Here is a 144,179-nt window from a genome sequence, read left to right as displayed (position 1 = left end):
GTCACAAATCCACTTCATATGAAGAGCTCCAAGAATTTGAATGAATTTAAATTTGCACTAGATAATCATTTTGTGGAAAGAGTCTTTTCATAGTTCATAGTTTTGACTCAAAAAGTGAATTTGGCTGTAAATGATCCTTACTGAGTCCCAAGACCTAGACACACTGAAACACTGATAATTAGCCATGGATAGCTCGTATTATTGAAGTTCAGCTGGTTAGACAGCTTTTCCCCTCTACAGCACTGCGCTTTGGGGCAGAACCTGTGCTGCCATGTAAGTTACTGACATGGATAACAGAAAACCCTAGGTTGGGAAAAATGTAGGAGACACCAAATGGTGGGAAACCTACTAGCTGAAGTTATCTGACAGCCACTGTTGATCACTCAGAAGGCAGCATATTGTTGTGGGATTATAGGCAGGGACTCTAGAGCAGAAAGAGATGAGCTGTATTGAAGCCTTCATACAGGGCTATGCTGTACTGACTTCAGTGAACATTTCTGAGGCTTTATATAGATGTAAACAAACAAACAAACAGCCGGGGTCTGTAAATTCTATGATCAGACTAGTCTAAGCAGAAAGTAAGGCAAAAGTAACTCAGCAAAAGCAAGCAGTACGAACAGCTCCTCTTAGACTCTGCATTGACTAAGAAAGCCTCATCATGGGCGCCCTTATGATAATCTGGAAAATTAACCCTATTAGGAAAAGGATATAAAGTGGAAAAGTATTGAAAAAGGCAATCCCCCCCCCCCCAATAGACAGACAACATGCTGCAGTTAGGCCTTATTTAGGTATACTATTCAAATATATAATTCCCCAGGCATCCTGATAGTCCAGAACAGTTATAACTTTTAAGTGAGATATTCTGGTGTCAACATTCTGAAGTTGAATAGTTTTACTTCATTGTACTGACAGGAACTCCATACATGTAAATTTACTTACTAATGACCAAACTACAGAAAACCCACTTGTTGAAACCTATGCATTAAAAAGCCCCACGCATCAAAACTTCTAATGACTGACTGGGCTAAAAAAATAATACTAATGAAAAGAATTAATTTTATTTGTTTATTTAATATTTAATATCCATATTTAATATCTATATTTAGTTATAATTTCTTTATAAAATCATTAAAATGCTGCTTTAGTTATATATTCTTAAGATTTATGAATTTACAAACAAGGTTTTAAATTATTGCATTTAATGTTTATTATAACTAAGGTTTTTAAAAAAGTTTATTATATTTACTGCTATATTTATACTACTACAAAAGGTAGAATTTGATTTTAGACATTTATTGTATTTATTTTAAAATTGCATAAATAATTTTATTAATTTATTCGTGATATATATTGTTACAGTCATATATTTATATATTGTATTATTACTATCATTTATAACAACAAGTCATATAGTAATCACATTTCAAGTATATTAGATAAATACATTGCTTTATACTTTACTTGATAGATTTTAAATAGAATTTGGTCATCTTTAGAATGCTGCATATACTTTTTAGTATATTAAGTATTTATTTTGAAAGTTTGTTTTTCATATTTATGTAAAATGTGTTCATTTTTTAAACTTATAAGTGTATACGAACATTGCATGGTTTGTCAGTTTAGCATATTTTAAAGCTAGCTTTACATAGTGTCAATGGTAAACTAAAATGCATTTTTCACAATTTTTTACATTGCGTCTTAGTATTGCTTTAAATTTTAATGAATTTAGATACATAATTGTATAATTGATTCATTGCTTTATTGATTGAATGATGAATTATTTTTGCTATATAAACTCTAACTTTATTAAGCTGTACATTGTCTGAAGAAGCGTATCTGGAGATACGCGAAAGCGCTCACCTTTTCTTCTAATAAATCGTTCTAATTTTATTTAAAAACGTGGAGAGTCTGAAGTTTATGTTCTACACTAATGAAAAGAATAAATAGAAAACTTAAAACATCTTGGGATTTCAGTTTTGTAGAAAATAGTTCCATCAATTTGTGCACACTTTTTTCTATAGCTAGGAGTAGGAGGGAGATGTGTTGAAGGAATAACTGAAAAAAATGTTAGGTACCATGACTGCTACCCCCCCCCCCCAATTTATCCAGCCCCTTCCCATCTTTTATCCCCCTCTTCATTTTAAGAAAATCACTCTCAAAGGCATTGAGTCCCTACTACAAAACATAACCCCAAATTCAACCCTGGTGCAGACAACCTGATGCCCTTGGTTCATCTCACTGTGGAAATACTTCCTTACGACACCACTTCTCTGTATTGAGTAATTTAAAACACAGTGCCAGACATATAGAAAACTGTTCTTGTAAGACCCCTTCCCAAACAGCCTCAGCCAATGAATACCTTCCACTTCTGCCCTATCTTCATCCTCCCTACACTTGGGAAAATACTTGAAAAGCTAATATACAACCAACTGTCCACTTTCATCCAACACTGCTACCTCCTCATACTTAAACAACGTATACTTGGATTGGTCAGAGCACAATGGAACACTATGGTCCCTTACAGATGAGATTCTTCTCAATGTGGATAAAGGAAACCGTTCAGGAGTACTCTTGACTAACCTTACCAAACCTTTTGATCTTATTGACCACAACTCCTGTTCCTTCACTCCATCCAAAACATCAGGGTTAGTTCCAATATATATTACTAAATAGGCATTTAAGAGTCAAAATAAGTTCATTGCTATCACTTTCAGCACCTCTCCAGCAAAGGAATGCCCCATGGCTCCATACTCGCCTCACTGTTGTTTTCAGTCTTTATTAACACACTGTCCTCTGATCTCCCTAACTTTCTTATCACTCTTCATGTTAACGACATGGTTATCCTTTGATCTAGTTCCTTGCATTTAACTAGTCAAATCCAGTTTTAGTCTGACCACTACACCCTTAATTCTTTGCTACACAGCCATAAGCTAGTCATAAATCCCTCCAAAACACAAATGGTATGATATCTGGAACCTCACAAAAGCTGAAAAGATCCTAAAAATCTTTACCTATGAAGATTGCAGATCTTAGTGGTACCCCAATAGAAACAACTGTGTCCTTTCAATACTTAAGTTTATGGATAACACAGTCATTTATCTCCAATAACATCCTGAAAAAGATCAACTCTGTTTTATTCTTGTCCTGGAAAATATCTCCCTTTCTCACCAGACCAGCTAGAGCTATAAGAGTACTCTCTGCTAATCTTGAACACAGACTTTCCATTATAGACACAGCCTCACAAGAACAAAAAAAAATCATCCACTCTACAGTCGACTGAAAACAAAATCAATAAATCCATTTCCAGCTCCATCTCTAGTCCACCACCCTCTCTGAAGTTAGAGAGCTTTTAGTCATCTACAGTGTTGAGCAACTCCTAGGGTCTCTTCTTTTCAAACTGCTTCAGCAAAGTGCCTTGCTGCCTCTTGGTGCCAAACTCCATAATAAAACTACCTCCTACAATCTACGCAAGCTCTTCCAATTAACTCCCTCCCGCCAGACACCCCAAACCAAAGTGTACTGTCCCCACTATTCCTTATCCATTCTTGCATCCAAACTCTGCCAATCCCTCCCCTTCATCTAAAAGAGATCCCTTATTTCCCTAATTTCAAGACACAGTCCAAAAAACACTTCAAGCAAAAATCTGACTGCATGTGCTTTTCCACTGGACACATCATCCTACTTCTGCATTACCAACGTCCCTTATATTTCCAGCCTCTGCTCTCACCTGCTGCTTAACCTCCCAGAGTGACTACTAAAATAAATCCCAAGTTCTTTTCTCCTCTTTCTATTATTTCAATTGTTTCTGTTGTCTTCTGGACTCTCTACCTTCTGTGATTACTCAGTGTATGTGAATTAGTTCTGTTTTATTTTTATTTATTTATTTTTTTGAATTTATTCAACAGGACTGCACCTGCAAATGGTCTGTTATGATTAATGTACTACCATTTTAAACAAACCTAATAAATAAATAAAAAGTCAGTGTATTAATATGTTTTATATAAATATTATTTAATAATTTAAAAGTTAACATTTTTGTATATTAACCAATTTCTAACTTCATCATCTGCTCATATTGTGCATAAAGAGCGTTTTGTGAATCAGATATATGAGCTAGTACAAGTACACTAAAAAGGACTAAAAATTTACAAATTTAGTAATGATCTTTCCAAAGAATTCAACATAGATGGCCAACATTGTCTCAGTAGCTATTTATTTTAGAACATATATATTGTTTCAATTCTGCTTTACTATTTATTCCATGTATTCTGACAATTTACATCTAAATGTATAAATACTTTTGATACCCAATGTGGAGAGAACAAATTTAAACCTGTGCAGTAATTTCTAAGCAAACATTTTCCAGAAATAAGATACAGTTAATTTTTTTCCATATCTGTGGGACACAGCTATAGGATGTTTCACTTCTGACAGGGAGCCATTTTGAAAATTACTGAGCTGAGGAGTTAGAAGACAATGTAAGGTCTTGGCCTGTAGGTGTATAAAATACTATGAAATAGAAACCTCCACTGCACTTATCCATACTGTTCATATTTTCTTTGTACAAAAAGAAAAATATAATATCAGCATCTTTAACGTGGACAGACAGGAGTGGGATGGTCAGGTTAAGAAAGTACTTTGATATTATCATGGAAGAACGGACAATGACTGGTGTAGATAAACTGTTTCATATGAAGGTGGAAGTTATGTACTAGTCCATTGTGGCAAAAACACAGGTGCTGAAGCGAAACAAGGCTGCAACTCAGGAAATCCAGGGGAGAGGGGAGGACCAGGTCCATGAGCAGAGGCAGGCAGAAAAGGAAATTATCTGCCGAATCCCAAATGAATCACAATTTAAAGAGAACATGGGAAAGAACGATAACAACATTTTAGTATTTATCTTCCCGTGTTTTAATGCCAGATGAGGTAGGTGTCCTCTCCAAAGGACTAACCTTTGTACCTACTAGTTCAAGTATGTTGACTGAAACTATGGCTGATTTTAAGTTGTTTGTGAGGAACCCATGTCTTAAATTGGAGTTTAATGACAAGACTTTTACCTCTGACAACAAGAGGTTTAAGAAGCCTAGTCTATATGTCCCAGGGATGCCGCCCTTAGTGGCAGCCTTTAGTAAATTGGTTGAGAATGATCTCTATAATAGGAATCTGGGGAGGAGACAACATAGAACTAAGGATAATTTCACCTTTAGACAGAGGAAAGCTTTGGGAGAGCTTAGGAATGACTCTTCCATAGCTATCAGGCCCGCCGATAAAGGACGGAGCTTGGTGGTTATGGATTTTGAGTTTTACAATCAGGCGATGAAACGGATGTTGGCTGACAAAAAATTCTATGAAGTAATAAAGAATGACACTGTACGGGTACATACACACAGGATTTGTGAGATGTTGAAGGATCTCTACAAAAATCATATTATCACTGAAGAACTCTATGAATATTCGTTAGTTACTGACCCCCTCATACCAGTGATTCACGGCCTACCCAAAATACATAAGGATGGTAGACTTCCTCCTATGAGACCCATAGCTGCAGGGAGAGGGTGGTCCACCGAACCATTCTCCATTTATGTGGAGAGGTTTTTGCGTCCAGTCATGGATGCCAATACTTATGTTTTAAGGGACACCAAGCAATTTTTTTGTTGGATCTATATAGCTGTATGAAGGCTGTACCCCTTGATTCCCAGTTTTTAATGGTCACCATGGACGTCCACTCACTGTTTACAGTGATCCCTAATGATGAAGGGGTACAGAGGGTGTATGACTACTTGAAGTATCACACTGAGCTTAGTGATTCAGTCAGAGATTTATTAGCCTTGTTTTTAGAAGTGGTACTGGAAAATAATATTTTCTCCTTTGACTCACAGTGTTATTTACAGAAGGATGCCGTGGCTATGGGCACCTCATGTTCCAATAGCTACGCCAACCTCTTTATGGCTGCATGGGAGATGGAATTTTTGTTTAAATTAGAACAGTTTCCACTCAAAGTCCTCTTCTACAGACATTTTGTGGATGATATGTTTTTCATCTGGAAAGGGGGATTAGATGAACTTCTGTGGTTCATCAATAAAATTAATGGATTGTCATCATTTCTGAAGTTTAGTCATGACTTTTCAGATACGTGGATCCCCTTCTTTGATGTATACATTGAGAGGTTAGGTAATGGCATGCTGAATATGAGGGTATATAGGAAATCTTGTCATCGGAATGCCCTCCTACATAGACACAGTATGCACCCGGGTTTTATTTTTGGGAATATTGTGAGAGGTTAGGTCATGAGGATATCCCATTTTACGCCCTCACCGAAAGGTTTGGAAAAAGAATGAAGTGATCTGTGTAGTAGGTTTGAGGCTAGAGCTTATAGAAGAGCCGGCATAGAGAAAAGTCTGAATGACCTCTCTGATTTGAGGACTGGCAGAGCAACTCCATATTTCTCGGATCCTACAAACGTTGTGAGTTATGAGGGTAAGCAGGATCATAAGGATAGTTCCAGTAGAACTGGTGGGATTAGAGCACCACTTTTTTATACACAGGATGTGGGAAATATCAAACATATAATCAGAGCACATTGGGAAGTATTGTTGGTGGATCCTAACATTAAAGACATCATACGAGACACCCCCCAATTTGTCTACAAGAATAAGCCTAATCTGAAGAAGTTATTATGTCATCCTGGATGTAGGCATAGTTGTCAGGGAATGTTTGGAACCTTCCCATGCAATCAGTGCAATTTCTGTGGTAGCATTGATCCCAACACCTCTTTTATACATCCACAGAGTGGTATGAGGTATTACTTTAAGGTCCGTGCCAACTGCATGTCTGAACATGTAGTCTGCCTTGCTACCTGTGTTGTATGCAAGGCATTCTACGTTGGTAAGATGGAAAGGAAGCCTAGGCACAGGATTAGGGAACATCTTTACCAGATTAGGATAGGTTCTGTGGTCAATGCCCTCTCCAAACATGTCATAGGTACAGACGAGACCCATATCTTTTTATTTAGAGTTATAGAGACTAAATCAATTAACCCCAGAGATGGAGACATCAGAAATTGGACTGAGACACAGGAAGCCAAATGGATTTTCAGGTTGAGGGCTGATTTATTCCCAGGACTTAATAAGATATCACTGAAGCCCTTCCTGAAGTCTAGAGGGCTTAGATAATCATTCCAATTGGTCTCTGGGCAACAGTGGTAGTAATGTATGTTTGTTATATTAAGAGATGAGTATTTTTAAATAATGTATACAGGTTCTATCAGATGGGATTTTTTAACTTATGTATTAGATAAATAGATATACTCTGGTATATATTTTAATATCTATTAATGTATTGTTATTTTATATTATTGTTAGGTATATGAATTTACATTATTGCTAGGTATATGAATATATCTGATATCTGTGTATACACATGGTTGGCTTTATACTAGACGATAATGCATCTAATTAAGTGTAAATTGTTTTTAACAAGTGTTACTTGATTTTGTATGTCTAGATGGGCTGGGTTTGGCCCCTTTTTTCTCTTTATAAAGTGAAAGGATGATATTATTTTCATATGGTCTGAGGAAGCCATTTTGGGGTGAAAGCGCTTACCAATGTTCTGTCCGTGTTGTGAATAAAAGATCTTTTTGCTGTGGATTTGGATGCTTCATTTTGTGGAATATTGAATGACTTTCCTGAGTTGCAGCCTTGTTTCACTCCAGCACCTGTGTTTTTGCTACGTATACCTTATTGGCTTGTGTGTGGTGCACGGAGCGTTTACTCCCTGGGTGACTATTTCATTGTGTCTAAATCCTAATTTAGTTTGGATGTATAGACGGTTAGAAGGAATCAGTTAATTCTATAGGCCGACTGCTATACAAAAACAGTTTGTGGCTATGATAGAGGTTGTCCAATTCATTGAGGTAGAAAAGAGAGTCACACGGAGTATGCAGGATATGAATGAATATTGGGTGAGAATGACACAAAGTGAACGGAGAGGAAGATGGAAATTGGTAAACATTAACAAAAATGAAGGAAGCTATCACAGGGATTTGAAAATGTAGATAAAACAAAGGAGGGCAGAAACAGTGGTGGAGGAATTTCAGATGAGTCAGAGAAAAGGCATAGAGCACTGAGACACAAAGTTAGAAGATTTTGGGAGATGATGGTAAAGAAAGAGAGGATAGTGAGGGAGTTAGGTAATCAAGTTTGATTAGAACTGTCAGCTTACACAGAAAGGTGAGTGGATGAACCCATTTTAAGATTACAGGTGATGAAATGATAATGAAAACTGGAATATACTTCTAGCTTTCAGACTAATGAAGGATATAGCTATGGAAAGGATTGTGATTTTGACATCTGGGAAAAGAAGGGTGGCAAACACCAAGTTGGATATAAATGCTGTAGTGAAAGAGTTCTTGGGTGTTCTCTGTGCCCTGTGCTGAGCTGTTGAAGACCAGAGGTTCTCTGAGTGGGACGGAAGGGAAGATAAGCTGCAGGAGTTTTGGATGGTGCTGCTGGTGGTGTCTGATATTGTTGAGGTTTCAGTTGTATCTGATATAAAGGAGGGGCCTGTGATAATGTAAGGGAAGAACAGATGACAGTAGCTATAGTAAGTTGCGTATCTATAAAAGCTTGTAGTCTAGTCTGATCCCCAAGGAGATTTACAAGTTGATGAGGGAAGTTGTTTAGAACTGTTTTAACAGGTGATGCAGCCTGAGAAACAGTAAAAAGTTCAAGAAGAGGCCCTAGCAGTATCAGTTCTCAAAATAAAGGGTGGGGCATGTAGGTGTGGAAGTTATAGGATTACAACTATTCTTTTTGATTTTTGCTCCATTTTTCTGACCTCCAGTCCTGGCATCCATTAAGCCACTGCCATGGACACCGTCACCCATTCATTCCTTTTTCCTGGGTGAGATCATGGCCACAGGATGGTCATCAACCAGACAAAGATCAGAGGGTTTTTTATATATCTTATTTTTTGCAGAGCACAAACCTATTGATGTATAATGGAGGCAATTAACTGATTGCTATGAGGGGGTTTAACTGCTTCCAAAAGAGAGGTAACCCTCAGAGGCTTCACCTCCCTTGCAACAAGCTCCTCTGTGTGATCTCTGGTCTCAGTGAGGATTTTAGCATGGAACATATACCCCAGGAACAGGTGCCCACATTTGCCTTCCCTGAGAGATGTGAGCAGAAGGTGAATCATCCTCCCTTTCTCCCCACTAGCTGGGTCACTAATAACCAGGACAGCTGTGACATAGTTAGGGATTTATTCTATTATGTCAAGTAGCTGGCTATAGGCTAACATTAATGCAGCATGATCTAAATAGGTTAGTAACGGTTTTATTCAACCAGCTAGACCCAGTGAGAAAATTACTTCATTACTCTCAAGTGAGGTTTAGACAATCGTGGTGGCGCAGTGGTAGCGTTGTTGCCTCACATCAAGAGGTTTTCCCATTCGATTCTTGGCTGGAGTGCAGGGACCACCTTCTGTGTGGAGTCTGCATGTCCTCCCTGCGGTTTGGTGGCATTCGAAAGACATGCGTAAATGGGCGTGCCTTCGTTGAAGGTTGAACATCGAGCTGGCACCTCAGTGTTCATGAAAATCTACTGCCAATCATTAGCGGACCAGAGTTGCGCTGTGGCAACCCCCAACTGGGAAAAGCCGAAAGACAAACAACTCTCAAGTGAGGTTTAGGAGAGGTGTGGTGTTTGAAGCTAATAAAGAGAATAAACAAAATTGTCTATTGTCTGCCTAAATATTACAACTAGTACCCATTATCTGCCCCTTCCCTCCTTCCTGCTACTCCCCCCCATTTCTTCAGACACCTTATGCCTTTGGAATGTCTTTAGTTGTCCTCTATATTACCCAGTTTAGGAACAGATTCCATTTATTCACCACTCTCTCAAAGAAACAGTACTTTCTAATTTCCAAGTTGAAACAGTTTGGAAGTCATGACCTCTTTTACAGTTCATCTTCTTTGTAATTATTAAAAGCATTGTACTGACTACTCAGCGTCAGCTCTTTCAGTAATAACCTGAAGACTGAGTAGGATGAGATTACAGACAATAAAAATGTTCAAACTGATGTGATGTACGACATAACTGAGCAAATTATAAAACTGTATATAACAAGATTCCATACATCAGGAAGAAAAGTTGTTGGATAATATAAATATTAGTGGTTTATACTTTTACAATTTTGTGAGAAGGACATTGGAAAACCTATTAGGTACTATTGTAAAAAACTGTTCACTATTGCAAAGAACTGTTCTGCCATTACATTTTGCCTTTATCTCCGGATCACCAACAACACTGAGGATATTTACAAGGCATGAGGCTGGATTCAGAAAGAACCCAACCTTCAGCAGTAAGTACATGGCAAAACAGATGTTTTAGCTCAACAGAGATTTGGAGACACAACAAGCTTCCCATTCATAACAAACAGAGTTCCTCCCTAGCTCTATTTAAGCACAACTTGGACTAATGGATGGGTAATTGGGAATTCACTCCTGGTCTGCTTCCTATATCTCTCATGGACATAGGCAGTCAGTAAATCACTTCCTATATAAATCAAGTTTGTGGCTCACATTTGGTTTGCATGGCTAGTATTATAAGGGCCCTAGTGGTCATTAGGCTAGTATGCACCTATGAACCTATAAACTGTAAAGAAGATAGATTTCATTTTGGCTAATTTACATGTCTCTGAATCACTCAGAGGTTACCACAAGCACTAAGAAGTACTTTGCTGGAGTCATCACTGTTAGTGGCCCACGCATCCTGTTGGCACAGACTCAAATATACACGTACACACCCACATAAACAAGGGCATATCCTCTTACCTCTAAACTGCCCATGAAGTTACAGAACCTCTATGGTTTTGCCTGTTGTGACTGTCCTGTCCCTCCTCATGCACCCTTACAATCAGTCAGTAATGCCAGACATTAAAGTTCAGTAGTTCTTATTCTTTGTAATATGCATTGTGATGGGAAACTTGTTCTTCTCTTAACTTTTTGTGTACCTTAGAGTTATATGTAAAGTACCATGGTATCTACTGTTCTGCCCAGTCCCAGTATTGCTTGTTAGAACAGGGCAGGGTGGAGTTATGATAACCCTGCCACACACAGGCATACTACATGCACACATATGTATGGGAGGCTGGCATAATGATTAAGGTATTTACCTTACAGACTCAAGGTGCAGAGTTTGATTCTCACATGGGTGGAGTACTCGGCTTAAAATGGCCACCAAGGGCAGTTAGCCTAGTACTAATCTATGAACTTATGAAACACACACACACACACACACACACACACACACACACACACACACACACACACACACACACACACACACACACACACACAGTCACCTGAGGTCACTCATAACTCTGTTACATGTATACATGCACTCACACCCCTCCACTAGTGCATCTCCACTAAACACAACTTATGCAGCTAAGTGGTTCAGTGAATTGGTTGGCTATGTATGTCTCTTACCACAGGCATTTCAGGGTGAGAACATATGACTCATTATCATGTGCACTTCCCCAGAATGCTTCTCTAATATTACAGTAAGCTATGGGGATAGCCCACCAAGGAAATTCTATGGACCAAGCTGATTTACTGCTGTAGGATTGTCTATGCACTGAAAAAGGCTACCATCAGTGGAAAACTAAACATCTTAGGGATTACTGCTGGAGACAGCCCTTTCTAAATGCTACAGTTGATGTTCTCTCCCATAAAAAGATGTCTCCCAGAGGGAGTCAAGTGCAGACTGCACAGAGATGGCCTCCCAACTTCATCTCTGTTCAAAAGGCAAAAGTTGGCAAACTGTATGATGGCACAACATTCCAGGAGAAAGCTAGGCAACAGGAATATAACAGCAACTGCATGAAATTACGCCACAAGTAAAACAAACAACTAAACAAACAAAAAAAAGCTGACAGTGTAAAATAAAAAGATTTGGGATTATCTTCTCTCTGCTTTGAAAAACCCATTGGGAAATGTTAAGTTTGTTCTATTTTTTGAAACTTGCACATTATGTACTGAACAGAATAAATGTTTTATTGTATACTCTGTTTACAACAAAATACACTGCTGGAAAAATGAAAAGTATTGATAACTGCACAAATATTTTCTTTTAGCACTCAAATCTGTTTCGTTGAGCTCAGCACTTGTTCAGAACTCATTGTAAGCACTAAAGCTACAAATTACTACAGCACCCAACTTTCCTCGCTTATCTAAAGGAAGACAATTTTTAGTACTTAATAAATAAGTACCTATCCAGGCATGTCTATGGGTCAGATCCTGGTGTTTTCCCTGTCTAACTGATGAATCTGGGCATCTTGGGGCAATGCAGCAATTGCCTCATGTACACAGACAACCTTCTCCTCCTACCACCCAATACTACAACCTTTGAGAGATGCACTTATATAGCCAAGCTAGAAGGAAAGCTCTCTTCTCCCAAGACTGGACTAGACAGTCAAGAGGAGAGGGTAAACACTTGCACCACACCCCTCACATCACATAGTCCCTCAAAACCTACACCACCAAACACACACACATAGAAATACAAAGTACACACCTACATTCACGGAGGCTCTCAATAAAAATCTGCCCAAGCAACAGAGACCTCCAAAGCAGAAACATAAGCAACCGCCACCCCCATCACAACCCAAATTACACATATTCCACAAACTCAGTGTGCCACCCAACCACAGCCCATAAGGCATAGCAACGTACCCAACACTCTAGTCATAGGTGAGTCTATAGTCAGGCACACTAATGTTCCACTCACCAGGCTAAACAAGGAGAAAGTTACTGTCAGCTGTCTGCTGGGTGCCAGGATGCACCACATAATGCACGCACTCAGGTCACTCCACAACAAGTACGAATATGACTCTGTTATTGTCCATGTTGGTGTGAATGACCTGAGATGAACCTCCCTGAACTACATGAAAAGAGACATGGAGGAGTTCTCTGATCTTGTAGCCCAGGCAGGTATGACCCTAGCCCTGAGTAGCATCCTGCTATCATCCAGAATTATACCACAGTACAAGGACAAAATGATTGACTTCAACAATTGGCTAAGCTTCTGGTGTCATTCTAAGGGGATCCAGTATCTGTCTGCCTGGGATGACATGATCAACAGACCACGATGCTTTGCCAAAGATGGCCTGCACCCGTCACCCTTGGGATTCTGGATACTGGCTAAGGCTCTTGCCACCCCTATAGTGCCTTTTTTAGGCAAGGTTTAAATGACAAATTCACCACCGCAAAAGGTATAAGTAAGCAAAATCTGAGGGTAATGCTACTCAATGCTATAAGTCTAAACCTCAAAATGCACTCACTCGAGGCACTCCTTAAAAATGGAGAACATCGACATCTGTGCAGTGACAGAGACCTGGCTCAAGGCTCCAGAGACCACCCCTGCATTACCAGGCTATAATTCATACCACACCTTTCGGCCACCTAACCTGGACCAAAACACTAAAGGCAGAGGCATGTCCATATTCATCAAGGATATCCACACCTCCAGGTTAATTGCTCAGCATAATGCATCCAAGATTATCCAAGTGCAACTAACTCTGGGCAAAACCGCAATCCAAATTGTAGCTTGCTACAGATCCTCCACCATGCCCCAGGATTCCCACTCCTCATTTCTTGGTACACTGGAAAATATTAGGGTACAACCCTAACACCCTAATAATGGGTGATTTCAACTACCCCACCATTAACTGGGAAAACTACTCGTGTACCAACTTTTTCCTCAATGTTTTCTGGAATTCATAAATTCCAACACCTTGGATCAACTTATCCACTCCCCCACCAGGGGCAGCAATATCCTAGACCTGGTCATTACCAACATGGGCAATCGGTGTTCCACACCAGAGGTCAATTCCTCATTGGTCAGATCCGACCACAAGCTAATCACCCTAGACATCCACATCCCTCCCCCACCCACCATTAGGGAAACCACTGTAAAAATTTCTCCAAAGCCAACTTCACGCTTCTTAAGACAGAAGTGGCAAACTTCACAACACCCATGCAGACGGACAATAGAGATATGACTACTGATTCCTACACAAATGCACTTTATAAGCACTTACATGAGTGCATGGATCATGCTATCCCTAACAGAACCAAGATGCTATCCTCCAAAAAAAAGAAGCCAATCTGGTGGTCCTCTGCCATAAACAAACTCTACAACAGAAGAAAGAGACTGCTGCAAAAAAGAGTAAAATCCCACGATTGGAGGAACTCCGTGGTCAGCCTCAGTAAGAAGCTGAGATCCCTCATAAAATCCTCCAAAGCTAGTTACGAAAACAAAAATCACCACCATTTCTAAAGACAACCACAAAGCATAGCTATGTCAAGAATCTCAATGGCAACACTCAGATCTGCTCTGAGTTACAGCACAATGGCACTAAATATACAGAACCAACTGATATTGCCAACATCCTGGCAGATAGGTTCAGTGCTATCTTTACCCCCCTCACCTCCTAACCCCTCACCTCCTAAAGGGCCCATCTCTATACCGGAAGAATGCAAAGTTCCTGTAATCATGACTGCACAGGTAAAAACCACACTCTCCAAAGCCAAGAACACAGCATCCATGGGACCTGACAACATCCCAGGCTGCATTCTACACAAACTACAGAACAAACTGGCACCCCACCTAAGTACCATGTTCAGTCATAGCCTCACCTCAGGCTTTGTGCCCACTGAATGGTGCACAGTGACGGTTTTCCCACTCCACAAAGGGGGATCCACCGTGGACCCCGGGAACTACCTATTAGCCTGATGAGCCTGGTCTGCAAGGCCATGGAACATATCATCATGGAACTTATAAACAAAGACATTGGTAATCTCCAAACTCTGGACTCCACCCAGTTCGGGTATTTAAAAGGCAGATCATGTCTCCTAAACCTGATAGACTTCTTTGAAGCAGTCACCAAAGCTGTAGATGAGGGTAAGGTGGTTCACACAGCCTATCTAGATCTCGCCAAGGCTTTCAATACCATCCCCCACTCTGGAATTATAGATAAACTCACTAAACTAGGTAGAAATCTCTATGTCATAAGATGGGTTGCCAACTGGCTCACTGACAGAACCCACACTATGAAAGTAGCAGACTCCAAATCTGACTTCAGACCAGTGCCAAGTGGAGTATCACAGGCTTCAGTCCTGGGTCCTCTCCTGTTTGGTATCTACTTCGCTGAAGTACAGGCTAACACAGAAGGTCTTTGGCTAATGATGTTTGCAGATGACTGCAAACTAGGAGCCATAATTCAAATTCCTAACGATGGGGACATCCTACAAAAGGGCCTCACTGAGACAGATCCCTGGTGTCAAAGCCATGGCCTGAAGCTCAATGCCAAAAAGTGCATTGCCATCCCTTTTGGTAAAAACTCTGTACCTATGAACTACTACATAGGCGGTAGTCTACTTAACACTGAAAGTGTGATAAGAGACCTTGGGACACAGGTAGACAGTAGTCTCTCCTTTGATAATCACATTGCCACAGTAGTCAGGAAATCCTTCTACATGGCACACCTCATCACAAAAGGCTTCTCATCCAGGAAAAAAAGAGGTAATTGTTCCCCTGTACTCACTCATTAGACCCATTATAGACTACAATGCCCCTTTTGGTATGTACCTCACAAGACATCTACAACAACTGGAAAGGCCACAGAAATACCTCACAAAGAGGATTAGTAGCCTCAAACAGATGCCCTAAAAAGACAGTCTCAAAAAACTCCAGCTTTACTCTGTTACATATCGCCTACTCAGAGGCAATCTCTGCCTAACATACAAAGCTATGTCAAACCCAGAGCTGTTGGACATGCTGCACTTAAAGAAATCCCAATCCCTCTGAGCTACACACTCTAGGGACCTAAACCTTGTCACCACAATAAACAGAACATGCCGGAGGGATAGATTCCTGTTCCAGAGACTTCCCATACTCTGGAACAAACTACCTATCTATATCAAACAAAGCTCTTCATTAACACTCCAAGAAAAATCTTGATGATTGGATGGGAAATAGGAAATTCACCCTGGGGATCACTGCTGTGGCTCTGCTCAACGGGGGCACAGGAAAATAATTTTCTTGGGTGGCGAAAGCCAGGGTACCTTTTTGGCTAGGCTTATATAGGCCCTAGGGCCAGTAGCTTAGTACCTACCTACCTACAAGGTAAATTCTGAACAAGAAATTCCAGAAAGTAAAGGAGATCCAAACTTTTTGCAATATTGTAAGGGTAATGATGATTGATGAATAATCATTGTTTTACTCCCAGTAAATTGCCCTTATGATATATGATGTTAAGTAGCACTCAGTGCATTTTTTTTCCCCAAGCTCAGTGCTGTTTAACAGCCTTAAAGAAGATAAAATAAAAAGTGCAACAAACAGACCCTATGACACAGATGATAAAAGGTTTTTGCCAAAGATACTGCTAAGTAGAAGAAACAATTGACTTTAAGACTGTAGAAATGTAGCACTAGGCAGAGAACCTACCCTTCTATAGGTATACTGATATTACTTAGGTTAGCTATGTGTATTGTATACAGTAGAATAAAAAAGTATATCAAGAGTAGGTAAACTGGATCACAAAGCAATGAACCATCTCATATCAAAGGATACATTTTGGAGGTATGATTTTTTTGTAGAGGTACAAGATGGCCGAATGAGCCCTAACTGAGGTTAAAAAAGTTGTAGGTGATGGTCCAGTTTTTATTAATAAAAGGGGAAGAAATGTAAAAGATATTTTTCAATCCAAGTTAAGTTTTAATGATAAACAGCATAAAATCAACAAGCATGGGATATTTAATAGCTTCAGTTGTAATTCTGGTCAGTTTCTTAAGACAGATACAACTGATATTGCTATTAAAAGGTAAGAAAATCAATACTGCAGGTTATTTTACCTGTAGGTTTAAGTTTGTACTATATCTGGCTGTTTGCTTTTCCTGTCCTGTCTATTATATGGGTAGGACTGCGAGACAGTTGTATTATAGGATGTATGAACATATTCATGCTATTTCTTTAGGTGATATGAAGAATCTGCTTAGTAAACATTAATATTTATTTATTTATTTATTGGTATTTGTTTACTGGGATAGTCCACTGGGCCATTAAGAGCTTCTTTTCAGTGGAGACCCGTGGAGAAATGCTTCAAAAAAACACAGAACATTTAACAGAATTAGCAATGTGAAAATTTACAAGAAAATATAAGATTATACAGAAATTTAACTATATAAGATTTACATGTAAAAATAAATACAAAGGTAAAGAATAACAAGTAGTTAAAATAGTGAGTAAACTTAAATGCATTCTTAAGATTACAAAAAAGTTAAATAAAAGTGAAATGGGTACATTATGCAAGAGACTACATTATCAGTGTAGTTAAGTAATCTCTGGAAACTTAACTGGGAGAGAAATTTGAAATATGAGTATATACAAGAAGAAGATGTTAGTCAGGTTATGAAGGGAGGAGCTTTAGTACAAGCACAGATCCAGTTAGCAGAGAGGTGTTCACGCAAAGAAGTTTTGAAAGAAGCATGGATCTGAGTGGTTCGAATTGTTAATGGTTATTTAACCAGTGAATGTAAGGTTTCCTAGAAATTTGTTGTTTTAGAGCAGGTTAATATTTTTTTTTTTGGATAGGTTTAATGCAGAGGATAAACTGGACTGATGCAGATGATAAACTGGACTGGTGGGAATATTGCTGGTAGGTGAAGTTGGATGCCTGCAACCCTCCAAGTCTCAATGGAAAGGAAAATTTTAAAGTGTGTCTAAAAAGGAAGAAAATTAGGCACTAATTATCTAATTAATGTCATGTAATTTGGAGTTATATAAATGTTGAATTAATTTTATTCACTCAGTCTGAAGAAGTCTCACAAGAGATGACATCACTTACTGGATGTGTTGATAATACATTTTTATTTAAGTTTTGGCATTTTTTGATTGTTATTTTTGTTTTTTTATGGCTTCATATTTCCATTGGTTAATTTTAATAAGTACATTCAGTTATTTCTACTTACATGTAAATACGGTTCTAATTCTCTATGTTTAATACCTAATAAAGTTTGGTCTGAGTGGCTTCTACGGCAGAGCAATTTTTTTTGATACCTTGAAAAGCATTTTTATTTTGTAATTATAATGCACGCCTAACCTTTGAAGTAGGTGTTAAGTGATTTCTGCTATGTGAATAATGCTGTATATTTTAATTCATCTAAAAAAGGTGAGTAATATTTTTGTCACCATAAACTACAACAATATTTGCTGCAGAAATAAAGTTAACATTTCTGCAGGGATATAGAATAGAGGATGAAGAATTCCAAAGGATTTTGTGTATGAAAATATAACGCATGTATGTACTTCATGTGATACCGTATACTAGGGAGATTAATGAAAATAACTGAGATTGAAAAGTAACTGAAAGGTACCCTGCTATTAGAGTTTCTTGACATTGTTAAAGTATGATCATTATTTTACCAGGTAAGCCCATTGGACAAAAGTACCTCTTTTTAGGGGCTACCTAGGAGCAGTGTCTGGTTAAGTAACTTGTTCTTAGTCCTACAGTCTGCAAGTGGAAAGTGACAGTCTCAAACCTAAGATTACAGGATGAAACATGTTAGCACCTCACAGACTTAATCGTCTGAGTTAAGCGGACAGAAATTGCTTTATGTTGGATAACTGCAGAATGTGTATAACTAATGCTGTTATCTTACTTTAATGAAAAAAAAAGACATCTGAGCACTTGCTAAATAAAGCTGCTCGTTTTACTGAAGCACTAATTACAGCTCCGTGCATTAGTGAGGATGTGCAACTTTAGATGTGCCATAGCTTGCCATGATTAAACAAGGCTTTGTGTTGCTAGTAACCTTCAGAGCAGTTTCTCTTCTGAATGGGTTGTGTGTCAAATGCATAGTGTAATGTAAACCATGCATGCGTGATTAATCAGGGTCATGCTAAGCAGTGAATTTGTTACTAGGGAATGATTGTTCTGAACTGAGACTTGAGCTTAAATGTGGATCACTTCCATTATTTTTCAGGCAAACGTTTTGCCTCAGTTGTAATGTATCTGGTTAAGGCTGAGCCATTTGTTCACTGCTATATGCAAAGTTAGCTAGGAATATGATTTCTATATTTAGCCTATTTGTAAACCATTTTCTTCTTATTTTGGAATTTTATATTGTTTTTTTTTTTCCACATGCACACATTTTCATATCTAACATTTTCTTTCCAACAAATTCATACAATTCCTTTCCTAGCCAGAGTTTAAAGGAACTTTTTTCTTTATGTAGTCAGTGTGAAACAGGTATTGCTTATAAGAAAGCATAACACACAGAATAAGTCAAACAAAACAATTAAAAAATAATAAGAAATTGACAAGAGTTGGTTGAGAACAGCAAAACCTCCTTTACAATTACAACATAAGTTGTCAGTTTGTTATATGGGTCACATCCCTACATACATGCAGCTTTTGAAATAAATCATCTTCATTATGTTTTTTTTTTCATTCTCTGAACAACAGGAGTCAAATGAATCAGTACATTATAATTAAAATATATCGCATGTCTCTAAAATCTGTTAAGCCTCCCATTTTAATTACATTCATGAAATGTAATTCTATCATGCGTAAGTACCACTTGTTGTCACATTTGAGAGGCCAAAACAAGTTTTGCTGGCACTCTAATTCTATGGTTTGTTTGAGTACTACATTCTATGCCATATGCAGGCAGGGGACGGCTTCAGAAACGTTTATTTTACGTTGTTGCCTGATGACCTTTAAAGATCGGATCATGAATTCAATACTTCTTTAAGCACTTACTGGGTATCTCTGTCCTTGCTAAGTATCACATAGTTTTTACACAGATCACTAAATATGCATCTTATGAGTGTACGATATTCGGAAATACCCGTGGGCTACCATATATACAGTCTCGTAATGCTAACATTTTAAACTGGATTCCTGGTATGTGAACTGATGTTAAAACAATCTCAAATAAAAAAAAATACTATGGCAATAGGAAAAAAAATTGCAACATCAAGACACTGAGCGACACAAGAAACACACACACAGATATGTATGCAAACATACACACACACACACACACACACACACACACGCACACACACGCACACACACGCACACACAAATATATGTGTGTGTGTGTGTGTGTGTGTGTGTGTGTGTGTGTGTGTCTAAAAGGACCACAAGAACAGAAAATGTGTGAATTCACTTGCCCAAAAGTAAGCCACTTAAAGGAAACTATGGCTCAGTTTGGTTGATAATCACTGCTGTAATCACAGATCGAATGCAGGAAATCAAAATAGGTGAAGTTACCTCGACAATGAGTCACCTTTCAAATCCCCCAGGGTTCTGTGCTGGGTCCTCTCTTGTTTGGCATCTACTTTTCAATGCTAAAGGGCTCTGGCTGATTAAGTTTGCAGATGGCTGCAAGCTAGGAGCAGCCACTGAATCCCCAAATTACTTTGCCATCCTGCAGGAAGGTTTGTCCCAAATAAATAACTGGTGCCAAAATCATGGACTGAAACTAAATGGCAAAAAAATGCATTACTGTATCCTTTGGAAAGTCATATACCACAGGGAACTACCACACTGACAATATGCACCTGAGAGCTGGCCCATTAGTTTGGGATTTAGGAACTTATGAGGACAGTGACCTGACTTTTGACCATGTGTCCTCTTCTGTTGTAAGAAAATTCTTCTACATTGCACAGCTTATAAACAAACAGATTGTGTCTAGATCTAGAGTTGTGATTGTCCCTCTTTACTCAGCCCTCACTAGGCCAGTCACTGAGTATAATGCCCCCTTTGGCATGTATCTGTTCAGACACATGCAACGTCTGGAATGCCCATAGAGGTACCTTACTAAAAGGATGCAAGGCCAAAACAACATGTTCTACATAAACTGACTCAAAGCTCTGTCACTATTCTCAGTATCCTGCAGACTGTTAGGTGACCTGTGTTTAGCATACAAGGCATCTTCCAACCAAATACTGATGAATTTACTGCACATCAGCAAATCAAATGGCATCAGAAATACTCAGTCTAGGGATCTAAACCTCTTCTGCAACATCAACAGAATGGTTTGGAGGGACAGGTATATCTCACAGAGAATACTGGTGCTGTGGAACATATCCCCATCCACATAAAGCAAAGTGGATGGGAAACAGAAAATGTACCCCAGGACTGCCCCCCCATACTTCTAATGGACAGAGACAGCTCTTAAATACTTTATTCCATGCATGAGTCCCCTCAAATTATCTATGGTCTAACCCCAGTTATTTTCAATAGTGATAATGTATAATTATCAACCATGGGGTTGGCAAGGCCAGTCTCTAACCAAATGGAACAAGTTAATTTGATTACAAAAAGGGAAACTGGTTAGGCTTAAAATGGCCACTAAAAGGGTAGCTCATCTAGTACTTACCTATGAAAAAAACATTTTCCAGACATGAACTTTGAAACCCTAATGACTAGCACTGACTTCCTGTAAAATCCAGTGAATTATCAGAAACGAAGACAACAAGGTTTTGTCAGTTAGTGCAGTGAATTAAGGCTCCAAGCTCTTAATGAGCAACTCCCTGGTGTCAGAGATACAACTTTTGAGTCTTTCCACCCACGTTATCTATTGTGTGACTCGGCAAATCACTTGACCAGATCCTGCACCTACATTGTCCCTAAAAAAGTTTTTAACTACAAAAGGGAAGAACATAAATATGAGGCAAAATATAATAATACATTTTCTGAATAATAACTATGAAACTCCAGTGGCATTGCTGGCTGATTTCAAATTTGTTGCAGTGCATGGGTGCAGGGAGGTGGATTCACACACACACACACACACACACACACACACACACACACACACACACACACACACACACACACACACACACACTTAGAACTTACCACTAGTACCTCTAATTTATGATTACTGCATACTGCTACTAGATATACAGTAAACTGCTATTTGATCCAATACAAACATCATCAGTACTGCTTTCCCATGCAACTGTTTCACACAAGCTCACTGGAGTTCGACCTCTCACTCCACTGACATGGTTCAATTGCAGGTCATAGGTCAAAGAGTGAAGTACCAGACTCACAATTAGGGACAGTTTATTTCTTTTATTGTTAATGTTTATTGAACTCCCCAGCCAGCACTGTGCCCTAGGCAGCTACCAGGGTCACCTTGTGCTGGATTTGGCCATGTGTGTGTGTGTGTGTGTGTGTGTGAATGCACATGTGCATGTGTATGGGGTGAGTCTTTGTTACTACAATGCATGGACTGCTAGGGAAAACACTATAACAGATAGGACTGACAAAGCAGTGTTCAGTTCAGAGACAATGTAATGACAGCTCCTGAGTTTTTTTTTGAGTAGTTTATCATATCTCCGAGTTAGAGATTCTCTCTGTCTTGCTGAACCAACAACCTATGTCAGTCAATTAGCTTGTGCAGGGAGAATCTCTCTGAATCACAACTATTGTTTTGCAAAGACCAGACTGCTTGTGAGAAATAAACAGCAGCACAAAAATAGTGCTCTATACAGCCCTGAATCATGTCATGTGACTTATATTTAAAAGAGCAATGGTTGCAGTGACTAATGGGAAATGTTGCCTGACAAGAAGTTGCCCAGTTTTAAAACCTTCTTCTAAACACGTCGGTACTGGGCATGACTAGGACACTCATAACATACAGGACAATTTACATGTGCATGGTAACATTAATGGAAATGAGCTGTTGGACATATGACAAAAATAAAGATATGTCAGAGTGTGATCGGTTAGCCTCACTGTGCAATTGTGCTTTCTTTCTAGTAAAATAAAAAAAAGTGTATATCACTAAAAAAATGTTGGTTATCTTCTTTAAAGGTCAAACATTGTTACAGACATTAATTATGAGGCAAAACAAATATGTTGGAGTTTAATTTTATTTAGAGCTAAAGAAATTATTGGACAATATACAAAACACATTACTATCATTCTCTTTCTCCTGTAAAGTGCTCAAAATATGAATTGTAATTTAGGTTTTACTACTGCTAACAAAAATGCTGTTGTTGAGTGTTGAACCTAATGCTTTTGGGGGTAAAAAAGATGATAATATGTTAAAAAAGAGTGGTTCAAGGGGTTGACTTCTTATAGATTCATAGGTTTTTACTAGACTAATGACCACAAGGGCCTTTATAAGCCTAGCCATGCATCCCAAATCTCTGGCAAGTTCTGATACCCTTGGTAAGTGTAAGCATGGGCCTGGGAGATGAACCATTTAAAGGTTGCCTGTGTCCATTAGAGACATAGGTGCCAAACTAGGGATGAATTTCCTGTTTCCCATCCAGTTGTCCAAGTTGCACTTGTATTGGGTTAGGGAGGAACTCTACTTCATATGGATGGGTGAGCCTGTTCCATAGAAGGGATAGTTTGTGGGATACATACCCATCTCTCCAGCAGGTCCTATTTATATCACAGGCAAGGTTTAAATCTTTAGAACGGGTAATTCTGGTATTGTTTGTTTTGTGGATATGCAGGGGGTCCATCAGAGTGGGGTCTGACAATGCTCTGTATGCCAGGCATTGATTTCCCCTCAAAACCCTATAGGAGGCAGAATACAGGGATAGGGCCTTGAGGCAGTCTGCATAGGACATTTTACTTATGCCCTGTATTCTTTTAGTGAGGAACCTCTGTGGACATTCCAGTTGTTGGATATGCCTGGTTAGGTACATACCAAAGTGGCATTGTACTCAATGATAGGTCTGATGAATGCCAAATACAATGGAACAATGACTTTCTTCCACTTAGATGCCATACCTATGTTTATAAGTTGCACAACATAGTATGATTTCCTCACCAAATGTCTGACAAGAGGTTGCTAACCTCATTTAAATTCCTGAAATAGATGTGACCACATTTAGAAAAAAAAATCATTTTAAATTACATGCAAGTAATATGATGGTCTGTTCCTGAATGTGATTTTGACAACCAAGCACATCTTGTTAGATGTTTGGAAGAGGGAGTCTTGATTGTCACTGGAAGTGCTTTCTCCTATTGAATAACTCTGAAATGCCTGAATTAGTGGAAGGCACTGTCTGAAGAAGTTCTTTGTACTGATAAACTAGGAAGCAAGACTAGTAAATAAGTACTGTTTCATTCATTGACCCAGACAGAAGTTCATTTATTTTGCGCTAGAATTCTGAGGAATTTTTGTGAACACTCATTTTCTTTTACTCAGCATGCAATCAATCCGTTGCCTCCCTCTCCCCTGGAGCATGAGCTACCCACAAGTTCCTTAGCCAGGGTTAGAGCCATATGGTCCATTCATTCTCTGGCTGAGGCAAGAATCCTATAAATCCTTTCTTGCCTAACTCAATTTTTGCTGTGGCTAGTGGTTTGGATAGAAGCTGCTGTTCTATAGAGCTTCATATGTGTGCCTATATAAGGTGTGGGGCCAGCCCCCTGGTTAATGTACCATGTGACCAACCTGATCCAACAGCTGCACCAGCAGTACCTCAATATTCCTCTAGGGGGCAGTAGTGCAGCAGTACACATCACCTCCCGCTCTTCTTCCTTCCCAAGGATGGGTGAGTAACATACATGGCAGGAGCTTAATTTAGTAAAAAATAGCAAAATAGCACTGCACCAAAAGCAATTCCACACACACAGTGAATGACACATAACTATTTTAAATAAGTTTTAAATGTGCATTGGAAAGTTAGAAATCATTCACACCTTCTTACGTAAGATAAAACTTGGCAAAGAAGAAAACTGTGGGTGCAGTCAGTTTGCAGAGGTGCTCAGTACCATACTGTAGCACCATATACTGCTATTTCTGTTTTGGGCAAAGGACCTGATGAGCTACATGCTGCAGTACCCAGGGTAGTGCTCAAGTTGATAAAGGGACTCTTGGACTGACAACTAGCGATCATTAGAGTGTGGTCTCTCCGATCCAAGGACTCCTACCAGGAATCAGTAACAGAGCTTACAGCTGCCCAGCTAATGACTACTATCACTTACTGTGAGAACCCTCTTCACTAGCTGTCTGTCTCAGAGACATCTGATGGTAAATCGTTGTCAACTGCTGTAGCTGTATGTTTGAGAACTGCTGTAGGCATATGCCAGATGTGATCTGGGGTGAAAACGTGGAGAAGTCCAGGTAGCGGAGTTCTAATAAGTGAATAGGCATCCAACATATTTATTTACATATTTTAGTTTGTTTACTGGGGTAGTACACTGATCTCAAAGGGCCAGGTTCAGCCTAGATACAAAAATATAGAAGCAATATAATAAGATAACAATGTAACAAAAATTAAAATTATATATTAAAATACAAAAACATATATGCAGAGGATATCATAATTAAATTCATCAGTACGGAATGTGTTAGAGAACGAATAATAGAATTTAAATGCTCTCTACATTCTCCACAAAGAAATTTTTTTTTGAACGGTAGGGAGCTGTGTGAATTAATTAAGTAACAGTGGTAAATATGAGTTTTGGGAGAGGTATACAGACTTTTTCCATATGTTGCAATGGTAAACCAGCCAAATACGTTTTTTCTTTACCTTCTTTGTTCATATGTTTTTGCAGATTAATTCAGAAATATGTTCCAAGTTATCTGCATGGTATTACCATCACCTATGTTGGGATAATGGTCAAAGTGTTTACCTTACAGACACAAGGTACAGGGTTTGATTCTCATCTTTGGAAGGGGAACTGGCTAGTTTTAAAATGGTCTATAATGAGTGTTAGCCTACTACATGCCTACGAATCATGTTGTATGGATAGGACAGTAATTTTCCTCATAAATCCTTTACAGAGGGCGACGTTTTATTTTCATTCAGGATTCCAGATGTACCTTGAGAGAACATAGCAACTAACATGAAATGAAGCTAAAAGCATTAATTGAAATTACAATATAAAATGTTTCTAGAGTGAGACACAAAATATGACAATATCGAAGAAAACAGGCACCAAGGTAAAGATAAGGGTTTATGAGAGAAAGCTGCAAAAGGGTCTATAATTGAGCTACAGAGAATGGAAAATACTGAAATTTGTCTATAGAATTGATTACAGATATTTGTGTTTTTTATAATAATTCTCCTAACTCTCTTACAGAGTGTGCCATATAGGAGTTTGGTATAGGATCACATATACGTGCAAAAAAACATGCAATCTAAAAGTAAATGTGGTGCTAAAGGCATTAGCAGAAATGAAGATGTAATACTTTGCTACAGTGATCTTTAAATATGGCCTATTTTTGAGAATTATGTTAATAATTCACTAGCAAAAAGAAACAGAAAGTAATGTGGCAGGCACCCCATGTACATTTGAAGATGTATAAAAAAGAGTGATGCACATGGGCAACAGGGAACGAGAAATATTCACATTTTCTTTTAGTAATGGTTGTGGAGTTCTGTGTAATTTTAAACATTTTGGGGCTTAACTCATAGGTTCATAGGTTCATACTAGGCTATCTGCCCAAGGGCATTTACAAGCCTAACCCATAGTTATGTGGCTTTCGCCACCCCTTTAGTTTGAATAAAAACTATGCCTATCATTTTTCTGTGCCTCTGTCAAGCAGTGACACTGAAGTAATCCCTGGGGTATATCTGCGATCTCCCATCCATTGGTCAAGATTCCTCTTGAACAAGGCCAGCGAGGTGCTCTGCCTCACATGTACCGGGATTTTGTTCCACAGCATAGGGAGTCTCTGGGTGATGAATCTGTCCCTCCAGCATGTTCTATTTATAACCGTGTCAAGGTTTAAGTCTCCCGCCCTTGTGGTTCTGAGGGATCTAGATTTTTTGAGGTGAAGCATATTCATCAAATCTGGGTTTGACATTGCCTTGTATGTCAGGCACAGGTCACCTCTGAGCAAGCGGTATGAGACTGAATAGAGCTGGAGTTCTTTCAGTCGGGCAGCATAAGACATATTTTTGAGACCCTTTATCCTTTTGGTGAGGAACTTTTGGGGCCTTTCAAGCTGCATCAGGTGTCTGGTCAGATACATTCCGAATGGGGCATTGTACTCAATCATAGGTCTAATGAGTGATGAGTACAGGGGGACGATGACCTCCCTTGATCTAGATGTGAATCCCTTCATGATCAGGTGGGCGATATAGAAGGTTTTCCTAACTACTTTAGCAACATGAGTGTCAAAGCGAAGGCTACTGTCAACTTGGGTCCCCAGATCCCTGATGACTTTTCTGTGCTCAGTGGATTGCCACCTATATGGTAGCTAGGGGTAACCTTGTTTTTCCCGAAGGGTATGACTATGCATTTTTGGCGTTTAACTTCAGGCCATGGCTCTGGCACCAGTTATCCATTTCTGTGAGGCCCTTCTGGAGGATATCTGTGTCAGATGTGTTTTCGACTATGGCCCAGTTTGCAGTCATCTGCAAACTTTGTCAGCCATAACCCTCCTGTGTTTGCTTGTACTTCAGAAAAGTAGATGCCGAACAAGAGTGGACCCAGGACTGAGCCCTGTGGGACACCACTTGTGACAGGCTTTGAGTCTGACATGGCTCCAGCAACTCTGACCCTGTGGGTTCTGTCACTTAGCCAGTTTGCAACCCATCTTGTGATGTATGGGTTTACATTCAAGCTGATGAGTTTTTCGATGATACCTGAGTGGGGTATTGTGTCAAGGCCTTTGCCAGGTCGAGGTAGGCTGTATGGACTGCCTTTCCTCATCAATGGCCTTGGTGACTGTCTCGAAAAAGTCAACCAAGTTTAAGAGGCAGGATCTGCCTTTGACAAAGCCAAACTGGGTTGGATCCAAAGTCTGCAAGTTCCCTATGTCTTTATTTATGAGTTCCATTATGATCCTCTCCATGGCTTTGCAGATAAGGCTTGTCAAGCTAATGGGGCGGTAATTTCCAGGGTCTGTGGAGGCACCGCCCATATGAAGTGGGACCACAGTCGCCATGCGCCACTCCTTGGGTACGTATCCTGAGGTGAGGCTAAGATTAAACAGCTGTCCTAACTGTGGGTTTAATTCCTCGTTGAGTTCATGAAGCACACAGCCGGGGACACCATCTGGTCTCATGGATGCTGTGTTTTTTGCCTTAGTGAGGGCAGTTCTCACTTGGGCGTTGGAGATGTTTGGGGGGCTACAATCCTCTGGAATAGATATCTCTCCTTTTGGGGGGGAGGGGAGAAGTTTGCACTGAACCTGTCAGCCAGTATGTTAGCAATGTGTGTAGGTTCAGTAATTTTCACATCATTTTGAACTAATTCTGAGCATATCTGGGAGTTTCCTCCTAGGTTTCTAACATAGCTAAAGAAGGCCTTATGATTGTCTTTAGAGTCCTTGGCGATTTTTCTCTCAAAATTTGCCTTGGATGATTTTATGAGAGCTCTTAGTTTTTACTTATAATGATCAAAGGTGTCTTACCTTTCAAGGATTTTGCTCTATCTTGTAGTAGCTTCCTCCTTTGTTGTAGAGCTTGTTTATGGCTGGGGTCCACCAGACTGGACGCTTGCCTTTGGTACAGAGAGTCTTAGTTTTGTTTGGGATTGCCTGATCCATGCAGTCCTGTAGGTGCTGGTAGAAGGCATTTGTAAGTGATTCAGCGGTTTGAGTAATGTTTACCACTGGCTCAGGGGCCTTAAAGGAGACCACACTAGTTTTTAGAAGTGTGAAATCGGCTTTTGAGAAGTTTTTCACTGTGGTCTTTTTGTTTCAGGTGGGGATGAGGACCTCCAGCGAGATTAGTTTATGATCTGATCTCACCAGTGAGGGGTATACTTCAGGTGTTGAACATTTTGATCCCATGTTCGTGATGATGAGATCAAGTATGTTTTCTCCTCTTGTGGGGATGGTGACTAGTTGTTCCATGGCATTTGAGTTTATGAACTCCAGGAATCTTTGGGTTAGAGTGTTCGGGCTTGAGTAGTGTTCCCAGTCTATATTAGGGTAGTTGAAGTCACCTAGTATGATGGTGTTTGGAGATACAATTATCCCCTCCAATGTTTTCAGGAAGGCCATGTGAGGTTCCTGAGTTTGAGAGGGTGGCCTGTAACATGCTACAAATTGCAGAGCAGTCTTGCCTATGGTTAATTGCACCTGGATGGTCTCCGATGCATCGTGCGTTGCCACCAACCTTGAGGTGTGGGTGTCCTTTATGAATATGGACACCCTCCTTTCTTGGTGTTGTCCGGATTTTGGGGCCGGAACGCATGATATGAGGTGAAACCTGTTAGTGCTGGGGTGCTCTCAGGAGCCTTGAACCAGGTTTCTGTCACAGCACAGACATCGATGTTCTCCATATTGAGAAGGGCCTCGAGTGCGTGCATCTTGAGATTGAGACTTCTGGCATTGAGCAGCATTACCCTTAGTTTTTTCCTTTTGGTGTTCTAGGGTGGTAGGTTTAGAATTTGAGCCTTGCCTAAAAAGGCACTATGGGGGTGGCAAGAGCCTTTGCCAATATCCGGAAGCCCAGGGGTGACAGGTGCAAGCCGTCCCTTGCGAAGCAGCGTGGCTTGTCCAGCATGTCATCCCAGGCAGACAGACATTGGATCCCCTTTGAATGACACCAGAATTTAAGCCAATTATTAAAGCTGATCATCTTATCACTGTATTGTGGCATCATTCTAGGTGAATACAATACATACAATACATTTGCTGTAAATGATTCGCTGTTACATCAAACTTGAATCAACTTGCAGTCTTTTAGATGAAGACAACTTTGGGGATAATTACTCATTCTTACACTGTATGAAACATGTTATATTATCATAGTCCCATGATAACTAAGCATTACATAGTACTTGGCCAGTATTGTAACATATCAAGAAAATGGTGGCATCATCATGGACAAAATTGCTGTTGTCATAAGGTCACTATTTAGTACAGCTACAGAGATATAATATTCTGTATGTCAGATTATGAGAGAGAAATATTTTGATATTTATGTCAATATCTCAGTAAATAAACATGGCAAAAAGGGGAACCAATGTTTCATTTTTTGAAGCTGAAACCAAGATGAGTAAATTGTATTTAGCTGGTATTGTTTACTGTTACTGTCACATTTTCAAAAATATATAAAAAAATGCATATAAATGTGCAGTAATTGCTAGTTATAAAAATCAGACTTAATACTAGTGTCATTGTGAAGACCTGTGTGTGCTGAATTTTTTTTTGCATAATTGTTTTGGTTTAAAAGAAATGAATGTTTCCTTTAAGCATAGCTTTAGAAGAGGACTTTCTGGAAAACAGCCAAGCATGCTATTGTTCCAACTAAGAAAGTTAATGACCAGCATTCCTGAGCTCCTGTGGAGTGACAGAATAAAACAAGCTGTTATAGGGAGTGAAGCTCCCTGTACGTTGTTAACCCCACATCATTCAAGGTCACTGATTTTGTCTCCAGAGTTTGATTCAGTTAATGATACTACAACCATAATAAGTATTTATTTATTTATTCATTCACTTTGCTAATCGGAGGAAAGCACTGATCCAAATGGACCAATTTCAGTCTCAATCCGGACAAATATAAATAACAGTAGGCACGAATGTTAACAAGAAGTACAAATACAAACAAAATGCTGTGTGAAGATAGCCGGACAAATATAAATAACAGTAGGCACGAATGTTAACAAGAAGTACAAATACAAACAAAATGTTGTGTGAAGATAGCCGGACAAATATAAATAACAGTAGGCACGAATGTTAACAAGCAGTACAAATACAAACAAAATTCTGTGTGAAGATAGCCGGACAAATATAAATAACAGTAGGCACGAATGTTAACAAGAAGTACAAATACAAACAAAATGCTGTGTGAAGATAGCCGGACAAATATAAATAACAGTAGGCACGAATGTTAACAAGCAGTACAAATACAAACAAAATGCTGTGTGAAGATAGCCGGACAAATATAAATAACAGTAGGCACGAATGTTAACAAGAAGTACAAATACAAACAAAATGCTGTGTGAAGATAGCCGGACAAATATAAATAACAGTAGGCACGAATGTTAACAAGAAGTACAAATACAAACAAAATGCTGTGTGAAGATAGCCGGACAAATATAAATAACAGTAGGCACGAATGTTAACAAGCAGTACAAATACAAACAAAATGCTGTGTGAAGATAGCCGGACAAATATAAATAACAGTAGGCACGAATGTTAACAAGAAGTACAAATACAAACAAAATGCTGTGTGAAGATAGCCGGACAAATATAAATAACAGTAGGCACGAATGTTAACAAGAAGTACAAATACAAACAAAATGCTGTGTGAAGACAGTCGGATAAATATAAATAACAGTAGGCACGAATGTTAACAAGAAGTACAAATACAAACAAAATGCTGTGTGAAGATAGCCGGACAAATATAAATAACAGTAGGCACGAATGTTAACAAGAAGTACAAATACAAACAAAATGCTGTGTGAAGATAGCCGGACAAATATAAATAACAGTAGGCACGAATGTTAACAAGAAGTACAAATACAAACAAAATGCTGTGTGAAGACAGTAATGAATCAACAGTAAAAATAACAGAGTACACAGTGTATAAGGGACAACAGAAATGGATGATTAAAGTAAGGAGGGAAGGGGAACAGAGTAAAACTGAAGTGATAGAGCACAAAGTGGAAAAGATAGCAAGAGTAGGTAGGGACATATAGAAATTAACTATATATGTAAGGACACATAAAAACTAACTATATACAATATATGTAAGGACACATAAAAATTAACTATATACAATATATGTAAGGACACATAAAAACTAACTATATACAATATATGTAAGGACACATAAAAACTAACTATACATAATATATGTAAGGGCACATAAAATTAACTATACATAATATATGTAAGGGCACATAAAATTAACTACATACAATATATGTAAGGACATATAAAAACCAACTATATACAATATATGTAAGGACACATAAAAACTAACTATATACAATATATGTAAGGACACATAAAAACTAACTATATACAATATATGTAAGGACACATAAAAACTAACTATATATAATATATGTAAGGACACAAAAACTAACTATATACAATATATGGAAGGACATATAAAATTAACTATATACAATATATGTAAGGACACATAAAAACTAACTATATACAATATATGTAAGGGCACATAAAAACTAACTATATACAATATATGTAAGGGCACATAAAAACTAACATATACAATATATGGAAGGACACACAAAAACTAACTATATACAATATATGTAAATGTATAAAAGATATCACATATTAGTGTAGGAAAATAATGAGAGAAGGCCAAATGTGCCTGAAGGGGAAGGGGAAAGTCTGGCTTTAGGTGATGTGTCCAGAGAGAGTAACAGCGTGAAGTGAGCTCAAGAAGGGGGTAGGGTATAAAACTATTAAGTTGCATGGTGTAACTGGGGCTTATAACTGAGAATTTACATAATAGTTGCCATCACTTTGCAGGATGTGGTATATTTGTGTATTCTGTTTTACTTTCTTAAGTTCTTTAGAAATCTTTAGCATAATAAAGTGCTAATTGCCTATAAATAAAGTTCAGCATTTCTATCCAGCTCTCTATAAAGTCTTATTTCAGATGATAGAGAGGGAACTGTTTCCTCAGATGAAAACACAACAGACATCTTTTCTAACAGAACTGTTACCAGATGTATGTAACTAGCAACTCAGTTAAAAGTGGCTACACAAAGCTGCCCACCAGCATTCAAACACACAGCACTACTAATAGGTTCATAGGTAGGTACTAGGCTATCTGCCTGAGGGCATTTATAAGCCTAGCCAGAGTGTGTCGGCTTTCACCACCCCATTGATTAATTAACTGATCCTCTGTCAAGCAGAGCCAATGAAGTGATCCCAGGGGTGTATTTTCTGTTACCCATCCACTCGCCAAGGTTTCTCTTGAAGAGTGTTAGTGAGGGGCTCTGCCTGATGTAATTTGGAATTTTGTTCCAAAGCATGGGGAGTCTCTGTGACAGGAATCTACCCCTCCAGCATGTTCTATTTATTGTTGTGGCGAGGTTTAGCTCACTAGAGCGTGTGGATCGCAGTGACTTGGATTTCTTTAGGTGGAGCATGTCCATCAATTCTGACTAGGACATGGCTTTGTAAGTCAGGTAGAGATCACCTCTGAGTAAGAGATATGCCAGTGAGTACAGCCGGAGTTTTTTCAATCTAATGTACTACTAATACATCTGAAAGTAGCAGCATTTATTAAAAGTTGTAAATAGATGCAACTAAGATGTTTATAGTTCTAGTAGTTCCAATTAAAACATGCTAAAGACAGCGATCAAATAGCACACTTAACAGCAAGAATGCCACAAGGAAAATTACTCACAGACCTCTGCTGTAAAAACACTAAATGTCCCACTTATATCATCTTCATACGGGGATCAGGATATTTTTTATATACACTAAGGTTCAAGAAGTTAAGTATATAATGCTATGTCAATGTTTTAATTAAAAATTTTTTGGTAATATTATTATTTACGCTGAAAAAGTTAGAATATATTATAAATTTATATTAAATTGTTATTTAGAATATCATTGATCATGATTTAATGTAGGGGTTATAGTTTTTATTTTGACTACGTATTTGACTACGTTTTTTAATATATTTTTAGTTTTTAATGCTGTTAAAAATGTTTAATAGTGCGTTTGCAGGAAGTGGCTTCCTTTTAAGGAATGCAGCTTAAATGACACTGAGTGATTAATTAATGTGTAATTATTTAACCGCCAAAAAATGATAATTGGTTAAGGAGTATGCCTAGCCCTATAAAATGTAGTCATTTTTATTGTGAATTTGTAACCTGATGAAGCGGGCTTGTTGAGTCCGTGAAAGCGCTTGTTTCGTTGAATAAATATATTTGTCTTATTTCGTGGAAGCTTCAGTGATTTGTGTATATACGGGATCAGGATATGTATTTACATGCTGCTTGGCTGGCAATTAGACTGTTCTTTTCATCGAATATAATTCATATAAATTTACATTTGCATGAAATGCCTTTAGTTGAATGTTCCTTTTCTGACAAATGTGCTTGCCGTAGCACATTACATTACATTTGCTTGAAGGCAGGAGACTACAGAGTCTGCCTTACCTGCATTCATCTTTCTCCCATCTTCCTTTTTTATCTTTCTCTTCAGGTCTTTCCTATATATCTCTCAAATGTCCTTGATTTTGGCACAAAATTTCGCTCTGTCCCTCTTAATACCCCTTAAAACTGGAAATTTGGGGAAAAAAGATTACATTTAATATAACGACAGTAATTAGGGTTGTATACTTCTGTTACATCAGAAAATGCATGTTAATTTGCATTCTCTTATTCTGTCAAGTTTTTAACTTAACATAGTAATATTTAAAAAAAAGTACTCCTGATTGCTCCTGATAATTTCTGGATTTGTCCCTGATTTTGGAGAGAATTCAGAGCTATACTTCTCTATTTGTTCTGTTTTTTTTTCTTAACACATCTCTGAATGTCCTTTCTATTTCCCATTCTGGAAGTCCATTCCATGGGACCACAATTCCCATGGAATGGACTTCCAGAATGGGTAATAGAAAGGACATTTCTTTGGATAGGGCCAAAGAGTAGTTGGCCCTATAATCTGCTGACTTTGTCCTTCTACCCATTCTATCCTACCTGTTCAAGACAGCTCCTTCACATCACCTCGACAATTAATTATTTATTTATTGCTTTTAAATAACTGAGTGGGTGGGCTAGTCTATTGACCCTTTTCAGCCACGACTCGGGCACCAATGAATAAGAATATAACAGAGTCACATATATAAGCAGCAGTATTAACATTTTTGTGTGTCTTAGTAGAATATAAATCCCATACATAGTTACACAAAAGCATTTACAATTACAGTGGTATAACCGAGTCACCTTCTGTACAATCACATAGTTAGAGAAGGTATATAAAATTTCAGTTGGTTTATATGCAAACAGAAAAGTACAAAATTATTAATTATCTCAGACCTGGTATAATACAGTATGACTGGTATGCACCAACTCAATTATAAGAGAAAAAACACATCTGGATATTGTTTATATAACATCCTTCAACCATGCAGAAGGGAAATGTGTTGCAAGGTGTTATTTCAGAACCGCCCACACCAATCAATGTCTAATGCTTCCTTATTTTGGGGGGGTATGAATTCTGGTAAAGGGGCCAAGTCTAGTAAAATCCTTTTTCCTGTATGGCTGAATTGAATCTGAATCTGACCAGGTTTAGGCTGTCCTGAAATGGCAGGAGGAAATTGCCATAGCAGAAGTATCTAGAATAAGATTGAACTCAGTAGTAAGGTGGCTTTACTTTGCACTTGCAGCCAGGGGTGTGTCTTTCAAAGTGATGTATCTGGTCACGTGCTAACAGAGCAAATGTAAATATTTTGTTCTCTGCCTCCTGAATCATGTGTGAATTTGATCCAGACAGACGGGTGGGTAAATGAACCATAGTCTAGTTTAGGAGTAAGAACATTTCTGGCTATTGCTTTTCTAGCAGTGGGGGAATAGAATGGTGAGATATTGTGTAGCATAGATTCTCTTGAGAAAGTGTTTTATTGACACATTTTTCGGCATATTTAGTGAAGGCCAAGAAAGGATCTAAAATCTTCCCCAGATACTTCTTGAGCAATTTCATCTTACTAACTGTTTGGTATTAGAGTATATAATTCATGTTTGCATTTACTATTGAAGTGTGAAATCATTTCAGTTTTGGTAGGGCAACAAATACCATCATACTTGATTTATCTGAGTTTATTAGTAGACTTTTTATAGGGACCAGTCGCAGTTCTTGGGAAATCTTGTTTGAAATTTCTCCTGAAGGGCAATTGGATAATTGCTAGATTCAGTTTGCAAGAGATCTTCAGCAGCATCAGTTATAGTAGAGAGGGGTTGTCACATCCTAAGCCATTAATAAATAGGGAAAGGAAAAGACCAACAACAATCCCCTGGGGAACACACATTGAGTGTTTGTAGAGTAGAGATATTTGAAAGGTTCGACCTTTAAGGAATTATTGAACCAGGTTAATGTTTTATCAGTGAAATTAAATTTGTGGAGTTTGCTCAATAGATGTGTGCATAGCCGGCATTAGGCATAGGAAAACTAGGTGGCCACCTAGGGCGCCACTCTAGTAGGGGCACTTTTCCAGTAATTATTTGGTGTAGGTAGACCAGGATGGGGGGCACCGGGTAGTGTGGTTGGGGGCACCATGGAGCCCTTTTGCCTAAGGCACCAGTTGACCTAAGGCTGCTCCTGGATGTGTGTGACTGACTATTTCAAATGCCCTTGTCATGTTGATAAACATTCCATCTCTAATAAGACTGGCATTCATATTGCAATATATAGTACCAGATGCAGTATATGTGTTCATTGCACTAGATGCTTTTCTAAAGCCATGCAGGAGGTCACATAGTAGGTCATAGGTGTTAATATGCTGAAAGATTTGCTTCTGTAGGATCTTTTCAAATATTTTTCAAGACATGGATCTGAGATGAACCTAAAGTCTTTTGGAGAGGTTTTCTTTGGAAAGGGAAATATGGTAGAGTGTTTGGGGGTTTTAGGGATTGTTTTGGATGTTAATGAGAGATTGTGCACCCATATCATACCCCTAGGGTGCAGTTTGGTGTTTTTCTGTTTGAATTGTAGTTTTTTTAAGTGTTTGGATTCACACAAACTGGCATTACTCTTCTGATAGGAAATTTCCCTACTTTTCAACTCGCTTGGTCAGCCATCCTAAATCCTCATGTCTCAGGTGAGAAAAGCATTAGCTATCCTAGTTTTTCTGTTTAGAATTGTGTCTTATTTTTGAAGTGCCAGGATTCACACTAATGAGTCTTACATGGCTAACATAGATCTCTACCTTTAAGCTCACTCAGTCAGCCTTCCCAAATCTTTCATTGGACTCTTCTCACCATCCTTCACTGCTAAACTTAACTTTGTGTCATTAGCAAAGAGGCTGGTCCTGTAGCCCCTTCTTTAAGACATGTCTATAGGAAACACATTGAAAAATATTGGAGTTATGAGTGAGGCCTGCAGTATCACACTATTTACCTTTATAATTCTTGACATTGCCCATCACACCACATCCTTCTGTGTCCTACTATTTAACATAAAGCCATTCAGTTCCTCAGTCTTGATCTTACCCCTTTCCCAGTTTTCCTAACAGGCTTCTGTGGAGGACTAAATCCAAATATATGGTGCAGTGTGAATAACAGAAGACCAGGAACCAAATGGAAAACGTACCAAAAAAGCCTGTATATGAGCTCCGTTTATTGCAGTAAAAACACACCAAGATTAAGCGCTTTCATCTTTCACATAGAAGACTTCATCAGAATAAAGCACACTGATTCAAGAACCATTTTTATACCAGTACATGTTACATAATAGATAAAATTGAGCCAATGGCATTGTCAAAAAAGTCACATGTAAAATGGTCACATGAGCAATATTAAATAAACAGGATGTTAATATTCAAGCCAACTTAACTTTTTACAAATAAAACACATATATTAAATACCTTCAGCATATATTTAAAAATGCAGGCACAGTAATGCATGTAAAAATGTTAAAATACTTAAAGTTTCATAGATTTTTCTTTCAGGGCTGAAAGTATTGTCAAGGAATCATTTATACCTGGTGAAAAATTAGCTGCTAGTCTGAGTAGCCAAACCAGCTCTTTTTTACTTAAATTCTTCCAGTCACCCCCCCCCCCTCAAATCTATGTCCACAGTATCCAAAATACCAAATTTAAAACCTTTAAAATTAGAACAAGTGAGGGAATGCCTATATAATGCACTTGTATCCTTCTTGTTTTTAACATTATATAAGTGCTCATAGATTCTGCTTTTCAGTGCCCTCTCCATTCATAGGTTTGTACTAGGCTATCAGCCCTAGGGCCTATACAAGCCTAGCTATAACAATTCCCTGGCTATTTCTTCCTACAGTATTTACTTCCCTGGACCCCTGTCTAGCAGGGCCACTGACATGATCCCCGGGGTGAATTTCCTATCTCCCATCCAATCATCAAGGTTCCTTTTGAAGATGCCCAAAGAGGTGCTCTGCTTGACATGTGTGGGCAGTCTATTCCAGAGTCTGGGGAGTCTCTGGGTCAGGAACCTATCCCTCCAGCACATTTTGTTCATTGTGATGACAAGGTTTAGATGCCTGGAGTGTGTGTCTCTGAGGGATTGGGATTTCTTTAAGTGTAGCATGTCCAACAGCTCTGGGTTTGACATGGCTTTGTATGTTAAGCAGAGATCACCTCCGAGTAGACAATATGCAACAGAGTATAGGTGGAGTTTTTTTTTAGACGGACAGCATAGGGCATCTGCTTTAGGCCTGTGATTCATTTAGTGAGGTATTTTTGCTTCCTTTCCAGGTTCCCAGGAAAACCTCCAGGTTTTCCCAACATAGAATCCATTGCAAGTATCACATAGAGCAAGGTACACCACTCTGGTGGTAAAACAATTTCCTTTCTTGAATATAACCTTAGATGCTATCTTATTAGCTAGGTGAGTTTGAGGTGCTTTGATTAGTACATTGGGAGCACCTCTGACAAGATGTTGTACAACAACCACCTTCTATCGGTAAATTCAACTTGTTTTCCATAAGATGTTTAATATTCATGCCCACCTTGCTGATAAAAAACAGGTTTATCACCCACTGCAGTTAACACATTATTATTTACCCTAAATATACTCCAGTCGTTTTTTAATATGTTTTTCACTTCATATGATACAGGACTGTATTGCATTATACATGCATGCTCATAAATCTTCGTTTCACCAGGATCTGTGGGGACTATATTAGTTAATGGGTGGTTTCCTTACAGGGGCTTATATTTTTTCCCCATCCTGTGTAAACCTCCTCAATAATATGTTCCACCATCTGTTTGAGGTATCTCCTTTCTAAAAACAGATCTCTTAATGTGAAAAATACCTGCCTCACGTTACTCAATTCTGAAGTCATGCATGCAATTCTTATAGCCTGTCCTTTGACTAAGCTCTTTTTCTGTGAAAGTGGACGGTTGCTTGTATAATGAAGGTAAGAATTACAAAAAGTACTCTTACGAAATATGTTAGATTTGAAACTTGTAGGTGTATGGGAAATTGCCGTGTCCAAGTAATGTATACCTCTAGTGTTGTAATTATAAGTAAATTCCAAAAATTAGGTAGTGTTCTCCAGGTGGTTAATAAAGCCAGGGATATCGTCCACTTTTCCCTTCCACAAAATAAAGATGTCATCCAAAAACCTGTAATATAACTGTATGTTTTTCCAGAATTCTTTGTGGAATACATATCTTAATTCCCAGCCTGATATACTATATTTGCATATGTAGGGGTGCAGGCAGCCCCCATGACAACTCCTCTTGTTTGTTGGAAATATTGGCCCTCAAAGAATAAAAAATTCTCTAAGATAAGTGCCATCATTTCACACACCAGGTTTACTTTATTATGATTCAAGGTGGAACATGTAAAAAGTGTCTCTTCAAATAATTCTAGTCCTTCTTGCTTAGGAATACAGGAAAAAAGGTCTTTCACATCAATGGTTAAAAATACCAAATCAGCTGCCCATAGATTTTGTTTAAACTGTCCTAGAAAATCCCAGGAATCCTTAACTAGATGTATTGCTCTCTCCACTATATGCTTAGTCATTTTATCTACAAACAGTGCAAGATTATGTGTTTTGGAGCCACTGGCAGCAACAATGGGTCTAAAAGGTGGTTCATTTATGCTTTTGTGTATTTTTGGGATGCCGAATATAACCGGCACATTAGGATAGGAATTAGTAAGAAAATTAAGGAGGTCATTAGTAATATGTTTGTCCAGGACATATTCTTCTAAATAACTATTACTACATTGATATGCAATATTTATTTGGTTCTTAGAAACCCGTGCATAATTCTCTTCATTAAATAAAATATTCTACATAATGTTGGAATAATCCTCTGAAATGAATATTACTATACCACCTCCCTTGTCAGGGGTCATGATACTCAGTCCCTTGTCCTCCCTCAGTTGATTCAAGAGAACTCTTTCATCAGAATTTAAGTTGGCATAAAACTTCCTATTCTGAGCCCATAATTCATACATGTCTTATTTCACTGCCTTCTCAAAAACATTAATGAGGGGATGGAGTGGTGGATTGAACACTACTTTTCTTCAGAATATTTTTGTGTGCACTTGCCTCATTTGTAGGCCCCACTTGATTTTGGGAGAAAAGGAGATGGAACTTGAACTTCCTAGTGTACATCTGAACATCTAACAAAACAGTCAGCAACATCCGGTATTTTGGAGGGAACAAATTTAAAACCTTTAGAAAAATGAAAAAAAAAAAATCTTTAGTGATAGTCCTGTCTGTGTAATTATAAATCGTAAAGCCTTGAAAAATATACACAATACATACAGTTACAACAGTTATCTGTTCCTCCCCCTCCCCCGGTTTGGATGTCCCTTTTGAATTTGCACTGAATGACTATGTGTATTTACTCTCCTGGCTTCTGTTTGCTATCCTTTCTGAGTGTCTTAGTTGCTGAAAATCCTGTGAACCACCTTCATCCATTTCATTATACACTGCAGCATAAACATTATACATATCATTAGCCATTCCCTGTCATTACCAGCAGAATTACTTTGCACATCAGAGCCATGAACAAATTTCTCCACAGTTAACCTACTAGTAGGGTAAGCAGATTTAGCTTGATAATGTTTAACATCCCTCTCTAACTTTCTTTTTTTCTTTAAAAACAATGCATTGCATTTCCTTTCTACCCTGTTAATAATTTTTTCATAATAATCTAGATACTGTGAAAACAGCAAGTCATTTACAATATTAGTGTTTAAATCTTCTAAGTCTTTACCCATCTTTGCATTGTAAAATAATGCTTTTTCTAGAACTTGCATCCCCCATTTATCAAATAAACACACAAAGTCTTCAATCATATTGGCATCATACATTAAGCCAAAGGGAAATTTAAAAACTCTCAAGCCTTGTGGTATAATTTTTACATTGATACATTGTTTCAAATACACAATTTTCATTTGCAAACTTTTGTATTTAAAATGTCTCTTTTCAAAGAAAAAAATCCATGTCCTTGAGTGAACCAAAGTCTTGAACATTTCCTGCTACATAATTTGTGTGACCAGAAGCAGCCATATTTTGAAAGTCAAATACTTTAAAAGCACCAAATTTATCACGAACATCATGCTGAACACTTGTAAGACTAGAAGCCATATTACAGCCATCAGCCCTTTGCGTGGATGAAAAATTATTAAACCTCATTTCTGAGGAAAAAAGTGTATCAGTACTTTTAGCTGCCTTCAGAGACCTTACATTAACACCAGAAAGATCCTCACTGATAGAATTCAGATCTGACCCATGGTAAACTGCTCCATTGTTGCCTCTAAGTCAGAAATCCACCATGATGAATGTCAGCTTCCACAATGATATCACAGCGCCCTCTATAGTCGCCAGCAGGCTGCACACCCTGCCTAAAAAGATTTTAAAGGTTTTAAATTTGGTATTTTGGGTACTGTGGCCATAGATTTGAGGGGGGGGGGGGGGGTGACTGGAAGAATTTATTAAGTAAAAAAGAGTTGGTTTGGCAACTCAGACTAGCAGCTAATTTTGCACCAGGTATAAATGATTCCTTGACAATACTTCCAGCCCTGAAAGAAAAATATGAAACTAAGTATTTTAACATTTTTAAATGCATTACTGTGCCTGTATTTTTAAATATATTCTGAAGGTATTTAATATAAAACAGTGTTTTATTTGTAAAAAGTTAAGTTGGCTTGAATATTAACATCCTGTGCATTTAATATTGCTCATGTGACCATTTTACATGTGACTTTTTTGACAATACCATTGGCTCAATTTTATCTACTATCTAACATGTATTGGTATAAAAATGTTTTTTGAATCAGTGTGCTTTATTCTGATGAAGTCTTCTATGTGAAAGACGAAAGCGTTTAATCTTGGTGTGTTTTTACTACAATAAATGGAGTTTGTATACAGGCTTGTTTGGTGTGTTTTCCATTTGGTTCCTGGTCTTCTGTGGAGGACTAAGTTAAAGGTCTTGCTGATGTCAAGGTACACCAGATCTACTGGCATTTCTCATCCAATTCTACTGTAACGCAGTCAAAAAACTAGATCATGTTTGTCTGACAATTCCTTCTCTTCACAAAGCGCAGCACTGTTGACCTGGAGAATGTCATCCTCTTAGAGAACAACCAGCTTTCTCCCTTCTGATTCCTTTAATAACTTTCACTGCTGTTGTTGCTATATTAAAAGGTCTACAGCTCCTGGAGCTTTTCCTAACCCCCCCCCCCCGTTGTACAAAATATCACAGTTGCTGTCTTCATTCTTTAAATATTTCCACATTGACCAATGATCTTTTGAAAAATGCAGTGAGGTAATCTGCTAAAATATTGGCCAGATTGTTAGGGACCCTTGCGACAACCAGTCTGGTCCCTGTACTTTATTTTCCTGTACTGTAGCCAGTTCACTCTCAATGTCCTGCCTTTATATCTTGGTGTTTGTGAATGACTCTGCCCACTGTTTCATGCTTCCTTTCCAAAACAGCACCATCTCCTTGGTTTCCTTTGTAAAGACTAAAGTGAAGTGCACTGTACTATTTTCAAGCTCTTATAGTTCCTCTATACTACTACTATGTCTACTTTAGGTTCATAGGTTCATAGGTTGGTACTAAGCTATCGGGCCTATACAAGTCTAGCCATAACAATTTCCTGGCTATTTCTTCCCACACTATTTACTTCCCTGGACCCCTGTCTAGCAGGGGGACTGACGTGATCCCAGGGGTGAATTTCCTTTCTCCCATCCAATCATCAAGGTTCCTTTTGAAGAGGGCCAAAGAGGCACTCTGCTTGACATGTATGGGCAGTCTATTCCAGAGTCAGTGAGTCTCTGGGTCAGGAATCTATCCCTTCAGCATGTTTTGTTTATTGTGATGACAAGATTGAGATCCCTGGAGCATGTGGCTCTGAAGGATTGGGATTTATTTAAGTGTAGCATGTCCAACAGCTTTGGGTTTGACATGGCCTTGTACGTTAAGCAGAAATCGCCTTGGAGTAGACGATATGCGACAGAGTATAGGTGGAGTTTTTTAAGGCGGTCAGCATAGGGCATCTGCTTTAGGCCTGTGATTCTTTTAGTGAGGTATTTCTGTGGCCTTTCCAGTTGTTGCAGATGTCTTGAGAGGTACATACCAAATGGGGCATTGTATTCTATAATGGGTCTAATGAGGGATGAGTACAGTGGGACAATGACCTCCTTTTTTCTGGATGAAAAGCCCTTAGTGATGAGGTGTGCTACATAGAAGGATTTCCTGACTGTTGTGGTGATGTGGTTATTTAAGGTGAGACCACTGTCCACCTGTGTCCCTAAGTCTGTTATTACACTTTCGGTGTTTAGTGTACTGCTACCTATGTGATAATTCATGTGTACATGTTTTTTCCCAAAGGGGATAACTATACATTTCTTGGCATTGAACTTGAGCCCATGGCTCTGGCACCAAACATCTGTTCTGTAAGGCCCTTTTGTAGAGTATCTACATCATTTGGGGATTCAATAATGGCTCCCAGTTTGCAGTCATCTGTGAACTTTGTTAGCCAGAGTCCCTTAGTGTTGGCGTTCAGAGAAGTAGATGCCAAACAAGAGAGGTCCCAGGACTGAACCCTGAGGTACTCCACTTGTCACTTGTCTGGAGCTGGAATTGAAGTCAGCTACTCTTACAGTGTGGGTTCTGTCAGGAAGCCAGTTGGCAACCCATCAAGTGACGTAGGGATTAATGCCCAGCTTAGCAAGTTTGTCTATCATTCCAGAGTGGGGGATGGTGCCAAAGGCCTTGGCAAGGTCCAGATAGGCTGTGTGGACTGCCTTACCCTCGTCCACAGCTCTGGAGACTGATTCAAAGAAGTTAATAAGGTTCAGTAGACAAGATCGGCCCTTCACGAACCCAAACTGGGTGGGGTCCAGTGTTTTATGGTTGCCAATGTCTTTGTTTAAAAGTTCCATGATAACACGTTCCATGGCCTTGCAGATCAGGCTCGTCAGACTGATGGGGTGGTAGTTCCCAGGATCCAAGGTGGATACCCCCTTGTGGAGTGGGATAACTGTAGCTGTGCACCACTCAGTGGGCATAAAGCCTGAGGTGAGGGTATGATTAAACATGACACTTAGGTGAGGTGCCAGTTCATTTTGTAGTTCATGTAGTATACAGCCCGGGATGTCATCTGGTCCTATGGATGCTGTATTCTTAGCTTTGGAGAGTGCATTTTTTACCTGTGTGGCCGTTATTACCAGAATTTGGCAATCTTCCAGTATCAAGATGGGCCATTTAGGGGGTGAGAGGGGGGGTGAAGCTGGCACTGAATCGATCTGCCAGGATATTGGCAATATCCTTGGGATCAGTATATTTAATGCCATTCTGTTGCAGCTCAGAGCAGATCTGAGCATTGCCATTTAGATTCTTGACATAACTATAGAATGCCTTGTGGTTGTCTTTTGAATCTTTAGCAATGTTATTTTCGTAAGGATTTTATGAGGGATCTCAGCTTCTTACTGAGGCTGGTAAGGGAGTTTTTTTGCATCATGGGATTTTCCTCTTTTCTGCAACAGTTTTTTCCTTTTGTTGTAAAGTTTGTTTATGGCAGGGGACCACCAGATTGGCTTCCTTTGTTTGGAGGAGAGCATCTTGGTTCTATTTGGGATGGCACAATTCATGCATGAGTGGATGTGATCATACAGTACCTTAGTGTAGGACTCAGCAGTCGAACTTTCAGTTCCCATCTGCATGGGTGTCATGAAGTATGTAACTTCTGACTTGAGTAACATGAAGTTGGCCTTGGAGAAGTTTTTTATGGAGGTTTCCTTACTGGGCGGTGGGGGTGCGATGTGGATGTTAAGGGTGATTAGCTTATGGTCTGACCTGACAAATGAGGGGGTGACCATAGGTGTGGAGCATGGATTTCCCATGTTAGTAATGACCGGGTCTAGGATAATGGAGACCCTGATAGGACTATGGATTAGTTGATCTAGGGCATTGGAATTTATAAATTCCAAGAACCGTTGGGCAAAGGTTTGGGTGCATGAGTAGTTTTCCCAGTTAATGGCAGGGTAGTTGAAATCACCCAGTATTAGGGTGTTTGGTTGTATATTAATATTTTCCAGTATGTTTAGAAAGGTGTATTGAGAATCTTGCGGCATGGTGGGGGATCTGTAGCAAGCTGCAATTTGGATTGCAGTCTTACCTAGTGTTAGTTGCACCTGGAGAATTTCAGACGCATTGTGTTGGGCAACTAACCTGGTGGTGTAAATATCCTTGGTGAATATGGACACTCCTCCACCTTTAGTGTTTCGATCCTGGTTTGGTAGGCAAAACGTGTGGTAAGAGTTGTAGCCTGCTATTGCAGGGGTGCTCTCTGGAGCCTTGAACCAGATCTCAGTTACTGCACAGATATCGTTGTTCTCCATTTTTAGGAGGGCCTCGAGAGAGTGCATTTTGAGGTTTAGACTTCTAGCATTGAGTAGCATTACCTTCAGATTTTGCATGCTTGTACCTGTTACACTGATGGTATTGTCCTTTGAACTTTGCCTATAAAAGGCACTATAGTGGTGGCAAGAGCCTTAGCCAGTAACCTGAATCCCAGGGGCGACAGGTGCAGACCATCTCTGGCAAAGCATCGTGGTCTGTCGATCATGTCATCCCAGGCAGACAGATACTGGATCCCCTTTGAATGACACCAGAAGCTTAGCCAATTGTTGAAGTCAATCATTTTGTCCTTATATTGTGGTATCATTCTGGGTGAAGGCAGGATGCTACTCAGGGCTAGGGTCATACCTGCCTGGGCCACATGATCCGAGAGCTCTTCCATGTCTCTTTTCATGTAGTCTAGGGAGGTACGTCTCAAGTCATTCACTCCAACATGGACAATGACAGAGTCATATTTGTACTTGTTGTGGAGTGACGTGAGTGCATGAGTTATGTGGCGGATCCTGGCACCCGACAGGCAGCTCACTGTAATTTTCTCCTTGTTCAGCCTGGTGAGTGGGATATCAGTTTGCCTGACTATAGAGTCACCTATGTCTAAAGTGTTAGGTATGTTGTCTTGCCTTAGGGGCTGTTGCTGGGTGGCACACTGGTGTTGTGAGCTATGTGACACTTTGGTTGTGATTGGTGTTTGTTTGCGATTTAGCTTCGGAGGTCCTTATTGCTTGGCCAGGTTACAGTTAAGGGCCTCTGCATATGTGAATTTAGTGTTGTTATGTGTGGGTGTTGGTGGTGTGAGTTTAGAAGGGCTATGTATTGCTTGAGGTGTAGTGCAGGTGTTAACCTTCTCCTCTTGACTGTCTAGCACAATTTTGGGTGGAGAGAGCATTGCTTCCAGTTTGGCTATGTAAGTGCATCTCTCACAGGTTGTAGTGTTGGGTGGTAGGAGGAGAGGGTTGTCTGTGTACATGAGGTAATTGCTGCATTGCCCCATTATGCCCAAATTCACCAGGTGGACAGAAGAAATCAATGGAAGCCGACCCTTGGACATGCCTGGTTTGGTGCATTTTTTTTTTTTAAAGTACAGGAGCTGTTTTCCCTTACCTTAGTAAGGTACTTTGCAATTATAGACTGTTTAGTGCCTATGATTAATTTCTCCTTATTAATAAGGAGAGTTGAGTGCTTGTATCAGTTTAAGGCTTTCTAGTGCTTTCCAGCAGGTATCAGAGCAAGTGCTAGTCACAGGGATGCTTAAAGGTAAGATGAAAAAATGGTTTATCCTAAACACTGCAGTGTGCACTAGAAAAGTTAGATGTGACAGTAGGTAACTTAAGTTTTACCTGTCTAATAAGTTAAGTTTTAGTGGAGAGTCACTATGTTTAAAACAGCAAGATAGATTGAAAGGGGGTAATCACTTTTGTATTCCAGTATGATGGAATACAGTAGAATGGCCAATAAATTTAAATAGTTGAAGGGGAGTGATTTCACAAAATGATACCAATACATGTTTTCTGTTTATACATTGTTTTATTCAGTTATATTTCATTTTAACAATTTTGTAAACTTTTGTAATTTCATGTATTATTTTGTAAACTTTTTGTAATTTCATGTATTTTTCTTATATTGGAGCTTTTCTCCCCAGGCCTCCACTGAAAATGGACTACCTTGTCAATAAATAAATAAATAAATAAATAAGTCAAGTATTCATTCAATATCTCTGTTTTTGCCATGCCTTCTATGATTTCCCTCCCATCTTTGCTCAGCCTGGCCAAGTCTGTTCCTCCCTTTCTTCTTTATGCTGTATACATAAAAAAGCCTTATTCCTCCCATGATCTCTTCTGCCAGTTCCCTTTTAGCTTGTGCCTGCACTGCCCTCAACTCTTTTATTATCCTTCTCCCCATCTGTTGTATGCCGTTATCCTTTACTCTAATTGCTGGCCACAATGGTCTTTGCAACCACACTGGCCTTCCTCTCTTTTTGTCTATTCTGCAAACCAATGTCCACAACCCTGTGTACTACATCACTGACTAATTCCCATAGTTTTTCTCACTCATTTTGTTCCAAGACTACTAACTCATCTTTCTCCCTTCCCCAAGTTTATCATAACTCACTCTACGCAATCTCATACCACTATCTTTCTATTTGCATTCTTACCAGTGGCAGATTAAGTGTATCTTGGGTCCCAGGCTGTTTTCAATTCATGCCCCCTCCCCAGCAAACATGTACGAACCATGTTTTGGATGCATCCTCCTGATTGTTTTTTTCTAGCAAGCAGTGAAACAAAATGTAATAACTAATAATGATAAAAGTAGTAATTTCAGAGGGTTTCAACCATAAAAGGCCACTCAAACCTCTGTCATTATAATCCACCAATATCTGTAGTCATCAGTTACAGCAACTTTATTGACTGTGTGCATATGACATATCTAATTGTGATAAAAATGGTCACAGTAAAGTATTCCAATCTGCTTTACATAAATGCACACTAATCCTGCAGAGAAAGACTGTTTAATTTTATCGGTTCAGCAGGGTTAGTATTTTTATCCAGATCCCCAAAACCCAGCGATTATAGCTACATTGCTGACTGCATCCTTCTCAGAGGTATGTGCTAAAAATTAATAACAATAATAATGACCAAACTAACATATTTCAATTTTGTTATGAAGAAATAAATTACATGTACTTTAGTGGTAGCTTTGGATGAACTACATGAACCTGTATAAAGACCACTAGCATCCCACCATGAGACCATAACGTGTAGCACAGTTTAAATAGAAAATGTATTTATGATGATAGTATAAGAAATATTAACCACCTGATAAAATATTCTAAGTCAATATGCATGGTCTCTGCAGAGGTAAATGTTATCTGAATAATTCCACACTAATGCAGATGTTGTTAAAAACGGTGTGGTATTAATATTACAATAAAATTTCCTGAACTAGATCAGCTATGTAATAGGGAATGATTGACAAAAAAACAACTACAGGTTCATAGTTATTTACCAGGCATGCAGTCCAGGAGATTATTAAGAAGCCTAGCCCAAATTCTTATTTGCCCCAAACCCCTATCTGGTTAAGTGAGTTATTCAAGGTTATACACAGTAGGCAAATGAAAGTGGAAAGATGCAAACTTTGCACTCTTGGCATAGAAAGCAGATCATTAACAAGTTAATCTTTAGTCCTCTGTGCTAAATGCCAGGCAGAGTAACAGTTTTTAACTAAATTCAGAAATTGTTTAAAATCCGATCTTGTAGAGAAGACCATACTAATATAATATGCAACAATGATTGCCTAATGGATAGCGAAAGTCACATGGTTCTAATCAACAGCCCAATTAATGCATACTATGGTCACCTGACAAATGTCAACATCTTGCTAGCTGCCAGAGGCTATAAAGAAGATACTACAAAAATGTATTAGTAATATGTGACGTGTTTAGATTATGTTACACAATCCATGCCTATAAAAATGTATTAGTAATATGTGACGTGTTTAGATTATGTTACACAATCCATGCCTATAAAAATGTATTACTAATATGTGACGTGTTTAGATTATGTTACACAATCCATGCCTATAAAAATGTATTACTAATATGCGACGTGTTTAGATTATGTTACACAATCCATGCCTATAAAAATGTATTACTAATATGTGACACGTTTAGATTATGTTACACAATCCATGCCTATAAAAATGTATTACTAATATGTGACGTGTTTAGATTATGTTACACAATCCATGCCTATAAAAATGTATTACTAATATGTGACGTGTTTAGATTATGTTACACAATCCATGCCTATAAAAATGTATTACTAATATGTGACGTGTTTAGATTGTTACACAATCCATGCCTATAAAAATGTATTACTAATATGTGACGTGTTTAGATTATGTTACACAATCCATGCCTATAAAAATGTATTACTAATATGTGACGTGTTTAGATTATGTTACACAATCCATGCCTATAAAAATGTATTAGTAATATGTGACGTGTTTAGATTATGTTACACAATCCATGCCTATAAAAATGTATTACTAATATGTGATGTGTTTAGATTATGTTACACAATCCATGCCTATAAAAATGTATTACTAATATGTGACGTGTTTAGATTATGTTACACAATCCATGCCTATAAAAATGTATTAGTAATATGTGACGTGTTTAGATTATGTTACACAATCCATGCCTATAAAAATGTATTACTAATATGTGACGTGTTTAGATTATGTTACACAATCCATGCCTATAAAAATGTATTAGTAGTATGTGACGTGTTTAGATTATGTTACACAATCCATGCCTATAAAAATGTATTACTAATATGTGACGTGTTTAGATTATGTTACACAATCCATGCCTATAAAAATGTATTACTAATATGTGACGTGTTTAGATTATGTTACACAATCCATGCCTATAAAATGTATTACTAATATGTGACGTGTTTAGATTATGTTACACAATCCATGCCTATAAAAATGTATTACTAATATGTGACGTGTTTAGATTATGTTACACAATCCATGCCTGTTAATGGATGACTTCATTTTTAGTGCAATGAACAAAGCAAAACAATTAAGACAATACAGATGTCGCAGCAGAAGTGAAACAAAAATCAGAAATATTACATCATAGAACAAATTGTTTTTTGAGGGGTGTTACATGCTTGCAAGACACCAGCATCTCATTGTTTGATCTCCCTATGACTTCCCTGTCATCAAGAATAGCTATCTCCTCTGATATCACTCAGTACAGCTCTGACCTACCTGAATGGTTGATAATGCAGTATTGCCAGCCAGATTATGGTCAAATAGGGCTCTATGTAGGGTAATAAATCAGGCCCCTGTAGCCATACAATATCCCATTACTTGGCTGTTTCTCCCCAATTATCATAAAACAGTGTTTAAACTTGTCAGTGTGCATACTAATGTCTTTTTTACTTTTATAATTATACAGAGATTTTGGTTTAATTTAAAACATTTATTTCATATTTTACAGCAAAAACACCGTCAGTCATTTACTAACCAAAACAAACCACTCTCACATCAAAAACAGACAACATACGAAACAGTAAACTTCTTCTCCTTTGGAACTTACGTTCAGTGAAAATGCATCTGGTAACCCATTAAACTGCAAAAAATGTGCTGGGATTCATAATCAAATAGCATATAGTTAAGCACTAATTAGCAGCTATGTGAAAGGTGCAGGAATTTAAAAGACAAATGTGCAATGCATTTGCCTAACTGCCTGGGGCAGTGCACTGGACCAAAGCTTTCCTTAGCAGGGACAGCCCAGAAGCACTGGGTGGTGAAGTGACATGGTCAGAAACACATAGATAAGACAAATTAATGATGATGGAATCAAACCCTGTATTAGAGGACATGACATATTCACAACTCATAGCCTTACTCGTTTGCACTAAGTAACAGACAAACTGTTGTAGCCAAGCACAGTGCGTTTCTCAACATGCCTGCCAAAAAACAAGATAAATTAAAAATGCATTCATAGTTAAAATATTAACATTAAAATGATAGATTTTCACACTTATTTATTCACAGTGAAATAATAAAGACACTCTACACAGTCAACAAAACAAAGAAACTAAGGATCGTACGCAAATAACAGGGTTCATATGATGATGCTCCTGTTTATTACAATCAATTCCTTTCTGCGTTCCATATCTACTATGGGATGCAGGAACCAAGTAGCTTTATGTGCCCACGCACACACACACACACACACACACACACACACACACACACACACACACACACACACACACACACACACACACACACACACACACACACACACACACACACACACACCCATGCACACACGCACACATACATTGATAGGTACATAGGTAGGTACTAGGCTATCGGCCCAAGGGCCTATGTAAGCCTAGCCAGCAAGGTACCATAGCTTATGCCACCCAAGAAAGTGTGACCATCAATTACAGTCCCTCATTTCACTGTGTATACCTTAAAACTTTGCTTGCAATTAAATGAATGACATATACATAAATAATGTCCTAGAAGTGATTTTTTTCAGTTCAATGTTGTGAGAACCATATAATGCAAACTGTTTAAACTGATGGTCTTCCAACCTCTTAGTTCAAGTATCAGGAACAACCCCCCCCCTAGAATCAAGAACAGATATTAAATATTACTAGAATAATAGTTTTACATTAAAAAATAATTTTCTGAAGTGTATGCAGTCTAAAACTCACATTTGCCATTATTTAGTGACTGAAGTCAACAACATTTTACAAGAAAGCCAAACATTTTATGAGAAACAGACCAAAAATATGAGGAAAAAAATTAAGGTCAGTTCAAAACGATGTCCCCTGCACACAAGCATGATCATATACACACACAAGACAAACACACACACACACACACACACACACACACACACACACACACACACACACACACACACCATCAGATATAGCAATTTGTATGACTGTACACCTCAGGTATCTGCTTGAGATCAACTAAATTAATAAATTCATAAAGAAGAGCTGAGAAATGTATCTCAGTTCATTATTGTCAGAACATCTTCCCTCTCAAGTTCTTAGCTGAAGAATGAGACAAAGACCCAAAAATCAGGAACAGATTTTAAATGTTTCTCTTATACACTTAGAAAAATGAACATCAAGCTTTGCATTAGAAAACATTTTCTGAAGGATACTAAGTCTGAAAATCACATGCCTGTTATTATTTAGTGAATGCAACCCACAACAATTTACCAGCAAGCCACATATTTTTAAAAGGAACAGACCAAAATACTGCTCAATTTCTTTGTTCAAGAATTCAGGAAAAAGGCCCAAAAGGGACAATTTTAAGTATTTATTTATTTTATTTATTTATTTTATTTATTTTACATTTGTTGACCGGGCTAATCTAGCTGGATACATGTCGATGTTCAGTAGAGGCCCGGGGAGAAAAGCTCCAAGAAAAACATGCAAAATTAATATAGAAGTTATGACAGATATTATAAAAACAGCAATAGTTACATAAAAACATTAGTGTGTATTTTTTTTTTAAGAAGTACAAATTATAATACTCATAGTGATTACGTGACAAGGTACAATATACATATATACATAAATTTTATATGCAATAATATAGTCTATTGAAACTTTAAAGGGAAGATTATAAAGGATGTAGGTTGAAAATTAGTGTAAAGGAAAAAAGTTATTCAGGGTTACTACAGGAGCATAGCCAGTGTTTATTGAGAAATAGTTTTCGATTCTTTTTAAAAAGTGAGAGAGAAGGCTGAGATGTGATTTCAGAGGGTAGTTTATTCCATAATTTCCCAACAGAGTTAGAGAACAAGAAGTCACCTGCTAAGTTGTTGGATTTGGTAGTATTGATCAGAAGTTTGTTTGAGGAGCGTAGATTCCTGAGATTATTATAAGGTGTAATGAGGCTAGAGAGTATTGGAGTGCTGCTGGGTTGATACAGGGTCTTGTGGGCTATTGTAAGCTGGTGAAATTGCAGCTGGTTAAGAAATTCTAGCCAGTCTAGTTGTTTTAGATTCAAACAGTGATGGGTTCTGAAAGGAGAGCCTGTAGCAAATCTAGCAATATTGTTATAGGGTGTTACTAGTTTGTTGAGGTTGTTTTTAGAGAGACTGGTGTATATAGTAGATGCATAGAGTAGAGTGGAGATTAAGTGGGTTCTGGCTATCGCGGTCCTAGCTACTGGTGTAAGAAAGGGTTTGATTCTGTAAAGGGATCCTAGTTTTTTGTTAACTATTTTTATTGTGGTGTTTATGTGAGTATCAGAGGTAAGGTTGTTGTCAATTGTTATTCCTAAGAGTTTAATGGTTGGGTCAGGAGAAATAAGAGTACTGTTGTTGGATGTGAAAGTGAAATGTAAAGGGGTGGACTTTCGGGTTGGTGTGAAGAGTAACAGTTTAGTTTTTTTGGGGTTTAGGAGGAGGCAGCGGTGTGAGAACCATTGTTATACAGTATTGAAAGCTTTTTGGGTAAGAGACTGAAGTTCAGTTTCAGAAGTGGCTGAACAGATTATAGTAGAGTCATCTGCATATTGAATACAGGTAGTGTGTGGAATAGCTGATTGCAGGTCATTAATAAAATGTATAAAAAGTATTATTTTGATTTACCTATTTGTTAATCAAATAAACCAAGTGGAAAAAAAAAGCTTTTCAAGGGTGACCTGTGAGCACTATCGGGTTAAATGATTTGCTCAAACTCACTTAGTAGAAAAATGGAGGTTTTTAATAACACAAAGTCTGAAACTCTAATTCAATAACAAGATGTCTGAAACTCTAATGACTGGTATTATTGATTGACTATAATCCTCTGTGATTCACCAGAAAATTAAGAAGGTAACAGAAGTCTGGCAATTAGTGCAGAAGACTAAGGCACTAAACTCTTAATGAGTATGAAACTTTCCACCTCCATTTGCTTACTATGTGAATGAGCAAGTCACTTAACCAGATAGTGTTCCTAGGTTACCCTAAAATAAATATTTATTTACCAGAAAATTATGAGTCCTGCAATGCAATTCAGCTTAAGTTCTGCAGAGCTCTGGCTTCCAGGAGGTAACTGTAAGAACTCCTATGTGATGATCTTTTTGCAAGTGTCCTGTTTGCTGGTTGGGCTTTGAAGCAATGTGGAAACAAGTGCTTAAGAAAAATAAAAGTGCTTTAACTTTATCTGACTTTTCTGCATGTAAGCGGTTAGAGTTTAACATACGAGTATGACCTAAAGTGCATGCAAGTATAAGCTCAGGACTTACGGAGCGAAAAAGAAAAGCGCTTAAAGAAAAAATGTTTTAAAGAAACAAAAGCTTCAACTTGTGGCAGTATAGTAGGTAGCCAGCCATGGGCCCCCTGGAATTGAGGGCCCTAAACAGACACCCAAATTGCCCCTGTTAATCAACCACTGATTCTTACCCTTCCCCCTTGAAATCAACCAGTCATGTTTACCTGTAATTTTTTGTCATTCTCTTCACTGGGTAGGGATCACATTGAGAATTCTGTTGTCTGTGCTACTGCCCTGCATCAGATGGCCAAACCCTCTTGGCTCAAGGCTTTGAACAACTCCTGTTCCCGTCTCTGTTGTGGAGGATGGAATTTTTGGTCTGCTCCTGGAAGAGTCGGGGCTCCCGTAATTGTAACACTCTTCTTCTTACCCCACTTCTTCATTGTGTCCTAAAGTCCCTCATCTACTTCCTTTGCTGTGTCTGGGAGTGATACATGATCATTTCATTAGCCTTCCTGTGCGTACTATACCTTAACTGCCAGGGCTTCTATCTGGGAGTGATACACGATCATTCCATTAGCCTTCCTGTGCTTACTATACCTTAACTGCCAGGGCTTCTATCTGGGAGTGATACACGATCATTCCATTAGCCTTCCTGTGCTTACTATACCTTAACTGCCAGGGCTTCTATCTGGGAGTGATACACGATCATTCCATTAGCCTTCCTGTGCGTACTATACCTTAACTGCCAGGGCTTCTATCTGGGAGTGATACACAATCATTCCATTAGCCTTCCTGTGCTTACTATACCTTAACTGCCAGGGCTTCTATCTGGGAGTGATACACGATCATTCCATTAGCCTTCATGTGCTTACTATACCTTAACTGCCAGGGCTTCTATGTGGGAGTGATACACTTAATCATTCCATTAGCCTTCCTGTGCATACTATACCTTAACTGCCAGGGCTTCTATCTGGGAGTGATACACGATCATTCCATTAGCCTTCCTGTGCTTACTATACCTTAACTGCCAGGGCTTCTATCTGGGAGTGATACACGATCATTCCATTAGCCTTCCTGTCCTTACTATACCTTAACTGCCAGGGCTTCTATTTGGGAGTGATACACGATCATTCCATTAGCCTTCCTGTGCTTACTATACCTTAACTGCCAGGGCTTCTATCTGGGAGTGATACACAATCATTCCATTAGCCTTCCTGTGCTCACTATACCTTAACTGCCAGGGCTTCTGTCTGGGAGTGATACACTTAATCATTCCATTAGCCTTCCTGTGCTTACTATACCTTAACTGCCAGGGCTTCTATCTGGGAGTGATACACGATCATTCCATTAGCCTTCCTGTGCTTACTATACCTTAACTGCCAGGGCTTCTATCTGGGAGTGATACACGATCATTCCATTAGCCTTCCTGTGCTTACTATACCTTAGCTGCCAGGGCTTCTATCTGGGAGTGATACACGATCATTCCATTAGCCTTCCTGTGCTTACTATACCTTAACTGCCAGGGCTTCTATCTGGGAGTGATACACGATCATTCCATTAGCCTTCCTGTGCTTACTATACCTTAACTGCCAGGGCTTCTACTATAGTTTTGGTTCTACTCCCTTAATTGCTCCCTTCATAGGCTGATGCTTCTCATCATCTCCCTCTTTCTCCTCCCTCATTTGATGTGCTGTTTAATGTACATTTTTACTCTACCTCCATCCCTCCCTTTTCTATTATTTTTGATCAGACCAGACCCAGGGACCTCCATGTCCCACTCTGGTAGTGGATGGCCCATGTTTCTGAGATAAAAATGTCCATCCCCTACTCCTGAATTGTTGTCTGCAGCTCTTTCATCTTCCTACCTGGACTCTGCACCAAATCACTCCAGTCTGTTCCTCTCTGATGCACTGTGCCCTGTTTTCCTTCTCACTTCTGCCTGAGTATCTTCCCATTCTTCTGCATCTGTGACATGTCCTTCCTCTTCTATTTTAGTTCAAAGATTTATTCATTGAGTCAAACTTTACTATTGTGATATGAGTCCCTCTGTCCTTTCTGAACTAAGAGACAGCATGCATTGGCCAGGGAGCTATTCTGTCTGTCAGGGCTCCACCAATTCTCCTAACATTAATAAGCCCTTCTCCCTTGGTCACTTTGGTAGCCAGTTATTATACCCCTTAATTTTGTCCATTTCTCAGTGTGCTACCTGATGGCATAGGTAACACTTTTGAGTTCTGAGTATGTTACTTCCAACCATCAATCTTGGCTTCTCTCTGCCACCTCCTTGTCCTGGATTGTGTGTATCTCTACTGTCTCATCTGATGGGTCATTCATATCAGCATGTACCATGACATGCATTCACCCCTACTGTCTCATCTGATGGGTCATTCATATAAACATGTACCATGACATGCATCCACCCCTACTGTCTCATCTGATGGGTCATTCATATAAACATGTACCATGACATACATCCACCCCTACTGTCTCATCTGATGGGTCATTCATATCAACATGTACCATGACATACATCCACCCCTACTGTCTCATCTGACGGGTCATTCATATCAACATGTACCATGACATGCATTCACCCCTACTGTCTCATCTGATGGGTCATTCATATAAACATGTACCATGACATACATCCACCCCTACTGTCTCATCTGATGGGTCATTCATATAAACATGTACCATGACATGCATCCACCCCTACTGTCTCATCTGACGGGTCATTCATATCAACATGTACCATGACATGCATCCACCCCTTCCTCTTGGTGACCGAGTGTTTTTTCCTTCCATGGCTTACTAAGTATTAGTCCCAAATATTGGTTTCACTAAAATCTGTTTTCACCTGGCTTCCCACCAAAACTCTTAATCCCTTTGGTGACTACACCTCCAATAATGACCCCCCCCCACACACAGTGGCTATTGTCTCAAGTATCTCTCTCTCTCGCTCCTCACACTGGCTATCATCTCTTTCACTTCTTATCCCTTGCCCTTACTCCGCCTATATACAAGCTTCCCCCCTTCTGTTCCACTACCCCTCAGCCTCCCTCACTGTTTGAGCTGATTATCTCTCTTCCTGTGAAGGCTCTGATCTCTAGCCTCTCTGTCCTATACTCTTCCTTCAAGCACCTTCCACTGATGTGTTCCTTTCACCATTGCCTATTTCATCTGACTGAGTTCCTCTTTGTCCACTTCCTTCCTGGTCTCATTGCTGTGTCGGCACCTGTTTGACTTGCCCTACCCTCTGCTTTCCCTTCATCACTTCTTGTTTCTATTTGAACCTGTCACTCCGACATGGATTTCTACTCCTTTTCTTGTCTTTTATTGTTGCAACTCCCACTTATTCATTTCCCTTACTCTCTGCCATGCCACATATATGTAGACCTCTGACTCTCTGCCATGCCATATACATATAGACCTCTGACTCTCTGCCATGCCACATACATGTAGACCTCTGACTCTCTGCCATGCCACATACCTGTAGACTTCTGACTCTCTGCCATGCCACATACATGTAGACCTCTGACTCTCTGCCATGCCACATACATGTAGACCTCTGACTCTCTGCCATGCCACATACATGTAGACCTCTGACTCTCTGCCATGCCACATACATGTAGACCTTTGGCAATATTATCTTTCCTCTCCTTTTCTCTAATTACATCTTCCAACAGTATCTTATCTGCTGGACTCCTGTTGCCTTTTCTGCAGTTCTGGACTACTCTTTCTCTCACTGTCCAATTCATTACCATTACTAGCTTCCAAATATTTTCACCCAAAATTCTCAAAGTTCCACTATTGTCCTGCAGATTCCACATCCTCTGCCATTTCAAAGGTCTTTAAGCAAAACTGCTGCTCCCACACCCCCTGCACTCCAAAAGCTCCTTGAGCCACACTGTTGTTCCCACATTCCATGCACCCCAAAGTTCCCAGAGCCATGCTGTTATACCCACATCCTCTGCACATCAAAAGCTCCTTGAGCCACACTGTTGTTCCTACATCCTCTGCACCCCAAAGCTCCTTGAGCCATGCTGTTGTTTGCTCATTCAGTGCCACCCCAAAGCTCCTTGAGCCACACCGCTGCCCCACATACTGAGCTCATTACCATCACCTCTCCTATTCTTTTTGCCCAGCTTGCCCTGTTCCATTCATGCTGTCCCATTCACGGATCCCTCATTTCTCCCTTTTTAAATTATTTTGATTTGCATAGTTATTATTTTAGTACCTGACTAAGGGGTCTTTCTTTCTTTATGTTTCCCAGTGTAACCTGCCATGAAACTTCTAGTCAAGTAGTAGGTTAACTGCAAATTAAGAGTAACAGACAAACAGTCAGCACTTTCTTTATAGCTTAAGTACAGTCATAAAATAAGTTACCACTTAATTTACCTTACCTAGGAACAATGAGAAGCAAATCTGAGGTGAATTAAGAAGTATTTTAGAAACAAATCAGTTCATATCTAATATATATATATATATATATATATATATATTAGACTTCTGTTTGGATGCCATACAGATTCAACATTTTTCCTTAAGCCTCTCACCAGAAGTTTAGAAATGAAAAAAAAATGACACTGCTTTTAATAAATGTAAAAGACAAGGCCAAATATTCTAAAGCAGCAAAAAAGTTACGTCTTATATAAACTGTCACTTCAAGAGTCAGAAAGTAAGCTATAGAAAGTACTAGACCTAGTTCATTTAAAAATATAGATAATACATTACTATGCATTATGTTTCCAAATGTACATTGACAATAGATCATAAATAGGTATAAAAAATGTAACTCTAAATCAGTGTAAAATGAACTATTCAGCTGTACTCTAGGATGTGAAATGAAAGCCAACAGTTGACACCAGCAGTAAGTCAACAAACTGAACATAAAGCTCTTAATACCGTTGTGAACAACTGTAAATCAAACTAACACGTCATTGTGTAGTGAATAACCCATAAATCACAAGCAAATCATATCTGAAGATTAGCAAAGGGGGATTAAAGCTCTGAATTGCTATTGAGCTGTTTTCTGAGTCAGGGGTGTCAGGTTTGAGTCCTTCCACCTCCATTTGCCTACTGTGTGATTCTGAGAAAGCCAGTTGACTAGACAGTGCTTCAGGGTAGCCCCTGAAAATTGGCACTTGTGTCCGGTGGGCTTACCCGGTTAACAAATATATAAAATAAAACAAAATGTAAACCATTAATCTTAGGGCATTTTCAAACCACTAAGATTACTTCTGGATGTCAGCATTGCTAAAAAAGTTTAAAATTTTCCACCTCATCTAATCGAGGCATTGACAGCAAAGGCTGGGGTAGCAGAATTCACAAAAACCTTCTGCTAAACTTCTTCTATCAGTTTCATTACAACTGCAGCTGAACAAGGCCATAACCACTGAGACAGGTGCCTAAACTAAAGTGGGTTAAACTGGAGTTAGTCTGCAGGCGTGTTCCACTTTTACCTTTTATCAGTATTAGTCATGTGTCAAAGAAGCTTTCAAGAGGAAACAATTACTTCTTCAGGTTATGTTAGCTTTTAACAAAACACTGCAGTAATAGGTAAGCCAATACCTTTGTAGTGAACTAGAGTTTTAGAAACAAACTCCACACAACCAAGGCAAAGCATTTATTATATTATCCAATAAATAAGATGAAATGTAGGGCTCTAGTTCAGCTGTCAGAAGCTGCAATGACTGAAACACAACTTACTGTGAACACAAATAAATGAAACTCATAACATGGAAATACATCAGAAAAAGTAAAATACACTGAAAATAGTTTGTTATGCAGAACACAAGAACCTTAGACCCCCCCCCTTCCAACACTTAGTGGTAGCTTTGTGCTAACAAATTACTGCTCTTATTTCAAAGTTTTAAAAAGAGCTAGCTTATTTATGTGTGAATAAATCATTTCCTTACTTCAAATATGGCATTGTAGCACAGCAACACACAGAAGATAGTGTAGTTGCTTTATTGCATTGAGTTCTCTAGTTTGTTTTTTGTCTGGGGTCCCTTCTATGTGGAATATGCAGTCGTTTTATATATGAGTGAATTTTCAATGGGTGCTGAAGTTTCCTTCTATATTCCAAAGATGCAATAGGTGAATTGACAATTGCATCCAACATATTTTCTTATAAGCTAAAAGTGGTACACACCTGATGATTAATTCTAGTTTAACCTGCTTCAGTTGTGTTTTTCATGCTTGAGTGAGTGAGCATGTGTGTCCTGTAACAGGCTGGAAACCCATTTGGGATCAGTTTCTTATACCCACTGAAGGCTGGTATAAGCACTAACTCACTCACAACTCTGAAATGGATTAAGGCAGTAATCAGAGAATTAATTAAATATTATACCACATTCCACTTGCTTGACATCAGAGAAGACAATAAGTCTACCTAGTTTGCTCTTTAAGTGCTGCTTTAATATTCTTTCTTATCTCTTCCTCAGCTGTTCCATTTCCTTTTGAATGCCTTTGTCCATTTCCTGTTCAACATTCATTCAGGTAATCTATTCCATGGTACCTTAACCTCAACTTGAAATACTTTTGCAGAAAAGAAATAGTTAACCCTTATAATCTAGCTGCTGCCAGCTTGTCTCTACCACAATCCTTCCTGTTCACAGTAACATCTTTGCGTCTCCCTGACTTGATCTTGTCCACCCCTGTTGTGTCCATCATCACTTCTGGTACCCACTGACGAAAGCTCTAACTGCAATAGTCTCTGCTCATACCATTTCTGCTCCATCCCATGCACTCTTCTAGTTGCTTTCTGCTAGACTCTTTCCAACAGCTTGGTATTCTTCTCCTGTAAAGCCTCCAGAACTGCAGACAGTACTCAGGGATGGCCTAACCAGAGCACAGTATAGAAGAATTGTTACCCGTTTGCTGCTGGTATATATCATACTGAAGACACACCTCAGCATTTTATCCGTTGTTACCATTGCCTTTCACTATACTATATCTGGTCCAGTCCAGATGTATGCAACATTCCCAGATCCTTTTACTACTCTGCTGATAAATGTTCTACTCCTCACAGCTGATACGTCTTACCAGGTTTGCATAGGTCCAGGTACAGAGCTTTACATCTTTCACATCTTGGTCAGTCTTTCCAAATCCTTCTTTTGACTCTTTCCCCATTAATCACTGCTTCCCCTATGTGTCATTGCAAAGAGGTTATTCCTAGTCTGTATTAGGTTCATAGGTTCATAGGTTTATACTAGGCTATCTGCCCTAAGGCATTTATAAGCCTAGCCCAAATTATTGTGGCTTACGCCACCCCTTATATGAAAAAATACTGTGCCCATTAGTTTGTTGTGCCTCTGTCCAGCAGTGACCCAGAGATGATTCCCGGGGTAAACCTACGATCTCCCATCCACAGGTCTAGATTTCTCTTGAACAGAGTCAGTGAGGTGCTCTGCCTCACATGGACCGGGATTTTATTCCACAGCATAGGGAGTCTCTGAGTGATAAATCTATCCCTCCAGCACGTCCTATTTATATCCGTGCTAAGGTTTAAGTCGCTTGCTCTAGTGGTTTTGTTGGATTTGGATTTTTGAGGTGGAGCATGTCCATTAATTCCGGGTTGGACATGGCCTAGTATGTCAGGCAGATGTCACCTCTGAGCAGACGGTATGCGACTGAATAGAGCTGGAGATTCTACAATCTGGCAGCATATGACAGATTTTGGAGTCCCTTTATCCTTTTGGTGAGGAACTTTTGGGGTCTCTCCAATTGCTGCAGATGTCGGGTGAGATACATCCCGAATGGGGCATTGTACTCGATCATTGGTCTGATAAGTGAAGAGTACAGGGAACAATGACCTCACTAGATCTGGATGTGAATCCCTTCATGATCAGGTGGGCAATGTAGAAGGTCTTTCTAACCACTTTAGCAATGTGAGTGTCAAAAGAAAGGCCACTGTCAACCTGGGTCCCCAGGTCCCTGATAACCTCTTCTGTGCTTAGTGGATTGCCACCTATATGGTAGCTTGGGGTTACCTTGTTTTTCCCGAAGGGTATGACTATACATTTTTGGTGTTTAACTTCAGGCCATGGCTCTGGCACCAGCTATCTGTTTCCGTGAGTCCCTTCTGAAGGATATCAGTGTCCGATGCACTTTCCACTATGGCGCCCAGTTTGCAGTCATCTGCAAACTTTGTCAGCCAAAGTCCTCCCATGTTGGCCTGTACTTCTGAGAAGTAGATGCCAAACAATAGGGGCCAAGGACCGAGCCCTGTGGGACACCACTTGTGACCGGCTTGGAGTCTGACACAGCGCCAGCAACTCTAACCCTGTGGGTTCTGTCCTTAAGCCAGTTTGCAACCCATCTTGTGACATATGGGTTTACATTTAAGCTGGTAAGTTTTTCTACAATACCGAGTGGGGTATTGTGTCGAAGCCTTTGCAAGGTCAAGGTAGGCTGTATGGACTGCCTTTCCCTCATCAATGGCCTTGGTGACTATTTCAAGAAGTCGACCAAGTTCAAAAGGCATGATCTTCCCTTGACAAAGCCAAACTGGGTCGGGTCCAATGTCTGCAAGTCCCTATATCTTTGTTTATGAGCTCCATTATGATCCTCTCCATAGCTTTGCAGACTAGACTTGTTAAGCTTATGGGGCGGTAATTACCAGGGTCCGTGAGGCGCCACCTTTGTGGAGTGGGACCACAGTTGCCGTCACGCCACTCCTTGGGCACGTATCCTGTGGTAAGGCTGAGATTAAACAGCTGCCTTATGTGCGGGTTTAATTCCTCATTTAGCTCGTGTAGCACACAGCCGGGGACACCATCCGGTCCCATTGATGCTGTGTTTTTAGCTTTAGAGAGCAGCTTTCACCTGCGCATTTGAGATGTCCGGGAGGCTACACTCGGCTGGGATAGTTATCTCTCCTTTAGGGGAGAGGGGTGAAGTTTGCACTGAACCTGTCTGCCAGTATGTTGGCAATGTCTGTGGGTTCAGTGATTTTTGTATCATTTTGGACTAATTCTGAGCATATCTGTGAGTTTCCACCCAGGTTCCTAACATAGCTGAAAAAGGCCTTATGATTGTCCTTTGAATCCATGGCAATTTTTCTCTCAAAATTGGCCTTAGTTGATTTTATGAGTGCTCGTATTTTTTACTAATAATGATCAGGGGTGACTTCCCTTTTATGGATTTTGTTCTATCATGTAATAGCTTTCTCCTCTTATTGTAAAGTTTGTTAATGGCTGGGGTCCACCAGACTGGACGTTTGCCCTTTGTGGAAAGAGTCTTGGTTTTATTTGGGATTGCCTGATCCATGCAGTCCTGGAGGTGTTCATAGAAGGCATTTGTAAGGGCTTCCGCAGCTTGGGTTGTGGTTTCCTCTGACTCAGGGGCCTTGAAGGATACCACACCAGTCTTGAGTAGTGTGAAGTTTGCTTTAGAGAAGTTCTTCACTATGGTCTTTTTGTTTGGGGTGGGGCGGGATGTGGATTTCCAGTGAGATTAGTTTATGATCAGATCTCACCAATGAGGGATATACTTCGGTGTGGAGCATTTTGTCCCCATGTTTGTGACAATGAGATCTAGTATATTTTCTCCTCTCGTGGGAACAGTGACTAGCTGTTCCATGGCATTTGAATTTATGAACTCCAGGAACCGTTGGGCTAGAAAGTTAGGGCTTGAGTAATGTTCCCAGTCTATATTCGGTAGTTGAAGTCACCCAATATGATGGTGTTTGGAGATACATTTATACCCTCCAGTGTCTTCAGGAAGGCTGTGTGGGGTTCCTGAGTTTGAGAGGGTGGCCTGTAGCATGCTACAATTTGTAGAGCAGTTTTGCCTATTGTTAGTTGCACCTGGATGGTTTCCGAGCTTCATGCGTTGCCACCAACCTGGAGGTGTGAGTATCCTTTATGAATATGGATACACCCCTCCTTTTGTGGAGTGGTCCGGGTTTTGGGGCCGAACGCATGATATGAGGTAAAACCTAATAGTGCCGGGTGCTCTCAGGAGCCTTGAACCAGGTTTCAGTTACAGCACAGACATAGATGTTCTCCATACTGAGAAGGGCCTCGAGTGCGTGCATTTTGAGATTTAGACTTCTGGCATTGAGCAGCATTACCCTCAATTTCTTCCCATTTTTGTTTTCTAGGGTGGTAGGTTTAGAATTTGAGCCTTGCCTAAAAAGGCACTATGGGGTGGCAAGAGCCTTAGCCAATATCCGGAATCCCAGGGGTGACAGGTGCAAGCCGTCCCTTGAAGCAGCGTGGCTTGTCAAGCATGTCATCCCAGGCAGACAGACACTGGATCCCCTTTGAATGACACCAGACATTAAGCCAATTGTTAAAGCTGATCATCTTGTCTCTATATTGTGGCATCATTCTTGGTGAAGGAAGGATACTGCTCAGGGTTAGGGTCATACCTGCCTGGGCTACATAATCAGAGAGCTCCTCTATGTCTCTTTTCATGCAGTCCAGGGAGGTACGTCTCAGGTCGTTCACACCAGCATGGACAATGACTGTGTCATATTTGTACTTGCTGTGGAGTGACCCGAAGTGCTTGTGTTATGTGGCGGATTCTAGCGCCCGATAGGCAGCTTACTGTGACCCTCTCCTTGTTCAGCCTGGTGAGTGGGACGTCAGTGTGTCTGACTATGGAGTCACCTATGACAAGTATGTTTGGTGTTGTATTTGGCCTTAAGGGCTGTGACTGCTTTGCACACTGCTTTTGTGGTTTATGTGTTGCTTGTGGGGTGTCTTGAGGTAGCAGTTGTTTGGGTGTCTGCTTTGGAGGCCTCTGCTGTTTAGGTAAATTTTACTCAGAGCCTCCGAGTATGTCTTTGTGTGTTTATGTGTTTGATTCAGTGGAGTGGTAGCATTATGTGAGGCTGGTTTTGTGGTGTGTGTAGTTGCCTTCTCCTCCTGTCTGGTCTTGCCAGTCCTGAGTTGAGAGAGCTCAGCCTCCAGTTTGGCTAAATAGCTGCATCTCTACAAGTATTAGTGTTATGTGGGAGGAGGAGAGGGTTGTCTGTGTACATGAGGCAGTTATAACATTGCCTCAAGATTCCCAGATTCACCAGCTGGACCGGAGAGGAGATTGACAACTGACCTTTGGACATGCTAGAATAATATTGGGAAATCCTTAATTGAAAACAAGGGCCAGTGGGGAGTGAGGGTGTAGTGCTTTTAATTTTTAGTGCTGACTTATATAATTGCTTTAGTGAGCAAGTGCCAGGTAACTTGAGTGCAATGTGATACAAGTAACTAAATGCAAATACGACAAACAGTAACTTTCTTTCAAGTGAAACAAGGAAATAAGTACAGTAAGCAATGCAGATATCACTAGTGATCCACAGAAGCTGAGAAGTTGCGTATTAGGTGAATTAGCTTCCAGGGAAATAACAAGCAAACAAACAACAAGTATATAAACAAAGCTAGATTCAGTAGGCCTGGATCTAGTCTATGCTAGAGCAAACAAGGTGAACCAATTACAGTAAGATACAGTTCAAATATTCAGGCACTATAAACCTTTAACCAGAAAATTCCCAGCTCAGAAGGGCAGAGTCCAGTCTCTTCTCCCACAAGAGTGCAGTCCACGAACCTTCTTAATGTAAAATAACTGGCCTGAAGCCCAAGTGCCTAAACCAGAACTAATACACTTGGACACTGGGCTCTCAATCAGCAGTTCCCAACTTAGAAGGATGAAAGCTACCTGTCCTGCCACCACAGTGCTTGCCACAAACCTTCCTAATGTAAAACAACTGGTCTGAAGCCCAAGTGCTTAATCCAAAAGACTTGAATGATAGCTACACTTTAATCAAGTTACAACCAAGCAGTAATAAATACCATTGAATACTTTAGAGAATGTCTGGATTAGTGCTCAAGTTACACAAACAAAGCTAGATCCAGCAGGCCCGAATCCAGTCTATGCCACAGCAAACAAGGCGCACCAACTTCAGTAAGAAACAGTTCAGATATGCATGCACTATAAGCCTTTAACCAGAAATTCCCAGCTCAGAAGGGCAGAGTCCAGCCTCTCCTCCCACAAGAGTGCAGACCACGAACCCTCTTAATGTAAAATAACTGGCTTGAAAGCCCAAGTGCTTAAACCAGAATTAATACACTTTTAGAATAACAGACACTGAGCCCTCAATCAGCAGTTCTCAACCTAGAAGGATGTAAGCTACCTGTTCTGCCACAACAGTGCAAACCACAAACCTCTCAGTGCAAAACAACTAACTGGTCCGAAGCCCAAGTGTTTAAACCAAAAGGCTTAGAATGAGTTACACCAAGCAGTAATAAATACAATTGAGTATTTTAAGATGATGCAAAAGTAAAAGAAGTAGGTAAAACACAAGTACAGTAAAAGCAGATGAAATTTTTTTTTTTTTTTTTTTTTTTCTGAACAAGTGCTGAGATCAAAGAAACAGATTTGAGTGCTGAAACTAGAAAACTGGCTAGTTACAAGAAAAAAAAAACAAGCTAGAAGGCTTCCCTCAAACACAGAAGGGCTTGGGGCACAGAAGCCTACAAATAGTCTGTACCACTTAACAAGAAAGGCAGGAAATAAGCTTAATTTTTTTTTTTTCTATTTCCCAGATGCTCTCTTTGTACACAGTAGGAGTGCCTGAAATCAGAATATGATCTCACTGCACTCAGTTGAGTGAGCAAATGAGATGGGCCCAGAGGCAGGCTGAGGGCGGCAGTTTCAATGCCACTAAGATTAACACCAAAACAAAACAGGGCAGGTGGGTGGGAATAACTGAAGAGCAGAATAACCAGTTAAAAATTCCTTCAACACTCCTTCATACACAGTTTAAATCAATTTAAATACTGTATTTTTAAAAGAAAAAGTGCATAAAAGGTACTTAAATTCTCTTATACGTCCAGTTGAATATAACCAAGTTCTTAGCTTGCCAAGCTGAAGTTTTAAAGCAGGAATTATTTCACATGCACCAGTTTAAATATGCAAGGACAGGAAATCACTGAATGTGGCTACCCCCACACCTGTAATTACTAGCAAATAACAAAATTCAGCCAACACTAGCTTTTAGTTCAAGTTACTGAAGAGCAGAATAACCAGTTAAAAATTCCTTCAACACTCCTTCATACACAGTTTAAATCAATTTAAATACTGTATTTTTTAAAAAGAAAAGTGCATAAAAAGGTACTTAAATTCTCTTATATCCAGTTGAATATAACCAAGTTCTTAGCTTGCCAAGCTGAAGTTTTAAAGCAGGAATTATTTCACATGCACCAGTTTAAATATGCAAGGACAGGAAATCACTGAATGTGGCTACCCCCACACCTGTAATTACTAGGAAATAACAAAATTCAGCCAACACTAGCTTTTAGTTCAAGTTACTGAAGAGCAGAATAACCAGTTAAAAATTCCTTCAACACTCCTTCATACACAGTTTAAATCAATTTAAATACTGTATTTTTTAAAAAGAAAAGTGCATAAAAAGGTACTTAAATTCTCTTATACGTCCAGTTGAATATAACCAAGTTCTTAGCTTGCCAAGCTGAAGTTTTAAAGCAGGAATTATTTCACATGCACCAGTTTAAATATGCAAGGACAGGAAATCACTGAATGTGGCTACGCCCACACCTGTAATTACTAGCAAATAACAAAATTCAGCCAACACTAGCTTTTAGTTCAAGTTACTGAAGAGCAGAATAACCAGTTAAATTCCTTCAACACTCCTTCATACACAGTTTAAATCAATTTAAATACTGTATTTTTAAAAGAAAAAGTGCATAAAAGGTACTTAAATTCTCTTATACGTCCAGTTGAATATAACCAAGTTCTTAGCTTGCCAAGCTGAAGTTTTAAAGCAGGAATTATTTCACATGCACCAGTTTAAATATGCAAGGACAGGAAATCACTGAATGTGGCTACCCCACACCTGTAATTACTAGCAAATAACAAAATTCAGCCAACACTAGCTTTTAGTTCAAGTTACTGAAGAGCAGAATAACCAGTTAAAAATTCCTTCAACACTCCTTCATACACAGTTTAAATCAATTTAAATACTGTATTTTTTAAAAGAAAAAGTGCATAAAAAGGTACTTAAATTCTCTTATACGTCCAGTTGAATATAACCAAGTTCTTAGCTTGCCAAGCTGAAGTTTTAAAGCAGGAATTATTTCACATGCACCAGTTTAAATATGCAAGGACAGGAAATCACTGAATGTGGCTACCCCCACACCTGTAATTACTAGCAAATAACAAAATTCAGCCAACACTAGCTTTTAGTTCAAGTTACTGAAGAGCAGAATAACCAGTTAAAAATTCCTTCAACACTCCTTCATACACAGTTTAAATCAATTTAAATACTGTATTTTTTAAAAGAAAAAGTGCATAAAAAGGTACTTAAATTCTCTTATACGTCCAGTTGAATATAACCAAGTTCTTAGCTTGCCAAGCTGAAGTTTTAAAGCAGGAATTATTTCACATGCACCAGTTTAAATATGCAAGGACAGGAAATCACTGAATGTGGCTACCCCACACCTGTAATTACTAGCAAATAACAAAATTCAGCCAACACTAGCTTTTAGTTCAAGTTACTGAAGAGCAGAATAACCAGTTAAAAATTCCTTCAACACTCCTTCATACACAGTTTAAATCAATTTAAATACTGTATTTTTTAAAAGAAAAAGTGCATAAAAAGGTACTTAAATTCTCTTATACGTCCAGTTGAATATAACCAAGTTCTTAGCTTGCCAAGCTGAAGTTTTAAAGCAGGAATTATTTCACATGCACCAGTTTAAATATACATATGTCAAAAACAAGCAGACTGAAGTGAAGTAGGACTTCAGGACTAACCTTTGCAGTACTCCGCTGCTCAATTTCTTTTTTTCTTTCTGTCACTTTCCCTCTTAGCACAGCTCTCTCCATCAGTACTGTAACTAGAGTGACATGAAACTGGTGACGTCCTTGGGGACAAGCTATCAAGGGGCATGACTGGTGATTGGGTGTGTCCACTGCTAAGATTCTTTTAAGCAGCCATCTCTGATATTGCAGATGCTTAAATGAATGTGCTTAATGGCTTAATGTGTAGGAAGGAGTCTGTATTAGCTGCATGCTACAGTTTAGAAGATTTTTTTTTTTTCTTTTCAGCTTCAGGGGGGTGGGGACTGTCAGACTGCCCAGGATGCGAATTGACCTAGCCATGGCTCTGCTCTGTGTTCTACCAATTTAGAATCATAGGAAGCTGAAGGCTACAGAGTTTTGCAATCAATTTTGCAATCAATACACCTTGCCAGTTCTCACCTAGAATGGACTTCCCCTCATCAGGAGGGCGAGGCCAGGCCAGCTCTGTTTGAAATTATGAATACCCATCTGATTATCCAGACCCCATTTGAGGGAAGACAGTGTATCACAGTGCTTTATCTGCAGGAAGAGTCCATTCCAAATGTGAGGGAGGTGCTGAGCAATGACTCTGTCTCTCCACTGTGTTTTACTGATCTGCTGAAATAAGTTCACAAAGTACATACATACAAATATTTCAAACACAGGCATTAATGCCCTTCTAGCCTGCCAATACACCAAAACAGTTGTTCCCATAATAAGTGTCCAGGCTGTTCTACAAATATCTAAACTAGTGCTTGCTTTAATGTAATTTGGTAGTCTATTCCATGCATCAGCTGCTCTCTCACAGAACCAATTAGTACACTTCTCATTCCTATAGAATCTTCTACATAGGTTGTCTGATGATTCTGTAGTACTTTTTGATAACCCTAAACATTCTCAGAGGTAGTTATTTCCACATCCCCTATATACCTGAATAAGGTCTCTTAAATATCACTATGAGACACTATACAAATTCAGTAAAGTAAAATCCACTGCTCAGCAAGCAAACGCTGTAGTTCCGTGAGGTAGATATAATGTAAGTCACAAAGGAAGCGGAGTACAGCAGAAGTAAGAACAAAACTCCAAATTTAATTCCAAGAATGAGCACTTATAACATACGGATGAGCACTTTCACCATTACAGCTTCTTCAGATCCTTGTATAAAAGTCACAGTAGACCTCCCCTTATATAAGCAGCTCAATTAATCAATTAAAACAATTTAAACAATTAAAAGCAATGCTGGAGAATTTAAAGAACTCTCCCATATATAAACATGTTAATGTAAAGTAAGACAAAAATATATAACACTTGCATAGTGACCTAAAAACATGTAAATAAACATTCTGATAAGTTAATATTGATAAAATACATAATCAAGAACATATACAAATAAATGATAATTCATTTTATGTGCCTGCATTGTCTCAGCTTAGGTTTTATAGAAGCTCTATCATTTAACCCATGCCCCCTATCAGCTTTCAAACGAATGATCCAGTCAGTTTCCTTAGATTCAGTAAGATTCATAGTATTACCACCCCTCTTATTCACAACAATTATCTCTAGGACCCAGAACAAGAAAGTATGATCATTGTCATTGGTGGCTATATGTTTTGCTAAGGCATTGTGTAAAGTGCCCTTTCTCGTGTGGTAAATATGCTCTCTCATTCTATCCCTTAACGGCCGGTTAGTTTTACCAACATGAAACTCGGGCATGCCTGACAAGTAGCTAAGTACACCACATTAGGTGTCATACAATCTGCATCTGCCTTGATGGAGAAAAATGGTGTGTAAATCCGGGTGTATAAACACCTCACTGCTATCAATAAATGAACAGAAGTTGCAGTGACCACAGGGTTTAGTGTGACCAGTGTTCTTCATAATCCTATCATGTCTGGGGTGACAAAGCAATCGCTTTAGGTTGCTCTTATTCTGAAATAGGAAACTTGGTGTCTCCCCCACAATGCGTTTCAAGTCATCATCAACCAGGAGAATATCCCAGTGTTTGCTAATAATTTCCTTTAACTGATATTGATCAGAAGTATACAGAGTAGAAAATTTAATAGATCTATTTAACATATGATCTCCAACGGTTTGATCTTGGACCCTGGGTCCAAAGTATGGTGCACCTGAAGTGCTGCGTGACATGTATGCTTCCTCCATGTATGGTATAATCTCATTATCCTTGTATCCCCGGGTCAGTAATCTATTTCTCAGATTGTCTAATTCTGAGATAAATCCCTGTTCAGTGGGGTTCAATCTCGAGGCTCTAATGGCCTGTCCTTTCATTATATTCTTAAAAACAAATTGTGGGTGCATACTAGACCTTAATGACAAGGAATTGCAATAACATGCCTTGCGATAGACCCCCGTATTTATCATATCATCTGTTAATCTCTCAATATATAGGTCTAAAAAATCAATTCTATGTGTGGAATAGTTCATGGTAAAAGTAAGGAATGTAGTTAAATTATTCATAATGGGTAGCATTGATTCCAGCTGTTCTGATGTTCCATTCCAAAGAACAAAAAGGTCATCAACAAACCTTCTGTAGAACACCACATGTTCACAGAAAAGTGCATTCTTAAATAAAACATGTTCCTCCCAATATGCAAGGAACATGTTGGCGTAGCTATTTGCACATGGAGTGCCCATAGCTATGCCATCACGCTGTTTATAGCTCTGGTCTTGGAACATGAATAAGTTGTTCTCCAAGACCAGTTCTAAAAAATGAACTATGAGGTCTATCAATACTGCAGTGTAAGTACTGTGTGCTTTCAGATAATTTAACACATAATCAAGTCCTATATCATTAGGTATTACAGTAAATAGGGATTGAATGTCAAAAGTCACAAAAGTACAACTAGAGATTCTATCATGGTGTCCAGTACATTCATACAGATCAATCAAAAATTGCTTGGAATCCTTCAAGACTGTAACATTGTCATTCAATACACATCTCAGATGTTTCTCCACAAACTGAAAGGTGTTCAGTTACCCAACCACGCCAGAAACTATGGGTCTCATGGGTGGGTTCTTCATATTTTGTGTACCTTGGGAGACCTTGTATAATCGGTATAGTGGGTGTATAAATCATAAGGTATCCCTATAGCTCCTTATTTATTAAATTACTTCTAAGAATATCATAAAGCATGTCATGAATATATCTGACAACAGAGTGAACCTGTTCCATGGAAGTAGGTTCATAGAACCTGTCCTGTAACATGGAGGACATAGCCTCCGTATAAAATGACATATCCAATACTACAACTTTCCCACCTTTATCAGCTGGTCTAATTATAATGGTAGGATCATTCTGCAATTTCCTCAGACACTGACGTTCCCAAAGCTCAAGTTATCCGCCTCTTCTGTTTTTGGGGTCCCAGTTGAGTATTATAGTAACTATACAATTCCTCCTCTATTAACTTAAGGAATGCTTCAACTAATGGGTGGTGAGTTGGTACAAAATCACTTAAATTCTTAAAAGCAAACTTCCTGCTCTGTGCTGATTCTTTCTCAGAATCATTATAAATGAATCTAAGCATTACATTCCTACAAAAAAGTTTTAAGTCCACCATTGTATCAGTCAATTTGCTCTGGTTTTTAGGAATAAAATTCAAACCTTTGTTTAATAAACTGGTATCATCATCTGTTAGAGTAATGTGGGACAAATTATAAATTAACGCTTGTTGTTCCACATTCTCTTTAAAGTCTGATGGGGCATAAAATCCCTGATAATTTCCTCTGTCTGCCCCTGCTCATGGAGTGAGGTCTGCGAGGACCTTTCTCCATGCGCACTGGCAGAGGAAAAGTCAAATCCAAACTTGACAGCTTGCTGGAATCAGTCAAAGTAGTAGTTTTCTTAGGTTTAACAACAGGCTCTGATCCTTCTTTTGTAGAAACAGGTCTATTCTTAACCACATGTACTTCAGGATATAAGTTGTTTCTAGTACATGTACTGGGATGTACAATATGAATAACATCCACAGAGTCCTTGCAATTGTCTGTGGTAGTCCCAGCGACAGGTGGTATTTCTTCTAAAATATATGCATCATTACTGATGGTGACTGCCCCCCAGTACAAACTTGGGCAGAGTCCATCTCCACGGGAGTAATGCTGTTATGTCCATTCAATTCAACACCCACATTCATGTCGTTTGTTACACTATTACTTGTAACATCGTTGATAAAATTAAAGTGAATCTACCCATATACCCAGGTCCTTAAATGAGCCTACAGTTTCAATCACTGTCTGGTGTATTAAATATCCACCTTTCAATTTATGTGTCCCAAATCTCACAGGCTAAATTTGTGATGTATTTATCAATATATTATTATCCTGTGTCCAAATGGTCAATTTAGTCATGTTCTTTTGTTGGCATGCCCTATCTGCAACACATGTAATTACTTTACCATTTTCAAGTCATCTGCATATAGACTGCAGAACACCACAATCTAAAGTAAGGGCCTAGGTTAGAGCCCTGTGGGACACCCTGACTGTAAACTTGAATTTCATCTGGATACTTGCTGTGTCTTATTTGTAAGCCATGCAGCTATCCATCTTATCAAGAGTACATCAATGCCTAGACGTTCTAATTTATATGACCCTGTCAAATGCTGAAGTTTATTTATTTATTTTATTTATTTTATTTTTACATTTGTTAACCGGGCTAGTCTAGCTGGATATATATCCATTTTCAGTAGAGGCCCGGGGAGAAAAGCTCCAAGCAAAAAACAATGACAAAGTTAATAAAGCATAAAAAAAACATAGAGAAGAATCGCAATACATGGTTACATTGGTATAAAATCAGTTATCACAATAAATGTATAATCTATTAAAGTTTTTAGTACATTATTTTAAGCAATTATACATAAAATGCACTAATAGGTATGAGGAAGTCTCAGATAAGGGAAAAGAATATTTATGTTAATCTCATATTACAAAGAAAGAGTAGTTTCTTGATTTGGAGGCATAAGTTATAGGAGTAAGAATAGGGGTAAGAGCAAGAAGTTGAAAGATGTCAGTCTGGGTTAGCACATGGACAGAGCCAATGAGTTTTCAGATGTTCTTTAAGATGTTTTTTAATGAGAGAAATAGAAGCAAGGGTAGATAGTTCAGAAGGAAGCTGATTCCAGATTTTTCCTGCAGTGTTTGAGAAAAGTGAATCACCGGCTTTGTTATTAGCTTTATTTGAGGAAACTAGAAGCTTAGTAGCAGAGCGTAGTGTAGGTAGATTAGAATATGGTGTAATTAGGTTAGTGAGGATAGGGGTGTTGTTAGGATAATTTAGGATCTTTTGAGTCATAAGTAATTATTGACAGAGTATATGGTTTTGCAATCCTAGCCATCCTAGTTGTTTGAGGTTAAGGCAGTGGTGAGCTTTAAAGGGGGAGCCGGTGGTGAATCTAGCTATACTATTATAGCATGTGGAGATTTTAAAGAGGTTGTTCTTGGATAGGTTAGTATATATAATAGAGGCATAGAAAAGGGTGGAAATGAGGTGCGTTTGGGCGATAGTTTTCCTAGCAGAAGGGGTAAGGAAGGGTTTGACTCTATAGAGGGTGCCCAGTTTTTTGTTAACAGATTTTATGGTGGAGTTTGTGTTCATCATAGCTGAGACAATTATCAATTCTTACACCTAGTAGGCGGGTTGAAGTATCAGGGGTAATGATGGTGCCATTGTTAGAGGTTCTAGAGAAGAAAGGATTGTCTGATTTATGAGTTGGGGTAAATAGCAGTAGTTTTGTTTTTTTGGGATTAAGGAGGAGGCAGTGTTGCAGAAACCAGTTTTCAACATTTTGAAAACCAGTTTGGGTAATGGAATGGAGGGAGGCTATATTCTTGGCTGTACAGATTAAGGTGGAGTCATCCGCATATTGAATGTAGGCGCCTTGAGGTATGTTCATGTGTAAATTGTTAATACATAAGGAAAAGAGTAGGGGACCTAAGATGGAGCCTTGGAGTACTCCAATATTTACTGGAAGTAGTGAAGACAGATTATTATGCCAGAGTACTGCCTGCTATCTATCTTTTAGATAGGATTTAAACCATTTTAAAGCTTGAGGATTATGTTAACCATATCAAAGGCTTTTGACAGGTCAATAAATATTGCAGAGGAAAAAGAGTTATTGTTACGATTTTTATATATAGAGTCAGTGAAGGATAAGAGGGCAGTTGAGGTGCTATGGAATGGCCTAAAGCCGTGTTGGCAGTTTGCTACAAGGTTATTTTGTAGTAGGTGGTTAAGTAATTGTTTGTGAATACATTTTTCCATTATCTTAGCTAATGGGGAGAGTAAAGCAATAGGGCTGAAGTTAGAAAGTTCTGTAGAAGGCCCACCTTTGTGTAAAGGGATGATGTGGGATATCTTCCATAAAGCAGGGATTTTGCCTTCTGAGATAGTTCTGTTAATAAGGATAGAGATGGGAAAGTCTGTGGCTTTTGCGGCTATTTGTAGATATTCAGATGGGAGAAGGTCAGCAGAAGGGGTGCAAGGTTTCAATTTTTGAAGTAGTTTACAAATGAGTGATGTAGATACAGGTTGTATTCTAAAGGTAGGTAATGAAATATTGCAGGTATTTAGTTGGAATGTATTGATGGGTGGTAAAGAATTAGCCAGGGTTTGAATGGCTTCTGTGAAGAAGATATTAAATGAATCAGCGATTTGTTTGGAGTTGTTATGGTTGATACCAGTTGGGTCTGGAGTGGTAGTGTGGCCTGGTCGAAGAAGTTTGTTTATGCCAGACCAGAATTTTTGTGGGTTTTGTTGGTTGGTTTGTTGAAGGTGAAGGTAAAAGTCTTTTTTCTCTCTAAGAATATCCTTCTTGGTGGCATTACATATTTGTTTAAAGTGGAGGTGGATTGTTGGACATTTGGTAGCTCTCCATTTAGCCCAGATTTTATTTCTAAGGAGCATCTTTTGCCTAGTTTGTTTTGTGAGCCATGGGGCAGGTTTGGTTCTTAATCTAACAGAGCAATAAGGTGCATGGCAGTCAAGGATTTGAAGAAAGTTAGTGTTAAAGTAGGTAACGGCTTCATCAAGTTCTAGATGAGTTAGAGGAGACCAGTCACATGCTTGCAGTTCGGTTAGGAAGCTGTCTGGATTAAAGAATTTTTTTGAGCGAGAGGTTTTGAGATTATGAGTAGTTGAAATGCGGACCTTATGTCTAATAATGTAGGTAAGCATATGGTCGCTGATATCGTCGGGAAGGGTTCCTGGAGTATAGACTTCAAGGTGGCTATTAATAAGGATCCATTCCAGAGTAGCTTCTTTATTGTTAGGTTTGTGGATTCTTGTAGGAGTTGTAATTAATTGTGAGAATCCAAAGAGGTTTATGTGGTTGGTAGGGTTCAGAGAACTACAAGTGGACCAGTCTATATTAAAGTCACCTAGTACAATGGTCTCTTGGGGTAGTTGGGTAGAGAGGAGACTGAGAAGGTTCTCAAGAGTATTGGTATTATTACCTGGGGGTAGATATATGAAAATTAGATAGAAAGATTTGGAGTTATTGAGTTGGATTTTGGTAGTTAGGATTTCAGATGTGGTGTCTGATGAAGGAAACACTTTAATGGTAGAAATGTGGAGGTTAGATTTATAAAGGATTGCTATTCCTCCACCTTTTTTGCTTTTACGGTCATTTCTAAGGATGTTATAGCCAGGAGGGGTAATTTCCTGGTCTAGATAGATCATTTTAGCCAAGTTTCAGTAAGACATAGAATGTCAAATGAGTGTACATCAAGGAGTGCATGCAAGTGGGGAATTTTATTGTTAATACTTCTAATGTTAAGGTGAGCTATGAAGAGGGAGTTAGATGGTATAGTTAATGTAGAAGTTATAGGTACTGTTAAATTGGATGGGTTAATCATATTGTTAGCATTGGGGCCAGGGTTAGGATGAATATCACCACCTAGGCGGAGGTGTTGCTGGGGATATTGTAGAGTTTAAGTAGTTTGTAGAGGTTGTTAAAAATCTTTTTGGTAGGTAAATACGTGATGTGGGTAGTAAATTTTGGTAGTGTAAAGTTTGAATCATAAGTTATGTTACTGTGGTTAAGGGAGAAGATAAATGAAAATGGTAGAGTTTGTTTGAAGTAATGGTTAATTTCAGGTAGAGGATGATCTTCAAAGGAAGTGAGTAAGTAAGGTATGGTCAGACAAGATTTTGTGGTAGTGAAGAGTAGTATGCTTGTGAATATATTTTTCTTTGTTGGGGCCATGGTAAAAAGTAAATTTATGTAGGGCGTATTTAAAGTTAGTAGGTGCTGTAGAAAACAGAAGAGAGTGTTAGAGAAGAATAAGCAGGGTATAACAAAAGCAGGTAGGAAATTAGAGGAGGGTTAGATTAGAGGTTCACTTGGGAAGTGTGTTAATGATGTGGATGGTAAGGTAGGAGAGGGGTGGTTAGAAAGAGTTAAGTAGTACTAATTAGGAAAGAGAGGTAAGGGAGTGGCCTGGTGATGTTAAGGTATGTAATAGGATGAGATAGTAGGGGGGAGTGGTCAGTGAAGTATAAGTGTAAGATTAGTAGGGGTGGGTGGGAATTGGGGGTAGGGTAGGGGAGCGGAGTGAGCCTGCAGGGCGAATGGAGCGGGTAGAAACAGACAATGGAGCAGCTAGAAGAGAAACAATCAGTGAGCAGAGCTGATTACAGAAGGTAAGTTGAGTAAGTCTAAAGTGGGTAGGAGCAGAGATAAGTAAGGGGTCTATTAGAAAGCAGGAGAGTGTAGCAATTTAGAATGAAGGGTACAGTGTGAAGTTTAAGAGTAGTTCAAGGTCATAGAAGTAAAGAGTAGTAAAATCAGAAAGCCAAATAGATAAGCAGGAGAAATATTGAAGAGGGTAGAGATACCACTTACTGGACAAAGCTAGTATTATAAGCACGTACAGTAAGGAGGGTAGGCAATTTCCAGATAGAGAAGGGGGATAAGTTAGTAAGAGGGATACCAAGAGGTGGAGTAAAGTATTGTTAACAAGGTAGCTAGTTGGGGGGGGTAAGAGGCTGCTGGCTGACTGGGCTCAGCATGTTCTTTAGAACCCCTGAATCAATAGTGGATGGTAGTATGTTTTACAGGCAGGACATAGATAACATACTTTTCTTGTTTCCTTGAAAGGGGGTGCAGGGAGTAGAGGCTGAGGGAAGAAACCATGGTTTATTTGTCAGACGGGTCCTTTGTCACCTGGTAGGTAGGTTCACACAAAGTTATAGACTGGAACAGCACAGTGAAGTGCAGGGTACTTGTGGGAGAGAGAGAGAGAGAGAGAGAGAGAGAGAGAGAGAGAGACAACAGTGGTAGTGAGTAGCAAGAAGCAAGCATTAACACAAAGTTAGATAGTTAGAACAATAGTTTTAAAAATACATTTAGAAAATATATATTCACTTCTATGTTAAAAGCTACCAATATCATAAGAGAGCTTGTAATCAGTTTAACAATACAATTAGAAAATGCACATTCACTTCTATGTTAAAAGCTACCAATATCATAAGAGAGCTTGTAATCAGTTATGTGAAATATCTAGCAGGTTATGTTGTGTAGGCTCAGTAGAACACATAACTCCATTAGAATAAAGACATATTCAGACATAAATGCATGAGGAAAGAGTCGAGCCAGAATTAGGAACTAACAGGATTTAATATATTATTACTTAATGTGATTATGAACTGGTAGCAGGCCTATAGTCTGCACTAGGCTTTGGACAGAGGAAGCAGCACATTAATTATTACAGCATTTGGCTAAAGCATCCTCCTGGTTGGCAAGATACTGCAGGCATTACCCAATCTTTGTTTAAAAAAAAAATGTTTATATATGTATATTATTGTGAGTCCTACTTAAAATAAAAAGTAGTGTAGGTAGATGTGGTATCTAAACATAGCCGATGGCCATGGTATAGCTTCCATAGGGTTGGCGTGAAGCAAAAAGGCTAATCCTGGCCTTTTAGTTATGTAAAATGGGTGTAATTACTAATATTTCTAGTTTAAAGGTGTATTTGACTAGAAGTTAATCTGATTCCCAAAAAACCTGAAGGCCGAGGCACAAGCAGCCGTTGTGTCCACAATGGCGTTTATACACGCTCATAAAAGCATCCATGTGGACCTTGAACTGCTATTAGTTCTACACTTTAATTGGGTAAAAAAAAATTAGAAACTAAGTTGTAATTACAATTACAGTTAATATTGCTACTTACAATTACAGTTAATATTGCTATGTGTACTAGAAACTGGACTATAAAGTCTTAATTACAATCCAGCAGAGACTGGCTAGAGAAAAACAGCAATGAATACCTACAGCTTCGGACTTACAAACCAGCCGTTACAGGCTTCAAGGTATGGGTCATACAAGACCTACATCAGTTAAGTTAAATCTATGCAAGTTATATCACAGTGCAATTTTTCATTTATAGCTGTTATTATATTGTTATAGAATATTATTTTCAATATATATGCATGTTGAAATATGGTTCCAAGTCCTAACCTTTCCATTTATGAAAATAAGTTATCCAGTATAACTTTCTCCATTGTTTTTTCACAGCATGAAAGTAAATTTATGGGTCTTCATGACTCTAGGATTGTCCAACGCCCCTTTCTCTTAAAGACAGGTTTAATAACAAGAGCATGCGTCCAATCTTGTGGAATCTCTCCTTATTTGGATGACCTAGTAAACAACAGATATAATGGTACTGTAATTTCATACTGAAGTTTTCTCAGGTCATTATTACTAATTCCATATCCTCTCTGTGTATTGTTTGGCTCCAGTTTGTGTAGTTCTTTTTCAATATAATCTAATTTGATTTCAATATCTGAGGTTACCTGGATGTCACTAGGACAATTTATTATCCCCTTTGTGGAGCCAAACTGCTTTGTATAAGATTTTGTAAATATATTGATAATCTGGTATGTCTGAGAATAAATGTTTGAGAATACATTTTATAATCTACACATACTTTATCAATCTATACATCTTTACTTATACCATATCTTATGTATCTATAAAATAGCTTCCTATTATGCTCAATGTCTTTATATAAGCTTTATTCACATTTTTTATCTTGTCTCACACTCTAATTTGTCTGTCCAGCATGTTTATTTTATTTTTCAAAGTTGTAGTTTGACCTCTTTTCCATTTCTTATATTTTTTGTCTCTCATCTTAATCAAGTATGTTGTTTTTATGGAAGAATATCCCCCTGACATTCTATGCCTAGATCAGGGGTCTGCAACCTTCACTATCAAAAGAGACATTTTGGCCCCTCTCCCACCAAATAAAATTCATCTGGAGCCACAAAACCTGTTTGACCCCTAAAATGAAGATACCATAGCGTATAAAGTTTTATACATAGTTACTATACTAAATAAAAAAGAACTAAATTTATAAGAGCAATATTTAAAATCCGTCTCTATTTTTGTTCCTTTGTTGGGATTGCTTGATCGCTGTCTGTGTGTCATATCTGTCAACATGTAGGGTTGCCACCCTCCATTTTTTTCTGGACTATGAGGAAATGAAATTGATTCTCTGGTAGTTTGGAAAATGCTGTACAAACTGCAGTATTCTGTTTCAAAAAGGAAACAGACTATCGGAGTTTGTAAATCGGCTGATTTACTATGCTTTTTTTAGGGAAAAGCATATTAAATCAACCAAAAGCAGGCAGGAGGAATGGAAAAAAAGGGCGTTTCCCACCATGTGATGTCACAGTGATGCCACCAAGTGGGCAGTATGTTGGTGGGTGAGAGGTGGATGGGCGGGGTTACTTGTGGTGCAAGGGATGTGGCCTTACTTCGGTTTTAGCCACAACATAAGGTGGCAACCCTATCGACCTCTTAGAACAAGAAATCTGGAGAAAGCCATAAATAGTGGGGCACAAAGGCCCAAAAATAGGGATTCCTTTTAAATATTGCTCTTACAAACTTAGAAAGTTGATAGAGTAACAGATTTTGCATTAGCATGAATTTTCAGAAGGGTATGAAGTCTGAAATTCAAATATCTGTCCATTTTTTCTGACTTCAGCCCTCAATGATTTGCCAGAAAAACACAATTTTATGAGAAACAGACCAAAAATATGAGGCAAAAGTCGGGACATTCTGTGAAAATCTGCACAGTTGAGAGATAACTGTGTGTATGTGTGTGTGTGTGTGTGTGTGTGTGTGTGTGTGTGTGTATATTTGTGTAAAATGCATGTTAACAGAAACCATGTTACTTTAGCAAGTTTCTAAGTTTATAAGAACAATATTTAAAGTCCATCCCTATTTTTATTCCTTTGTTACCCTTTATTTGTGGCTCTGTCCAGATTTCTTGTGGTAAGACTTTTGAGAGGTATGGAAACCTTTCAGGAGATGCTGCTGCTGCCAGGGGATCACTCAATCGCTCTGTGTGTGGAATGCATGGCAACAGAAATCATGTTATTCTAGCAAGTTTATAAGTTTATAAGAGCAATATTTAAAGTCTGTCGCTGGATCACTCTCAGTGTGTGTGTGTGTGTGTGTGTGTGAGTGTGTGTTGTGCAGTAATGTGGCCATTATTTTTCAAAGCTACAGGGAGCCACTGCAGAGGGGTGGAAGAGCCACATGCGGCTCCAGATCCACAGGTTGCAGACCCCTGGCCTAGATCCTGATGGTAAACATTTTTTTTTTTAAATTTTTTTACATTAAAACAATTTCTCTTTCAAAACTTTCCTCGTTTCTTCTGCAGTTATTCTACTGAGTGCATCAGTGCAATTAGTTTTACATAGTGATGTTTTGTTTACATATAATCTGTAATTATTTATTTTATTTATTTAACATTTGTTTACTAGGAAAGTCCGACTTGGAATGAAGCCAATTTTCAGCGGAGGCCCGGGGTTCTGTGCACTGATTTAGACTTCAGTTTGGAAGAATTATCTAGCAACAAATTAACTTTTATAACACCATGATCACTGCACATCAACTGTGGTAAAACTTGACAGTAATTTCTTTAGCAACACAAACAATGTCTAATATGTTCCATTCCCTTGTAGGCTTTTTTATAATATAAAGCAACTGTTGTTCCTGAACATATGCTGTAAATAATTTCCTTACAAATGTTGAATCAATATTATTCCAGTCTGCTTCTGGTAAATTTAAATGTCCAACCACCATTATTTGTCACTCCTGCATTGCATGCAAGAAATGTATAAATTTCTCTAGGTCATCACCACTTGACTTCTGCTATATGTTCCAGGGTCATCTTTACTGTCACAGCTACACAGTCTATAATATTAGTGTTATCACTGAACACGTAATAATCATAGGTCTCATAACTATCTTTAATGCTTATCATAACACTGCCACCTACTTTTTGTTAGAATGTCTGTTACAGTAAAACCATTTGTATCCTGGCAGAACTGGTTTTGCATAATCAATCTTGTGGGAACATAGCAGATTTTCCAATAAAAATTATTATTAATGCTCCTAGCATTAGCAACCATCAGAGATGTATCAAATGTTATCTGTGAACTATTAAAATTTTAATCTGGCAAAAATCCTGCCTTGTGTTTGTGAAATATTGCCACAAAAATGTTCTTTCCTGACAAATACACTCTGTGTCTAAACATGAATGCCCAAAATCAGGCTCAGATGCTCTACACATTTCCATTTTTTTTTAAATGGGACAATTTTTCATATAGGTGTTTACCCCCAAAATCTTTTCATTCATGATGAGCTAACTATCCTTTCTATATATGATTTGTGAAAAATGTGTCCTAACACTTGTGCAAGCTATACTATCTAAGAAGGCTGTAAGGTTCCTATTAACAGTCAGAGAGTCATTGGGGATGAGATCATTTGTACCAACATGAATAAAACAGATCCATACTTCCTTCATTAAAGCATCCTACGGCCTTTCTCACATCCTCTAGTTTTGCTCCTGACAAGCATAACACTATTCTATGCTTTTACCCTCTCTGCAAATGTATCAGTTCCTCTAATAATTGTATCTATAATTACAAAAATATCTCTTCTCACCAGACCTGAAGAATCTTCAACTTGTGATTCAGTAATAATATAATAATATCTGCTCTATCAATTGTTACGAAGGAATGATCTTCATCACCATTGGTCTCGTTTTTATTGCTTATCACAATTGCAAGCATACAGCTGTCATCCAGCTAGCTTTGTACATCTATAGACTGACCCATGTTTTCAACTTCTGTCTTTTGTCTCTTCTTTCTTACAGTAAGGTTCTTCAGTCCTTCAAAGTTTAATTTTGATTTCTTCCTTTTCACCTGCCCTTTGCCACTTTTTTTTACCTTCTCTTTTGGAAACATGATGCCTTTTTTTCTGTAGACTGAGGGTTTTCTGGTAGAAAAATGTTATCATGCCCTGTAATCTGTGTGTTACATAACAAAGCAGTGTCCTTTTTAGTATGTACTCTCTCTGCTTCATAGACATTAATCGTATTGTATTTATTACTTGTCATTTGCTTTGAACAGGTTCCTTTCTTTCTTTTTTAGTTTCTTTTACATGCTGTGAATCCTTAGATTGCCATATACTTGTATCCAGTATTGCAGAGTTGTCACTGGTCTTATCTTGCTCAAGAGGAGATGAGTGATCTTTACAGACAATAGACACATCCTTTCCTAAATATCTTGTATTTGCTCTTTGCCTGACATTATTTATCTCATCAGGCCAGTCTAACAACAGTTCTCCAACTGTACCAGTAGCACAAGTGGATTCATCATCAGTAAGTCTAGATTTACTTCTAATAACAGTAAACAAATTATACAACTTTTGACATGAAGAACACAGATTACCAGTGTTAACAGGTGTTACCTTTAAATATACAGAGCATTTACTACACTGTGAAATATATTTTTGCTTTAGCAAATGATTAATAGAATAACCATTTAAGGAATCCATTTTCAGCTGCAAATGAATAAAGAATTCTGAAAGAAAAGGATAATCAAAATCACTTACCACAGAATTCAAAGAGATTTTAAATCAACTTCTGTGAGAAAAATCACACAAACAATATACAACTAAATATTAAATTAAGTGGAATAAATGGAATAAAGTTGTTGCTTTGACCATACCAGATATGAAAGTCGCACAAGAGCTCAAATTCTTTAACATCGCATGTGAATGCACACAGTAGCTTTTGCTCACTATTGCTCAATTAGGTTTGGATACCTTGTTCTTGTATTTACAGAATTGTTTGATTTGTGAATGTAGATGAGATCCTGGATGACTGCGGCCCTGAATGCGCAGAAATCAAGGCATATGTCTCCTCTGAGACACCTATAAGACACAGAAAAGAGGGACAGTACTTTTAGTCTTTTCTGGTAGCTTAGGGATTTTAAGACTGTGATCCTCTTTGTTAGAAACTTCGAGGGTCTTTCCAACTCTTTGATATGTCAGGTGTGGTATATCCCCGAAGGAAGGGATGTATTCCGTACTTGGTCTGAGCAGTGCTGAATAAAATAGGATAATATTCTTTTTTGATATGAATGATATTCTCTTGGTGATCAGCTATGCGATGTAGTAGGATTCCCTAACAACCGCTGCTACGTAGTGATCAAAGGAGAGAGAATTATCAACCCAGGTTCCCAGGTCTCAAACTAAATTTTAATTTTGAAGTAGGGTATGGTCAATGCTATGCACAGGGGAAATGGTTTGTTTGCCAAATTAAACATTGTTGCAGTTTTTGGCATTTAAGCCCATTTTCAATACACCAGTCATTTATAAGTGTAACATTCTGTTGGAGGGCTTCTTTGTCAAAGAGGGATTTGACGGCTCCCTGTTTGCAGTCATCAGCAAACTTGGTAAGCCATAGGTCTTGGGTTTTAGTCTGTAGGTTAGAGAAGTAAATACAGAACAAAAGCAATCCTAGCACTGAGCCCTGCAAGACACCACTGGTCACCTACATATTTAATCAAACAGCAGTCCATTTCTTTAGTACAGTTCTTCCCTCCAACCCCTCACATTTTTTCTAGCAGCCACCTGTGTAGGACTTAGTTAAATGGCTTTGTGAAACCAAGGTAGACAATGTGTTCTGGCACTCCTTTGTCAAGTTCTCCTGTAAATCTACTTTGCTTCAAAGGCCTTTCTGGGCATGAAATCATATCTTTTGTTGTTTTAGAGATTGTTGCTTATTAGGAAAGCAGTTTTCTTCAGGATTTTCTCCATGTTGTTTACTGCCATTACTCTTAGATTAACAAACCAGTGGTTCCCTGAATTTTTCCTACTCCTCCTTTGTACAAAGATATAACAGTTGGTTTTCCTCCCACACCTTTAGAAAATAGTATAACACTTGTTGTCATTCAGACTTCAGGCACTTTTGCAATGGTGAGTGATCTGTTGAAAACTTCATTTGGTGGAATGTGTTGGCCCACTGACCAGATTTCTGAGGACACTGAGAGGCAGTGCTCCCTGTAATTTTACCGGCCATAGGAATATCATTTCTTTCTCAACCTTCTCCATTTCTCTGCTGGTACCTGTTTACTTCTCTCCCCAGTCTGCTATACCTTCCTCCCAGTGAAGAACCTTTCCTCTCCTCTCCTCTTCTTTCCTTTCCTTTCCTTTCCTTTCCTTTCCTACAGAAACACATGCATTAGCTTTGCTTTTTTATTCTTCCAAGAGTTCCTTCTTGTCTTTGTTGAGCCTAACCATGTCTGTCCCCCCCTTTCCTCTCACTTCTCAATACATACAGAAGTTTTTCTTCCCTTCTTAACTTTTTTCTATCTTCCTTTTGACTTGCTCATTTTATTGCCCTCACCTCCTTTGTTACCCTTTTGCTTGCCTCTTTCTACCATACTACTTCCACCTCGCCACTCCATTCCCTTCTTTCTTTTTTGGCCCCTATCTTTTGTTCTAGTCACTAGCCTAGCCTTCTCCTCATTTTGATTCTTCCTCCCATTGTCCATAACTTTAAGTATTGCATTCCTGATCCATACCCATAGCTTGTTATTCCCTCGGTTTGTATTTAACTCCTCCAGATCATGTTTGACCTCTTTCTCCCAATTCATCATAATTCATTTCGTTAAACTCCCTCATGGTCCTCTTTGTCTTAGCATTGTTACCATTCTCCACACTCTAAATAACAGTCACATGACTACAGTTAGCTTATAATACCTTGAGCCTGACATCCATAATCCCATCTACCTAGGTCATAACCGCATCCACAATTTTGTCTCTTCTGGTATAATCCCACACCAGTTGGAAGAAGACCTCATACTGAAATACTGCAGCCAAATCCTACTCCTTCTTCTCTACCGTGGCATTAGGACTCTCTAAGTCTGCCCTGTTCCTCCTACTCCCACACCTTTATTCTCTCCTTCAGTGTTTCATTCTTGTGTCCTGATGTGTTTGGGGGCCAAAACACTTGATTAATATGTCAACGTTCCCTACTGTCTGAACCTTAAGTCCTACGGCACATACCCTAAGTTCTGATCCTGGCCTCTTCCTTGGTCCTTTCATGGGCTGCTGTATGCATCCAGACCTCACATTCTGTGCCTATATGTGAATCACTACTCCCCTTCCATCCCACCCTTCTCAGTCATTCCTGAACATGCTACAACCAGACACTTCTGTACTGCATGTCCCCCTAGTCACTGACCCATGCTTCTCTGATACAAGCATTGTCCATCTTCCCTTCCTTCATTATGTCTTGCAGTTTCCTCATCTTGATAACTAGCCTCCATGGACTGCATAGTGATACTATCCACCCATGTTACAAGCCATTCTGGTTTATCCATTTGTGTGTCATTGTTCATTCTTTCTATTCCCAGAATACCTGCCTCTCTCACATTTTGCATGAACAAGGTCCATTTCCATCTTACTTTAAAGATGTAATCACTGAGATGTAACTTTTCAACTCCTGCATGAGCCCTGCTGCCTTTTCTTTTTCTTTTTCAAAATGTTTTTATTCATTTTATAACACAATAACTTAACGGTATAGTAACAAGAAAAAACAATTATACAACGACCCCCCCATTAATATTCAAAAATGTGCACGCTGATTGGTCAGCGTGTACATGTTGCAAATCAGAGTTATAGTAATGGAAAAAGGTCCAGTCGTCTGGACTTTTTCCATTACTATAACTCTTTTTTTACAGCAACGTAGAATGCAACATCTCCGTTGTGTCACACTGTCTCGCTATGTTAAACGAGTTTAACATAGCGAGACATCTTTAAAAAAGCAATGGAGATTCTCCATTGCTTTTTTAAAGCTGTCTCGCTATGTTAAACTCCTTTAACATAGCGAGACAGTTTGTAAAAAGCAACGGAGATCTTGCTTTCTCCGTTGCTTTTTTAAAGCTGTCTCGCTATGTTAAACCCATCTAACATAGCAAAACAGTTTGTAAAAAGCAATGGAAATCTTGCTTTCTCCATTGCTTTTGCCCACAGCTCTGATGTACTGCGTAGGCATACGCATGCGTAGTACATCAGAACTGCCGCAGAATACCAGACAGCTGCAGAAGGGCAGCAAGGGGGCATTATACAATGCCATTATTTAAGAAAAGTAATTATTTTTTTTCTTAAATAATGTCATTGTATAATAGCAATAACCCACTTCTGGGTGTGGGTAATGCTGTATTTACCCATGGTTGGCTTTGTTTGGCCACTCGGGCTTCACCCTCATGACCAAACCGCACCACCTGTGGGTAAATCCAGCATTACCCACACCTAGGCGTGGGTTATTGCTATAATAACCTATATACAATGTCCATAACAACTGATTGGCCAGCGTACATATATATATATATATATATATATATATATATATATATATATATATATATATATATAAAACACTATTTCGCTATGTTAAATGGGTTTAACATGGAGCAATTAAATGATTAGCTGAGTTGTTAGTGCTTTTTAAAAGTCTTATGCTAAACCCATTTAACAAGATGAATAAACTCAAAAAGCAATGGAGAAAGCAAGATCTCCATTGCTTTTTATTGTTCGCTATGTTAAATGGGTTTAACATAGCGAGACAGTTAAAAAGCAACGGACATCTCCGTTGTTTTTAAAACTGTCTTGCTATGTTAAACCCATTTAACATAGCAAAACAGTAAAAAAAGCAACGGAGATCTTGCTTTCTCCGTTACTTTTGCCCACAGCTCTGATGTACTGCGCAGGCGCGCAGTACTTCAGAACTGCCGCGGATGCCAGACATCTGCGGAAGGGCAGTAAACAGGCATTATACTATGCCATTATTTAAGAAAAGTAATAGTTTCTTTTCTTAAATAATGTCATGGTATAATAGCAATAACCCACTTCTGGGTGGGGGTAATGCTGTATTTACCCACGGTTGGCTTTGTTTGGTCCCTCGGGCTTCGCCCTTGGGACCAAACCACGCCATCCGTGGGTAAATCCAGCATTACCCACACCCAGGCATGGGTTATTGCTATATTATAGACTGTGTATCTGTGACAGTAAAGATGACCCTGGAACATATAGCAGAAGTCAAAAAAAAAAAAAAAAAAAAAAAAAAATATATATATATATATATATATATATATATGAGAACACAATATTTCTCTAACAGATTAGACCATTTTGTTGGAGCAATTAAATGATTAGCTGAGTTGTTAGCCCTCGCTTTTATAATGGAAGTCTTATTCTTACAAACATATTTCACAAGATGAATAAACTCAACTTTAAAGACAGGAGTAGATTGGGATTTCCAATTTTTAGTAACAATTTTCCTTGCTATAGAGAGACTAGACCATTGTAAAAATGTTTGTTTTTTAGGAATGACTTTAGGAACATTAAAAAGGATAAGGGAGTCAGAAATTACACAGTTGTCATTCCATAGAGCTTTACAAAGATATTTAAAGTGTAACCAAAATGGGGAAATTATTTTGCAATTAACAATCATATGTATCCAGTCAGCATCAGGAGGTGTCCACATCTCCAGCATTTCATTTCATCTTTCTTGTACATTATTGCTACTGTGTGTGGGGTGAAAAACATCTATGTAAAAATTTCCATGTGTATGCATGCCAGAACAGGGAAGATGTGGATTCCTTCACTGACTGTAAACAAAGGTTTTTTTTTTATCTTTTTCTGAGAATACTTGTCTATTAACTTCACTTGTATAATTCCAAAAAAAAAAAATATCTGTTCTACTAAAATTATTTCTGAGAATTTTATAAATAACATATATGTATCAAGTGTTCTTGGGTGAGCTATTAATAATTATTGAGATAAAATCCAAGATTTTTATGTTACTCTTATTGTACGCCTCTAATAATGGTAAGAACTTAGTATGTATAAGATCCTTACAAGTTTGGATGTCCAGCCAATTGCAATTTTTCAAACTCTATCTGCTGATCAAATAGTCTGAAGAACTTATTTTATTAGCTGAGAGAAACTGATTCCGATATAATAGGTCACCCTTCTTAAATTCTACCATTTTCTGAGTATTAGAATATATCAAACATTTATTTGTGTAAGCAATAGGAAAGATAATTATTAATAAATTCTTAATTAATTGATTAGAAAACATAAGCTTTTTAAACAACAGCAATATTTGGTTTATAAGAGGTGTGAGAACAGGTTTTGACCTTTCACTTTGAATGTATATTTTTAAAATCCATATAAAGAAGTCTGTATCTATTTGAGTATATGGTCCAAGCAATGTCCTATTACTATTTAGAAGTAAGGTTTCATGCATTGATTTCAAACATGATGTAGTAGTAGAAATGTTACTCCAAAGCAACAATATGTTAATAAATGTGGAGTTTAAATAAAAATCAATATTTGGAAACCCTATACCTCCTTCATCCCAGCTTGTGGTATGCCAGAGAAGAGAAATTCTTGTTTTTTTTGGGGATACCAAAGGAAGTTGAGTAATAAGTTAATAATTTTCTGTTTAATTTTGACAGGTGGAGGAATTATCAGAGCTTGGCCAATGAATACGATTTTAAGTAACAGTATCATTTTGATTAAAGTTATTCTGTCTTCAAATGTGAAGAATAATCAGTTCCAACTGTCATTTAGACTAGTAATTGAGTTTATAATTTGTTGGCAATTAGATGAGCGTGATTTTTTATAATTAGATTCAATAATGATACCTAGATATTTAATATGCATGCCCTCACAGTTTATGTCTCTTTTTGATCTAAGTTTCATAGTAAAATTGTTATTCACTAGAAGTGCCCGAGTTTTGTTGTGATTGAATTTTAGACCAGAGATATTTGCAAAGAAATCTAGATTATGTAAAAGGTGATCTATTTTATTTTCAATATCATTAGAAGTTATTAGTAGGTCATCAGCAAACAGTTGCATCTTGGGGGATAATTTGTCTGACAGTTTATATCCTTTAATGCTCTCATTATTTCTAACATAACCCACGGTGGTGGTGGTGCTGCGGTAGCATTGTCGCCTCACAGTAAAACGCTGCCTGGTTCGATTCTCAGCTAGAGCATCTTCTGCATGGAGACATGCATGAATGGGCATACCTTCGTTGAAGGTTGTGCATCAGGGCTGGTAACTCTGCACGTAAAAATCAACTACCAATTATTAGCGGACCGGAGTTCCGCTGTGGTGACCCCTAACTGGGAAAAGCCAAAAGAAACAACATTATTTCTAACATAATTTGCAAGAGGCTCAATAGCCAGGGCAAAGAGTAATGGGGAGAGGGGGCACCCCTGTTTAGCACCTCTTAATATTTTGAATGGGGTAGCTAGATAAGACCCAATCTTTACATAGGTTATGGATGTTTCATATAGTTTTTTTAATTAATCCTATAAAATTTGGAGAGAAATTGTATTTTTGCAGAGCTTTAACCAGATATGGCCATGTCAAAAGCTTTATCTATATCGAGGTTTAAAATAGAAAGCTTTTTTTTTTCTTGTTTGCCAAGCCTATTAAGGACAGTAATCTAATTACATTGTCTTGTACCTTTCTGTTTTTGATAAACCCGGTGTGGTTTTCATAAATTAATATTGAAAGAATAATATTTAATCTGTCTGCTAAAATAGACATGAATATCTTGTAATCAATCTTAAGCAAAGAAATTGGCCTGTATGATGTGCAAAGGTTGGGCTCTTTATTTGGTTTTAGGATGGGAGAGATGATAGAATATTTCCATGAGGGAGGGATGTTTGCTGTAGTTTTAACTTCTTAGCATGCACTGAGTAAGATTTTCAAGATGTTATCAAGTAAAAGTTTGTAAAATTCCAGAATCAGACCATTCTGGCTGGTGCCTTTTTGTCTTAAGATTTTTTATTTGTTCCTTTAAGTCTTTAAAGGAAAACGGTTTGTCTATGTTATTAACATTGCATTTGGATAGCTTCTTTTGAATAGTATTAGCAAGAAAGTTGTCTATACTTTTATTACTTGTAGATGAGTTATTATTAATAATATTCTTGTAACAGTTTTAAAAACATAAGATATTTTAGATCTGCAACTTTGATAGTCTGATTATTTCTAGTGTATATTTCTTTTATATGACTTTTTATTTAAATATTTAGATCTAATCACAATCCTGTGCATACTCTTGTGATTAATTGATTAGGATTACAATCTGATGTTTTCCAGATTTATTGATATTTTATGCTGTATGATATCCTGATATTCCTTGTTCAGTTTACATATGTCAGCTAATGCAGAGTTGTCATTTGATGTAAGTTTTAGTTTTAGTTCATCAATTTCTTTTTGTATGTCTACTAGTTTTTTACCCCACTCTTTTCTTTTATTTATATACCAGCTTTTGACTTTACCATGTAAGACTACCTTTAAAGTGCCCCATAAGATAATATTTGAAACCTCTCCATTATTATTGGTGTCTAGGTACTGGAGCGCTACAGAATCCTGAAAGCCCAAAATCCTGAAAACTCAAAATACTGAAAACTCAAAATCCAGAAAACACACGTGATACTAACACTTACTATATTCCAGCACAAGTACATACAGAAACATATTAACCTTCAACTATATGCAGAAGGGGAAAGCCCCCCTGCACCCCCAATGTGGGGGCTGCACCCCCCTACAGCCCCTACTACTTAAATATATCAACTCCAAGACTGACTTCACTACACTAAGTGCAATCTTGGAGTTGATATATTTAAGTAGCAGGGGAGGTGCAGGGGGGGCTTGTTCCCCTGCTTATACTTGGAGAACAGTATTATAATTTGTGTTTTATTTGTTTCTGTATGTACTTGTGCTGGAATATAGTAAATGTTGATATCCTGTGTGTTTTCTGGATTTTGAGTTTTCAGTATTTTGAGTTTTCAGGATTTTGAACTTTCAGGATTTTGGTCTCAGGATTTTGGTCTTCAGGATTTTGGGCTTTCAGGATTCTGTAGCGCTCCCCTAGGTACAGCTTTTTTTCATTTAGAAGCCATTGTTTAAATCCTTGTACTGTTACTAGATAAGCAGGTAGTCTTTGGCAGAAGTTTAAGAGGTAGGTATTAAGTGTTACATTGAAGGTGATAGCATTGTGGTCAGACATGGGGCATGATGTCAGCAGTACATTATCAATTTTGACCAGTAAAGAGCTGGTTACAAAGACTTTGTCAATGTTGGTCTGTGTGCCAAATCTGTAAGAGTAGTGAGAATATTTCAGGGAGGATATTTTTACACCTTCAATGTCAATTATGTTTCTGTCTTTTATGTAGTTGTTCAACTGTTTGGCAACAGATGACATCTTGAAGGGCTTAGAGCTTGTGGTATCAGTGGAGGACAAGATACAATTAAACTCACCTGCTAATAGTAACTCACCTTTAGACTTCAATGCTATGGTTTCTAAATGCTTTTTACAGTTTTAGTCTCAATACCTGATATCCAGTAGGTGTTTGCAAAAGTGTACATCTTTTTATCTAGTTTTAGTATGACTAAAGCAAGCACACTATCATTGCTTATCATTGCTTGAGTATGAGTCAACTATTTCTGGAATTCTCTTTGATTTTCTGTGTAAAATTAGGACAGCTCTTCTTTTGTGGTTGTAGTTTGAACTTACCAAAATCTTATAATCCTTAAAGGTTAATTTGTTTAGATCTTCTGTTACTAAGTGGGATTCCTGAATGAATCTGCTTTATGTAGCATTAAATATTTGTTGACACTACTCTATTTCATGGGGTTGTTCAACCCATTGACATTAATAGATTTAATGTTAAATATTATCACTTGATGAAGACTGCTATTATAAGTAAAACTGAAAAGTGCTTTTCTTGATTCATTATGACAAATACATTTTTTAAAACTGTTACGGACAATTTAAAAACTCTAAATTTGAAAATAAAACTAGATATTTTAATAACCTTTGCATGAATAAACTATATCCAGGCTTATGATATCTCTCATAGAAGTCACAAACTAACCTTCTCATGACATCTAGTGGGAATTCCTAGCTACTGCAGGTTAATAGCAAGCAGAAGGGAAACTGCAAGTACATTAAAAACATACAAAAGGAAAAATTCAATTTAATATACTATGTATGCATGAACAAAGAACATGAAGCTGTATGCAATTTCTTAAAATTCTTTTTATCCAAACAGACTAACTAAGACAAATTGATTAATCCTAATCATCGTTTGTTGATATGAGTAAATACAGGACTGTAATGTCATTAAAGCATTTAAAATTGTTACTGTCAGAAACATGTTTGTAATTCTTATTTAAATATAAATGCAATTTGGATTAAATAATTCACTATTTACATTAAAATATATGCTTATAAGACTTTTAGATAAAAAATAATTGCTAAATGAATGAAAACACACTTAAAACAATCATTCTTGAATCTGACTGGCTGTTTAGAGTTCAGTGAAGAGAAACAGGTTCACATGTCAGGCCTACTTCCTGGAAGATAGCATAAATTGTTTCACATGAGTTTGTGAGCTAATTAAAGCCTTTAGAAGCTTGAGCTTGTCACAAAAGTTGTCAAAATCCCATCAAAAAAGTAAGTAGGGAGGAATTTTCTAGTGAAGCAAAGCCTTTAAGCATACCTTGTAAAATGATGAATATTTAAAATAAAGGCTCCAAATTACTAACCATACACAGCTATAAGATATATTAGCTAAATGGAGCACATTGCAGAAGTTCAGTTAAGTAGTAAATGTATATATAATAATAAAATGTCACCACTTTCTTTTTAATTACTTAACAGTAACACAGTAAGCATTTCTCTCTCCTGCAGTGATTAGATACTATGACACTAGGACTAAAACAGAAAAGGAAGGCACATGCATGAAGAAATAAGTTTAGGGTATATAAAAAAAAAATATATATATATATATAAAAAAATATATGAAATGAGTGAGTGATTTTATACCAATTCACTAGTGCTATGCTGTGTATATAAAGAGATAAAAGTATAAAATAGTAGTTTGTAGTTGGATAAGATTTTGATTTACTTAAATTTTGAGTAATATATATTATTTATAAAGTTAACATTGTTGTGGGAAAGATAATAGGAGAGAAAAAAGTTATATTACCTTTTGTGTATAATTCCACATTATTTAGATGGGAGAAAACAAACACTTGCATGAAATGTGAAGTTATGTATAATCATTTGTCTCTGGGTTTCTTTTTTACTTTAGTAGTCCACTCATTTTTTGAAGCTTGTCTTTTTAAGTTCATTGAAGAATCCATGGGTTCAGGTTGACTTAAAAGGTTCTTTTTTTGTACAAATGTGGATGCTTCTTTGAGAGAGTCAATAGTTTCCTTTCCTTCTGGCAGAGATAGTCCTATTCTTCCTGAGAATATGAGTTGTGCTTTGATTCCTTCCATTGTTAATGATTTTATTAGAAGGGCATGTGCTCCTCTTTTTGACATTACAAGGGGTGAAAAATCGTTGTCAAGCTTGATAGTTTGGTCACCAAGTTTTAATGGAGCAAGGGACCAGGCAGTTCTTAAAACAAGGTCTTTGTCTTGAGCGGAGATAAATCTTACAATAATAGATATTGGACAGCTGTTTTTATTGGATACAGAAGTAGTAGTTAAAGGCTTGTGTGCCTTTCTATCCTGAAGGATAGTCCCTCAGGTAGGTTTAGGATTTTAGGAATCCAATAAGTCAGGAAATTAAGCTCAAGAACGCTGCTGCTTTCAACTTGCCATCCAACACACACACACACACACACACACTGCCTTTTCTGAACTAACATGGAGCTATCTCTAAACAACACAGGGGCATGTTCATGGTCGTTTTTCTGCCAGCACCTCACCCCCAGTCTCCTACCAGTCATAACCATTCTCCCTTGTTTATTGTTCCAGTCAATCATAATGCACTTTAATCCTCTCGTTCTTCAATGTGCTGGCTGCTGACATAGATAACATTTCTGAGAATGCTGAATCCTACCCAATTTCCTGGTGTCTCTTTGGTAGTTCATTGGCCCTGCTTGCAACTACCTCTGCTGTCTCCTGCGACAGGTCACTTCAGTCACTTCTACAATGGCCACCTCCTTCCAAGTACTAAGCCTGAGACCTAAGGCTAATTTAACTACGTGGTCTTTGTTAAGTTGCTAAGAATGTTTATTCCCTTGCTGACTGAGACCCCATTCACCAGAAATCCACTTCCTGCCCCATACCCCTACCCCTCGTATCTGCAACCTTTCCCTCTCCATTTCTAGTAACCCCAGTATATACTGTTTGGCTCATTCTCTCTGATGTATCTGACCCCTTTCCCACCTGTTCTGCATTCTCCATAGAAGCTCTTAGCACTGTTTTTCCCCTTTCCCCTTCTATTCCTCCCATCTGACTGAGTGCCCTTCCCTGCTCACTTCCCTACTGTCCTATTGGTGGTGATGGCACCTGCACGGCTACTTCTGGCTCTGTCTTTCCTACCATCACTTGTCACTGCTGTTGTCACCTGTCCTTCCACCTTTGCTTCCTTCTCCTTGTCCTCTCTGTTATAGGTGAATCTCTTACTTTCTCCTTTCACCTTACTCTGTGTCACATGACTCACTTGTATACCTTTGACAGCATATGCCCATGTCTTCTTGATCTCTGCCTTTCTTACCCCTTCTTTTTCATATTCATTCCTGTCTACTAGCTTCCTGTTGGCCACTCCATCAGCTCCAGTCTACCATTTGTCACATATCTAGTCAGATCACTACAACTTTATCCTCCTTTAATCTCCCCTGAAGTTACCACACTCTTCTCCAGGCCCCATATTCCCTGCTGCTACAAAGCTCCCTAAGCCAGTCTGCTGGCTATTTTCTTCTATTCATGTTGTCCCATTCGTGAATCCCTCACTGTCCCTTCTTTTTATTATTTTAATTAGTTTTTAGGCAGACCTTTTCTTTTCTTTCTAGCCATGGATTTAAAATAACAAGTATGGGAGTGGAAGAAGGTTGGGGACATTACATATTCTGTTCATACTTTTTGTATTTATTTACTTTACTGTTTTATCTTTACTATGTTCATTGCAATGTATTTCCAGACAGTAACTTCTTATTATTTGTGTTTTCTGTAAGAGAACAGGAAATGTTTTTAAAGATGTTGTTTTCATACCCCATTATATCACTAAAATGATTTTAGCATAGCTTTATTCAACTCACAGTTAATCAAAACAGTATGCATGCAAACTCATCATTGTAATATTCCATGAATATAGGTCATATACTTACTGAGTTTATATAAGCATGTTTCTTTTTTTCCATAAGCTTTTTAACATCTGATATCATAGAATATATTACAGCAAATAAACGTAGATACTATTCATTAGTCTTTATTTTCTGTGCTGTTTTCAACTGCCCCAATACTCCTTTATTTTCTGTCACTCTGGTCCCCATTATGAAGGTAATGGTCCCACACATTCCATTTAAAGGTATGCATCTTGTTCTTTCCCTTAACAAGCTCCCTCACATGTTTTTGTTTATCTTCTTTAGAATGCCTAGCACGATTTTCCAGTGTCAGTCTACTATTTGATTTCTTCTTTCTGGTTATTGCTTTTTTGTTGCTAACATAATTAAAGTTAATAAGGCCTTCTTATGTCCTGATATTCTAGCTCTTACACAACAGCTTTGCAGTATCATATTCCACTTTCTTACAAAACATCTGTCCTGGGGGATTTTGCATTGCAGCTTTAAACTCTGTCAACTTTATCCACCCCCCCCAAAAAAAAAAACTTGCTCCCAGTTTCCCCTGCCACTTCACACACATCTTCAACTGTTGCTCTGAATCTGTGAGAAAATCCTTTGCAGTTCATTCAGAGTACAAAAATATATGTGCAAGTATTCCCATGCAAATATTCTGAATTATCTTAATTTAGTCACATATTTTGAAATATGTGTAATTTAACTTCTTCCAACTACTTGCTGCTGTTCTTCCTGCTTTTGTATCCCTTTATTTGCAAACCCTGTTGGCCAAATCTCCTTACTCCACCCCCTCACTAGGTTACTTTTCAGTATACCACCTGGCACTTTACATACACAATGCTCTTCCTGGTTGCTTCCCCCATCAAGTTCCAGTAAAACAACCTCTGCTAGTTGAGGCAATCATTCCTCACACCGTTATCATATCTTTCTATCTGGGTTTATATCTCTCTATTTGTAGTATATATAATCGTCTTAATTGCAAAGCTTCAAAGTGCTCATTTAAAAATCTTCATATGCAGTAATGTCAAACAATGACATGTTCAATGGGGGAGGGGGCTAAGGGACTATTCTCTAACCCCTGAAGTTGAGGGCCTCAGTTTGTACACTTATAGTTACAGGGAAGTGAGGACTAGTGGAGGACTTGCTTCTACATGCAAAACCATTATTATTATTATTATTATTTTTTATTTTGATATCTGTGCAATATTTTTGTGAATTTTTGCCCTAACTGCCTGCTGACCATCAGACCCAGTCAGCCTATTGGTTACCATCAGTGGACGAGACATGGTAGAAAGGGGTAATCATCCAGGAAGCCATCCAGTGTAATACAAGTATTTTTTTTTTATTTTTTACCCATTCCTTACCACTGCTCATACCTGGGGAGACACTGTGGAGGGGACACAGTAGGCTGTCTGCAAATGGAGTCTCCTCACTTCCACAAGGGATATTTCCTTCAGGTAGTCCTGCCTCTTCCCATGCAGCACAAATGGTGGCCCCTCCAGTCTCTACTAGGGAGACTCCACTGCTCTGTGCGTCTCCGAGGGCATGCAAACTCTTCCCTCCCTCTGGGAGAGGCCAGCAGACCATGACCCTTCACTTGTTCATCTCTGTGCTCTGCACCATGGAGCCAAGCAATACTTGAGTAACATTGACACTACTTTCCTGGTATTGCTGAACTTGTTTTTGCACCCATTGTTTTGTTATGAATAATTTCATTGATATGCTTGCATTAAATTGTGTTTCAGTATCTTCTGCTCCAGGAAGCTGAACTGAAATCTAGCAGCTTGCTACACCACGGATTGATTAAAACTGCTGCAAATGCACAGTAAAACATGTCCTAGAAATGAAGAAACATACACAGATGTCTGATAAATAAAGGTTTAAGGAAGAAGGGCTCAGTGTAATGTATTTTCATAAAATGTGTAATGCCTTGTCTCATAACACAGTGAATTCAGTTACAATGTCATAAGCAACTACATTTATTTTAATTCCTACTGCAAAATTTAAGCAACTTCTGCAGTGTCTAGCAGTGTTTAGATCAAACGTTATTTCACATATTTAAAGAATTTCAGCAAAAGTAATGTAGCCAACATTCCGCACTGTGTATAGTAGCAGCGAGAGAAAAATGAGCGCTCTATTTACAACCACAATGCCTCTAATGTTCTTGTATAGAAAGAATCGCGAATTATGTTAATAAATGATAGAACACAAACACATTGGAAAAATCTGGCGGTTACACATGCTAATAAATGACAGCCCACAGAATCATACAGCAAGGACCTAGAGCTATCACATTAATAAAAGACAGCAAATGCAGAAGAAATCTGAAAAAACCTTTGGGGTGAAGAGATAAAGTAGGACTGCACTGCATCAGAAGAGCAGTGGGAATCATGCAGGAGTAACAGCTTTGCTCTCACCATTTTAAAGTTTGCACTGCACAACAGTGCTGGCCAATCAGAGACACTGACAGTGACATCATGCAGCTAAGACAGCACCAGTGGAGCAGAGTGATTCTAAGCCAAGAAGACAAGCAGCTTCAGGAGTAATTCTTTGCTAAGCGGAGAAGGGAAGAAAACCAGGAAGTGTTACCACAAAATGCTAGTTTCCTGGAGGGCTGTATAATGAGAAAAACATTTTCTAGCAGCATGACCAGAAGCATGATTAGTCATATAGACGTCTTGGGAGTGGTGGGTGATATGATGGAAATATACAGCAGAAATGTTATTTATATATATATATATATATATATATATATATATATATACATTTTCATTCTTTATGAACATTTCTTTATGAGTGACTATAATCTCAGACAATAACTCTGCCCCAAAAGTACAAAAGGCAGTAAAGCAGAGAGCTACCAGTATTATGGATAACATAGCTCTCAACTTCTTTCTTCAAGAATAAGTGACAAAGCTAAAAATAATGGGGGAGTAAAGGCCCGAAATCAGGGACCATTTTAAATATTACTGTAACATACTTAAAAATGAATAGAATAAGAAGTTTTGCATCAATACACATTTTCTGAACAAAAGGGGAGGCACAGTGGTGCAGCAGGAAGCATTATTGCCTGTCTTCAGTCGGGGTGCCTTCTGTGTGGAGCCTGCATATTCTCCCCATGTTTGCATGAGTTCTTCCTGGGTGTCTTGGTTTCCTCCCACTTTCAAAAGACAAACAGTAGGTGGAAAGAGCACTCTAAATTGTCTGTAGGTGAGAGTATGCATGTGTGTGTGTGTGTGTGTGTGTGTGTGTGTGTGTGTGTGTGTGTGTGTGTGACATCAGCCACTGCAGGGTTAGTCATATATGCTCTAGATGATCCTGTATACTAATGACATGTCCACCCCACCAATCTCCAGATTATTGTCATTGTTGAAGTGACACCCCCAGACCCCATGTACAAAAATGAGGAATAGGGGTTGTAGATGGATGGGCGGAAGAAGTTTGAAACTATAATGTCTGGCATTAAAAACTGACTGCAATCCTCACTGATTTATCCGAAAATCAAAACTTTCACAAGGGTCTGGCAAAAATATAAGTCAAAAGCATGGATCTTCTGCAAAATCAGGGACATCTGAGAAATATGGATGATAAATCAAATGTCAGAGGAAATTTAAAACAATGAGTGGGTTATCATAATGTATCAGCAATTAATAAAACTGTCATGGGTATTAGCTTCTGTTTTCAATGTCCAGCATTTATATTTTGGGAGTTAATTTACAGTTAGCTGCCGAATTGCATTTTCCTACATATTCAGCATTTTGATGTGTACCATGGTACGCTTCATTCTCCTGTTTCAGTTTCTTTGTGTCTTGTTGTGAGCTGCTCTTTTAACAAAACAGGGAAATGCACTATTGCATTATGGTATGACCAAGGTCAGATGCAGAGAGCCTCATTTACTTCAGCACTTCAAACTGATGTGTGCCCTGGTATTTTCTGTTTTCATTTATTTATGCGCATGTATTTTATATTTCCCATTCTTATTTATGTTTGTATGTATGAATGTATGTATGCATTTATTTATTTCTTTAATTCATTATTTGTTTGATTTTAGTAGTTAACTAGAAGGGTGGTCTGGTCCAAAAACCACGTTCATTAGCATTCATAAAATGTTACTATTCATTACCTAAGGGTGGGAAGAAAAGATTGGCTAAGCAAAAAAAAATTATATATCTTAAAAATAATTTCCAGAAATTACCAAAATTAAGAAAGAAGAAAATAAAGTAAAGTATGCAACTGTCATACACCACATCAAGTTTTCACATTCACAAAATAATTAACTCCCTTATGAGAAAGAAGTAGGAGATATAGCTGTAGATCCTGACCCTTTTAAAATAAATATGATTTCAAACAAAGAAAACAAACTCTGAAACTCACTGTTAAAGTTTTTAAGTGATTTTGAAGAGAAGAATTCATCCTCTAAACCCCTTACATGGGGCTGTGCCCATATAAATATAAATATATCTATAATCTATATATCTATAATATTTATAATGACCTTTCACATCTCTCCCCATATGACCTTATGCACTAAAGATATATCCAACTCCCATCTCTCTTGTAGTTTGAAGTCTTCTGTCTTCTGGACATACTCATCTCCATTGCAAAGATATTTGTAGTAGCTTTCCTCTTGATTCCTTCCAGCATTCTGATGTTCTTTTCTTTATACGACCTTCAGAACTACATGCGATACTCATAAATTGGCCTTTCACACTGGAAGCATTACGTCTTTAGTTTTGGAATATATTTCCCCTGAGAATACTTCCCAGCATTCTGTCTGCTGCTCCTGTGGTCCAGTCTGGTTATTATCATTTATGATCCCCGATCCCTTATTGTCATTTATGATCCCCGATCCCTTTCATGCTCTGATGCCTTTACTTTCATTTCCCCAGCCAATACTAAACACACTAGGGATGCTGTGGTCTAAGTGTCGTACTTTCATTTGTTTGCACTGAACTTCAACAACCAGCGACTTTCCAAAGGTAAATGCATACGTTCTGTAAAACTTATAGTCGGTCAGCATTTGGAGTTTTAGTTGTTTCATTTATCCACTTCTTATTTAGTTATTTGTTTTGATTGGTTTACAGGGTAAGCACACTGTCCCAAAAACCCTTTCTAGGCATGGTGTGGGCCAAATGCTGATAAATCATATAATGACATCAATCAAAAACAAAAGGAGACAGTCAGTAACAAAATCATAAATAGACATAATATGTGTACAGGTGACAGCACAATAAACAACATCACATCTGACCCAACAGAGGTAGAAAAATAAATATAGGCTTACATCAGAATCTTATAATGACATAATTCAAGAGTGAATCTATAAGAAATGTAAACAATGACATACTATGAGGTCACATTATTGTACCAAAATATTCATGTTTCCTACTAGTGATGACAGTATATTAGATTTGATTTTCACCTCTAAACTTAAAAGATGTAAGGATATTAAAACAAATACGTCACTTTGCAGTTCAGATCATTGTACTATGTTTCTGCATACTGTGTTTAAGGTGGCAAACTCCAATATTTTAATTGAAAAGGTCTGTGGTAAAAGTAATTGCTGCTTGGTAGTAAAGGCTTTAGACAATGATGACTGGCTTAATAAAATCACAGAATCTAAAGTCACATCAAGCAAAGACATGTTTCTGAAGGGTATAACTGAAACTGTAAGTACGCCTGCTCACTGGAGGAAAACATTACATTTACACAACCAGTGTTATTTTCTGTGGTGAACAAAATAATATAGAACTAGAAAAAGAAACAACATTCATACAAAAGACAATATTTACTTATTTACTAAGTCTGGGAGTAAAACGACAGGCCAAGTTAAAATGCTATATCATAAAAAGAACTGCCAGAAATTTGTCAAAATTAAATAAGAAGTCACTGCAAAACAAAGCAAAGCAATGAAAAACAAACGAAAAACATTTAAACTATCCTGCATCCCTCCAACAAAATCCCATCAGCATAAATTTGCTCCCACTTCCATACTTCCATCATCTAAGCTTGCATACTGGATTGCAGTAATAATTCACCAGCAATCATAGTATTTAACATTAGCCTTGCATTGGGCACATCCCACCATTTGTATGGGGACACACTATATTCTTGGGGCATAGATATCATATTTTAAGTATTCCCTAGTTTCATTTCTTAGGGCATGTTTTAAATAGGTTGCTAATACACACTAACAAACTAAAGTTTGGAGACTATGCTCATCTCTTGACTAACTACTAGTGTGCTCAAAATAGACAACAGCACTATCTGGAAAACACTCAGAAATAATGAAATAATAATAATAAAAAAAAAAAGAAAAAATGAGAGGTAGGGGAAAAAGGGTGATAAACAGACATAAAATCCAATAAAATGACTTACAAATCTCAAGGATACTGAAGGCCAAATCAGTTAGAGAGATATAATGTTGATGTGCATAACTAAATAAAATAATTCCTATACTATGGTGCATTTATTTATTTAAGGGGTGTCAAGCTTGTAACTGAAATTAACTGATCTTTTTCACCCCTCTCAGCTATGATCTGGGTAACAAATTTAAGAGTAAAACCCACTGAAAAGGAAAAAAAAAACAAACAAAACATCCATATTGCTGAGATGCCTAAATGATGCCCCCAGTGTCTCTGAAAAGTGAGCTAGAGCCTGACTAGGTAGGCTTGATGGTAGTCAGGTATATGGGCAAAAAGCATAAATAAAACAATGTAACAAGGGACAAAAACAAGAAAAAACAGAAGGGGGTAAAGATACAGGTGACAGGATAGGACTGATATTTTAAAACAAATGCATGTGGGCAAAGTCAGTCTAAACCCTATATCCTAACTCAGAAATTATTAAAACATTGGGGAGGTGGTATGACAACACATTCTTACCCTGAGGTTCAGCATTTGCAAAGCTGATATATACACATACTAGAATGTTTTCTCTCTCTCTCTCTCTCTCTCTATATATATATATATATATATATATATATATATGGATGGAGATATGTTTGTATACACACATATGTAGTTGCAAACTGCAAACTCTCCTGTCTCCCCTTATTAAATGTATCTACAGTGGTGAGGAAATCATTCTATGTTGTGCAACGTATAAACAAAGGTATGGCATCTAAGTCCAAGGAAGTCATTGTTCCACTGTATTCGGCATTCATCAGGCCTATCATTGAGTGCAGTTCCCCCTTTGGTATGTATCTAACCAGGCATATCTAACAACTGGAATGTCCACAGAGGTTCCTCACTAAAAGAATACAGGGAAAAAGTAATATGTCATATGCAGACCACCTCAAGGCCCTGTCCCTGTATTCTGTCTCCTAAAGGCTTTTGAGGGGAGATCTATGCCTGGCATGCAGGGCATTATCAGACCCCACTCTGATGGACCTCCTGCATATCCACAAAACAAACAGCACCAGAATTACCCATTCTAAAGACTTAAACCTTGCCTGTGATATAAATAGGACTTGCTGGTAGAGATAGTTATCTGTCCTAGAGACTACCTCGTCTGTGGAACAGACTCCCCATCCATCTGAAGCAGAGTTCCTCCCTAACCCAATTCAAGTGCCACTTGGACAACTGGATGGGAAATCAGAAATTCATCCCTGGTTTGGCATCTATGTCTCTAATGGACACAGGTAACATGTAAATGGTTCATCTCCCAGGCCCATGCTTACACTTATCAAGGGTATCAGAACTTGTCAGAGATTTGGGATGCATGGCTAGGCTTAAAAAGGTCCTTGTGGTCGTTAGCCTAGTATACACCTATGAATCCTAACCTTGTTCTTGTCACCAACTGTGACTCTATACCTTACTTTAGAAAAAGAAAACTTTCCAAAAAAACTACCACTGTACAAGACATTTAGATACACACCACATACAGATGCACACATGCATAACAGTAAATATACCTCCTTCCTCAGCCATTACTAATACTCTAACCTGCAATCACTCTCACACACATGCCTACCCCATTGGTATATCCAAATCTTTTGTCATTAAAATCTTAGTCCCAGACTTCCCTCACCCACATACACTCAATCTTCCTTCTTTCAAGATCTGCAACATTTGAAGATGACAACACTTGACAAGTTTCTCAAACCAATCACTCTGTTAAACACCTGAGGATTTGACAGAATGAATGAAAAGTCATATAATATAGTGTGACCAGTCAAGCAACTAAATGAATAAAAACAAAATCAGGTGATTTAGAAAAGTGCTTTCCCATATTAACAGCCACTAAAAATAGCTTCAAACCAGAATGTGCAAAATGATTACCCCCCCCACTCAAATGTAAAAAAAGAAAATACATAAATACTTTGGGCAATAAGATGTCATTAAAATATTGCAGTAGGGGACATGGACTGGTACAGATCACGCATAGCTTTGCATTTGTGGAATAGCTCATAGCAATCAGCAGTCTAGCCAATACCCTCGGGGTGTGTATATCCCCCATATATGTACCAAGTCATGTACATGAAAAGCACGTGCCCGCACACACACACACACACACACACACACACACACACACACACACACACACACACACACACATCTATAGATAAGCAAGCAGAAATATCATGTCAGCCAGAAATTACAAATAATGAACACTTGGGCAAAGAGCAAATAAGGCTAGGATCTGGCTATTCCAAATTATAGTAACTTTAAAAAGGAAAGACAATGGATGGATGAGTGGGGTATCCAATTGTATAAAGTAAGGGATGGACAAAGTAATAAGGTAAAGCACAGGAGGGAGTCAGGATGAAGAGGCGGAGGAGTACAGTAGTACCCGGTAAGATGAAGGAAGGATGGAGACAGAGCACCATTAATTGGCACCCCTAATGCTATGTGAGGATGAACTCATAAATGAATGGATTAGAAACTGATGTGGCAGAACAAGGGTAGTGATAATGGGAGACGTCATTGTCCGAGAAAAAAATCCCAACATCAACAGTGGGCAGTGAGGAGGATTTATGCAGCGGGTGGAAGTGCAAACAAGAGGAAGGAAACTTCTGGTCCTGGAGTTATGTAGAAGCAGAGCTGAGGGGGAAAAACTATGGTAGCTAGTGAGAGCAGCACTTGTACAGAATGACCACGCCTTGTGGTTCATGAGTGAGGCACAGAAAGGAGCATGGTTATGAGAATCTTGGTGTACAACTGCAAAGGGGCAAATCTTGTCTCCAGGCAAATTTCAGCTCCTTCTACTCTAATACCTATATAGATCGCCTCTCTCCTTTTCCTATTTTTTATTTCTGTTACTCTTATTTTCCTTATATTAATCTTTACTCATTACTTCTCCTGCCTCCCAAATCGACTCCACTTATTACGTCCAACAAATACTTCTTCTCACTATCCCCTCTTCCTCTCCTTCTTCTTATCCACTGTTTGAAATTTCCACTTTAATATTTGCATCACAAGTGAGCAGCAAACTCGCGCACTTATAATATATCAACTTCTTTCAATGCTACAAGATATTGAATTTATCTTGTTTTAGTGATGGTATATGTGTATTATTCTATATGCTATATGTGTACTAATATTTGCATTATCTATGTACTTATAGTATATTGTTATATTATGTCAGTTTTCGCATAGTTTTTATTATTTTATTTATGTAGCTTTTCTCACCAGGCCTGCTCTGAAAATAAATAAAATTATCCAGTCGGACTTTCCTGGTAAACAAATGTTAATAAATAAATATGTTTTATATTAACCTGATGACGCGGTGGTGCAGCGGTAGCGTTGTTGCCTCATAACAAGAGGTTCTCCTGTTCGATTCTCGCCTGGAGTGCAGGGAGTGCCTTCTATGTGGAGTCTGCATGTCCTCCGCATGGTTGGGAGGGTGTTCGAAAGACATGCGTAACTGGGCGTGCCTTCGTTGAAGATTGAACGTCGAGCTGGCACCTCGGCGTTTGTCAAAATCTACTGCCAATCATTAGCAGACCGGAGTTCCACTGTGGCGACCCCTAACTGGGAAAAACCGAAAGACAACAACAACAACAACATTAACCTGATAAAGCATGCACTGTGGAGACAAAATAAGCTGCTAGAGTGGAAATGTAGAAGGACCTGACAGCAGGGAAAAGAAGGGGGACAGGAGTAGGCTTCACTTAAGTATGTGAATGGGAGAAGGCCTCATTTAAGTATGTGAATGGGAGAAGGCCTTACTTAGGTATGTGGATGGGAGAAGGCCTTACTTAGGTATGTGAATGGGAGAAGGCCTTACTTAGGTATGTGAATGGGAGAAGGCCATACTTAGATATGTGGATGGGAGAAGGCCTTACTTAGGTATGTGAACATGAGAAGGCCATACTTAGGTATGTGAACATGAGAAGGCCTTACTTAGGTATGTGGATGGGAGAAGGCCTTACGTAGGTATGTGAACATGAGAAGGCCTTACTTAGATATGTGGATAGGAGAAGGCCTTACTTAGGTATGTGAACATGAGAAGGCCGTACTTAGATATGGATGGCAGAAGGCCTTCCTTAGGTATGTGAATGGGAGAAGGCCTTACTTAGGTATGTGGATGGGAGAAGGCCTTACTTAGGTATGTGGATGGGAGAAGGCCTTACTTAGGTATGTGGACAGTAGAATGCCTCACTTAGGTATGTGGAATAAAGAAAAGGAGACAAGGGAGAGGCTGAAAAGAACCTGGGGGCACACAGGGAGGACAAACCATAAGGACCTAGTGGGGGTTTGTCCAGGATATGTAAAAGAGTGGAAGGGACCCAAGTACAACAACAACATACCTCTCAACCTCTTATTGAAAGCAATCTATAAAAAGACAAAATAATGGGGGAACGCAGGCTACAAAAACAGGGACAGATTTTAAATATTGCTCTTATAAACTTAGAAAGCTGCTAGAATAACAGGTTTTGTGTTAATGTGCATATTCTGAAGGATATGAAGTCTGAAACTCAAGTGTCTGTCATGATTTTGTGACTTCAGTCTTCAATGGTTTGCCAGAAAAATCACAAATTTTATGAAGAACAGACAAATAATATGAGACAAAATCTGGACATTCTGCAAAAGTCTGGACGGTTGAGAGGTATGTACCTTAATTATTCAAAAAATTTTGAGGGGAGGTAAATTATGCAGTGATTTCTTCAGCTGAAGGCTTGTACAAAAGAACTGGAGATGGGCCACAGTCAGGCCCTTGTACAAGAGAGGATCAAGAACTTTCTAGGCAACTAAAGGTTTACTAGTTTGTTCTGACTGGTAGGTAAAACATTTGAAAAGGCTCATCCAAAAAAGTTTACTAAGTTTATAGATTCATGGCGAAGAAGTTTTCCCAGACTAAACTAATACAGTTTTTTTAAATGGATAACAAGGGACATGGAGAGAAACAAATGAAGAATTTTAATCTACCTGGATTTCAGCAGACAGTTTGTCTCTGCACCACAAAGAAGTCTTCTAATAAATATGAAAGCTATATACCCCACCTCTTAACTCAATATAAACATTTTCTGCCCTATCTTTTTCCTTCCTTCACAACAATTTCTCTGTATTTCTAAGCAATAAACACATGAGCTGGTTATCTAGCTGACAAAACCAGTAATACACTTCTTCAAATGCTCAGTGTTCAACTTCTACTAATGCATAAATATAATTTATATTTTAATAGCTGCCTGTATTTTCATATGAATGTAAACGAATTAGTCAAATGCATATGTAGTTGTTAAATGCGTATTATATAATGTCTCTTCATGTATATTACTAAGTGTCTCTTTAAAAATGTTTGTAACATATTAGAGCTTTTCTCTGGGGCTTCAGCTGAAAAGGAGTTTTTGAATAACACATTCAGACAAACCTGGTAAACACAAGCAAAACAACACAAAAATAAAAAAAAATGTAAGTGGGTAGAAATGTTTCTAGCATACAGGATGCAGTGGGAAGAACAAAAAGGGTATGGTATCAGAGTATCAGGTGGTAATCACTAGTGTATTGTTGGGGCTGGACCTGGGATCAGCGGTGCTAAATGCATACGTTTTGAATATAACTTCAGGAATGGCAAATTGAACTGATCTGTTCATGTATAACACCAACATGGAAGAGGATGATAAGGAGAGGTGAAGAAGTGACAGAATGGAGCTAAACAGGTTAGTAGCTTGTGATTTTGTTTGGGTAGATGACTGGTGATATACGTTGGGAGCATACCTCTCAACTGTTCAGATTTTAGCAGAACATCCAGATTTTTGCTCCATATTTTTTGTCTGTTCCTCATAACATTTTGTTTTTCTGACAAATTATTAGCAAATCATTGAGGACAGAAAATAATGACAGACAAACGTTTGAGTTTCAGACTTCATACCCTTCAGAAAATTCATGCTAATGCAAATCCTGTTTTTCTATAAACTTTCTAAGATTAAGAGCAATGTTTAAGAATTGTTCTTATTTTGGGGCCTTTGTGCCCCATTCTCTGTGGCTTTGTCTAGATTTCTTATTCTGAGAGTTTGAGAGGTATGTTTGGGAATAACAGCCCAGAGGTGAAATATAAGCTAGAGAGGGGGTAATGCTACAGGTGACAGCACAGGATAGGATAAGGATGTGGGGGAGGGGCATTGAGCTTCAAGGAAATAAATTACCAAGTACTGTGTGATATGGCAACTGTGAAAACTGGCATGATTGTATAGTGCAAAATGGGAGACAGTGCATGCAGAGATAGGTGACATCCCTGATGTTTATCAAGAGTTACTGTTGTGTTAACTGGAATATTGAATTCACTTTTGTAGACTATGGAAATTGATGTATATCTAATGGAATGGGTGCAGACGAAAGCCAGCAGGATGGTTAATGGTTCAGAAGATGCAACATTTGAAGACAGACTCAGTAGCCTTTGAGTGTACTCTGGTCACAGCAGAGTATGAAAGGATTTAAGCAAGTGGGAAATACAGAACTGGTTGGAGAGTGCACTATCTACAGATGGGAGGGTCTCCAGTCTGCTCAGCCATGAGGAAGTATTTATTCATGGAGAAAGTGATTGATATCACAGGATCATAGGAGATTACTAGGCTATCAACCCAGAGGTCATTTTAAGTCTGTTTCATCCCAATGTATTACCATAGAAACACTAGTCAATACCCAAGATTGCATTTCATGATGACTTCCCAATGATATCTGGAATAAACTACTAGAACTGGGTGGGGGGAGCTGGTGGTAAGAATCAATGGATACATCTAAGATGGAATGGGGTAAATGGCACAGTAAGGGTATAGGTGGGTCAGCTGCTGGGTGCTAGGTCCTCTGCTGCTGCTACCTGTCAAGTTGTGCTGCTACATGCAAAGGTGCTTTGAGGCTGAGGCCTTACATCTCACAGCTCACAACAATGCCTCTATAATGCACAGCTGCTGTGACACCGATTCTTCCATCTGCCATTACATGTTTTGCCTCATTATGCTCACGCTCACATGAACATGTATGATTAGAGTGAGTGCGACTTCTTGTGCATGAAGGAGCAGCAGTGGATCCCCTAAAATTGCATTTCATTTTGTAACATCCAATCCCAAATACAAACTGATTTTCTCTTCCTTTCTGTATTTTACCTAGACTATAACCTTTGAAAGCATATTAACGATGACATTACTGACTACATATATGTAGGTATGCATGGATGTATGTATATATTTATACATTTTTGCATCTAATACCAAAAAAAAAATCCCTGTTTGATGGATGAAGTTACAGGTCTGGGGACTGAGGGTCAGTTAGAAAACATTGGGTGATGCAGTATTGTAGAGTCAAAGGGAAGAAATGTTAGCATATTAATCCTACTTCTCAATTTATTTGAGCTGATAATTAAACTGAAACTGATATAGAACTTTTCCATTCAGTAATATCTTAATATAAACATTCAGGATTAAAACACAGACAACAAGCAGGTATCCCTGCCCAAAGAACAAAGTAGTATTAATCACCAGCAGTAAAGATGAGATGAAAAACCTAGGCCCTGTTGGCCTAAGCTGGTTGCAGCTCAGGTAGATATAAATAATCCAATGGCATTTATCGAAAAAAGAGTAGGAGAAGACCCCTGGTGCCCTGGCCAAATTTCCTCTAGTCAGTATCAATACCATTTCAGGTCTCTTCTGAAAAGGGTCCACTGGCCTACTGGGTCTAACCCAAACAAAAGCATGCATGCATAAATAAATAAATAATTTTAACTGATACACTTCTCATTTTAAATTATGCATGTATAAATAAATAAATCATTTTAGCTGATACACGTCTCATTTTAAATGATCTGAACTAAGGTACAAAGAATAACGCATAAGGCTGCAGCTTCAATATCTAGATACCTTTTTCTGACTACCTTGCCATTTTTGAAAGAGAGCTCTGCCATACTGCTAACTAGAGCAGGGTACAGACTATTCCACAATATGGGTGCAGGGCAGGAGACTGCCCTCATAGTAACACAAGGTAACAGTTTTTTTTATCTCTGTTCAGACTGACTTAGCTTGTAACCTAAGTTCATGCATAGTTTTCTGCACAGCTAAGGACGTGTTTCTTAAGCATAGCCATCTGTGTGTTATGATATACAACACATGGTTCTGAATATTCTCCAGTAACAGTTGTCCCATTTTGTCATGTGATACGAACAGGTACATATGAAACATCCTGCAAGGTGAATATGCGCATGCTGTTTGGTAAAGACTAAATTCAGACCAGTTATGCTTTGTTCTTCAGCAATACCAAAGAAATTAAATATTTTATAAACTGACCCAAGAAGCAACTTGTATACTGCTGGCTTACTGTGGCTCGAAATCTGACCCTATAGCATACGCTATTCCAGCTTTTCATTTACATTCATGATGTTACTGCTAGTGTACGTGGTGTACATGCACACACATGAGCATGGCACACACACATGCACACACGCACGCACACACACACACACACACACACACACACACACACACACACACACACACACACACACACACACACACACACACACACACACACACACACACACACACACACACACATGTCTGTATCAATCTATACATGCACACATCATTTCTTCTGATGTCAATGTGCAGTACTAATGCATTTTTTATGAAATCCCACCACCAGACAGTTATTACTTTTATTAAATTTTGAAGGATTGCTTGCCGCTGGCAAATGTATAAATGCTGTAGTCTTATAATAAAAGTAATGTATTCCTCTTGCATCCTGATGTATTTGTCAGCATCTTTGTAGGAAACCTCCATTAAGACAGATACACCACTGATGCCAGATGCAAGTTAATTAGTTAATTGATACTAGCGAAACAGTTCAGCAGTATGTAGGAGTTAATTTAATCCACACTTCAGCTATATGATGCAAATTATCACCAACCGTCAACAGTATTTCACAATGGATGACTGAGTCCTTGAAAAAGCTCGAAACTCTTATCCTTTTGTTAAAGGATCTGCTTTATGGCAGTGTGGTTGTTAATAAGGCCTTTCAGACTGCCTCCTCCAGCATTTCAGGCCTTTGGTTTAATGGCGTCCTAAGTTACAATACCTCATTTTACTCAAAAGGAAGTATTTGACATTTCTAAATAGATTGATTAAGTAATTCTTTGTGGAAGCAGAAATGTGAATTCCATTTGAGCAGGAATGCTTACTTATTAATGACTTGACATGAATTTATCAATTATTTTACTGTTTTATGCAGTCATAATGCCAACATGATCTTTACAACAGTTCAGGAGTGCAACTGGCTAAAAGGGAAATAATTAATTCAGAGAGAAATCCAGTAAAGTTGTACTACGCATAATTCATCTTATGCGATATAAATACTACTCGTTTCTTTCTCTTATTTTTCCATTTATATTTCTGCATTTGAATTACACTACACACTTTCATAATTTCATATAATACAGATCTGATGCTTGTCTGTAAATTACCGTGCCAAGTATGACATCTTACACAGTGAAATCCTGCTCTGATGTTCACTTTTTCACTCTTAATCTCTAGTGTTTATTCTGCTAAGCTGCACATTTTTGCTCATTTTACATACTGCGTACACACTGACCTTACAACAAAAACTGCAGATTTTATGCAGACTTTATATAACTGAACTTTAGAAACTAACTTTTCTCCCCTCTGCACTGTAAACATGTAATGGACAGTAGTTTATGTAGAAGACATGTTAAGGTGTACATGAAAAAGTATTATTACAACAATTTACAAATGAACAGCTTTAGTAACCCAACAGAGAGTTGTTTTGGAGTTCTGCAAATAAACCATGAGGGAAGTCATATAAATGCGACAACAATCCCTGTATTTATAGTCACACTTTGACATACAAATACATTTGCAAACTGCTTCATATCTGTAATCTGGTAATTCAGTGCTCATCACAGTAATCCTGCTGATCATGCACAACAACATCCGACCAACAAGAAATCCTACATTCGAGCTAGTCGCCTGTTCCTCTTACAATAATAATAAGCAGAGACCTAAATGAAGGACATTCCCTTCCATTTATAAGCATGCTAAAATCACTCTGTTCTTTAATGGTGCTGGAAGTCAGACGGTTTTCAATTACCAGCGTTTAAGTATGCTTTACTAAAATACTTGAATGAATAGTTCACAAAAATCTAACATCATTCATGCCCATTAGAAACCTAAACACATATACGCAGCATTGCTTCAGGACTTGGCATGGCTCTCAAACAGCTCTTATTAAACCACTATACAAAGACCCACTGACTGCTGTTTTGATCAAAATGTAGCTACCTTATTATTAGATTTTTGTAAGGCATTTGGTGTTTTCAACCACCAAATGCTCATTAATAGACCACAAAATCCTAGACAGTAATGACATGGTCCCTGCTTGGTTCAAGTCCAACTTCTATAATACAACAAAGACAGAGAGTTGGCAAAACATACTCTGCCTTCTTTACCAGTAAAGTTAGAGTGCCACAGCTTTGTGAGCGTTTCTTTTCACCATTTTAACAAAGAAAGCACAATGACATACAAATAGAATCACCCTGCTTTAGTATGTGGAGAATTCTATACTTGTCCAGAATGAAAGAAACTTTCAACAGTTAGAAACAGAACTATGAATATCTCTCAATAAACCCCATGGCTGGGTTAATCAAAAATATATTTTTTTCAGTGAAAAGAAAACCAACAAATTAAAAAAAAAATCTCTTGATAGCCATACTCAAAGAGCAAATTCGACTTCAAGAAATTTCAAATTGAAAGGTGCAGTATCTGACAGTTCTATAGTACTTTACTGGAAGTACCTAGCAATGACCTTCAAATGTAACTTATCTTTCAAGCAATGTATTCAAAACAGTAAACAATAAACTCATGATCAGGAGCACTGTTGATTAATCCTCGGGATAATCTCTACCAAATCATAAAATACTTGTGGAAAGTCTAATTCTCCCAAAATTACTTATGGAGCCATTGGAATGCAAAACCTAAAATAAAAAAAAAATCAAACTCATTAACAACTATATTGATTTTTTTCAGAAAATCAAACTTCTCATTCCAACAAATGAAAAATTCTTAATGACCTTAACCTGTCAAGTCCTCCCTCCTATGATCATACCCATTCATTACCTTACTTACTTACTAGGGTGTCATCTGACCATGGGGGAGACCATCATTGACGTAGCCATCAGGGAATTTTCTATTTCCTGGCTTAACCCCCACTCTTGGCAGCTGATGTGCATGCTCAGGGATATGAGGGCAGGTATAACTTCCCCTTAACGCATATGCACTCTATTACATGCACATCAGGGCTGTCACATGGTTGCAGTTAGGAAGAGCCAATCAGAGGTCCCTGACTCATACTCCTTATGTCATCCAGTTCTCTGTCCAGTAAAGTCCAGGCACTGGAGCAGGCCAGACGGCAGCCCCCTCCAAGTTGGTGAACTGGCATCAGCCTCTTATTCACACCGTCCCTTATTAAATCCCCCAGCACCCAGGTTTCTAGCCAGTCCTAATCTGTCTGTGTCAAAGACAGGGCTTTATCATTTTATGCCACAGAGCTGAAACTAAGGATGAAAAATCTTAGAAATCTTTTAACATAGATAAAACTTGAACAGTGTTGAATGCTGTTACAGATCAGTACCTCTATAGCAGCAAGCCAAAACATTTAGCGACCCCCATATCATAAGGAGAAACAGGACAGCAAAGCTTTTAGCCTTAGAATGGGGGACTAACTCCTTATGTTTTGCTGCTGCTGAGGAAATACTGTGATTCATGTTTGCCAGGACACATGAGAAGCTGACCACTAAGGGAGAAGTGGGTCTGGGAGAGGAGTTAGTGACTGCCTCTTATGAATTAGCTGATCCCCTGTTGCATTTCATGAGAATTTGTAGTTTCATAATTAAAAAAGTTGTTTAAGGGCTTCCTTAATGTGGTGGCCATACCTGTAATTCTTGATGTTTGTGTTATAGATGTTAATACAACTGCTTACCCAGGCTTTGTACCTTCTATTTCTTCTGCAGTTTTGCCTAGTGTATGGGAATGCATACTAGTTGTCTCTATTCTCAAAGGGAGTTTAATCCTAATGTGCTTGCCTATTACAATCCAGGTTCTGTTCCACTTTTTGGACAAATTTGGCCAACACCCATCTATTTGGTTACTTTCAGGCAAATATGACACAAGGCTTGCATGTTTTATGCCAAACTTTGTTGCCCCGGTGACAGGGTCTATCATGGAAGTTCACCACTAAATAGTATCAGTGACTCATAACAGCAATGAAAAGTCAAGTGAATCTGGTCAAGGCCTTTGATTCACTCATCCAGTGCCTGTGTATAAATATGCTTCAGGACAATCGACTTACTGACACACCAACCTTATGTTTCAGCAGCCATTTAACTGACAGCATGGGAACTTAAGTCTAAATTAAAAATAGGGTTGGGATACTTTAGGGATCAATAACTGTCTGGCTGCTTTTGTCTATCTTTATAAACAATATAACCTGAGCCAATGGCATTGCCCCTGCTTACTCTGTTCAGACACCATAATACTGTGTCATTCTCCCACTAACATGGAGGCCAAGGTCCAAATGTAAGCAAAAGGCATTGACAATGTTTGGCTCTGATGATACTCAAATTATGACTTAACATGAGTTAGATCAAAGCTATGCTACTGGTAAACTCAGACTAAACTGTATATAAATTAGGATAACAAGGCAATATCTGGACCAGATAATGTGTACACTGAGACAACTGGTAAAAGTTTATGCTTATGTTCTGTGGATTCTTAAGTACCATCCTAAGTGTATTTCTACGAAGGTATAGCCATAACTGGGAGTTATATAAAGAAAACCCATATTTCTATGTTCTGAAGCTCAGAGAGCAGCAGAGGACGGGATCTTGATTACCTAGTTACAGGATGGCCTTTCATTACTGGCCATTGTGTTTGTGACTATAGCTGTCAGAAGCTTGCAAATATTTCAAAACCATGAAGCAGGAAGAATTAGGAAAACTATGGACCACTTGTTACAATGTGAGGTAGTGCCAGATATGAAAGAGAGAGAGTAGGAAAGTACATGTGTAACATATGCCAGCATAGCTAGCTGGAGTTTTGTAAAGAATTTTATGTCATTTGTATATCAAACTGATTTGTACAGATGCTTGTGTTAAAAATGTATTTGTAAAGCTGCTTGTGTTAAAAATGCATCAACAGTGGGTCCTGCCGGACAGAAGAAAATATAGATTTATATCAGACTGTACTGTTGTAACTGAGGAAATGTATATATGTTATCAGAGGATGCTGGAAGGGAAGGGGTTAAGCTTAGCTCAGCTTACCTTAAGAAAAGTATCCAGAAATTAAATTACTTGGTTTAGACCATAAAGATTTTATCTTACAGGCCTGGATGCAGCCAGACAAGCAATGTCTGGGAAAGGCCTGGGCTCTTATTGTCCTTAGTGGTGAACTAATTGCTACCCTGAGGTGCCAGAGAATGGCTCATTAGTCTCTGCAGAAGGATGGAAGTGTTGGAATTGTTTTACAGTCTCCAGATGACTTAGCCAAACTCTAGGTATGTATTGTGACACATCTGTACTAGATCCTGGCTCAGCTTCTAGTCGGGGGGGGGGGGTAGTTGGAGAACCACAGAATCAGGTGACCAGATGTGATGTCATTCTATAGTCAACACTGAAATTGTATTTAGATGTTAGTGAGAGATGTGACAGTGATACTCAGCACTATGTTATTGGACCTGACAACATAACCATTCGCTCACTTCATCTTGCCTTGCTCTAGCCAGTAAGTAGGGAACAGTAATTCTTCAGTAAGTTAGGAAAATATAGTGAGATTAGTTAAATATTGTTTTTCTGTATCTTTCTGAATCTTTCCAGCTGTGTTGTTTTTATATTTCCTGTGAATTGAAACTCTGGTGTTTACTGTAAATAGATGTTCAGTATTTGTGATGATGTGTATTTTATTATTTATTATTAACTATACTTTTCACTGTGGCTGATCTTTTAGAAAATATTTTAATCCTTGAGAGTAATTCCATATATTTGGTGGAACTGTGGGCTTCATGGTCCCCCAAAGTCTTGCTGCTTGGTTGATATTACCATTTGTATAAGTATTAATTTTAGTAAGAGTAATTGGACATCCTAGTAAGAGCCTTAAAGAAGCTGGCTGGTGGCAGTGAATCTACCTTATAGTCTGAGTGAAGGTGGTATAGTGGGTAAATCTGTGCCAGCCTTTCTCAAGTGTGTGTGTGTGTGTGTGTGTGTGTGTGTGTGTGTATGAAAATCAAATCTCAAAGAGTGTGCATGTCAGCTACTTGGAACAGAGACACAGAGCACTGGTTTCTGAAGAGAGAAAGGTGGTCTTATTTGGGGGCTGGAGAGGAAAACCCAGCCCCAGGATTGGAGTATGCTTTTAAAGGAAACTATGCTTGGTGCAGAGATCTGCATCTGAAAATACTGTGTGTATCCATTTTTCTTCTAAGTGAATGTCTCCCACCGGTGTCAATGGTGAGGATTGGGGCTCCTTGATTACTGGCCCAGAGGAGGGATGTCACACCAGTTATCCTAAGAAAACCATGAAGGAAAGTCTAGATGTTTTCCTAGAGCACAATAACCTCCAACACACACAAACATGGCTTTCCACAAAGGGCTTTGGTGAGAAGGAAGCCAGGCTGTGGCAAGAAATCCAGAGGAAAATAACCAAAAAAGATGCATGGGTTGTAGAGGAATGATATGGACAGAGATGAAAGGAGCTTAAGGTCTTTTTACTAGTATTGGGCATCAGTGGGAAGGAACTGGAAGCTGTAATCTGAGTTCCTCATCTGCCACACACAGGAAGAATTATAATGTTAGTAGCATGCAGAGAAGTAAGCCAATGAGGTCATCTGTCTGCTGATTGGCAATCATTTAGTCTTTGTAAACAAGCAGGAAGGGTGAAGTAGATGGATACTTGTTCCAGGTGCCAATTTGTAGGGGGTGCCACCCAACATATTATTCATTTACATACTAAAATGTTCTTTACTTTAGTTTTACTTTTCACCTGCTCCCTGCCTATTTTCTATAATTTGTGCATCCATTGGACCCCTACAAAATTGTGCGCTATCCATCCCTCCCCTTCCTACAGCTCAATGACTTACAGCTGTTTGGTTAACATCAATAAAGTATTTCTATTTTACAGACTGAGCTGTGTTTTTTGCTCCATTTAGTACACTTTTTGCCTGGCCACCTTTCTTCTGTTTTCCTTTAGCCTTTGTTGGTAGCTTTGCCTGGTTACTTAGTATATTGGGTAACATTTTCAGTGATAGGCAGTAGTGCTGTCCAGCTGGGCATGGCCTTGCTGATACAATACTTCAGCTTTTTAAGGTAGTGCATCATTACAAAGCATCAGTGGTAATTACAGTTGATGAGCAAAGATTACCTTTTTAGAATAGTTCCACTGTGGTAAATGTCAGCCCTAAGAAGACAGAACATGGATGTTAATGGCAACTAGGTATACCTGATGCCAGTTAGGCTATTTATAATTGTGCTTCACTTCACCTCTCAACTTATTTGGCTAGGTAAGGTTAATTGAAGTATCATCTCTTGTAAGTGCTGTGAATAACTCCAAGGGGACCTATCATCACATATGTTATGCGTGTTTAGGCAGAAAAAGTTTACCACCAAATATAGTGTTCGTTGCACTTCTAGTGGCTTGTGTGGTTCTAGTATTACAAGAAGTGCCCCTGTTTGCTGCTGAATGGTGATGTGTTTGACCATATTAATTGCCAGAATAAGGTAAGTATTGATACAGCAAGCCAAATATGATTGTCAGTGCTACAGCATACCTCTAAAAATGGTGGTGTTTTTGCTAATCCCCATATAAGAGCCCTAACAAGTTAGTTCACTGCTCAGGGACTGATTGGAGCAGGGCTAATCTTAATTGAAATTGCAGCCATGGCAAAAGGGCTCCATGGTGCCCTCCTTGCTGCCCACTTCCCCACCTCCCACACACACACATATATTACCCAGTGTCTCCACCAAGACCTTCTCATATTTTCCAGAATACCTTTTTTAGGGACATTTTGTTTCACTCTTTAGCTTTTACCTGCATCCTTTTAACACACCGTAACTGGGTCAGAAATTACCTTAATAATTTTGGAGGAAATAAGTGAACTGTGTTGGTGCACTCCCAACGCCAAGGGTTCTAGAGTTCTGAGGTGTATTTTATATTTTTACCCTCAAATTTTTAATCAAATGATGGCTTGAAACAAAAATCATTACTAAAGAAAGAAATTCAGTCATATTCTTCAGCTTTGCTTTTCAATGCATCCCTACTCCAGGCAACGCAACCTAACTGGCCAAGAGTACACTGTAACAATTGGGTAATAAATAGTGAAATTAAGTCAAGAGGTCTGGGGGCTGCTAGGCTCTCAAAAGTCATAAGGTTATATATATTTTCCAATATTTTGTTAAAATGATGGTAGGAACAAAAACACGTGAGCCAGGAAAGAAATTCAATAGTACTATTCAAATGTGCTTTATACTGTGCACAGTAACAACTGTGGAATAAATAGTCAAATTAAGCTATAGGGAGGATTACAGATGCTCTGAGGCACATTTTATACCTATTTTCCAACTTTTCAATCCAGAGTTGTCAGAATAAAAAAAAAAAAAATCAAAAAGAAGAAGAAAAGAAAACACGAATAAAGGAAGGAAAATTCAGTATTATTTTTTTCATTCAAGAAAGAAAAACTTGTGTTTCAGACAATAACAGTACATGACAAAATACTTGTGAGGATACATACATCATATCTGTGAATAATGCCTGCCTTCCTACCGTCTCTAAAAGATAGTCATCTTCTGTGTAGCCCTCTGTTGTTAGACTTGGATGAGGGCACAGGGCGCCACACTCAGACATTTCAAGTAGCTGGTGTTAAACATATATATATCTAAATATACTACATGCCTTCTCACCCCTACGCCCCCCCCCCCGAAAGACACCGACTGTCTATGTACTACTCCGATGTCAGACTGGGACAGAAAATGGAAAAAGCAATTAGAACACAGTAATATAGCTCACTTTGTTGTTATGAAATGGACGGCCCAGTGGTGCAGCGGTAGAGTTGTCGCCTCACAGCAAGAGGTTCTCCAGTTCGATTCTCGGCTGGGGTACCTTCTGTGCAAAGTCTGCATGTCCTCCCTGTGTTCATGTGGGTTTCCTCCGGGTGCTCCAGTTTCCTCCCATGTTACAAAGACATGCATCTAGAGCCTTTCTCCCCAGGCCTCCGCTGAAAATTGGCTTTGTTCCAAGTTGGACTTTCCCAGTTAACAAATGTTAAAAATAAATAAATAAATAAAAAATGTATATAACAGCATGCATTCTTACACCCCCAATAAATAGCCATCTGTATATGTGCCAGAAGTTTGATTTGATGAACATGAAAATAACAATCACATTACTGAGGGGGGAGTTAAAGAAATAATGACTGCATTTCCCAAAGCCCTATACAAACTATAATGGCATTCTGTATAAACCTCAGAGGGTTGATTGTAAGAAAAAAAATAAGGCAGTAATAACCGCTCTAAAGCCCCCCTCCCCCATACAAGACATAGTTACATTTTGTGTGGACCTCTAAGCAGGGTTTGTTTAAGATGGGGTTCTAATATTCTGAGTGTTTACAGGCAAAAATCTTTGATGTTGCTATTTATTTTAGCACACATTCATACTGGCATTGCTCCTGTAAGCCAGGTCTATCACATCACAAAATGCACAAGCAGAAGCACACATACACACACACACACACACACACACACACACACACACACACACACACACACACACACACACACACACACAAACACACATGCACACACACACGCACACACACACACACACACACACACACACACACACACACACACACACACACACACACACACACACACACACACACACACACACACACACACACACACACACACACACACACACACACACACACACACACACACATTGCAGTCTTGATTACAGGCAAATTGATGGAATGCCTATTCACCTAAATCAAGTCTAGGATTTAATTCCTGCAAACTAGGAGCCATAGTCAAGTCCCCAAATGATGTGGACATCCGACAGATGCCTGGTGTCAGAGCTATGGGCTCAGCTCAATGCCAAAAAAGTGCAGTGTCATAAACTCTGTACCCATGACCTATGACATACACTGTAGTTGGGAAGTCCTTCTACATGGCACACCTCATCACCCATCATCAAAGGGTTCTCATCCAGGAAAAAAGGCATTAGACCCATTATGGACCTAAACCTTGTCACCACAATAAACAGGACATGCTGAGACTTCCCATACTCTGGAACAGGCTACCCATCTATGTCAAGCAAAGTTCTTCATTAGTACTCTTCAAGAAAAATCTTGATGAGTGGATGGGAAATAGGAAATACACCCTGGGGATCACTTCTGTGTCTCTGCTCGACAGTGACACAGGAAAATAACTTTCTTGGGTGGCGTAAGCCAGGGAACCTTGCTGGCTAGGCTTATGTAGGCCCTTGGGCCGATAGTCTAGTACCTACCTATGAACCTATGAACCTATGTGTTCACAGCAAGCAAAGCACAACATAGCACACAATGATAACGCCAAAACTACTACCAGTTTGTTTTCGTCTCCAACTTCATCAGAAAAATGCTGACAATCTAAACCCCTCCCTATTTATACCTTTGCACACTGCCAAAACTTAAAATCATGTGACACTGAATTCCATTTTAACTCTTTCCTAAACATACCTTAAAAACAAGCATAATAAATACAAGCATAATAAATACAACTTTCCCCTGTTTAAAACACTTTTAAATATCTAAAAACACACTTTCAAAACCTGTAGTAAATAAACAGATGGATATAAAAAAATGAATGCATGTTAAAAATGAATAAACAAATGTAAAAAAATCAAGTAAAATCAATCTTGTTGAACAATATTTCAAACCACGTATGTGAAATTCATAACTTTGCTGCTCTTAATTTTAAAACTGGGGCTAGGGAGACCATGTCGTTCAAACCTGACCAGCTATTGGCTTCTAATACCAGTTGCCAGTAAATCTCTGTATATTCCAACATGGTCTCCCAGGAACCACCCCTATCATCCATTACCACTTCATCTAATACAAAAAAAGTGTAAGAAGCACCTTCACAGCTCAAAGTGTGTTTGTATAATGTGTTTCTGTTGTTACCCCTCCTAATGTCATAAAGGTGTTCATAGAGTCTTTTCTTTAAACAAGAGAGATTCTAAGGAATGAAATAATTTTCCTGAAAAAGAGATTTATGTTTTGTCTGTCTTAATGGAATTGGTATTAAACAACAATTTTCTCTATTTTGAAGGGGAATTTTTTTCGACAGTTAAAGAGAGTTGCCATGGGGGCCATATGTGCCCCCAATTATGCAAACCTAATGATGGCTTGGTGGGAGCAAAAGTATGTGTTTAATTCAGTCTTTAAGGGTTGTTGGGCACTATACAAACATTTCCTTGATGATATCTGTATATTTTGGACAGATAGTGAGGAGAAATTTATGGACTTTTTTGAATACATTTCCAACAGTACTGATTTTTTTTAGATTCACATATAAGGTTATGACAGTATTGAGTTTTTGGACATCCATATTAGGAAGAGTAGTAATGGGTTTGAATCAAAAGTACACAGGAAGGAGACATATTGTAATTCATTTTTGCACTTTTCTAGTGCCCACCCATACTTCCAAAAGAAAGGAATAGTGAAGGGTCAATATGTACGTGGTAGTCGAATGACCTCTGATGACAATGATTTACTGGATGAGTGTGACCTACTAAGATGTATGTTTTTAGAAAGAGGATACCCAGAGACCTTGATTAAGGAAATCCAGGAAGAAGTATTGCAGCATAGGAAGGACATATTTACACCAATTTTACATTCTGGTGATACAGCTATAAAAGAAAGGGTAACAAGCAATGGGGACAGTGACTCCTATGAGAATGCCTTTATTGTGGATTTTAGTGGTGATGCGCAGGTCATTAGAGACATTGTCCAGAGGGAATGGAACAGATTTTCCAAGCTCTCTGATTTGAATTTAAAATTTGATGTTCCACTAAAATTCATCTTCAGAAAAGGTAGCTGTATTAAGGACCTCATGGAAAACAAACTTGGGGGAAATGTAATTAGAAAGGTGGGCACCTTCAAGTGTGGAGCATGCCAACAATGCCCTTTTATAGCTGATATTTCTGAAATTACTGTCAGTAGCAGGAATAGACACATTACCTCTAAATCCTATTTTAATTGTGGAAGTAAGGGACTTGTTTACATTGCAACCTGTAAGAAATGTAAAGCGTTTTACATAGGTAAGACGGAAAAGTGTTTAAAGAAAAGAATATATGAACACCTTTACGACATTAGGAGGGGTAACAACAGAAACGCATTATATAAACACACTTTGAGCTGTGAAGGTGCTTCTTACACTTTTTTTGTATTGGATGAAGTGGTAACAGATGGTAGGGGTGGTTCTTGGGAGACCATGTTGGAATATAGAGAGATTTACTGGCAACTGGTATTAGAAGCCAATAGGTGTTTGGGTTTGAACGACATGGACTCCCTAGACCCAGTTTTAAAATTAAGAGCAGCGAAGCTATGAACTTCACACACATGTGGTTTGAAATATTGTTCAACAAGATTGATTTTAATTGGTTTTTTTTACATTTGTTTATTCATTTTTAACATGCATTCATTTGTTATATCCATCTGTTTATTTTCTACAGGTTTTGAAAGTGTGTTTTTAGATATTTAAGTGTTTTAAACAGGGGAAAGTTGTATTTATTATGCTTCTTTTTAAGGTATGTTTACGAAAGGGTTAAAATTGAATTTAATGTCACATGATTTTACGTTTTGGCAGTATGCAAAGGAATAAATGGGGAGGGGTTTGGATTGTCAGCATTTTTCTGATGAAGTTGGAGACGAAAACGAACTGGTAGTAGTTTCAGTGTTATCACTGTGTGCTGTGTTGTGCTTTGCTTGCTGTGGACCACATTAAATGTTTTAATGTAGTTACGGCTTGCTGGTGCTTTTTTCCTGTCTATTCACCTAAATCACATCTTTGGGATGTTGGTGGAACCCAGAGCACATGGCTAAACCCATCTAGACACATGAAGTGCATGTAAACTCCTCACAGTATAGGCCAGAGCCAAGAACTCAAACAAAGTGATGTGTTGTGAGATGGCACCACAGCACTAATAATCAGCCACTTTCACACACACATGCTGTTCTTGGCAGACCATCAAAGATAGCCACTTACCATGTGCAGAGCTGATGCTTGTGATGCAAAGTGAAAGAAATGGCCAACTTGTTGCACTTAAACAGGCTACAACCCCTTAACACACATACACACACAAACAGTCGCCATAGCATTACAGGTTTTACACTGGTGTTAGCTAATAAACACTACCCTTGCCCAACCAAGTCAGTGACTATGGTTTAACAGTGATCAAACAACAGCAGGTTAAGTTACTTATATTCACAGATGGTCTCTGTACACACCAGTTCTATTCACTTTACTGTGTACACCTCCGATGTCATTGTGTTAAAAATAGTAATAGAAAATGTCACACTGACAAAGTATTCCATGCAAATGCACACTAGTCTTGCAAATGTGGATCAGTGACAGTTTAAAGTGAACAAATGACAAAAGGATCAGTTACTTTTATCCACAGAGAGGCCACAACCAGACCCAGCAGTTATAGCCACTTCGGTATGCACTTCAGACATCTGATTGTGATAAAAATGGCCACGTAATAAGTTTCATTTTGTTCCACACCTGTTTCATGTTGCTTCATACAAATCACAGAAATCCTGGAAAGACAGAATAATGAGCAATCAGTAGATAAGTTTCCACCAGACGGCCCCAGCAATTATAGCTAATTTGTCTGATGTTCCACTCTTAGAAAAACAACACAAAACAAAAAATAAATAAAACAAAACAAAACAAAAAACAAACAAACAAAAAAAAAAAAAACATTCCTCTCATCTTCTCAGTAAATGAATCAAGGACAAAGCCAAAAAATATCATGGAAATAAAGGCCCAAAATAGGGACAGATCTGAAATATTTCTCTCACACATACTTAAGAGTTGAGAAAATAAAAGTTTGCACAGCATTCATACAAACATAAATGTCTGCCATTATTTATGATGACCAAAAAAAACCCACAACTTATAAGATAACAAACCAAAAATATAGCACAAAATCAGGGACATTCATAAATCTCAACTTAATAATGGGGGTGGGGATGGGGTGGAAAGCCTAAAAAACTTTTATATATTGCTCAGCACTTAGAATGGTAATAGAATTACTGGCATTGCATCAACATGCATTTTCTAAGTAATAAGTACTATTATCTCTTAATGTCTAGCATAATTGACTGACTGTAAATCTGAGGGACTTAGCAAGGACAGGAGGACAAAAATATGAAGAAATAACTGCATCATTCTGCAAGGTAAGAAACAGTTCATGTGACATCAGCAGGTACTCCGTCTTCCCTATTAGGTCCAACACTCGATATATCTGGTTGTGCTGACACTGCCACGGTTTTGATCAACCTACTACTGCTACAGTCCAGAGTACCTACTTAATTCTAGTTCCAAATCTGCAGGCTTTCTTTCTATCCCTTGTCATGCAACAGTAGACAGGAGAAAGCTATATAAACTGATTGTCCAGGTACAGTGCAAACACAGTTCTATTCCTTGTAATTCACTGCAAAAGTAAAAAGTGTTCAGCTATGGATGCTTTTCTGCACTCTACTTATTTATAGAGGGGAAAAAAGTGCACCCTTTTTTCCTTAGAAAAATAAATAAATGACAGAAAAGATCTTCTTGGTAAACAGTGCTCTAAGTGACTGTTAGATTAATAAAATAGACTCTTACAGGATTTTCATACGTGTCAGTTAAATATTTCATGGAGAATTAATCTGTGGGGAAAGGACAAATTTCCCTTTTCAATATTTTGGCTTTTCAACATTTTGAGTTTCAATATTTTGAGGTTTCCAATGTTCCCACTCCAGTCTTTTAACATTCACTCTTGTGAGCTTTCATCCTTCTGATGAGGACCAGTATATGACAGACCGAGTTTTACTATGAAAATCTCACAACCGACAATTGCGAATGTGCATATATGCAACCAAAAATGTTGTAAAACACATTACCGATCATTCACATAACCAAAAGTAGGAATTAAGGAAAGTTAACAACTCAGGAATGTCGACTTCACCGGAAATACCTACACTTCCAGTTATGTGCTATGAACATTTTGCAGGGGGGCATGCCCCCTTGCACCTCCCACACCCCCTGCTACTTATATATACAAACTGCGAGATCGCACTACAGTGAAGGAAAGGGTAAATTTCTAATCCCCACTAGAGTGTAATCTCTCTTCAAAATAACAAATCCACAAGAGTGAATGCACACTAGCATTTACTCTTGTGGATTCGTCATTTTAAAAATCAATATTACTACAACTCGGAACATTACCTTTCACCTTTTCAGGTCATGTAACTGACATGCAAGATTTTGATGGTAAACCACTGACCGATAAACTGCCATTGATGTTCACAAGATTGATCACAAAAGGTAAACTTTGCAAATGTTGACAAGCTACTACATATGTGCCAAGCAAAATCTCGGCACATGCAAAACAGTGTCAAATATCATTTTTGCAGCTGAAAGCCTCCCTGCACCCCCCCCATGTGAGGGACAATTCCCCATATCTCCACTAATGATGGCACATCTCAGAGAAAGGGCATATTTCCCTACCCCCAAGAACTGTGCAATCTTACACACTTGTTGACTATCTGTGTAGGGGAGTAGTTTGTTTTTTAGTGTATTAGCTCAGCCATTTTTGAATACAGGAGGTAGTTTCACAGAGGAACTCAATAGATTGGAATGCAGAACGATCATTAATTACATAATACTTTATCCTAGGGGAATGAATTTGGATAGCAATTTGACCTTATAGGAATGTTTTCATAGTAGCGTTTGCTTCAGAAATATTTATTGTTAAATGTATTATAAAATAAATTTTTTAATACATATTTTTATTATAAAATGTTATAAAAATGTTAAAAGACTGTTATTTAAATATTAATTAGTTTATTGAATGTATATATAGTAAGGGGGGTGTGGGGACATAGCCCCCACCTATTTTAAACATTGGAAACCATAGACATGGATAATTACAACTTGAATGAATAACTCTTTCCAGAAGACAATATATAACCAAACTATGTGGGGGGTTATGCCCCCACACCCCACCTTAATATATATACTAACTCCAGGCTTGCACTACAGTGGGGAGAGGGCATATACCTTTTAACGAAATGAGTTTCAGTCAAATGAGTTTTCAGTGAAGTGAGCTTTCAGTGAATTGTGCTCAGGCAACTGATTTTCAGTGAAATGAGCTTTCAACGAAATGAGTTTCAGTGAAGTGTGTTTTCAGTGAAATGAAGTAGACCCATATAACATCTAAGTCTAGGAGTTTGAAGTACTTTACTGAAAACAAGAGGATATTAAATCTACTACAGTATTTTCTAATTCTATTGTATAAATTTTTCATCTTTTGCAGTGGGTAAGCCTCAGGTTAACAAATCGTGTGCAAAAGTCTCATGCTATACCTATATATAAGTTTATATAAACTGTCAGATTCATTTCATATCATTTCCTTAATATTTTGCAACTTATGACCTTGAGGTTAAGTTTGGCAGTTATCTTTTTATGTTAAGGTAAATGTAGGTCCTAATGGATAGTGTTCTCAGATAATTTGAATTCAACAATTGTAATAATTTTACCAATATTCAAAGCATTGCTATGCTCTGAAGGTATAATTCCCATCGGGTGAAAAACTCTTAGCTTTTATGTTAGATAAATACAAATTATTAACCTTTGTCTATGTCTTCCTTGTAGGTATTATGTAATGCATCTGGACTTCTTTATTTCAACTGTTGGAGAGAATACTGAAAACTTTATATTTCAGGGAATCTGTTATGATTTTTACCTTTAAAGGAAAACTCCGCTCTGGAACTTAAACATGCTTTTTTCAGTTTATCTTTGTTTCTGTGCTATTTTAATGCATTAAAATTACTATAGGTGCTTAGTATAAATTTTCCACAAAATGGCTGACATGGGGCCTGCCATAATAATATGATTATGTTTTACTGCTTTCTTGTCCCCTTCTCGGAATCCATTTCAAGTCCCTTTTATAACAGTCTTGCTAAACATAAGGAAGAGATATTGTTTTCCTAGTTTGAGATACAATATTAGCAATGTGTCACAGGCATCTTACATACTGTAGATCAGTATGTATATATGTATACCTTTAAGAAGCTTTCCATGGGCTTGTACATGTGTATAAATACTGAGCACATGCAAGCCTGACTGCCATTTTGTAAGCATGCGTGTTTGTGTTGTCTGTCAGTTAATCAGTTCATTTTTATTTTGTACTGCTGCTATCCATCCTGATGTATTTCTATGTAATAAAGCATATAAACAAAGTACCTCGCCTGTTCATCTTCAATTATAAATCAATATGAGTGACATGGTGTCAGAATGGGATCTGGAATAAAGACCAAGAGGCACTCAGTTAATGTTGGAGGAATATAGAGGAATGGATCATCCCTACTGCATGTATAACTCGCAAAACAGGTCAGAAATATATTCCAGGTACTAAAACTTGCTTAAATGACTTCTTGTTCAACAATATAAAACAAAGCACTCAGAATGCTCAAAACGAATTTCTAGTTAAACAAAATGTCCGAAACTGTGGCATATTGATAAAAATATTTGAAATAGTCATGAAAATGTCTGAAATAATGTCTGAATCTCATAAAATGTATAAAATAAGGGAAACAACAGCTTTTTTTTGCTATGTGCTACTTTTTCACATTAATTAAAGCTATACGAGATTTCTGAAGTGTACAGAGTGTTCGCAAGTTTGTGTAGTATTGCAGTACAGTTATTTTGCAAAATACAGGCATTTCAAAGCATATTTCACAAAGTACAGTATTTCAAAGAGTTTATTGTGCATTTGAATGTTATTACAAGTATCTGGTATGTGTGCATGTTCATACATAATTATAAGGGCCATATTTGCAGTGTGTTTAAGCATACTTTGTTGGCATGCCTGAAGGATTTTGAAAACCTGGTCCACTTGTATTTGATAATAATATTGCAGAGAATTGGAGAGTGCTTGAGCAAGAATATGATATTTTCATACAAGCTGCATTTTCTGACAAAGATGCACGTAAAAAAGGCATTTATTCTGCTTAAATTAACTGGTTCAGAAGCCATAGAAAGAGAACATTCATTTGTGTATGCACCTGCTGTGTTTGCAGGAGAGGGGGAAAACCATCATATAGTGGTACTGTCTGAAACAAGGGAAGACCCAGAGTGCTTAAAACATAAATTTAGAGAAATGTGTAACCCCCAAATGAATATTACAATGAAAAGGCACTTATTTTACACAATAAATCAAAAGCCTGGGGAAGCCTTTGCAGGATATATAACTGACTTGAGAAACAAGTCTAAAATGTGCAGATTTGATGATTTAAGGGTTGAGCTGATAAAGGACAGACTTTTACGTGGTATTAAAGATGATGCTGTGAGAAAGATTTTGTTTCATGACAGTGAACAGGCCATTGAGATTTGTCAGATATATGAGCTCACAGAAAAGCACACAAATATACTTACAAATGAAGTGGCAGTTATTCTGCTCTTCAGTTATTCCCACCCACCCTCCCTGTTTTTGTTTTGGTGTTAATCTTAGTGGTCTTGAAACTGCCCGCCCCTCAGCCTGCCTCTGGGCCCATCTCATTTGCTCACTCAACTGAGTGCAGTGAGATCATATTCTGATTTCAGGCACTCCTACTGTGTACAAAGAGAGCATCTGGGAAACAGACAAAAAAAAAATTAAGCTTATTTCCTGCCTTTCTTGTTAAGTGGTATAGACTATTTGTAGGCTTCTGAGCCCCCAAGGCCTTCTGTGTTTGAGGGAAGCCTTCTAGCTTGTTTTTTTCTTATAACTAGCCAGTTTTCTAGTTTCAGCACTCAAATCTGTTTCTTTGATCTCAGCACTTGTTCAGATAAAAAAAAAAAAAAAAAAAAAAAATTCATCTGCTTTTACTGTACTTGTGTTTCTACCTACTTCATTTTACTTTTGCATCATCTTAAAAATACTCAGTTGTATTTATTACTGCTTGGTGTAACTCATTCTAAGCCTTTTGGTTTAAACACTTGGGCTTCGGACCAGTTGTTTTGCACTGAGAGGGTTTGTGGTCTGCACTGTTGTGGCAGAACAGGTAGCTTACATCCTTCTAGGTTGGGAACTGCTGATTGAGGGCTCAGTGTCTGTTATTCTAAAAGTGTATTAATTCTGGTTTAAGCACTTGGGCTTTCAGGCCAGTTATTTTACATTAAGAGGGTTCGTGGTCTGCACTCTTGTGGGAGGAGAGGCTGGACTCTGCCCTTCTGAGCTGGGAATTTCTGGTTAAAGGCTTATAGTGCATGCATATCTGAACTGCTTCTTACTGAAGTTGGTGCCTTGTTTGCTGTGGCATAGACTGGATTCGGGCCTGCTGGATCTAGCTTTGTTTGTGTAACTTGAGCACTAATCCAGACATTCTCTAAAGTATTCAATTGTATTTATTACTGCTTGGTTGTAACTTGATTAAAGTGTAGCTATCATTCTAAGTCCTTTGGATTAAGCACTTGGGCTTCAGACCAGTTGTTTTACATTAGGAAGGTTTGTGGCAAGCACTGTGGTGGCAGGACAGGTAGCTTTAATCCTTCTAAGTTGGGAACTGCTGATTGAAAGCCTGGTGTCCAAGTGTATTAGTTCTGGTTTAGGCACTTGGGCTTCAGGCCAGTTATTTTACATTAAGAAGGTTCGTGGTCTGCACTCTTGTGGGAGAAGATGCTGGACTCTGCCCTTCAGAGCTGGGAATTTCTGGTTAAAGGTTTATAGTGCCTGAATATTTGAACTGTATCTTACTGAAATTGGTACACCTTGTGTGCTCTAGCATAGACATAGCTAGATCCAGGCCTGCTGAATCTAGCTTTGTTTATATGCTTGTTGTTTGTTTGCTTGTTATTTCCCTGGAAGCTAATTCCACCTAATACGCAGCTTCTCAGCGCTTCTGTGGATCACTAGTGATATCTGCATTGCTTACTGTACTTATTTCCTTGTTTCACTTGAAAGAAAGTTACTGTTTGTCGTCTTTGCATTTAGTTACTTGTAACACATTGCACTCAAGTTACCTGGCACTTGCTCACTAAAGCAATTATATAAGTCAGCACTAAAAATTAAAAGCACTACACCCTCACTCCCCACTGGCCCTTGTTTTCAATTAAGGAATTCTCAATATTATTCTAGCATGTCCAAAGGTCAGTTGTCAATCTACTCTCTGGTCCAGCTGGTGAATCTGGGAATCTTGAGGCAATGTTATAACTGCCTCATGTACACAGACAACCCTCTCCTCCTCCCACATAACACAAATACTTGTGAGAGATGCAGCTATTTAGCCAAACTGGAGGCTGAGCTCTCTCAACTCAGGACTGGCAAGACCAGACAGGAGGAGAAGGCAACTACACACACCACAAAACCAGCCTCACATAATGCTACCACACCACTGAATCAAACACATAAACACACAAAGACATACTCGGAGGCTCTGAGTAAAAATTTACCTAAACAGCAGAGGCCTCCAAAGCAGACACCCAAACAACTGCTACCTCAAGGCACCCCACAAGCAACACATAAACCACAAAAGGAGTGTGCAAAGCAGTCACAGCCCTTAAGGCCAAATACAACACCAAACATACTTGTCATAGGTGACTCCATAGTCAGACACACTGACGCCCCACTCACCAGGCTGAACAAGGAGAGGGTCACAGTATGCTGCCTATTGGGCGCTAGAATCCCACATAACACAAGCACTGGTCACTCCACGGCAAGTACAAATATGACACAGTCATTGTCCATGCTGGTGTGAACGACCTGAGACGTACCTCCCTGGACTACATGAAAAGAGACATAGAGGAGCTCTCTGATTATGTAGCCCAGGCAGGTATGACCCTGACCCTGAGCAGTATCCTTCCTTCACCAAGAATGATGCCACAATATAGAGACAAGATGATCAGCTTTAACAATTGGCTTAATGTCTGGTGTCATTCAAAGGGGATCCAGTGTCTGTCTGCCTGGGATGACATGCTTGACAAGCCACGCTGCTTCGCAAGGGACGGCTTGCACCTGTCACCCCTGGGATTCTGGATATTGGCTAAGGCTCTTGTCACCCTCATAGTGTCTTTTTTAGGCAAGGCTAAAATTCTAAACCTACCACCCTAGAAAACAAAAATGGGAAGAAACTGAGGGTAATGCTGCTCAATGCCAGAAGTCTAAATCTCAAAATGCACGCACTCGAGGCCCTTTTCAGTATGGAGAACATCGATGTCTGTGCTCTAACTGAAACCTGGTTCAAGGCTCCTGAGAGCACCCTGGCACTATTAGGTTTTATATCATGCGTTCCGGCCCCAAAACCCGGACCACACCACAAAAGGAGGGGTGTATCCATATTCATAAAGGATACCCACACCTCCAGGTTGGTGGCAACGCATAAGCTTGAAACCATCCAGGTGCAACTAACCATAGGCAAAACTGCTCTACAAATTGTAGCATGCTACAGGCCACCCTCTCAAACTCAGGAACCCCACACAGCCTTCCTGAAGACACTGGAGGGCATAAATGTATCTCCAAACACCATCATATTGGGTGACTTCAACTACCCAAATATAGACTGGGAACATTACTCAAGCCCTAACTTTCTAGCCCAACGGTTCCTGGAGTTCATAAATTCAAATGCCATGGAACAGCTAGTCACTGTTCCCACAAGAGGAGAAAATATACTAGATCTCATTATCACAAACATGGGGACAAAATGCTCCACACCGGAAGTATATCCCTCATTGGTGAGATCTGATCATAAACTAATCTCACTGGAAATCCACATCCCACCCGCACTCCAAACAAAAAGGACCACAGTGAAGAACTTCTCTAAAGCAAACTTCACACTACTCAAGACTGGTGTGGTATCCTTCAAGGCCCCTGAGCCAGTGGAAACCACAACCCAAGCTGTGGAAGCCCTTACAAATGCCTTCTATGAACATCTCCAGGACTGCATGGATCAGGCAATCCCAAATAAAACCAAGACTCTTTCCACAAAGGGCAAATGTCCAGTCTGGTGGACCCCAGCCATTAACAAACTTTACAATAAGAGGAGAAAGCTATTACATGATAGAACAAAATCCATAAAAGGGAAGTCACCCTGATCATTATTAGTAAAAAAATACGAGCACTCATAAAATCAACTAAGGCCAATTTTGAGAGAAAAATTGCCATGGATTCAAAGGACAATCATAAGGCCTTTTTCAGCTATGTTAGGAACCTGGGTGGAAACTCCCAGATATGCTCAGAATTAGTCCAAAATGATACAAAAATCACTGAACCCACAGACATTGCCAACATACTGGCAGGCAGGTTCAGTGCAAACTTCACTCCCCTCTCCCCCCCTAAAGGAGAGATAACTATCCCAGCGGAGTGTAGCCTCCCAGACATCTCAAATGCGCAGGTGAAAGCTGCTCTCTCTAAAGCTAAAAACACAGCATCAATGGGACTGGATGGTGTCCCCGGCTGTGTGTTACATGAGCTAAATGAGGAATTAAACCCGCACATAAGGCAGCTGTTTAATCTCAGCCTTACCACAGGATACATGCCCAAGGAGTGGCGTACGGCAACTGAGGTCCCACTCCACAAAGGCGGTGCCTCTACGGACCCTGGTAATTACCGCCCCATAAGCTTAACAAGTCTAGTCTGCAAAGCTATGGAGAGGATCATAACGGAGCTCATAAACAAAGATATAGGGGACTTGCAGACACTGGACCCGACCCAGTTTGGCTTCGTCAAGGGAAGATCATGCCTTTTGAACTTGGTCGACTTCTTCGAAACAGTCACCAAGGCCATTGATGAGGGAAAGGCAGTCCATACAGCCTACCTTGACCTTGCAAAGACTTTCGACACAATACCCCACTCGGGTATTGTAGAAAAACTTACCAGCTTAAATGTAAACCCATATGTCACAAGATGGGTTGCAAACTGGCTTAAGGACAGAACCCACAGGGTTAGAGTTGCTGGCGCTATGTCAGACTCCAAGCCGGTCACAAGTGGTGTCCCACAGGGCTCGGTCCTTGGCCTCCTATTGTTCGGCATCTACTTCTCAGAAGTACAGGCCAACATGGGAGGACTTTGGCTGACAAAGTTTGCAGACGACTGCAAACTGGGCGCCATAGTGGAAAGTGCATCGGACACGGATATCCTTCAGAAGGGACTCACGGAAACAGATAGCTGGAGCCAGAGCCATGGCCTGAAGTTAAACGCCAAAAAATGTATAGTCATACCTTTCGGGAAAAACAAGGTAACCCCAAGCTACCATATAGGTGGCAATCCACTAAGCACAGAAGAGGTTATCAGGGACCTGGGGACCCAGGTTGACAGTGGCCTTTCTTTTGACACTCACATTGCTAAAGTGGTTAGAAAGACCTTCTACATTGCCCACCTGATCATGAAGGGATTCCCATTCAGATCTAGTGAGGTCATTGTTCCCCTGTACTCTTCACTTATCAGACCAATGATCGAGTACAATGCCCCATTCGGGATGTATCTCACCCGACATCTGCAGCAATTGGAGAGACCCCAAAAGTTCCTCACCAAAAGGATAAAGGGACTCCAAAATCTGTCATATGCTGCCAGATTGAAGAAACTCCAGCTCTATTCAGTCGCATACCATCTGCTCAGAGGTGACATGTGCCTGACATACAAGGCCATGTCCAACCCGGAATTAATGGACATGCTCCACCTCAAATAATCCAAATCCACCAAAACCACTAGAGCAAGCGACTTAAACCTTAGCACGGATATAAATAGGACGTGCTGGAGGGATAGATTTATCACTCAGAGACTCCCTATGCTGTGGAATAAAATCCCGGTCCATGTGAGGCAGAGCACCTTGCTGGCTCTGTTCAAGAGAAATCTTGACCTGTGGATGGGAGATCGTAGGTTTACCCCGGGAATCATCTCTGTGTCACTGCTGGACAAAGGCACAACAAACTAATGGGCACAGTATTTTTTCATATAAGGGGTGGCGTAAGCCACAAAAATTTGGGCTAGGCTTATAAATGCCTTAGGACAGATAGCCTAGTATAAACCTATGAACCTATGAACCTATGAGAAATGCATGCTTCCAGTATCTTCTAAAGCTAATGTTGATAGTATGCAGCATGTGGTTAAAACAAGCAGGCCCAAGCACATGACAGCAACTGTGAGTCCTGTAATAATCCCTGTAAACCCCATATATTTCTAGCAAACTCCAGAGCATGCACAGTCTCAGGGAAGCACAAGGGTGAGTCAGCAAACTCAAAGCATGTACCCTCACCTTGCCTCATAGTCAACTGTCATAATTGTGGTGGCAATTGCGTCTAAAAGAGAAAAGTGCTTAGCTTTTGGTCAGAAATGCCACAGATGCAAAATGTGAAATCATTTTCAAATATTTTGTAAATCAAACGAGGCTCATTCTTTTATTAAAAGAGAACATTCAAAGAGACAAGTTGATCAGTTAGAAAGCTATGACCCTACTTTTTTATGCCAATAGTGTGTCTGTGCTTAATGAAACAGTCAATGCAGTAGATTTATGGGCAAAGAATGAAGTATTTTGTACTGCTCGGATAAAGACCCATAACTGACAGAGGTTCAAAGTGCAATGTTATGTCAGCACAAACATTTGCTAGAGTATGTGCTGGTGGGAAGCTTGATTTGGCAAAGTGTGCAAAGCTTGTTGCTTATGGTGGTGAAGAAATTCAAACTGAAGGTTCAGTAGTGCTTTCATGTTACTTTGCTGGGAACAACTATGACTTGCAATTTTACATAGTCAAAAGGCACGTACAGTCATTACTAGGCCTCAGAGACTGTTTGAAAATGGGACTACTTTCATTTAATAAGGAAGCGCACCATGTAAGCTTAAAAGACAACTTCTAATTTCACCCAGCTATTTTCTCCGCCTATGCTGATCTTTTCGAGGACAAACTAGGCAAACTCTCAGGTGTGTACTCCATGAAGTTAGACCAGCACAGAAAGTTCCAGTACCTATGCATAACATAGTCAAAGCTGAGCTAGCTAAAATGCAGGAATGTGTGATTTGTCCAGTTGACGAACCTACTGAATGGGTATCCTCCATGGTAGTAGCTCATAAGAAAATCTGAGATGATATCAGAACATGTATTGATCCAAGTGATTTGAACAAAACACTGAAAAGACATCCAATGTGTACAGTCGAAGAAGTCATGGCTTTTGCCAAATGCCACTGTTTTTTCTGTCTTAGATGCAAAAAGTTAATTTTGGCAAATTTTACTTGACCAAAAATCATCATTGCTAACCACTTTCAGTATTACTTTTGGCAGGTACAGATTTTTAAGAATGCCATTTCAGATAAATTCTGCCAGTGAAGTCTTCCAGTGTGCCATGGAACAAATTTTTTCAGGATATCCATGTGCTATTATAGTAGATGATAGTCTAGTAGGAGGTAATGGTTGAAGCTAAGCATGACAGAAACCTCAAGAAAGTTCTGGAAAGAGCAAGTGAAGTGAATCTTAGGCTGAATCCTCAGAAGTGCAAGTTCAGGCTACAAGAAGTTACTTATGTTGGTCATTTGTTTGCCAGTTCAGGATTACGACCGGATCCTTCCAAGCAGACAGCAATTCTTGAGATGCCAGCTCCAGACAATGTTAAAGCCCCACAAAGTTTTCTTGGCATTGCTAACTATCTAGGCAAATTCATTCTAGACTTAAGCCAACTTTCAGCACCGCTTAGAGACTTGACACCCAAAAATGTATCCTGGTCCTGGTTAGAACAACACCGAAGAGCTTTTGATGTCCTGAAACAGAGAACTGCCATTTCACCAACTCTCAAATACTATGATGTTCACAAACAGGTAACTCTTCTGATGCTTTGATGTTTGTTCTTGGTGCAGTCATTCTTCAAGAGGGTAGACCAGTAGCCTATGTGTCCAGAACTCTAACCCAAACCAAGATGCAGTATGCGCAGATAGAGAAAGATCTCTTGGTAATTGTGTTTGCATGTTTGAAGTTCCATGATTACATTTATGCCAAACCTATTCAGATCGAAACTGACCGTCAACCTCTAGTCACTGTTTTGAGAAAGCCTATGCATACAGCTCCTGCCAGATTACAGTGCATGGTGTTGAAATTGCAAAAGTATAATTTCAATCTTGTTTACACAAAAGTCAAACTTCTTTATCTTGTTGATACTTTATCCAGATCACCCAGAAATATCACTGAACATCATGAAAATGAGCAACGTGATTTTAAAGTTATGGAAGTGAGATTTTTTTCTGCCACACGTCTTGATGAGCTTAGAAGTCACACAGCCTCAGATCCAATTCTTCAGAAGCTCAACCACTTTATCAGTTAAGGATGGACTTCAAAGTAATCTTGTTTACCAGTAGAAGTGCAACCATATTTTCCTTACAGAGATGAGATTTTGTTTGATAATGGTATCATCATGAAAGGTCCAAAATTGATTGTTACAAAATCCTTACAATAACAGTATATTACCATTTTGCATTATGGCCATCCAGGAACAGGTTCTACCAAAAGAAGGGCAAGAGGACTAGTATTTTGGCCTTCTATGTCAAAGGATATTGAGACAGCACTTTCATTCATCTTGTTCTGTATGTAATAGTACTAAGCCACATCAATAGAAAGAACCACTCAAGCTAAACCAGATTCCTGAACTACCTTGGTTGACAGTACTCACAGACATTTTCAAATGGAATGGTCAACATTACTTGGTGTCAGTAGACTCTTATTCAAATTGGTTCGAGATTGACCTACTTCCTAATGTAGTGACCAGCACTGTCATTAGTAAGTTGAAGTGTCATTTTGCAGTCCATGATAGTCCACACAAAGTTATTTCTGACAATGGTAAAAAGTTTACAAGCAGCAGTTAAAGAGTTTTGCTGAAGAGTGGGACTTTATTAAAGTTACGAGTAGCCCTGAGTACCCACATTCAAATGGTTTGGTGGAACGTGCAGTTCAAAGTGCGAAACAATTACTAGAGAAGTCAAAATAAGACAATAGCGATGCTTTCCTGAATCTCTTGAATCTCAGAAATATTCCTTGTGATAAACATCTTGGTACACCTGCACAGAGACTTCTGTTGAGACAAACCAGAACCACATTACCAATCAGCAGTAATCTATTAGTTCCATGTGTTAAGAACAACAAATCAGTGAAAGCCCATCTGTTAAAGAAGCATTTATCCCAGAAGTCCTATTATGATAAGTCCAACAAACCGCTCACTCCATTACTAGAAGGGGAGATAGTAAGGATGCAGATGTCCAAAGGTCAAGGTTTGATCAGATAGGAGTCATGAAAATTGTATGTCCAGAACCTAGATCGTACATTGTGGAATCACAAGGAGTAGAATTTAGGCAGATTCAGAAACATTTAGTACCTGTGTCTAAGCCTGTATTGCATCATCTTGCATGTGAAAAATTCTCTAGATCTCTAAGTGAGTTATTCAGTGTTCCATTTCCAGAGGACATTCCAGTAAATATCCCTGTCCCTGAGAAGATTCCTGAAACTCCTGAAACAAGTTGCTCAACAATGACTGTCCCTGTTGCTAAACCCAGTCTTAATTGCTATATCACTAGATCAGGCCTCATTTCCAGACCATGTACCAAATACACAGTAACTTAGACATGAATGTTGTGTTTATTTCATAGTGTTTGTATAATTGCATGTCTTATTCAAGTGTCATTTTATTGTGGGCAATTCATTAAAGAGGGAGGATGTAAATCAGTATGGATGTATACCTTTAAGAAGCCTTCTATGGGCTTGCAGAAGTGCATAAATACTGAGCAAGTGCGAGCCTGACTGCCATTTTGTAGTAAGCTGCTGAGATGTAAGCATGCATGTCTGTGTATTCTGGCAGTTAATCAGTTTGTTTATATTTTGTACTTCTGCTATCCATCCTGATGTGTTTCTTTGTAATAAAGCATATAAATGAACTACCCCACCTGTTTGTCTTCAATTATAAACCAAGACGAGTGATACATAATTTCTATAGCAGGAGTTTTTGCATTTTATTCCTATGTGTTTACATTTCACTCAGAGCCTATTTTAAGCTATTCAGTACAATTTTACAGCTTCACTTAAAGATAGTAGCTAAATTCCAGGCTTTTGCAAAGATTGTCATTTTCGTAGTCCTATTCTATGAACACTGACAGATCCTGTTTTTTCTTTTTTATTATTCCTATTGGACTTTGGCGTGGATTGTAAGTCGCCCGTTGTGGGAAACCGCTTATGTTGGTCTTTTGTCCTACCGGCAGTCAGCACTGACGATTTGGTCATCTTTTTATGCCGAATACACAAATTCCAGCAGCCTGAATGTTCTGTTTTGGTTTTTTAGAATCAACCAACGATTTGGACAATATTTGGGCATATTTTACTAATGGTGGTACAAGGTAACTGTACATCCTTGGTTGCGACAAGTTCTTGCTGGCGTTTTCTGCATTATTGAGTTCATATTTACAGTCATCATTATGGATTCTTTTGATATTGGATTATACAAGAATAATGAAGGGACAATTCATGATTTTCCAGTTGGTGGTATCTCAGTGTTGAGTTTCACCCAGGCTGGACATTATTGAACTTGAACTTTCTGTCCGGTTGAATGGTACAACATTCACCAGTGGTGATCCTATTTTATTGCAGTCTTGACTTACTGGACAAATTTGACTCTGTCGTATACATGTTTTCTGATTTATTCATTTTTTATAGCATATACTACCCTATTCTCAGTACTACTTGTTATATATCAATATATGAATATATGTTATATGCTCTGGGCAACTAATATTTCTTTTTTGCCTATGACTATACTGTCTGTGTAGACTAGATACCAGCGAACACTAGAACATATTCAAATATTCTAACCACCAGTTAGTCACACTTATAGTACCATAAGAAATGGTGATTCTCCCATGAATATTGTTTTACAACCTGTTGCCTGATATGATTGAATAGGGTTGTATTAGTATTTATTAATGGGGTTCTTTTTTCATTTTTTCATTAGCATTTCGCTTTTTTTAGGGCCCATTAGGTAAACCTAATTATAATCAGGTGTTGTGCTCAATATAACTCACCTGTTGCATATATCCACATTGGATACTCCATTTCAATGGATATATGTACATACAGTTTGTAATATATATGTGGATATATGATATGCATACATTTGTTATCCATGGTCTCCTATGATTCCTAGGAATTTGTTTTTTTTCCACCTACCGTTGGGATTTTGATTATTTGTTGGTGGGTCCCTTAAGTATAGTACAAATTTAGCAGCTTCTCAGACTACATTGATATTCCTGGGGTTTTTTGACATATTGTAGGTCTCATATTGTGTCCTTTTTGCCATTGATTATTTTTTCTCCAATATCTATTGTATTTGGGTCCTTTTTATTGCTGGTCAGATATTTTTGAGCTATGATTCTGACAATTTGGCTTAGTAAAATAAATGGCTCAGGCATTCCATCATATAACATAGTTATTTCCATCTCAGACTTAGTAAAGGGACGTAGCCTAGTGAGTATTTGACAACAAGTTGGTTATCAACCTTTCTTTTTTCCCCTGGCTATTATTGTCTCTTTACTTTATAATTGACTGATTATGGTTCATTTGCATTGATGTAGCAACTCCATTTTTGGACTGGGACTATCATTGTCAGCTTTATTGAACCATCAGCTGTACATTTTTATTCATTTTTTGAATCTGATTTCAGCATTATTACTGTTTTTTGTTCTTATACTGGGATGGATTTACTCAGTTTGGTTTCTGGTCTGTCAGCAGACAGAGAGGACCTTGGAGCCTTTGGTTTGGGTTCTTGTACAAACAATGTTAATACTAGTGACCCTTTGGGTCCTGAGTCCATTTGTGGACTAGCCTTTGATCAGTTACACAAACATCTTAGATCTCTCAGATCTAATGTTTGGCACTCTAAACTGTTTAAGGCTTATATAGCCAAAGGTATCACACCAAGAGGACTCAGAGTACGAATACAACCCCATGTGGGTGAAGCCGATGAGGAGCTTAATAATCAATGGTCAGCTATACAGCAACAGGCTACTATGTCTTTTGTTGAGGCTTTAGCAAAATTTCACGATCGAGTGATCGACCGGGAAATCAGTGCAGTCATGAAGCTGTGTAATGAAGTACAACCATTTGAAGGGGAAACTTTTTTTTAATAAACAGTTGAACAAAGTGGCAACAAATTTAAACAATTTAGAAGAACAACTTAAGATCAGAAAAATTAAGAAATTCCAAAGGGATCAACTTGATTACCAAAGTGCTAATCTTTTCAGTAATTCCAACAAACATGTCAGATTCACACCATATCCAACAAGAACCCCCAAAAGGAAAAGGCCTAGGTCTATACTCAGAAAACAGACCTCGGACAATGGCTCATCCACTGATGACCCTTCATCTTGTACTGATAGTGACTTACAGGCAGTATCAGGTTCACCATCCCCCAAAAGAATATCAGTATCTATCCCTTTAGGCCTAGATACCAGCGGGGGGGGGGGGGGGACACACAAGAAAAATCAGCAATATACAAAGTTTGATGAAACTAGCAATGCAAAAGTAAGTGCTAATTCAAAGGTGAATGTCTAAATTTATCAGACTTTGTTTTATCACCCATTCATCTGTCTGTTCTTAATAAAGGTCTTACTTTTATACCGGGTTTTGTGGTACCTGGGGATGTATTGGCACAAGATGTTATGTCTTTTTGCAGAATCTTAAATCTTAAGTTGCATTTTGGTGATATGGACAGTAATTATAGTCAGGAAAAATTTATGTACCATAAATCATGCTTTCTTCCTCCTATGCATCCTATTGTACATCAATTTCAGAGCAGCATTCTCAAAGATCTTCATTTTTCTAGCTCCAATATACGTTACAAATCTAACAACATAACACTAGCTGAGAAACAAGCAATCATGGGACTACAGAACAACAGAGACATAGTCATCATTTCTGCTGACAAAGGTGGGGCAGTAGTAGTCTTAAATTGGTCTAACTATGATAATGAGGCCAAGAGACAACTTTCTGACAGGAGATGATATTCTGAAATGCCGATCAATCCCACCTTTAGGTTTAAAAAACAGATTGATGACTTTTTGTCCTCTGCTAGGGATGAAGGCATCATTACCACCAATGTGATGCACCAGCTTATGATCCAGGATTCAGCCAACCAATACATTTATTTTTTACTCAAGATACACAAGGACCCAGTCAGTCCACCTGGTAGACCCATTGTATCAGGCAAGGGTTACATCACTGAACCATTGTCAATTTATCTCACAAAACATCTTAAGCCTTTATTATCTCAGGTACGTTCTTGGTTACAGGATACCACCAATTTCTTACAAATCATTTCGGACACACAGTTGGAACCAGGCTGGTTAATGTGCACACTTGATGTAAGTGTGCTATACACTAATATTCCTCATCAAGCTGGTCTGGAGGCCCTGACCTATTGGCTAGAGGTGGCTGGCTTATACCAGCCTGATTTCAATCAATTTCTGGTTGGTCTTGCAGAACATGTCCTCACCAATAATGTCTTCTTTTATCAAGATATCTGCTATTGGCAAACAAAAGGCACAGCGATGGGAGCATCATTTGCCCCGATTTATTCATGGCCTATGTTGAAAAGCATATCATCTACAATAACCACAAAAATAATTTTCTTGAGTACATTGATATCTGGAGACATTATATGGATGATTGCTGGATGGTATGGAGGGGAGAGGTTGATTATTTGTCTGATTTTATATCCTATCTGAATGACAACAAATGGGGTCTCCAGTTTACAGTACATTATCATGCCAGTACCCTCACTTTTTTGGATGTATTGATCAATAGGTTACCTGATCATACACTAAGTACTGAGGTATTTAGGAAGTACCCTGAATACAACACTGTCATCCATGCTTCCAGCTTTCACCCACTACACATTGCTAGGAACATTCCCAAATCCCAATTTATCAGAATAAAGCGTATTTGTTCCCAGGAATCTTCTTTTCAGGAACAGAGACAGGATCTCACCAACAGGTTTAGATCCAGGGGATACCGGATGGGGCATGTTCTGCAAGCCAGCAACTGGGTCAATACACTTAACAGGGATGATTTCTTATGTTACAAAGAGCACAATACCAATGAATCACAACCCATTAGGTTTGTAACTACTTATGCCAGGAATTCGGACACTTTAATTCACAGCATACATAGACACTGGAACATACTACAATGTGACCATGAACTGGCCAGTATCATACCAGACAGATGTCTCCTCTCATTTCGCAAAGGGAAAAATTTAGGATCTTGTTTCAGTCATTACAAACATTCCCACGACAGCAGTCAGTCGCAGCTATTACAGACTACTTTGACAGGTGAACCCCTGACTGGTTGCTTTCCATGTGGTCATTGCACCAATTGTGATAAAGTAAGCAAATCCAAACAATTTACCAGTAAGAATTGTGCCAAGGTTTATGACCTTAAGTTCTTTGCCAACTGCAGTAGCGATTGGTTGGTTTATTTGGCTACCTGCACTTGCGGCTCCTTTTTACATTGGACAAACTTCACGTCCTCTCAGACTTAGAATATCTGAACATGTAAGTAACGTTAAAAACAAAAAAGTTAATGCTTTGTATAAATATCATCTGGTACACAAAACTGCTAAATTTACTTTTATGGTTATTGATGTTGTAAAAGGTAACAAACTCAACAAAACAGGTTGGCACTCTATTTTAAATTCTAAAGAAAAGAAGTGGATTGTCAAATTGGGTGGATTATTTCCACCTGGTTTAAATGAACAATTTTAGAATGAACCAATGATATTTCAGATGGGTGTATTTAAACAGCAACATTTGATCATTTTGTTTCACACTGAGGAAGGCTGTGCTTCTGTCCAGCTGAAACCGGTCTGGT

Source organism: Protopterus annectens, chromosome 13.part0 (assembly GCF_019279795.1).
Source record: "Protopterus annectens isolate FY-2018-M chromosome 13.part0, PAN1.0, whole genome shotgun sequence".
NCBI classification, from domain to species: domain Eukaryota; kingdom Metazoa; phylum Chordata; order Ceratodontiformes; family Protopteridae; genus Protopterus; species Protopterus annectens.
This window is presented reverse-complemented; position numbering follows the sequence as displayed.